Source organism: Centroberyx gerrardi, chromosome 8 (assembly GCF_048128805.1).
Source record: "Centroberyx gerrardi isolate f3 chromosome 8, fCenGer3.hap1.cur.20231027, whole genome shotgun sequence".
In the NCBI taxonomy this organism is placed as follows: domain Eukaryota; kingdom Metazoa; phylum Chordata; class Actinopteri; order Beryciformes; family Berycidae; genus Centroberyx; species Centroberyx gerrardi.
Genome location: NC_136004.1, coordinates 30,840,574 through 30,984,752, shown reverse-complemented (window position 1 = coordinate 30,984,752; position 144,179 = coordinate 30,840,574). Strand labels below are relative to the sequence as shown.

At 41.9% G+C, this 144,179-nt stretch overlaps 4 protein-coding genes across 5 annotated transcripts in view; 3 read left to right on the top strand and 1 right to left on the bottom strand.

Moving 5' to 3' along the window:
• The window catches only part of fras1 (Fraser extracellular matrix complex subunit 1), a 265,678-nt gene extending 221,360 nt beyond the window's left edge, over window positions 1–44,318 (top strand). The window contains exons 45-73 of the mRNA XM_071923837.2: window positions 254–373; window positions 4,256–4,435; window positions 10,306–10,430; window positions 14,004–14,144; window positions 15,189–15,416; window positions 17,528–17,641; window positions 18,875–19,025; window positions 20,696–20,855; window positions 22,123–22,291; window positions 23,072–23,318; window positions 24,348–24,692; window positions 25,190–25,350; window positions 26,426–26,573; window positions 27,136–27,341; window positions 27,600–27,756; window positions 28,632–28,832; window positions 29,132–29,319; window positions 30,396–30,671; window positions 32,799–33,031; window positions 33,905–34,065; window positions 34,813–35,027; window positions 35,891–36,041; window positions 36,534–36,641; window positions 36,824–36,983; window positions 37,688–37,804; window positions 38,661–38,827; window positions 39,710–39,915; window positions 41,836–41,982; window positions 42,525–44,318. Of these exons, the coding sequence (XP_071779938.2) occupies window positions 254–373; window positions 4,256–4,435; window positions 10,306–10,430; window positions 14,004–14,144; window positions 15,189–15,416; window positions 17,528–17,641; window positions 18,875–19,025; window positions 20,696–20,855; window positions 22,123–22,291; window positions 23,072–23,318; window positions 24,348–24,692; window positions 25,190–25,350; window positions 26,426–26,573; window positions 27,136–27,341; window positions 27,600–27,756; window positions 28,632–28,832; window positions 29,132–29,319; window positions 30,396–30,671; window positions 32,799–33,031; window positions 33,905–34,065; window positions 34,813–35,027; window positions 35,891–36,041; window positions 36,534–36,641; window positions 36,824–36,983; window positions 37,688–37,804; window positions 38,661–38,827; window positions 39,710–39,915; window positions 41,836–41,982; window positions 42,525–43,109 (5,567 nt within the window). The 3' untranslated portion in view covers window positions 43,110–44,318. The remainder of the gene's footprint in view (window positions 1–253; window positions 374–4,255; window positions 4,436–10,305; window positions 10,431–14,003; window positions 14,145–15,188; window positions 15,417–17,527; window positions 17,642–18,874; window positions 19,026–20,695; window positions 20,856–22,122; window positions 22,292–23,071; window positions 23,319–24,347; window positions 24,693–25,189; window positions 25,351–26,425; window positions 26,574–27,135; window positions 27,342–27,599; window positions 27,757–28,631; window positions 28,833–29,131; window positions 29,320–30,395; window positions 30,672–32,798; window positions 33,032–33,904; window positions 34,066–34,812; window positions 35,028–35,890; window positions 36,042–36,533; window positions 36,642–36,823; window positions 36,984–37,687; window positions 37,805–38,660; window positions 38,828–39,709; window positions 39,916–41,835; window positions 41,983–42,524) is intronic.
• Window positions 44,319–47,301: 2,983 nt separating this feature from the next.
• anxa3a (annexin A3a) lies at window positions 47,302–58,075 on the top strand. 2 transcript variants are annotated; one of them, XM_071923841.2, is made up of 15 exons: window positions 47,302–47,346; window positions 48,889–48,936; window positions 49,024–49,071; window positions 49,411–49,498; window positions 49,729–49,823; window positions 50,921–51,034; window positions 51,677–51,767; window positions 52,742–52,821; window positions 53,151–53,207; window positions 53,315–53,408; window positions 53,532–53,627; window positions 53,873–53,931; window positions 54,490–54,612; window positions 57,359–57,469; window positions 57,737–58,075. In XM_071923841.2, the coding sequence occupies exons 2-14, from the start codon at window positions 48,922–48,924 to the stop codon at window positions 57,416–57,418; spliced, it is 1,020 nt and encodes a 339-aa protein (XP_071779942.2). In that variant the 5' UTR covers window positions 47,302–47,346; window positions 48,889–48,921; the 3' UTR covers window positions 57,419–57,469; window positions 57,737–58,075. The 2 variants fall into 2 exon arrangements, with proteins under 2 accessions (XP_071779942.2, XP_071779941.2); XM_071923840.2 differs by lacking the exon at window positions 57,359–57,469 and having other exon boundaries at window positions 57,737–58,073.
• Window positions 58,076–67,145: 9,070 nt separating this feature from the next.
• On the top strand, window positions 67,146–128,446 carry bmp2k (BMP2 inducible kinase). Its single transcript, XM_078285328.1, has 16 exons — window positions 67,146–68,160; window positions 90,706–90,824; window positions 93,736–93,841; window positions 94,992–95,134; window positions 99,369–99,490; window positions 100,899–100,980; window positions 106,180–106,312; window positions 107,135–107,238; window positions 107,707–107,786; window positions 108,216–108,364; window positions 109,131–109,381; window positions 110,184–110,324; window positions 112,630–112,910; window positions 114,337–114,506; window positions 114,883–115,002; window positions 125,529–128,446. Exons 1-16 carry the CDS (start codon window positions 68,010–68,012, stop codon window positions 126,998–127,000), a joined length of 3,624 nt encoding a protein of 1,207 aa, XP_078141454.1. The 5' UTR covers window positions 67,146–68,009; the 3' UTR covers window positions 127,001–128,446.
• A 709-nt stretch (window positions 128,447–129,155) lies between these two features.
• On the bottom strand, window positions 129,156–140,897 carry paqr3a (progestin and adipoQ receptor family member IIIa). The gene is made up of 7 exons (XM_071923849.2): window positions 140,767–140,897; window positions 139,414–139,645; window positions 137,933–138,095; window positions 136,785–136,940; window positions 133,611–133,808; window positions 132,373–132,463; window positions 129,156–131,269 (listed from the first exon to the last, which is right to left on the bottom strand). The coding sequence occupies exons 1-7, from the start codon at window positions 140,825–140,827 to the stop codon at window positions 131,127–131,129; spliced, it is 1,044 nt and encodes a 347-aa protein (XP_071779950.1). The 5' UTR covers window positions 140,828–140,897; the 3' UTR covers window positions 129,156–131,126.
• Window positions 140,898–144,179: the final 3,282 nt, after the last annotated feature.

Genomic DNA, 144,179 nt, shown 5'->3' with positions numbered 1-144,179 from the left:
CCAGATCCACCAGGTGGAGAAACAATGGAGGATGCAGAGTAGAGGCTGAGAGAGGCTGACAGGCTGACCACTGATGGGTCTGGTCTGTCTACAGTAATTATAGTGATGTCTCTAAATGAATGTGGTGATGATTTATTGATGTTAAAATGCTACTCGCAGCACCTTTATGTTTTTTCCCAACAGTTTCTCTTGCGGATGGAGCGTTAAGTTAACTTAACAGCATTAAGCTGAAGTCCCTGTCCCTCTCCTGCAGGTCTGCTGGAGTTCAGCCATGAGAAAGGGGAGAAGGGAGGCAGTCTGTCTTTCAAGTTCAACCTGGCGGACCCCGAAGGCAACAAACTGATCGACCAGTCGTTCTTCATCAGTGTGCTCGGTAGGTTTCCTCCACCCTCAGTTATTTAGTGCTAAAATAAAGGCCGGATAGACTGTTCCTTCACTCGGTGATGAAAAGAAGGCGATTGCTGCAGATTCAGCCGTCGGAGCAGTCGCACTTCCTCCTGCTGACCTGCTGCTGCACTGTGGACATCCTGAAGACTTTCTCTCTCAGCTGTCTCACGTTTTGTGATACAATGTGAAACTAATCTGGTTTTAACAGTCAAAAATATGTTGCCTGCAGTACTGATGTGAGATAAGTGTAGGATAAATGTGAGAAGGGGGACGTTTACAAACAAAAAAAACCCCAAAACACTCATTTCACTTATACAATGCGTTTTTTTTCTCATTTCCAATGCTTTCTCTATGTAATCTGCGACAAAAAAGTTTCATTCTCAAAAAGCCAACTTAAGTTATTCAGGATTTTCCATAGACAAAAAAATCAATGTCCCCATTTATCTCACTAAATAAAGTCTTTCTCTGTGCATAATGAAAAGGTTAAACATAAAAAATACATATTTCATCCTCAGTAACATTTAAATCACGCATGACAGAGTCTGTTCTCTTGGACCGTACCAACAAAGCGCCTAGTTTCATCATGAAGAGGTGATGTACCTGATCTAAGAAGTTCCTCCTCAGGTATTTATCTTGGATCCATACACTGATCCATCAGAAACGGGACAGAATTATTGATGGATAGATTTCTCTTCGTCAGTCTGTCCGATTTCTGTTTATTTTGGAGCGTCAACATGGCGGCGAGGCAGAAGACCAGGAAGACTTTGCTTATAACGGAGCTACTTCATAGAAAAAGGAAGTACTGTAGAGTTCTATACAGTATAAATTCAATAATAAACTGAGCTGGAAAACCTCCAGTCATCCCAACGCTCCACCAGGCTTTCTCTGTTTAATCTTTGTTTTGGTCGGACCGTCGTCTCTGTGTTCACCGCTAGTTTTCCCAAAACAAATGTAGGAACGCCTCTGATTGGCTGAACGGACGGTGACGAATCTGTCCGTCCAGAAAAAGTTCGGCTGGGTTGAACTTTCTTCGCCTGGTAAGACCATCCTGATCACGTGACCTCACATTCTGTTTCGCTCCACGGATCAGTCTGGACTTCTAGCCGCCCACATCGATTTCAGTGGGCGGGAGTACTCGCCTTGACAGACAAACTCCTTCAGCCAATCAGCGAATCCAAATTCAAATCCAGTCGGAAGAACGGCGAAAACGTCTTTTCCGCCGAGAAACTCCGCTAGTGCGTACTCTTGTTCTTGTTTAATTGTTGTTATTGAGTCTATTTCTGCAATAACTGCACTTATGGCTGTGTTTACTCTACTAACGTTAACGTTACCGCTCGTTGCTTCGGGAGACGCCGTTACTGTTTTGCCAGCGGCGGCCTGTATTTCACGTCATCAACTACGACGCAGTCCCTGATTGGCCCGGTTACATTGTAATGGAAGTCCAGACTGATCCGTGGAGCGAAACAGAATGTGAGGTCACGTGATCAGGATGGTCTTACCAGGCTAGAACTTTCTGTCCGTCAAATCGGACGGAAATCTGACAGACGGAGCGTCATCAGTCCTGTCCGGACAACAGACAGCTCCCATTGAAAATGAATTGAAACGAACGGAGTCGGACAGACACAACGGATCGCTGTGGCTTCAGCTCTACTGTCTCTCGCCAGCTGGATACTCGGCCGCTCCTTGTACCTTCTGACGGCTGAAGACTGAGCAGAACTTTATTTTTATGCCTCCATGCCGGCGATAGCCTTGGCGGAGGCAGAATGTTTTTGGGTTGTCCGTCCGTCCGTCCCATTCTTGTGAACGCGATATCTCAGGAACTTCTTCAAATTTGGCACAAACGTCCACTTGGACTCAAGGATGAACTGATTCGATTTTGGTGGTCAAAGGTCAAAGGTCAAGGTCACTGTGACCTCACAAAAGACGTTTTTGGCCATAACTCAAGAATTTATACGCTAATTATGACAAAATTTCACACAAATGTCTAATAGGATAAAATGATGAAGTGATGACATTTTATATCCAAAAGTTCAAAGGTCAACTTCACTGTGACATCATAATGTTTTGCTTACCACTGTAGCTGAGAAAACGATCTTGGGTCATTCTACAAAAACGGTGGAAGTGCTGTCACTTACTTTTGCAGACACCAAAATCCTTTAAGTTGACCTAATAATCACATTAATTATATATGTTCAATAAATAAAGACTGTCCTTGCAATGATGAAACAAAGTTTATTGGCGGAGGCATACAACCACGAGGCGGTTATTTCTAGTTCCTTCTGCGGCCGGAGCCAAAGCGCCGCATCAGTCCAGCAGACACACAGTAACAAGGGAGACTGAGGGATCGTCTGTCTCTCTCATTTTCTCTCAGCTCGCCTTCCCCTCCCCCTCTCCTCGCCGTCGTTCCCTCGCTTTTTCACTTTCCCGCTCCTCGGCTCTCTCGGACGTGACTCCCGCCGCCCGTATCTCTTTCCCTCCGCGCTCCTCTTGTCGCCCTCTGATTACTTCTCCGCCCTTCTCTCCGTCTTTTCCCAACCCGTCTGTCCGGATCTCCCAAACCTCCATCGCTCTGTCGCTCCGTCGCTCCGTCGCTCCGCCTGATGCGTCTTCCTCCCTCCTCCTGTCACCAGACTTAATCTTTTCCTGTTCTGTACTTGTAGTCGTGTCATTCTCCCGTTTCTCCAGCCGCTGCTCTATCCTTCGCCTCTCTTATCTTCTTCCCCTCTCTCCTCCCTTTCGCACCGCAGCAGCCTCACACCATTTTCTCCTCCGCCAATCCATCTTTTTTCCCTTTTATCAGGATGAGAAATTAACGACGCTTGTGGATGAATTGATTTATAAACCTCGACAAAGCGCGCACGCTGAACAGCGGTTTCACTGATAAATCTTTGTTCTCAGCAGGGTTATTATGGTTTTGGATAGTTTTCATTTTTTATTTCAGTATCAGTTTAGTTTTAGTTAGTTTTCAGTGTGGCTTTGGCAGTTTATTTATGTTTTAGTTTAGTTTTTATTTAGTTTCAGTTCTAGTTTTAGTCATTTTAGTCCTTTTTTATTTCAGCATCAGTTTAGTTTTCGTTAGTTTTCAGTGGTGCTTTGGTTGTTTAGTTTCAGTTCTAATTTTAGTATTTTGGTATTTTTAAAATGTGTAACGATACAAGTTCAGAACAGATGTATATGTACTGTATATATAACAGTTTAACAGTTTGTATATGTTTGCAACAGGTTTCTTTTCTTCTTTAAATTTTATTTATATACATTTTTCAATTAGTGTCCAGTAAATGATAGCCAAAAATTGTTTGCGCAGAATTCATTTTTTCTTTTACCCTGCACATAAACAAAAAGACAGACCTCTCTCTCTCTCTCCCTCTCTCTATCTCTCTCTCCCTCTCTCTCTTTCTCCCTCTCTCTATCTCTCTCTCCCTCTCTCTCTCTCTCTCTCTCTCTCTCTCTCTCCCTCTTTCTCTCTGGACTAACCCTCTCTCTCTCTCTCTCTCTCTCTCTCTCTCTCTCTCTCCCTCCCTCTCTCTCTCTCTCTCTCTCTCTCTCTCTCTCTCTCTCTCTCTCTCTCTCTCTCTCTCTCTCTCTCTGGACTAACCCTCTCTCTCCTCTCCTCTCTCTCTCTCTCTCTCTCTCTCTCTCTCTCTCTCTCTCTGGACTAACCCCCTCTCTCTCCTCTCTCTCTCTCTCTCTCTCTCTCTGGACTAACCCTCTCTCTCCTCTCTCTCTCTCCTACTCTCGCTCTCTCTCTCTCTCTCTCTCTCTCTCTCTCTGGACTAACCCTCCCTCTCCTCTCTCTCTCTCCCTCTCTCTCCCTCTCTCTCTCTCTCTCTCTCTCTCTGGACTAACCCTCTCTCTCCTCTCCCTGCAGAGGACCGCCTCCCCCCCTCGGTGGTGGTGAATAAAGGTCTGGTTCTGGACGAGAACTCGGTGAAGAAGGTGACGACGCTGCAGCTGTCGTCCAGCGACCAGGACAGCGAGCCGGGCGAGCTCGTCTACCGCATCACCAAGCAGACGAGCCTGGGCCACCTGGAGCACGCCGCCAACCCGGGTAACCATCCTGCATCCTGCGTCCTGCATCCTGCATCTGCATCCTCCAATCCGTTTTTATTACTGAGTTTTATTCATGAACATCAAAGGTGAACTAAAATAGATTCACGGCAGCTGTGATCGCCACATTACAGCTGACTTCTTCTCAGCAGTATCAAGGGTGAAAGACAATGAAAATCAACATGTTAAAGGTGCAAAATGTAGCTTTTTAGCATCAATAAGTCATTACCACATTATTTTTGAGGCATTAGTATAATCATAACAAAACAAACGAGACCGTCGTCAAGAAGGTTGTCAGCCTCTACCGGTTGCTTTACGGCACAAAACTGTTTGCACACTTTGCACACAACTTTATTCTAGTTCCACTATTCTGTCTGCATAGTTTGCATGACTATATAAACAAATACATTTATAAAAATCAAATGAAAATAAAAGGTTTCATTCCAAAATGCTATATACTGTATATCCATTATGTATATAGTATTAGGATATATATGGATATTTTGCTACCTGAAATTCATCAGGCAATATTTGTACAAAAATCAAAATAATAATAATGATTCTGTCCTATTTTATAAGCAAATGCCGTAAGATGACTCCTAACTTCAATACTAACCCAGAGAATGTGCTTCACTGTCATCCCAGCAGCCATGAATGAAATTCTGCAAATAGAAAAATAAAATGAGATAAAAACATCATTCAGAAAAATACATTCAGCTGCATAGCATTCATACTGGCAGTGAGTACAGACGTTTGAATCGACCCACACAGTCACTAAAGCACATTCAAACAAGCACAGGGACTTTGTACATTATTATTTGCAGAAGTACGGCATAATAATCGCCTGCATAGTGGGGAAAAAGACTTATGTGAAAGACAGGCTCTCAACAAACTTAATATTCCTGTGACAATAGCAGTAGTACATTTAAGGAAACGACATAATTGAATGAATGAGTGCTGTGAATTAAAAAAAAATCATATTACTATTTACTGTGAGGATCAGTTTGAATTCTGGACATGGGAAATGAGTTTTTGGAGCCGGGAGAATATTATTTTGGTTGGTTTGCATTTTTAAAAGGTTACATTTTATGTTACGTGCTTAGGTTTATGGGTAGGTTAGAAATGCATCAGCGAGTGTTCACATCACTTTGAGGCTTTCGCAAATTGATGTAGACAATGGAACGTAGATGATATAAGCAGGTGTGTGTGTGTGTGTGTGTGTGTATCAAAGAGAGAACGCAGCAGAGAAATATTCACACACGCTTTGATGAAACTCAACTCATATACCGTAAATTCATATATAGCCTACATAGTCTGTCTTTTATAATTACTCTGCATGCACACACACACACACACACACACACACACACGCACACGTATGTAAAAGAGGCAAGTGTAATGAGCCTTGCTCCAGTTCCTCTCTCTCTCTTTTCTCTCTGAAGTGTATTCCAGCTGCGTCTTTAAAAACAGACACACACACAATGTCTGTCCCTCTCTTTCTCCCACACACACCACACACTAACACATGATCACACACACACTTACACCAACACACATGCTGTACACTCGCTCTTTCTCTCACACACACACACACACACATACTCAACGACTCCAGCTTTAATTGGCTCTCTTCGCTCTGCTCAGTAGAAGCCCAAACTGTTGAAATATAACAAACTCATAATGCAATCAAATTTCCTCAGCGCCATCAAAATCCATGTGAGGTGTTTTTGATTTCCACTTAGAAAAAAATCAATTCCTTCTCTCACGTCACCTTGAATTGTTTCTGCCGCCCCATGCAAAAAGAAAAAAAAAAAAAAACGCAAGCAAGAAATTACAGCTGTGAAATTACGTCTGGAAGGAGCAGGGAGAGGCTGATGCATCGTCTAACCACAAAGAGGTGATTAGCTTCTGTGCTGTTGAACATTTCTGCCTCAGCTGAATGGATTCGCCACATCGCCGCACGCTCTCGCAGCATGCTAATTAGCTGGATGTTAACACCGCTCTCCAATCTCCTAGCATCAGTTCACCTCAATGCCACAGAGGGCTCCGGATAATTACCGCTAGCCGCTAAGCCAATCTGTCATTCCCATGCTAACACACGCCGCGCGCTCGCCGCTCCTGTGGGATAGGTTGTCGGCCTACGATGAATGTCAAGGTGACGGCGCCGAGAGATGAATGCCCGCTTTCAAAGCCGAAGTCCTGAAAAGACTCATTAACTCGCTGAGGGCATCATACCCTTTAGTGCCCAGACACATGCTGCTGTCCAGGGAATTGTCCTGTGAATCAATGAGGGCTGTAACACTTTGTCGCTCCTCCAATCCATCTGATGCACGCTGCAGGTTTGGCCTAGATTCACACTTTACACAGAAGTACAAAGAGTCAAAGTCAACGAACACTGATATACATGCAAAGGAATAGATGCAGCTTCTGTTGTTCGCTCTGTAAGAGCAGCCTGATGCTAATTCTCATCACGACTTCAGTGTTCCTGCAGCTGTTCTGCTGTGGAACTGTTCCCCACATCTGCTGTGGAACTGTTCCCCACATCACTTCTAAGAGACTTGAGTCAGCTCCACCAATCAGAAGAAATGTAGCACTAGCCTGTAGTCAGTTCCACCAATCAGAAGTGATGTAGCACCAGTCTGTAGTCAGCTCCACCAATCAGAAGTAATGAAGCACTGGCCTGTATTCAGCTCCACCAATCAGAAGTAATTAAGCACTGGCCTGTAGTCAGTTCCACCAATCAGAAGTGATGTAACAAAAAGCCTATAGTCAGCTCCACCAATCAGAAGTAATGTAGCACTGGCCTGTAGTCAGTTCCACCAATCAGAAGTAATGTAACAAAAAGCCTATAGTCAGCTCCACCAATCAGAAGTAATGTAACAAAAAGCCTATAGTCAGCTCCACCAATCAGAAGTAATGTAACAAAAAGCCTATAGTCAGCTCCACCAATCAGAAGTAATGTAGCACTGGCCTGTAGTCAGTTCCACCAATCAGAAGTAATGCAACAAAAAGCCTATAGTCAGCTCCACCAATCAGAAGTAATGTAGCACTGGCCTGTAGTCAGTTCCACCAATCAGAAGTAATGCAACAAAAAGCCTATAGTCAGCTCCACCAATCAGAAGTAATGCAACAAAAAGCCTGTAGTCAGCTCCACCAATCAGAAGTAATGCAACAAAAAGCCTATAGTCAGTTCCACCAATCAGAAGTAATGCAACAAAAAGCCTGTAGTCAGCTCCACCAATCAGAAGTAATGCAACAAAAAGCCTGTATTCAGCTCCACCAATCAGAAGTAATGCAACAAAAAGCCTATAGTCAGCTCCACCAATCAGAAGTGATGTAGCACTAGCTTGTAGTCAGCCAATCAGAAGATAACACAAGCATCAGGCCTGTAGTCAGTTCAGCCAATCAGAAGTAATGTAACACTAGCCAGTAGTTAGCCAATCAAAAGTAAGATAGCATGAGCATCAAGGCTGTAGTCAGTTCAGCCAATCAGAAGTGATGTAATAACGCAAGAACCAATCACAGCTCAGCTGATTTTATCCAACATGTTTGCACACCAGTAAGAGACAGAGAATTATGTTGAACTGCCTGGTTTTGATTTCATTTGATTATAGAATTGAGACAGTGAAATCTGAAACCACAAATGGGATCAAATCAGTTATTTTTTGCTGAATTTTAAAACTTACAACCAAGACCATTAACCTTTACCAGCATTAGATTTACGTTAGCTAGTATTGAGTCTTGACACTGCAACATTTTCACTGCTCCATTACTGCTCCTGGTCCGCCGACCGGAGTTTTAGTTTTACAAACATTTCTCCGAATTCAAAATTAAGCTCATTTTCTTGCCCTGATGAAGAAACATGTTGACTCTAATGACAGTAAAGGCTTTTTCAATTTCAAGCCTTTAGTCTCTTCCCTCCTCACTGCATTCAGAGTCTTTGACTTTGTGCACGAACAGCAGAAGAGTTCACTTTTTTCTCACTGGAGGCCTTCAAACTTAGAGCTAATATATCAGTTTTCTACTGATTTGACTCGTGCTCCCAGTGAGCTCCTATAAACCTGAGGACTCCACTACTTTTTCTTGCTAACGCAGCATTCAGCTTGCATCTAAACTCTTGTAAACAAAACTTGATATTTCCTGTCAAGACAAATGGGACGAAAAATACAACTCGCTTTAATATGACGGGTGAAAAAAAACAGGATTTTCATCACGGAATAAGAATATTGCGTCTCTCCCTCTCTCCCCGCCTGCCTGTCCTGATTATGATGATGTATAAACTTCCAGCTGGGGAGTTGGCGGTAAGAGCGAGAGGACCGCGAGCTTGTGCTTGTTTCACTGTGTCAGAAGTTGACGTGAAGAAGATTGATGTTGAAAAGCCTCCGTTTCCCATTTCCTCCAGGCCCTCGCGACAGGTTGAATGAATTATTGGACGCCCGTTGATATATAATATGCGGGCTGCTTCATTGGGATTTCTTTATTTTGGAAAGTTCCTGCAATCTGCACGGGGAAATAACTTGTCGTCCCTCGCTCTCTGCTCAGGGAAATAACTTTGGTTCCGTCGCCGGGCCGTAATATTGGACAAGTTATTACAGTCACATCAAAGTCAGCGGCGGAAGTCCATTTGTAGCTCATATATGAATATCCCTTCGTATAATGACAGGTCTGGAACAAACAATATCTGCCTAATTTAAAATGTCTGCCAACACGACATGAACTTACTGGAGGTGATGAAATGGCGTTCGCTTCGAAATGATACGGCGCACCTGCAGGCGTCAAAACCTCAAGATCACTGTAGTAATTTACATAACAAAATGAAAGTATTTTTGCTTTGTTTTGGTGTCTAGTATAAGCTAGTAATATTGTGCTAAAATTATAGAGCAGGCTTTGAAGTATCATTCAAGCAAAAGAAGAATGGAGAAAATGGACGGTAGATTGAACTTTAAGTAAGATTGACTTCACTAACTTCCATTCATCACACGATTGGTTGATTTTATGTCAGTGTCACGCACCTCTTCGTACAATAAACATATTGGTAAACAAACATTATCATACAAACAAAGCGCTACATAGCCATTCCCACGTAAATCCACCTTTGCTGAAAGCTATTTCCAGTCTTTCATAAGCATCCAACCAAAACAAATCAGCAGAAATAGAACTCATTTTGCTATGAAGCAAAATACATTTTGGATCTTTGTACAGGCGATTGCCTTTAATCTCGTGGAGTGTAATGTGTTTGATTGTTGCAATCAAACCTGATTAAGTTTCCCGCTGAGTTTTACTCCGCAGAGCTGACGGAGAGCGAGGAGGAGCCGCAGACTTCTCCGTTAGTTTGGGTTCAGTTTAGTTTATTTTCAAATAAAAATGAAAACCGGAAAAGGAAAGAGAGGAGAAATGAATTCTGTGCTCTGGGACAGAAAGAAAGCCCAAGGGGATTATATAAACACCTGATGCCAAAAGAAAGAAGATGAAAACAAAAATTAAGATGACAAACACACACAGATGAATCAGAAACTAAATGAAACTGAGATGTAACACAGAGGAGAGCGGTGAAAAAAACAACTACATGCATTAATAACAAGGAAGGGAAAGAGAGTGTGGTAGAGAGAGGCAGGGAGCGTGTGTGTGCGTGTGTGTGTGTGTGTTTGTGTGTGCATGAGTGCGTGTTTGTGTTAGCATCAGTGTGTGTATGTGTTTGCGCGTATGTGTGTGTGTGAGCATGTATGAGTGATTGTGTGGGTGATCAAAGAAAGAGAAAGAGAATGCATGTTGTATTGGTTGTGTGTGTGTGTGTGTGTGTGTGTGTGCGTGTGTGCGTGTGTGTGTGTAAACTCTCAAACTTCGGCCAACAACTGTAACTTCTCTCTCCAGGCAGCCGCATCAGCACGTTCACCCAGGCCGACCTGGCGTCGCGCAGCATCCAGTACGTCCACACCAGCGAAGAAGAGAAGCACGCCGACCAGTTCTCCTTCACCGTGTCGGACGGGGCGAACGAGGTGAGCGGGGGGGCAACACTCTGAAAAAGTAAAAAACCACTTCAAGGAACCATTAGGGGGTTTGTTTAGGTTGCAACCATATGGGAGCCCTGGGGGGTATTTCAGAAAGCAGGATTGGCAAGTTATCCAGATCTGTTAACTCAGAATTCACAGAAATCCGGGATTTTCTGTTCCAAAAACTGAGATCAGAGTAAATCTAGATCAGTAACTATGGCAACTTATGTTCTCAAGCTAACCTGCTCTGTGGCAGGTTTACTTGAGGCTTACTTGAGTTAAACCCAACTGAGCCTGCAGCATTTAAGCATCACACAAGTCAGTTTGTTCAACTTTTCTGGAAAATGGCTTTAAACCTGTCTTGAAGATCCCGTTGACGTGGAAGCTCAAATTATTTGCAGGGCTTTACTTTGAAAGAGACTGCGATATATTTTATCACACCCACCTGTAGCATATCATCGCAAGTGTTACCGTTTTTCAGAAGAGTCAATTTATCTAGCCTTCTTCAGCCTCACATTTCCCCCTGACCTCTGTACACATGTTATGCATTGCCCTTCGTTTATTCGCTACTGGAAGCTTTCTGTATAACATTGTAGATAGAGATAAGAGATAAATATTAATTATGAATGTGATAAACCTACCCTTTATGTTGGCACGTGTGTCCTGGGCGTAGTAGTTGGCTCTGATGTGCTCCTTCATGCCATCAGTTATCTACCACTGTTCAAAGATAGGGCCAGCTCCTACGAGTTTGAATTATGTTCTTATACTTTTTTTAAATTTGTTGCCAAGTGCATTTCATGCCGCCTGGATTAGGCTACACCTAAATTAAATGTAAAAAAATAATTAAGAGTGTACAATTCAGGCAATAGCCTATGTTGCATCCTTCCTATTAATTAAACATTAGTTTACAGAGGTATGTTAAATGTTGAATGACTAAAACAAGCATTAAACTTGATAGTTAACTTACGCATTAACTCTATCTACAATTTTTTGCCATGCCAAGTCTCACAAGTGTTGCTGATGTGTATTTATTTTATGTTTTTGCTGAAATTCACTACAAGCTGTCATTAATATTTCTTGTTCAGCTGGAGTGAAATATGACGCTCTGTTCTGCTTGTCGCCTCTGAATCCATGATTAATCCTATTTTCAGTCCTCGATTGAGGATGGCTTTATAAATTCACCGTGAACGCGCATAGTTCAGTCTCAACCTATCCGGAGTTGATCAAGCCCGATCACTGAAATCTGAATTAGTTGTTCTGGAACCGAAAATTCCCGCTATGCCGTGTCTAGCTCACTCAAGTCAGAATTCAGGATTTAGTTTAGGATTTCTTAAACCGTCTTTCTGGAATACCCCTTTGAGGAACACCTTCAGAGTGAAAAAAGTTTACAAAGAGTTCATGAACCCTGACACTAGTACCAGGAACCTCTAACATACTGCATATAGTAATAATAATCAGCTTTATTTTATTTATATAGCACTTTTCAAACCACAGTCCAAGTGCTTTACAGTCAAAATAAAAGAAAGTCCAAAGATGATAATAACTACTAAAAGAGACAAAGTTAAATAACAACAATAAGATGAAACAATAAAAGGCAAAAACAGAATAAAAGCAACATAAAAGAGGCAAAAACAGCATAAAAACATAGCATAAAAGCAACAAAAAAAGAGTAAGCAAGGATCCTAAACAGAATAAAATGGAGACATAAAATCAGGACAAACTATAAAAAGGCTTTTTTAAACAAGTGGGTTTTGAGAAGGGATTTGATCTGGAGGGGCATTTTTCTAGTGAAGAACATGTCAGCCCCCCCTTCCCTGGAGAATAAACACAAACAATAAAGTCACATTTTCACAATAGAGTGGAGTAAGCTAGCAAATAATGAGAGCAGAGATCCAACAGAACGGAGAGTCTTGTAACTCCGATGGGTGTGGAGTGTTTTTTTGAAACTGCGTTAAGTGAAAGTGAGTTTTGAAAGGCAGAAATCACCTGGACAGGTAATCATTAAGTCTCTGGTATTGATCAACAACTCCATCAAGCCGCCACAGATATATTATGTTCATTTTGTGCTACGGGGCAGCAAAAATCCCTCTTTAAATTACCAGTCAGTCTCCCTCAGGATCCTGTCAAAACCACCCAACAAACCATTCGTTTTTAGAGTGGCGAGGGAGTGCCAGTCCAACCCTTCCACCCTCATGCATAAATTTGCCTTGCTAATCCAGACTAATGAGGACCACAAGGACTTGAGTAAACATGTGAAAAGGTCATTTGGCCTTCACGCCCGGCTGGCTGGAGTGTGTGGAGGCTCTTTGTTGGCCGCTGCAGCGCTCGGTGTTAGTGGAGTGGTTTGGAGCGTTTACTTTGTTTTTAACCCTCCTCTCTCCAGACGGGTGGCTGGGTCACTTCCCTTTAGGGATAGGCATCCATATTCATTATAAAAGTTTTGCATAAAAGTATGTTTTTTGGGGATTTTAAAGTCGTCTACAGTAGAATATTTGACTCATCATGTACTGAGATGGAGTTGCTCTAAGACATACCGACACACTGGCTCTATCACAACTACAGCTTCTGCTGTTTAGAGTGAGAGAGAAACTTGGATGTTAGAGGAAAAGGGGTCACTGGGGTTTTAAAGGCCCCTCCCATCATAGATGTGTTGTTGAATTAGGCCAGAAACTTATCCAGAAGGCTCAGTGGTGAGGTCTGCACCGCCCACCTTCCACATCTTACTGTGGCACATTCCTGTCTGTGCTGCAACATGAGAGTGTAATCTTAATGATGTTTATACGCCATTAAGGCTTCAGATCTGAAGTGTTTATTCGGTGCTTGGGAGCTCCCCCATAAGAGCCGGGGTGTGTGTGTTCTTTGGTTTGTTTGTTTGTTTGTTTGTTCACACTTTCTGCAGCTTAGGGGAATTACAGTATGTGCTCTTTAGTCCTGCATGAGGGAAACACAGCGTGCGCTCGTACACCAGGCGGGACGGTAGGAGTCACACTAGTATGAGCCGGCTGTAGGTTGGTGTGCGATGCATTCACAGACTTGGAAATAACTTGGTAATTTTCTGTTGTGGCTAAGTCAACACATGAATTAAATATTCTCTCTTTTGATTCTCTTTTGAACTCACTTTGATGTTAACAGGTGGAGTTTTTAAAGTCAATGTTGTTTCACTCATTACTGTCATGTATACCCCCCCCCCCACACACACACACACACACACACCACCCACCCAAGCACCTGGAAAGTGCTAGCGTACTTGTTTTCTTACAGTTGGCTCAGAGGCCATGGCGTTCAGTTATTGGCAGATTTTAAATCTACTCAGCATCATCTCCATCATCAATGCTCTCAGTGCATTAAGGATGTGCACACATTACTAGCCGACACTGAAAGTAATATTGCCTGTGGATTCCTAAAATATGAAGTCTGTGATGCACGGATAATATGTCAAGGTGAAGGGAACGAGCAATGTTGCCTTTAATAGGGACGGGACAAATTCAGTGTGGATAGCAGAATGATATACAGTAAGAAAGAAATGAAGAATACTGTTAGTCAAATCCATTCCTGCTGTCCTGTGCTCGTTGTGTCCAGGTTGCCCAGACGTTCTACATCACCATCAAGCCGGTGGACGACTCTCTGCCGCTGCTGCAGGTTCCTGGCATGAGGGTCCAGGAGGGAGTGAGGAAGACCATCACCGAGTTTGAGCTGAAGGCCACCGATGCGGACACCGAGGTACGACCGCCACTGGTTTGGAAGGCTTAAACCGGAGCGGGAAACTTTTTTTTTATCCGCTGGCTGCACAAATCCCTAAAAATTCACCAGGAACTTTCAGTGTTTTTCCCGTCAAACTGATTTTTAGACCTCGAAATGATGAGTCACCAAACTCACTCACTCATTTTCTACCCGTCTTCTGTCAGTCAGAAAGCCGGCTGTTCTCTTCACCTTTCTTTTCCCTGGCAACTTTATTGCAGAGATTTTTTTTGTTGCTTAAAGGAAAAACTCACCCTCGGATCCTCTGACACTGTTAGATATCATCACTGTTCAGTTCATTCCAGGAGTTATTTTGTGATGAAGTGTTGTAATTAACTTTTCTGGTGAACCCATTTTTCCCTCAACCTGCCTCGTGTACTTCTGCTTTAGCTAGTGATTTCCTACAATTCCCAGAATGCCTTTCGACAATCCCCAAAGAAGGGGTGTAAACTTGTTGCTTTCAGTAAGTAGGTAGAAAGAGTGTTAGAGCAAGAGAGTGAGAGTTTCTCCAGTTGAGAAAAAGTGAGCGTCACCCCTTACTCAAACCTCAACCTCTCAGTCTTGATGCTGCATTGCATTCTGGTCTCTCTCCTGCTCCTGTGGGTGGAGAAGTTGGTCTCTCTCCTCTTCTACGATGGATTTCTCCCTGTATGATTGTTGAACGTCTCTCGGTGCAAAATGGCGGCTCTAGAAAGAAGCCCTCGCTCTTTGATTCTGAGGGACTGACACCAAAACCTGACGTTTACCGCTGATGTTTTACATCCTGAAACATTTTCTCATATCAAATCTGATTAATCACTTAATTAATTCATCAATCACTTCATTAATCACTGATTAATCATACCTAAATCAGTACTTTTCAAGTGACCAGGAACCTTTTTACACAGCGTAAAGACAAAACATTAATGACATTCTCCCTTCTCCTCCTTCATCCTCACTGCTCTTTCAAACTTCCCATTCCCATTTCACCTCTCCTCCACTCCTCTCCTCCCCTCCCCTCTCCTCCTTCCTCCTCTCCATCTCCAGGCGGAGTCCGTGGTCTTCACCGTGGTCCAGGCGCCGCGGCACGGCACCATCGAGCGCACCGGTAACGGCCAGCACTACCGGCAGACCGGCAGCTTCAGCATGGACGACATCTACCAGAACCGCATCAGCTACAACCACGACGGATCCAACTCCCTCAAAGACCGCTTCACCTTCAGCGTGGCCGACGGCACCAACCTGCTGTTCATGGTGGAGGAGGCGGGCAAGGAGGTGAGGGGGTGTGTGTGTGTGTGTGTGTGTGTGTGTGTGTGTGTGTGTGTAGGGAGGAGAAGCAGTGTATTGACATTTTTATTACCAAGGGAATGGTGATTTAGCAGTTAGATATTGTGTGCGTGTGTGTGTGTGTGTGTTTGAAGGTTGGTGTGTGTGTGTGTGCGTGTGTGTGTGTGTGTGTGTGTGTGTGTGTTTGAAGGTTGGTGTGTGTGTGTGTGTGTGTGTTTGAAGGGTAGTGTGTGTGTGTCTGGCAGGATTCTGACATTTTTATTACAGTGGGATGAGTGAATTAGCAGAGTTAGTGTGTGTGTGTGTGTGTGTGTGTGTGCGTGAGTTTGAAGGTTGGTGAGTGTCTGTATGTGTGTGTGTGTGTGTGTGTGTGTGTGTGTGTGTGTGTGTGAAGGTTGGTGTGTGTGTGTGTGTGTGTGTGGGGCAGGATTCTGACATTTTTATTACGGTCGGATGAGTGAATTAGCAGAGTTTGTGTGTGTGTGTTTGAAGGTTGGTGTATGTGTGTGTATATGTGTATGTGTGTGTATGTGTGTGTTTGAAGGTTGGTGTGTGTGTGTGTGTCTGTGTGTGTGTGTTTGAAGGTTGGTGTGTGTGTGTGTGTGTGTGTGTGTGTGTTTGGGTAGGCACTGACCTTTTTATGACAGAGGAGGCACAACTAGTGCTAGTGTGCTTGTGTGTGTGTGTGTGTGTGTGTGTGTGTGGTGTTAATGTCGTTTTTATGGTGGTAGTTATGAGGAAGCCTCAGGGTGAATTGACTTCGCAGCCTGTCAGTTTGGCTGTCCGTCTCCCCCCCCCCTCCCCCTCCCCCCCTGCTAATCGACCACATGATTAAACTGAATGGCAGCAGGCTATTGATACCCCCCCCCCCCCCTCCCCCCCCCCCATGTACACACACTCTCTATTATCTCTCCTCCACCTGGGGAACTGTTCTGTGGTCATACGTGTTCTGCAGCTCAACAGGCGGGGGGGGGGGGGGAACCAGAGCTGCCCCACGCTAAATAATGTATGAACTCCTATGAGACGCTGTGGATGAAAGCGTCCGTCGGATGTCATGTGTCAGCGCTGGTGCTGACAGAGTCTGCATGACGACAGGCTGCTGCTCTGCTGTTCTCTCATGCACCGGAGTGACCATCTGTCCAATAAACACAACGGCACCCCGCAATATTGTATGTATTTTATCTGATTTTGACAATTACTGTGGTGAAACACGTCAGAATTAAAGGGGGATGAAGCGTTGAAGTGACAATCCATGACATTTACATCTAAATAAATAAGTTTTTCCACTCTCTATCACAGAACAGAACACAACAGTGATCCAACCTATATCCAGTTCATACATCTTCTCCATTGTCTGTTCTGGTAGCTCTTTCCTGGAAAAAATCCTGTGTGTGTGTTGCGTTTTATGTTTCTGGTTTGTTTGAAGTATACTGAAGAAGAAGAACTGGGTAGTTAGCATGAGCAGCGATAGCCGCCATGGCTGAACAGACAGAGAAAAGAGAAACTCAAGCTGCAGCAACAGGAAATCCAAGCTCCGCCCACACTGTTTGATTGACAGGTGATCTGTGGGAAGTGCAGTGCAGAAACACCACAGCAGTGAGGCTGAGGGACAGAGATGTCACCAAAGATGGCATCTCTTCCATCTTTTTTTTTTGTGATCAAATTTTTATTGGCCATATGCTTTTTTTACACACAAACACAAGAAAACAAAAACACAAAAACCACATACACCTACATACTCATAAACATACACTCAAGTCCCCACTCCCCCCTCCCCACAGGACCCATCAACCCACAGGACCCATCAACCCACCCCTCCAAAATCACAACAAAATCACAACAAAATCACAACAAAGTCAGCCCAACCAAATTCAAAGATTAACAAACATAGGTCATACCTTTACCCATACAATCTACCAAATGGACGTACATCAAATCAACTGTGATGGGACTCAAAATACCACAGTTATAAATTAAATTACACAATATTACCTAACTCATTGGAATAATTCATCACTCTCCTGCTGGTTCAGCATCTCGGCATCTCTTCCATCTTTGAAACGTATTTCTGACATGTCTCGACTCCTGTGGCGTTCCAGATCGTGACGGCCGCTCCCCAGAAGTTCAAGATAGATATCCTGCCGGTTGACGACGGGACGCCCCGCATCGTCACCAACCTGGGCCTGCAGTGGCTGGAGTACATGGACAACAAGGTGCGTGTCTTCCTCCTCCTGGTTCAACTCTCTCAGTTACAGACAGTTTAAAGGGATGTTGAACTTGGGCGGTACCTTGGGTTGTGCAGCTTCCTGGACTTATCTGCTGCTCCGAGACGTTGTTAGACGAGACGATGTTCTAAAACCTTTTAGTTTGAACAAGTGTAACGCTGAAATTCTTCTGACCGGATTTCAGTGTTACACTTGTTCAAACTGAGAGGTTTAATAAACATAAAGAAAGCGATTCACTTAAAAAAAATTCAGCAGAATGACTCGTTTTTTATATATTGTCAGAATCTGCTTTGTCGGCGTTCCTTTATGTGCTAGAAGTGTGATTTTCAGTCTGTTCCTCCAAAAAAACACAATTCCCCGATCTCTACCGGAGCAACAGATCACAGAATCACTGATTTTGGGGTTTTATCATGGAGGAAGATACACAACCCAAAGTTCAACATCACTTTAAAGACTCTGCTGTTCGTCCTTTAGTGTTGGATCGGTTTCATATTTATATTTAGTATCTATAAAAGCAAGTTTATTGTCATTTGCCTGTGCAAGTCCCTCTCCTCTTCCTTCATAACTCCTGTTGAGCTGCCCATGAGCAAGGCACTCCCCTTCCAAATGCTCACTGGTCCATCGGTAGACTGTACAGGTCTGAGTGTTTTGAACTGGGTGAGCAGGAGGCGGGGTGTCGCTGCAGGACGGCCTGTATGCTCAGCAAACATTCCCAGAGTCAATGAAGTTTTAAAGCTGACTGTAGGAGAGCATCTGGAAGCGTTACCGTGCCAACACAACTCTGTGGGGAATTTTCTCAGAGTGACTGTGCAGCAGTGATATACAGTATGAAATGAGCCTGTGTGATTGACAGCAGTGCAAAGAGAAGCTCTTCCAGTCTTTGCTCACAGTGCGTAATTGACTTGCTCCCCCTACTGGTTTAAACAGCTCAACACAACACAAGCTGTTGGTTTCTTTAGTAGATGTTGTAAGAATCCCACTCCATGCATTTATCCTGCATCTATGCTGTATTAGCACTGCAGATAATTCATTCTTGAATGTTGTATAATTGAGCCAAATTAGTATAATGCAACACAAAGCTCTTGCATCTCTCTCTCAACCAAATAAATTCCTGGCAGCTTCCAAAGGCTGGAAGAGAGCTGAACTTTTATCAAACTGTTCCTCAGTTCTGCAAAAAATATTTTTCCAATGACTGCATGTTAACTGTTAAACGTCCTGCAGGCCACCAACCTGATCACCAAGAAGGAGCTGCTGACCGTGGATCCAGACACGGACGACGGGCAGCTGGTGTACGAAGTCACCGCCGAGCCCAAACACGGGTTCCTGGAGAGCAAGCTCAAACCTGGCAACCCGGTCACCACATTCACACAAGGTACCGCTCCGTGGAGGAGGAGGAGAGAGAGAGAGAGAGAGGAAGAGAGAAAGACAGACAGAAAGAAAGAGAAAGAAACAAAGACAGAATGAATGAAAGAAAGACAGATAGAAAGAAAGAAAAACAGAAAGAAGGAAAGAAAGAAAGAGAAAAACAGAAATAAAGAAAGACAGAAAGAATGAAAGAAAGAGAAAGAAAGAAAGAACGACAAAGAAAGAGAAAGAACGACAAAGAAAGAAAGACAGAACGACAGATAGAAAGAAAGAAAGAAAGAAAGAGAACAAAGCGAGGAAGGGTTAATTAAGTCACTACATCATTTTCACCTCCGTTTCTTTTTTCCTCTTCTCTGTATTTCTTTCTATCTTTTCATCATATTCACATTAACATAATCTGAAGCTATTTCTGTTCTGCTGAGCGGGCGTTAATGCCGTCTTCCCTTCCCTTTAGCTGATGGCTGTTTAATATATTTTTTTTGTTTTTTTTTTCCTTTTATTTTACACTATTGTGCACATTTGTAGAGAAAAGCGCTGTACAAATACATTTCCGTCAGCTATATTTCAGTATTATATATTGTAAGCGGAGGGAAGAGCGGTCTCCTGTGGTTCGGCTTCAAAACACTCATTAGCGCTCTCAAGGTTTCTGTGGGCGCCACTATAATTTCCCTGTTTTTTTAACCTTTGTTTATCCGACGTGCGAGTTTTTTCACTCTTATTAGCGCTTTTGTCCACCGAAGCAAAGTTTAGCTCCTCGTTCAAAGGCACCTCGGCCTCCGCTCACGGTTTTCCAGCCAATTTGCAGTTTGAATCAGCGGCGCTCTGATCGGATCGCACGCCGGCTTATCTGCCCTCCGCCTGGATCAATGTCAGGATGCTGCTGCAAAATGTTGAGCCTCTTCCCTGCAGCGCATAGCAACTCAAACAGTCGGTGTCAAGTGTTGCATTTTAGAGTTGCTGCACGGAAACATCATCTCCTTAATAATAATAACCGAATATACATAAACTCATATATAAACTTTATTTGTAAAGCACCTTTCATACATGGCTTGCAGCTGAACACAGAATCGAACTTTAAAACAAATAAAAACAACACAATTTGGTAAGAGCATCATGAGTTTGATTTCTATAATCAGTTTCAACTTCAATAAATTCAATCATTCCATACAAATTCAGAAAACAGAATTTAAATTCAGTCGTCTGCTGGAACAAATCTCATCACTTTCAATCTAAGTCATTTACACAAACACAAGATCTCAAGTCAAGACTTTAGAAACCTTTTCAAGTCATCAAAGTACAAGTCAAGAGTACAATTTAAAACAAGGAAACAACAAAAGAGATAAAAACAATGAGGGTAAAATAATAATAATAATCGATTTTGCAGAACTAACTAGAATACTGAAGCAAGTCTAAACCTTATCTCATTTACTCTCATATTATGCAGTCTGCATTAACTCAGTTTCCATGGTAATATTCAAATTCAACTGTTCATGTATACAGGGATATTCTTGTGGAATATGCTGCTATATTCCAATAATCCTGAAGAAGACTGAGCGCCAAAAGGGATTTAAGCAGAAAAAAAATGAATGAATGAATGGATTTTTTTTTTGTTTCACGTTGCATGAGTCGTCTCCCCTGCACCGACAGTAATCTGACCCCCGTTCCTCTGTCCTGCAGCCGATATCAACCTGGGTCTGATCCGCTACGTCCTGCACCAGGAGAACGTCCAGGAGACCATGGACAACTTCAAGTTCCTGGTGAAGGACAGCAAGCCCAACGTGGTCAGCGACAACGTCTTCCACATCCAGTGGTCGCTCATCAGCTTCGAGCACAAAAGGTCCGCGGATAACATTTATTCACCGTTTACCGATAACATTTACAGCACTGATGACAGCATCTGAGACAGTAGACAACTTGTTGAAGGCAGTGAAAGTCACTCTGGTTAAAAAGTTGGCTAAATACTTAAAACGTAAGTTTAAAAAAGTACTTTATTTGTTATGATTAGCAAATATTTTTTCTTACATCTGAATCACAGAATAGAAAATAATACTTGAGGTATGATAAGTAAAATACAAGATTTTATCGTGAATCACTGTGGCACATGGTACGGCTCAGTTTGAGATTGTATAATAATTGATCTATATATGATCTATGGGTCTGGTGTAACTTTGCAACAACTGTCCAAACAACCAATTTAGTTCACTTGACAAGCATTTCTGCTACAGTCCCTGTTGAAGGTAGAATTCAACAGTTAAAATGTATTACGGCCCATAAGATTTTACAAGGTCTATGTCCAAATTATTTTACCGGGTATTTTCAGTATGTTCGGGACTCTCATGGCCTGAATACGAGGGCTAGTGTATCTAACCTGAAACAACCCAGTCTAAAAAGTAAAGTAGGGAGAAGGACATTTCTCTACACAGGGGGGGGGGAGTGGAATAAAATCCCAAATGAAATTAAATCTGCCCATTCTCTGAACAGTTTTAAAAAACAACTGAAAAAATGGATGCTGAGTAAGTTAGTATAGTGGAACATCTTTTCTAGGACAGTTCTAAGTTTGGACTGGTTTCTGAACTTGTGTGGTTTTTTATTATTTTCATGACTGTATAATATTAATGTTTTTAATTAGGTGTTTTTAGTGTAAAAATGGGACATTAGTAGCACATACATGTCACTCCCTTTTCCTGCCTGCCTCCTAGCCTAGACCTCAGGACCGCAATGGAAATAAGTCATGTGACTTTTTTGCGATATCCTGATGAATTTTAGTACTGTATGTACATTTGTATATTGTAAAGTAAATCAATCAATCAATCAATCAGTCAAGACAATACAGACAATACAGTAGAGAGACAATCCTGTAAACATAAGGTCAGAGGTTTGATCCCAGAAATATCGAATGTGTTCCTGAGCGAGACACTGAAGCCCTACTGCTCACTCATTGTAAATTGATTTTGACAAGTATAAAGTATAAGCTGTAGTATAACATCAATGTAAAAAAATTAAGGTGTTAGGTTTTAATCCCGTGGTGAGGCAACATCGGGTCTCAACTCTTTAAAAAAAGTCAAGGAGTGTGTGGGTTCTGATGTTCTCTGGTGGTTCCACAGCTACAACGTGAGCGAGAAGGCGGGCACGGTGGCGGTGACGGTGAAGCGGAGCGGGAACCTGAACCAGTACGCCATCGTGCTGTGCCGCACCGAGCAGGGCAGCGCCACCTCCACCTCCGGCGTGGGGTCCCGGCCCGGGCAGCAGGACTACGTGGAGTACGCCGGGCAGGTGACTGAGCCTCACTCCAACCCACAGCTCGTCTGACATTATTAGCATGTTATTATTGTTAATTACTTTTTAAAACAAAGTTATGAAGCGCTATAATCAACTACTGAAACCTCAACTTTGCTCCACCATCGGTTTGCATTGGCCTCAGAATACAAACATCATCATCATTTTGGTTGAACTAAACTAGCCAGCAAATCACCATGTTGATTATCCCCTCGTTCTCCTCCTTGTGATCCTTGTGCGATTATGTTTGTAGTATTGTAAGCTGTTTTTTTTTCTCAAACAATCAGCTATTCAACAAATAGCTGTTAAACGAAATAAAATAATTGTTCGCAAAAATATGAGGTGATTATCAAAGCCGAGAGTTCCAAGTCGATACTTGGATGGAAAACGTTCTTCCCAAGAACACAAACACAGAAAATGTCTTTACAGTTTGACATCAGCTGTGTGCTTGAAGTTGCACAATCAATGAAGACACACAGGGGTTAATTTTCTGTGCCGTTTCAACCGTCAATAGATTTCCATAATGCATATTGACATAATGCATTGTTCTCACAATGAATCTTGGGGCTTCTCATTTGTTTTTGTCAGCCAAATCACCGTCTGATGCATCCTCGATATTTTGCTGCTGGCAAGTAAAACTCTGCAATGTTTATCTGTCTGCGTTCTTTAGTTTTCATACTTCGGCCGTTAGATATTACGTTAAACACATCATGGACGACACAGAAACACAGAAGCACGCACATTGAGAAAGACCGCTATCGCCTCCTCCGTCTGCAGGTCCAGTTTGACGAGCGCGAGGACACCAAGGTGTGCACCATCATCATCAACGACGACAAGGTGTTCGAGGGAACGGAGAGCTTCCAGGTGGAGCTGAGCATGCCCGTGTACGCTCTGCTGGGCGCCGCCACGCGCGCCCTCGTCAACATCAACGACACCGAGGACGAGCCCACGCTGCAGTTTGACAAGAAGACGTACCACGTCAACGAGAGCAGCGGCTTCATCCACGTCCCCATCGAGAGGAAAGGTACAGAAGGGTTTTCTAACTGGGTAGAGGCGTGCAGAACAAGATTCTGCAACACCAAGTTAAGCAGCAACAGAGTGAATGTGCAGCCAGGATGAGTGTGAGCCAGGTCAGATAGTTAAATAGACTTATTTTCAGTGTTAACTACCTGAAAAACTCATTTGAGGCAGGAACAGTTGGGTCATAAACCATTTATTAAATCATTTATTGCAATGAAATATGGTTATGTTTGGTGTTAAAAACTTTTTTCTAACTTTTTTTTTAGGCTGCTCCTGGGAAAAATTCAAATAAGCATATTAAGATATGACAGGGAGCATAAACAAACCCCCAAACATCCTCCTGTGCAGTGAATGAAACCCCAAAACAGCAGAAACACAACTGCTACAGTCCTTATCAGAGGTGTGACCAAGTCACTTTGTTCAAGTCCCAGGTCAGTCTCAAGTCTTGAGGCACAAGTCTCAAGTCAAGTCCCAAGTCTAAATGTAGATTACCAAGTCAAGTCAGAACAAATCAATCCGTTTAATATCTTAAAGAAAACTAAATATCTAGGACTTTTCAATGCAATATGGTTTTAATAGGATAAAAACTTGGTAAGAGCATCATGAGTTTGATTTCTATAATCAGTTTCAACTTCAATAAATTCAATCATTCCATACAAATTCAGAAAACAGAATTTAAATTCAGTCGTCTGCTGGAACAAATCTCATCACTTTCAATCTGAGTCATTTACACAAACACAAGATCTCAAGTCAAGACTTTAGAAACCTTTTCAAGTCATCAAAGTACAAGTCAGAGTCAAGTCCCAAGTCACCAGAACCCAAGTCAAGTCAAGTCTCAAGTCTTCTCTTCATGCATCAAGTCTCAAGCGATTGAAACTGTGACTTGTGTCCCCACCTCTGGTCCTCATAGATAAAGATCAATATACAGCAGCAAGTGTGTTTCATTTCTCTTGAATGCTTGCTGTTCTTCACATTTCTTCACATTTGAAAGTCTTTGCCTCCTCTCTCTCCTCTCCTCCTCCCCGTCTCCAAGGCGACGCCTCCAGCACCGTCTCGGCTCTCTGCTACACTGTGGCCAAGTCGGCGCAGGGCAGCAGCCTCCACGCCCTCGAGTCCGGCTCCGACTACAAGAGCCGCGGCATGACCGGCGACAACCGGGTCGTCTTCGGCCCCGGCGTCAGCATGTCCACCTGCGACGTCAAGCTCATCGACGACAGCGAGTACGAGCTGTCGGAGGAGTTCGAGCTGGTGCTGTCGGACGCCTCGGACAACGCCCGCACGGGAGACGTGATGGTGGCCAAGGTGATCATCGACGGGCCCAACGACGCGTCCACCGTCTCTCTGGGGAACGCCACCTTTACGTTCAGCGAAGATGCAGGTAGGAGAAGTCTTAATTTACAGAAGAGGATTAGGGCCACATGTGAAAAATGAATTTGAGATCTGACTTCTGAATTCTCACTCAGAATCTCAGAAATCTCAGAATTCTGACTTTTAATTTTAATTCTGAGAGTAATCTCAGAACTCAAATACATTTTTCACATATAGCCCTAATCCTCTTCCGTATTCATTGTACAATTCCTGCTTTTTACTGCATTCTTGCTGAACTACTTCTGCACTTTTACCTTAAATTGTTAGGGAAAATTAAGTTTGACTCTCTTTTCAGCTGTCAGAAGTTAGTGCTACTGTATAAAATAAAGAGGAAAATGTAATTATCTCCGTGGGGAAATGGAGCAGATGAAATATTCAAGCATGAATAGTCTTAGGACTTCTACAATGGCTACATCTGTACTTTGAAAATACAGGAATCCTGCTACTTTTCGACGTTCCAAACCTGTATTTCATCTTTCTCTTGAACCACGATCTCCACGACCCCAGGTACGATTGAAATACCGGTGCTGCGGCACGGCAGCGACCTGTCCTCGGTGACGTCGGTGTGGTGCGCCACCCGGCCCTCGGACCCCCCCTCGGCCAGCCCGGGGGTCGACTACATCCCCAGCTCCAAGAAGGTGGAGTTCAAACCCGGCAAAACCGAGGAGGTGAGGAGAGCGGGGGAGAGGTTCTGCGGCATGCCGTCACCTACACCAAAATAATTTGGTGTCACTTCAAGGCTGCGGTCTAGATTGCCTCTCACATCTACAAGGATAACATATTTATATAACAGATAAATGTTCAAGGAGGTCTTCCCTCGGTATCACACTTTACCCGCCGCTGCTCTTTGGCTGTCAGGGTGAGAATTGAACTTCAAAGGAAGGATGCCAAGGCACTTTACCTTGCAGATAAAACTCAGACACTCTTATATGCAAGTGCAAGTGCAGAAGTGACACCATGTGGAAGACACAGCTGTTGTTTGCCTCAATACATGACTGTTTATCTGACTGTTTATCTGTAAGTCAAAGTGTCTTGGTATTCTTCTTTTGAATTGAATGATGAGGCACGTTTAAAAGTATACTATAAAAGTATTAAAAGAATAAAAGTGTGCTTACCTGTCTAAGAGAGAAACGTCCAAGTTAGCATCAGTTTTGTTTCCTTTGGTCTGTCTCAGGTTCCTCCTACTTTCAATGGAAATACCAAAGTGTATTCTTGTTTTTGAGCTTGCACTATCAAAGGCAAGTTGGGAGGCATACTGTTTTGTTTTTTTTTGGACTCACGACTGGCTGCTTCTTATATCTCTTCTCTATATTTTGCAATACACACTCATCGTTGAAGTTGAATTTATTATCACAGTTAAAAGCTGAATAAAAGCCGAATTTACAGTGAGGGCCTATATAAAAGTATGCAAACAAATAAACATGTAAAAACAGACAAGTATGCAGACAAATATATAGAAACCTTATCTTCCATTTACTATTTTCTTTTCCCTTCCAGCTCCATAGTAAATGGAGCTGGTTAAGCCTGAAGTGGGAGGGGCTCCAGCTATAGGGGAGGAGCTTTTTTTAAGACCCAAAAAAATCACATTGAGCTGAACACGGGGGACAGCAACAAAACACATTAGAAGTTCCTTCCACCATGTCTTTATATAAACCGAGACTGTAGGTTAGATTAAAGTGAAAACTTCATTTTAGGAAACCTTTAACCACACTGCTAACGCTGCGGCCCGCTCCCCTGTTCCAGACGTGCAGTCTGACCATCATGGACGACATCCAGAACCCGGCCATCGAGGGATCCGAGTCCTTCGTGGTCTTCCTCAGTTCGCCCCAGGGTGCCGTCCTCCAGGAGCCCTATGAAGCCAACGTTGTCATCACTGACACCTTCCAGGACAGTATGTACACACCGGAGGTCACACGATGTTTGGAAATGCATTTTTGATGGAGTTTCCTTTTTGTAGTATACAGTGGAGATTGACAGAAAAAAATGGGAGGTCATGGACTTAAAAAAAATAACTTTTTAAATCCACCAAGACCTTTATTCACTATTTTGAGATTAAGTTTAGAAACCTCCAGTGTAGCATGACTGGAAAGATGACAGGGTGAAAAATCTCCAAAATGTCAACTTTTCAGGAGCTAAGAATAACAGCCTGCTTTCTAGCTTGATGGCCATGATGTATTTTTGAGTTTATCCAATGTGGTTTTGAAAGTGTTTCATAAGCCCAAACCCATAGAGGAGCATGTAATCCTTCAGTGAAAACATGAAAATCACCAAAATTTCAGTTATGTGGTTTTCAAACAACAACAGCGATATGCATCTCATCTTTAATTTGAGGCTCCTCACATCTCAGTCGGATGAATGTAAAATAACGCCTTCTTACCTGTATTTTTAGAATATCAGGTGTACATCCGCTGCTCTACCTGCCACTTATGATCCCATTTCCCCCCCCCTCCCAGTTCCCAGCATGCAGTTTGAGAAGAGTGCGTACACGGTGAAGGAGAAAGACGGCGTCCTCCACATCCCCATCATCCGTACGGGCGACCTGAGCTTCAAGTCGTCGGTGCGGTGCTTCACCCGCACCATGTCGGCCATGGTGATGGACGACTTCGAGGAGAGGAGGAACGCAGACGACTCACGCATCACCTTCCTCAAGGGAGAGAAGGTAGGATCTACTGACAGTTTATTAAAAGTAGATACGAGTTAATTAAAGGCAAGCTGTCGTTTATATGCATTTTGAACATGTTTTGGGTCAGGTTTATTTCCACATGCAAATGATAAAAACTGAAAAAGAAGAGATACAACATGTGTGTTTATCTGGGGACCCCCTGTAACCCCCTCAAGGACCCCCTGGTGGTCCCCGAACCCCAGGTTGAGAACCACCGATCTCGACATTGAAGTTTTTGGTTTGTGCGTGTCCCAGGTGAAGAACTGCACGGTCCACATCAACGACGACTCTGTTTTCGAGCCCGAGGAGGAGTTCCAGGTGCATCTTGGGACGCCGCAGGGAGACCACTGGAGCGGCGCCATGGTGGGCGCGAGCGACATCGTCACCATCACCATCACCAACGACGAAGACGGTGAGCAGCCGTTCAGTTTCCTCTGACACAGACAGCAGATTTACAGATGAAGACATAATAGTTTTCGTAGTAGTTTTAGTAGTTTAGTGTGGAAAAATCAAGTTCTGGTATCTTTGCAGTTGTTGGAAGTTACAAAGAATGGTCTGGAAAATAGTTTGGTTGAGAGATATTTGAATTGTGTTTTTGAAATATTGCTATCACTGTATGGGATATTTTGAAATGTAGACTATTCTCTCAGTGCAGCCTCTTCTGAACTTTTGAAAAATAATCTTTGCTCAATTTTCAGATACACATTCGGGTGGGACCGATATATCCGTTTGTCAATATATCGGGCTGACATCGGCCTTTTATTAAAAATCAGATGTGGGCCAGTCATGTTGTCCATTGCAGATATAACAGAGGCTCCTCCCTGACCACAATTACATATAAAAACAACAGTGAAATTTTGTTTTCTTTGCATATTTTTAATTCATATAATGTTTTTTTTGTAAATGTATTCTTTTTTTTATAGGTGGTAATTAGTATCTGCCTTCAAAAAGCCATAGCAGTTAAACCCTAGTACAAATATTTATTTCCCTTTCTTATTATTTATGCATTTTGATTTTTGTGTATCATACTCTTCCCATCTTGAGCTTGAGATGTTATTTAATTTCTGTTGCCATCTTGTCATCTTGATTTTTTCTTTTATTCTTTTTTTTTATTTGGGTGAGACATTTCCATAATTCCCTTTGGGTTTCTTTGTCTCACCTTCACAGATCGTATGTCTTCTCTCCCTTTCAGTTTTTATATCTCCGCTATGTGTAAATAGATCAAGCCCTAAAGCTAAACCACCAGAGGGCGTCAGTGTGACCTGTGATCCTCTCCTCTGTCCTCAGCTCCCACCATAGAGTTTGAGCAGGCGTCCTATCAGGTCCGGGAGCCGCCCGGTCCGGACGGCATCGAGGTGCTCAACATCAAGGTGATCCGCCGAGGAGATCTGGACCGGACGTCCAAGATCCGCTGCAGCACCCGGGACGGGTCGGCCCAGTCCGGAGTCGACTACAACCCCAAGAGCCGCGTGCTGAAGTTCACTCCGGGTCAGTGACGAACTTCCTCATGAACCTAATTTAAACAAAATAGCTTATTGCCAGACAAGAGGTTTTCATATTTGCAAAGCCCTCAAAGTTATATTTTTAATGATAGTGTTATAAGATAATGTTCTTTTGTTAATACACAGGATCTGATCTACTGTAACTTTCCTTTTTCCTATAAACTAGGATGAGGGCTTAGGTTGAAACTTAGCATGGATGTTGGAGGAGAGTGAGGTGATGTCATTAAGTTTATCACAGTAACCCTAAAATATGACTTAAAAGTCTCTGCCTACTTTGCTCCGTAGGGATGGACCACATCCTGTTCAAAGTGGAGATTCTGTCCAATGAGGACCGGGAGTGGCACGAGTCCTTCTCATTGGTCCTCGGCCCCGACGACCCGGTGGAGGCGGTGCTCGGGGACATCACTACGGCAACAGTGACCATTCTGGACCAGGAGGCTGCAGGCAGCCTCATCCTCCCCTCCCCGCCCATTGTAAGGAAACTTCATCCAGGCATTCATTCATAGCTGTGCTTTGTACGAGATGATTGTCACTATGCAAACATGTTGAGGCTTGGCTCTTGCTTTCTGTGTGGCTGGACATGCAGGAACTGAACTTAGCATTCATCCTTCTCATGACGACTGCTTGCCTGACTGCTCCAGTACTTTAGTAATGATGTAAGAAAGTTCAGCTTTCTGCACTCCAAACAAGAAAAAATCCAGTTCCTCTTTGTTTAGCCAATACTGAACAAAGGTGTTGCAGCACTGTTTGTGTTGTTTCAAATTTCAGGTGGAGCACAACATCACATGCAACTGTAACGTGATCAATCATTTTGGCCACAATTTTATCATTTTGACTGCACACACTCCATTGCGCCCATTTCTGTGTAAAGCATGAACCAGGTGTAACTCAGATTCGTCCAGGAATGTCACTTCTGCTCGCTTCTTTTTCTCTTCTCATCACAGCTGAACAAGCACGCTGTTGCCTGTTTCCAACAGCGCTGACAGTTTAGTGTGTTTTTATCACTCAGAGTGCCAAGTGGTGGAAATTAGAAACTCAACAACTTCTAACAAAACAGCACCTCACTTCAAATAGGTTTTCAATTGTCTCAAAGCAACAGCAGGAGCCATGACCAGCTTTTACTTCAGGGATCTTTTTAGCATTACTAGCAAAAAAAGAGCTTCCCAGTGGAAACTAGTAATGGGACGATATATCGAAATTCAAAATATCGCAATGCAAAAATGTGACAATACGTATCGTGGGCAGAAAAATGAATTGCGATATTAGCTCAATGTTATTCTGCTGTAGTAATCACAAATGACATGTTTGACCATCACAATTTCACAAACTCTCCATCCAAATTATATTATTTGCACTTTGTAATGACATTTTTAAATTGTTGTTTACATTCGAGCAGCCAATGTTAGCCTGGATGGCTTCAATATCTAACTGGATTGTTCAGGAATAAAAACAACAAAGGCCACATCATCTTCCTCCATACTTTCCCTCTCCCTAACTTTATCCCCTCCTCTCCTCCTCTCCTCTCCTTCCCTTCCTCCTTGCTCTCCAGGTGGTCTCTCTCTCCGACTACGACCACGTCCAGGAGGTGACCAAGGAGGGCAGTAAGAAGATGCCGTCACCCGGTTACCCCCTGGTGTGCGTCACGCCCTGCGACCCCCACTACCCCAAATACTCTGTGATGAGGGAGCGCTGCGAGGAGGCGGGCATCAACCAGACCCAGGTCCACTTCTCCTGGGAGGTGGCGGCGCCCACCGACGCCAGCGGCGCCCGCTCCCCCTTCGAGACGGTCACAGACAACACTCCGTACACCGGCATCAACCACATGGTGAGCTGGGACCACTGATTAGAAATAGACGGAGCCTCTGGTGTTCGTTGCTTTTTGTCGTTTTCTCACTGTGGCTTTTTCTTCGCTTCATTAGAGGCATTTTGGGTGAGCAAGTGAAGAGCTTGTAGTCTGCTCCACCAATCAGAAGTCACCCAGCAAACATTTGGCGGTGATATGTAGGATGAGGCCAAGTTCAAAATCGCCCCAAATGAGCACAAAATCTTTACAAAACAGTAAAAATTCATATTAAATTAGCTTTAGAAACTGTTTTGAACTGATATCGGAAAGATATTTAGGTCCCAATTTTCACAAAACGACGCAGATATCAGTGAAAGACGACTACAGATGTCTCAACTTTCATTTTGGTGCGATATTTACATGTGTTTTCAACACTGGTGCAGGCTGCCATATCAATATCGATTCAGTGTCAAAATCTTTGCTGGGAATTTAACACAAGCACCAAGCCTGTAGTCAGCTCCACCAATCAGAGTCGATCCCAACTCAGCTGGCTTGGACCAAGATGTTGATGCACTAAAGGGGTAGAATTATATCAATAATAAATAAATATATAAGTATAATCCACAAATGTGTGTACCATGATCTGTAAGTAAAAAAAACAGACCACAAATATGTTTTACTATCCACAAAGAAACACCTCAATTTGTGTTTTGTAAATTGTCATTTGAATGAATGCAAAATGGTATTCACAACTGCATACACATTTGTGAATAAATGTTTTCACTTCTGCTAAAATGCCTCATAGTTTGTTAGTTAATGCAGAAGCAAAAAACTGAATTATGGTCTACTGCCTGATCTTCAATAGTTTGACTATTTAATTGAAGCAGTGAAACATAAAAACCCAAATAAGATCAAATCTATATATTTTTTGCCAATTATTAAAAATTACAAATGAGCTGATTACCTTACTGATTTTTGGTTATAGTGGCAGTAGGTTTGCATTGGTGTGTGATGGGTCTGGCTGCCACTGCAAAATTTCCCTGCTGCATAATGGCTTGGCTTCAGATACACCCCCCCCCACACACACACACACACACACACACACACACACACACACACATACACACACACTCCTGGCCTCCTGGTCGGGACCAGATGGAGGGGTGTTTCAGTCAGGATGGGTGACTGGATTTGACAGGGAGTGTGTGTGTGTGGAAGTGGACAGTGGACTGTGTGTGTGTGTATGTGTGTGTGTGTGTGTGTGTGTGTGTGTGAGAGAGAGAAGATTAGATAAAGCAATTCCTTTCCAAAAAACAAGATTTTCAGCATATGTCTGATTCTTCAGCTCTCCAAGCAGCTCAGGCAGAGAGGAGGAGATAAAGGGAGATGGATGTTTATAGTGTGCGTGTGTGTGTGTGTGTGTGTGTGTGTGTGTAAGCAGGTATAAGGGTGCTCACCCATGTCTGAAACACATATTTTCTTTCAGCCCTTCCTCCACTGAGGGTTCAGTTCTTACAGTTTACGTTTCAGACTGTCACTCTTATCTAAATCGACTTAAAATAAGTGAGCAGGTAGCGGTTCAGTGTCTTGTTCAGACACTTTGACAGGAGACACAGCACTGATAGACACATTGGCTTTTGCACAGATGGAACCTGTGACAGCAGACTGGAGATTTGTACAAACATTTCTGCTCTGGAGGCAGAAATAAGAAATAATCTGATTGGTTGAGCCAAAGAACCACAGCAAGTTAGCTAACTGGAAAACTTGAATGGCAAAGAAGGAACTGGACAAAATATAAATAATGGCAATGATTTCTTTATTTCATTGCTTCATGGCTAGTGTGGCTAGTTTGAACTTGAAGGTCAGCTAGCTAACTAGCTAACCTAGATAACTTAGTATGATAGATTGTATTTTTTCAGTTAGCAGCAGAGCGCTAGGCTTCATAATATTAGCTTCCTCCTCTCTTACCTCTTGTCTTTTTCACTGAGCTTCAGTCTAACGTGACTTTGCCAGAAAAACAGTTTTTTTTGACTCTGCCCAAGTTTAACTCCACAAATGAGATTCACTCTGCCTCCAAAGAAATGTTGGTAAAGCTCCATCCTGCCCTGTGACCTCTAACCTCCCTGCTGCCTCTCTCTCTCTCTCTCTCTCTCTCTCTCTCTCTCTCAGGTCCTGGACAGCATCTATTTCAGCCGTCGTTTCCACGTGCGCTGCGTGGCGCAGGCCAGGGACAAGGCGGGGCACCTGGGAACGCCGCTGAGGAGCAACATCGCCACCATCGGCACCGAGGGCTCCATCTGCCACACCCCCGTTACCACGGGAACCGCCAGAGGCTTCCAGGCCCAGTCCTTCATCGCCACGCTCAAATACCTGGACGTCAAGCACAAGGAGCACCCCAACCGGTGAGGAGGAGGAGGAGGAGGAGGAGGGGAGGGGGGCGGCTAGGAGTGACGGTGGAGTGGTGGTAGTGGGACAGGGACAGAGGGACACAAAAAGTTTTCAGGGCACATACACTGAAAAACAAAAGGAAATCAACCTCTGGGTCAGGGCTAAATATTTTTTATAGTTTAATTCGCTCTCTGTGGTGATTTGCCGGGCATAGGAGTTCATCAGGGCTGTTTTCACAGATCCAACTTGAATTTAAGATGGCATCCCTTACAAACTTACTCACCCCACAAACCCTAAGAGTACAACAGTAGAATACACCTACAAATATACCCATTATTGAAGTCCCTGTTTTACACATGATTGCTGAACTGCTGCTGCATTTTTACTCCAACTTGTTTGGAAAAATCTCGTTTTTCTCTCTTTTTAGCTGTCCAGAGTTACAAGGAATGGTCTGGTAACTAGTTGTGGGTGTGTTGATCTGTGTGTTGATTTGTGTATCTACATACACACATACTGGCATTTACTAGTACAGAACCAAATTCCGACACACTCAGTGTAGCAGTGGCCTAAGAAGTAAAGAGTAGTTAGATTGTAACTGGTTCAAATCCCAAATTGGCTCGGAAAAGCTGGACAGAGAACGGGATTGAAAAGCGCTGTCTTCTTCCTCAGCGACTACTGATGAGTTGCCCTTGAGCAAGGCAGTTGTGGTCCTGTATTGCGCAATAGATAAAGTATATCAAGGTGTAGGGGTTTGATTCCCACTGGGACCAAAACCATGCAAGAAAAAAATACTGTATCCTGTTCATTTGTATAGAAAGTCCCCTCCAAATGGCATATACTGTATATTGTTTGTAACGGTCTCTCTCGCTCTGTGTGTCCCTGTCCAGTATCCATATCTCGGTGCAGATCCCCCACCAGGACGGCATGCTCCCCCTGGTGTCCACCATGCCTCTGCACAACCTGCACTTCCTGCTGTCCGAGTCCATCTACCGCCAGCAGCACGTCTGCTCCAACCTGGTCACCCTCAAAGACCTGCAGGGGCTGTCCGGTCAGTCACACACACACACACACACACACACACACACACACACACACACACACACGGACCTGCTGTGTGTTCTCATGCATCAAAAGCCCCCCGCAGAATTTGAATAGATCAAATAAAAACACCTGCACTCTACAAAGCAAAACCATTTACATGACGTTTTACATTTTAGAAATTTAGCTGATGTTCACATCCAGTGTGAGTGCAACAGTATGATAATAAACTTTTATAAAACACAGTTTACAAAGTGCTTCACAGTATATAAAATGACAAGATAGTAAAACAACAGTACCACAAAACAGATAGTAGATAATATCACGACACCACACAATAAATAAGGCATGAAGCAGATAATTAAAATAAAGATAAAGCAAAACACAATAAAATAAAATAGATAAAAGAGAAAAAAGAAAAGAAACAAAAAAGTCTTAAAATCAAATCTAATCAAACAATGTTACAAAGTGTTTACAGAATAGTAAAAGTCAGCTAAGAGCCGAACAGACCAAAAACTATAGAAAGTGAAGACAAAACAGCATAATAAAGAACCAGGGCGTTGATAATAGAACCGTTATTAATTAATTTATTTATATAAAAATAGTTTTTAGAAGGGATTTAAAAGAAGATACTGATTCTGCTAACCTGAGCTGTAGAATAAGCTTCAGTTCCTAGATCTCCCACTTTACATGCAACCAAAGTTCCTCATGGGTCAAGGGTCAACATCCACGTTCCTCTGCGTTTGTGTCTCCACAGAGACGGGTTTCCTGGACGACGTGTCGTACGACAGCATCTCTCTGGGGCCGGGGTACGACCGCCCGTACCAGTTCAACCCCAACGTCCGCGAGGCCAAGAGCCTGCAGCTCTACAAGCACCTGAACCTGAAGAGCTGCATCTGGACCTTCGACGCCTTCTACGACATGACCGAGCTCATCGACGTCTGCGGCGGCTCGGTCACCGCAGACTTCCAGGTACGCTGGGATAAAATCAAGTTTCAGTTTATTTGCACGATAGTTCTGATAAAAATATGATTAAAAAAAAAAAAAGGACAACACAACAATAGAATTAAATGAATTGTGCAGGAGAGGAAAGAAGCCCGGAGTCATAAAGTCATAAAAAAACATTCACATAAAACATACATACCAACATTACCAGTTATTAACATCCCAACATCAGTCATCAAAACATATATACATAAAAGACAAGATAGACAAAAGAAAACAAAAAAATTACATAATTATGTACAGTGGCTGACTAACCTAAATACCTAAATAAATAACATGCACACTTAATGTTTTCTGTCTACCGTTTCTGTTTAATATGCATGGATAAATAAAAGCCATTAAATTAGCTTGCATTGTACTTGAAAAGTCACATTTGCATCAGTTTACCTGCAGGCTGCTGAAGTAAAGCAGTGAATGCAGAGAGGAAGGCAGTGTAACAGTGGCTTGAAGAAAATAACTTGTTTTCATTAATAATATTATACTTTGTTAAAGAATTCATTTTACAACATGTATGATACGTTTCAAATACATCTTTGCTTTGACATTTTTTCTACAACAGAAAAAGCATAAATATAGTCGAATAAATAAAAATATAAATGAAGCAATTATAAAGAGAAAAGAAAAAAAGAACAGAAGAATAAATAAATAAACCGTGGCTTGTTATCTTTCACCTTACGCACAGGTATAGGTGATTATTAATAGTATTATGTCATCATATGTAGGTGTAATTAAGTTGCTATTAACCACTTTAGCCCATCTTTTTTTCAAATAAATACCTGTCCTCTAAGTGAAGTCAGCAGATAACCCGAGGTTCTCTTGCTGTGCTCCAGGTGCGGGACTCGGCCCAGTCCTTCCTGACGGTGCAGGTTCCTCTCTACGTGTCCTACATCTACGTGACGGCGCCGAGGGGCTGGGCGTCTCTGGAGCACCACACCGAGATGGAGTTCTCCTTCTTCTACGACACCGTGCTCTGGAGGACGGGTCTGTAGAAGTTTCCCATCATGCATTTGTCCTGCGTCTATCCCGTTATCCAGTTGAACCAAATTTGTATTTTGTAAACACAAAAATACCAGACCATTACCAGACGATTTCTTGCAACTTCTGCTTTGCTTTTGCTTTTTATTTTTATTTACTCATTTATTTAACAGGGACAAATGCATTAAACATTGTTTCAAAATACAAAATAGATGCTATGCTTGCAGGTTTCTAGCCAAAGCTAATTTGCATCCCCTGTCCCTGCTTGGCTTCTGGGGTACAGATAACAAAAGTACAGGAACTTTAAGATTGGAAATAGTACAGAAACATTAAAATATAATGCAGGTAAGAACAGAGACCTTTGTTAGTGGTAAAAAGATTGTAGATTTCCACCGCCTCAACTGCCCTGCGTTTTACCTCACCCACACTCCTCCCACCTGTCTCTGTTTCAATCTCAATGTGACCTCTGACCTCCTGGTGGGTGTTTCCTGTCTGCAGGCATCCAGACGGACAGCGTGCTCTCAGCCAGACTGCAGATCATCAGGATCTACATCAGAGAAGACGGACGGCTGGTGATCGAGTTCAAAACCCACGCCAAATTCAGAGGTTCGTCCCCAACAAAACCCGTGACATGTGGACTGAGTGACTTTGCCAATGTAGAAAAAGAGCAATGGAGGAATCTTAAATCTTCAGCTTTGTTCTGAAGCAGTGAATGTCGGCTGAATGAAACCTAACACTTTTCTCTTTTCCTTTTGTTCTTTCATTTTGACCTCCTTTACCTCCTCCAGGTCAGTTTGTCCCTGAACACCACACCCTGCCGGGCCACAAGTCCCACCTGATGGCCCCGGACCACCTGGGAGGCATCGAGTTCGACCTGCAGCTGCTGTGGAGCGCCCAGACCTTCGACTCGCCCTACCAGCTGTGGAGGGCCACCAGCTCCTACAGCAGGTCAGTAGGTTCATCCGGAGCCGTGGACATAACCAGAGGGAGTGTGGTAATCTTGTCAGCCATGTTGGCTCAAATGTCTCCATGATACTGACAGTCTCATTTTACAGTTTAACTGAAATGGGAATTTTGAAATTGCATCAAGTTTCTAAAAAGATCATCTTTACACAACCGTGTGTATGTGCCAGGTGCGTCGGAGGAGAAGGATAAAGTCAAAATCTGTAGACATAAAATTGAAATAAAATCCTTGTAAGTGAAGACAGTGAGCAGGAGTCTACAGATATTAATTCTGAAATTGCATCAATTGTTATGTTTTGGGAAAATGATAGAGCTGAAGTGCCTCGCTCAAGGTTTACATCCATAGGGACATTTATTCTATAGGGACCAGTAAGGAACAAAATTCTATTTGATGCACTAAATTCCATCTAGAAGCTTTACTGCATCAGCTGCATGAACTTTTTGGGAACCTTAGGGCTTCTTAAATTTTATTTTCTCTTCATTCTAAAGAGAGAGCCTTGAGGAACACCAGAAGAGTCCTTGAAGAACCCCTTCATAACCCTAACCATACCCATCCTCTTCTCCAAAAAAAGCCCTTCAGGGATATTGACTTCTGAGAAACCCTTAAGATGCTTATCGGCTCCTTTTGGATCTTCAAAGAATGTTATTTGGCTGTGGTGTTAATCCCTCTGCGTCGTCTTATTCAACAGGAAGGACTATTCTGGAGAGTACACGGTCTTCCTGGTCCCCTGCACCGTCCAGCCCACCCAGCCCTGGATCGACCCCGGAGACAAGCCTCTGTCCTGCACCGCCCACGCCCCGGAGAAGTAAGTCTGCAGCCTCCACACTTACAGCTGTAGAGAATTATTATAAGCCTCACAACACACACTCACACATTCAGTATCGCACCAGGGCATCAAGGCTATTTTCATTTATTTTATTTCCTTTACTTATTTATACATTTTGTTGTTTTTGAACCATTCCGCATTATAGATTGATGAGTTTTGATGTCATTTTATTATTCTTTACGGCCACAACAAACACTGTACAAAACAACTGACAAGACAGACAGTACATGATGAACAATACTAGGCTCAGATATTACAACATAACAACATTGAGAAATTCAACAAGTTTGAGACATCTCATGAAAGGGATCTACAACTGATAAACAGTAAACATCAAAGTTACATGATTAGATAAGAACATATTAAGACCAAGATAATAGCCGTGGGAGATGCAAGTTTTGTTTTAATCAGTGTTTTCCAGTCAGTTGGTTAGCAGTGCAGATGCCATTTCCAATACTTTTTGAAGGTATATTCAGTTTGTGTAGGTTCACGTACCATTTTATTTTGAAATATTCCATTAAAACATACCAATTATTGTTATAAACATTTAATTATAGCCCTTTTCACAATAACAGTGTGAAAAGGGCTATTGTGGAATATTTCTAAATAAAATGATACATTTAAATATTGATTTGTTTAATTATTTATTGATTTAATAATTTAATTTTGAGTATTTAAACTTGACTCCAAGGTTACGGTAAAAGTTAGAAAGGTTAAAAAAAGTTAAAGTACGAGTCTCTTGTTGAGGATCATGGTGTAGAAGCAGGACAGCAGATCAGTCGTCAGCCTGTCGTCCAATCGTCTCCCTCTTCACCCTCCTGCTCTCCTCTGATAGGTTCCTGGTGCCCATCGCCTTCCAGCAGACCAACCGGCCGGTTCCAGTGGTTTACTCCCTCAACACCGAGTTCCAGCTGTGCAACAACGAGAAGGTCTTCCTGCTGGACCCGGCCGCCGCCGACGTCTCCATGGCGGAGATGGACTACAAGGGAGCTTTCTCCATGGGTACGACGGTTTGGAGAGCTTCACTGCACCCATGGGCCTATTTTACATTATGGTTTTTTAAGGAAATCCGCACTCTCAAAAAGATATCTTGACTGATTTATTGATTTTACATGTTTCAAATAAAAAATATGCAGCTTGGCAAACTGTAGGCTTTGTCAGGTCATTGACGAAACATTGCATATTCTTTATTTGAAACTTGTAAAATAAATCAATCAAGATTATTTTTTATTTACTTAACTATTCATGTTTTAGTTGCATTTTTATTGACACTACCTTATATTTAACTCCATGCTTTTATTTGTTGTGAAGCACTTTGTAACAATTGTTTTGAAAGGTGCTATATAAAGAAAGCATATTATTATTATTTATAAGTTATCTTTTTGAGAGTGCGGATTTCCGTTTTTTGATTTGCGACGCACCAGAGAAGCTTTACTTTATGTACACTTTCTTATTCAGCATGTGGACTTTCTCAGTCATTTACATCATTCTTTTCACTCTATAAACCACAAGGGAACCCAGGAAGGTTCCCTGAGGAGCCTCTTTAAAAATGAGTTAACATTCTTTACCATTTAGAGATATTAGCTGAGGAACCCTCAGGTGCTTATTGGTTCGTTTTGGATCTCAGAAGATCCCCTTCCTGTCTTGTTTACTACTTAAATAATACGCCATTTTTCACACTGAAGTTTCCAAATTTTGACACAGAGGAGGCGATTAATTTAATAAAAGATGTGTAAAACGCTCTCACCTTTATTCATAAAACTCAACAGCAAACAGTTTTATGAATAACCCTTTCTCTTGTTCTCCTCTCTCTCTCTCTCTCTCTCTCTCTCTCTCTCTCTCTCTCTCTCTCTCCCTCCCTCTCTCTCTCCCCCCCCCCCCCAGGTCAGACCCTGTATGGCCGGGTGTTGTGGAACCCGGAGCAGAACCTGAACGCAGCCTACAAGCTGCAGCTGGAGAAGGTTTACCTCTGCACAGGGAGAGACGGATACGTTCCCTTCTTCGACCCGACAGGAACGCTGTACAACGAGGGGCCGCAGTACGGCTGCATCCAGCCCAACAAGCACCTCAAGCACCGCTTCCTGCTGCTGGTAAACTAAATATATATGTACTGTATGTCTATGAATCTTATCTTGTCTTTGCAACATCATACTGTGGAGTCTATATTTACTACATTTTGTGCTCTATAATTGAAAAGTTTTATTCCAAAAACATAATATGCCCATTTCAGGGGAAACAAATCATTTCATGTTCATTATTCAATATTTCTAAAATGTTGAGGATTCAGACTGTGTTACCATTTTGTCCATATTAGTCACTTTCCTTATAAAGTGGTGTGACACAGGATAAAAAATCAGGCTCCACCAACAGGAGCAGAGGTTCAACCACAAATTTGTTTTAAAGTACAAAATGGATGGGCATTAAAAGTAATGTTTATTTAAATTCATAATATTTAAAACATGACATTTTGGCCAAGAAGAATGATGTCTGATGAAGGCCTACTTGTCATATTTCAAATATTCTCTAATTAAATAAACATAACAGTACAATACATACTTTTAATGAGATTGCCGTGCCTGTTTCCATGCTCGTATCCTTTAAAAAGAGCCAGAAATTGATTTGTTCTGTTTGATGTTGTAAGAGTAGTTGTCTCCTTTTGAGACTTTGGTAATCTCCTTTTGGAAGAAAAACCTTTTAATTTGTCCATTAATGCTCATTTAATTTCATACAGTGAAATGCTGCTTTCATGTTGGTTTCTGGGTTTTTGCTGAATTGGCTTTAATGAGCCAGCGGTATCATTTGGCTTTGATTTGACTCAGCAGTCGCTAAACTGTTCAGTGGACTTTCAAGTCTATAGTGGTATTATTATGTTTTATGTGAATTGGTATTGTAATGATAACAGTACTGTTACACAGTGCTATTGATATTCTGCTGAGTGGGCTTGTTGCTGTTGGAAGACAATCATACAGCTGAAGTTTTATGAGTCTGACCCTCAAGTAGTACTTATATTTTCTTGAGGTCTTTGCTTTAAATCCTTCTAAGTTGACCTTATTCCTGCTGTAATGTACACTTTTTCAATCTCCCCCCGCCCAAACACACACACACACACACACAGACACACACACACACCGCCAGTCACCAGACACACCAGTCTGACCGCTTCCCTATGGGCTGGAGCTAGACCTTTAAAGAGATATTCAAAGACTGTGGGCTATTCAAATGACTGGCATTCTTTCACCACGCAAATCTCTGTCTGGTCGTTGTCATTGTTGTCGTTGTTGTTGTTGTTGTTACCTATCAGCCACTGTAGAATTCCCCCTTCATGCATTTGTCCTGCATGTCTCTTGCATTAATGCTGCAGATAATTATTTCTTGTATGTTGCACTGAACCACAGCAGCATATTTTGAAACAACACTTTCAGCCGACTATATAATTTGTAACTTCCAAGAGATGAAAAGAGAGAAGCCTAAACTTGATTTTTACATAGAAAACTGTGCCACTGAAGCAGTATTTCAGCAGTATTTCAGTGGTCTTTCAGCAGTATTTCAGCAGTATTTCAGCAGTATTTCAGTACTATTTCAGCAGTATTTCAGTACTATTTCAGCAGTCTTTCAGCAGTATTTCAGTAGTACTTCAGTGGTCTTTCAGCAGTGTTTCAGTAGTACTTCAGCAGTATTTCAGCAGTACTTCAGTGGTCTTTCAGCAGTGTTTCAGTAGTACTTCAGCAGTATTTCAGTACTATTTCAGCAGTATTTCAGTACTATTTCAGCAGTATTTCAGTACTATTTCAGCAGTCTTTCAGCAGTATTTCAGTAGTACTTCAGCAGTACTTCAGTACTATTTCAGCAGTATTTCAGCAAGCATGCAGTATGCAGAGGGATTTGAACCACAGCTACACCTGTACCTGTCATGATAGTCATGATAATCCTGCTAAACAGCAGCCAGAGAAAGCGCAGGTTCAGATGCTCCGTCCTCTGAGTGTTTTGTCTCTCCTTGGTTCCCGCTGCAGGACCGGAAGCAGCCGGACGTGTGTGACAGATATTTCCACGACGTTCCCTTCGAGGCAAACTTCGCCTCCGACAGCCCGGAGCTGCAGTCCATGGCCGGCATGCCAGGCGTCGACGGCTTCACCATGAAAGTTGACGCTCTCTACAAGGTAAGCAGGACTCACCTGCAGACCATCGGTGTCAGGGACCGTAGTGTCATGTAGACCTTGAGCGCCATGCGATCTTGTTAGATGGAGATTGCTGTAAATGTTGGATTGCGGAAGTAAATGTGTTAAAAGGTAGAACCCGCACACAATTGAATTTGACCTGATGAAGATCCCATAATTTTTCCCACAAAAAGCTTATTTCTCTCAAATCTTGTGCATTACTTTGTTTCCATCCCTGTTAGTGAGCATTTCCCATATTGTCTTTCAATGAATGATTTTCTTATATGAACTGTAACTAAGTAAAATCTTTAAAATTGTTGCATGTTGTGTTTATATTTTTGTTCAGTATATATGTTTTCTGAATCCATTGGTATAAACTCATGATTTAACTGGTAGTTGGTTGATTCTGTTTGAAGCTTAAAACTCTTTTTAAATGATTTTCTGAAACATCCATGGAGAAAATGAATGTGAAATTTACCTCTGGACAGGTATGTTTCAGCTCAGTAGCTAACGCCCTCTGTCCACCTCTCTGTGTTGATTGACAGGTGGAGGCGGGACATCAGTGGTACCTGCAGGTGATCTATGTGATCGGCCCGGAGTCGAGGTCCAACCCCAGGATCCAGCGCTCTCTGACCTACCAGCTGGACCGGCGCTCCAGACGCGACCTGGTGGACCGCAGCGGGCGGCTGACGCTGGACGAGTCGCTCATCTACGACAACGAGGGCGACCAGGTGAAGAACGGAACCAACATGAAGTCTCTGCGGCTGGAGACGGCGCCCTCGGCCTCCTTCAACGCCCACGTGGGCAGCTCGGTGGGCGGGGGCGTGGCCGCCGTCACCCTGCTGGTCCTCGTCCTGCTCGCCTCCTGCCTCCTGTTCCGCCGCTGCCGCCGGGCGGGCAAGAAGAAGAGCAAGAAGTCCCCCAAGGTGTACGAGGAGTATCCGCTCAACACCAAGGTGGAGGTGTGCATGGACAAGTGCCTGGAGAAGAACTTCAGCAGCAAGCACTGCACCGTCAGGAACATCAACATCCTCAACCGCAACCAGGAGCCCAACGGCAAGGCCCGGGTCAAAGAGGTCAACCTGGAGGTCAAGCTCCACAACAACCTCAACGACGGCACCGAGGTCTGAACCTCGCTGTCCGGACGCCGAGGAGGAAGAGGAGAGGCAGGAGGAGGAGGAGGAGGAAATATGAGAAAAAATGGTATTTTCTAAAAGAGAGTTTGTACTTAATGGAATGAGATGTTTGTTAATGTATTTTTATACCGAGTCTGAAAAAGGGAAGCGTGTGGCGTGCAGCCGGCTCCGTACGCGGCGATGAAATCATTTCACAACTGGGCTACCTCAGGAATCCACTCAGCGTCCGGAGAGTCCGTCACATCTGGCCGCCAAAACTCCCGTTTGAAACGTTACTCACGGGAAAATTATGTTTTTTTTTTAAATTGACATTTGCGTCCTTTCAGCACCAAAACGATGACTGGTAGCTCAGACACTGGTGATTGTTTCGACTAAACACTTCTCTGCTGCATTGTGTCATTTCACTGTAACGATCACTGTCATTACTGTAGAGTGGTAGCCATTGTACAAGTCCTCCTTCATGTGTTCATCCTGCTGATATCATGTGCTGTTACTGCAGATAATTAATTCTTTAATGTCTCAGAGTAGAAAGGAGTTCCAACCGGCCTTGAAAATCCCTGAACGTTTGTGGATTTGAGAAAAATAAGACCGTACATTTTTTTTTGTAAAATATAACCTGAGGAAAACCAGTTTCAACATGAAGGATTTCACCAGGATTTCTTGACTGACAAGTTCAGAACAGATAGAACGGTCTTTCCCATTCAAATCAACGCTCCGGCGGCCATTTTTATGTGACCCGTTGGACTAGCTTGTGTATAAAGCGACTCACAGCAAGTCACTGAGCTGAGAGGTTTTACAGCAAGAACCAAAGCAGCTTCTCTGTCTCCTTGCTGCCATGGATTGCTAACATGCTAATGTTGACTAGAAGAGCTAGAGAGAGAAGTACAGTCTGTGATGAAGCTACGTTAGCCTCGTCGCTAACGTTAGCTTCCAGTTGAGTTTTGACAGTTTGCTTGACTGACTCATCTGCTCAGTTCTCAAGACAGTGTGACAGACTTTACAGCCTTAATGTCCAGACTTGTGTTGTTACCATAGCAACTAACCCTTAAAATTGCATAGTCGCCATTTTATGCGGTACTAGCCAAATTACTATGGCAAACAGTGGAAGGACCGATCTATCTATTCAGGTTCTGTGGTGAAATTTTACCCCTAAATAAGCCAATTTTGAGTCCTTGAATTTCACAATCAAGACCTTAAAAGTCATTGAAATTCCTTGATGTCCAAGTGAGTTTGGGAACCTTGGTAGAATAAAATTAGTTTTTTGTACCAGTGAACTCTAGCTTCTCTCAACTAACCAACTTCTGATGACTGAAAACAGAGCAAAGTTTAATTTTTCCCAACAGTTCCTCTTGGTGTTTTTTTTTCAAAGCGGTTGAGCGGTTGTCATTGTTTATTAACCGGAGAGTTTTCCCTACCTGTAGCTGCCGGGCTGCGGTGTCTCACTTGAAACGGTTAGCCAATCAGAACAGAGGGATCGTTAATATTAATGAGCCTTAAAGACACAGTGACAGAAACAGCCTGTTCTTGGTAAGGCTCAGAGAGATGCTGGAAAATGAACGTGGAAAAATGGATTGAGAGTGTTTTTGGTACAAGACACCACACACACAGCTTTGAATGGACCTCAAGACAGAAAATAACCCTTTCACTAACCATCTTCTGATGACTGAAAAGAGAGGAAAGTTAAAATTTTTCCAAACAGTTCCTCTTGGTGTTTAGTCCGACGTGCAGCAGTGAGCAGAGGGAGGACTTGTATAACGGCTACACCTGTCTCTGACCACTATGAAAGTATTAAGCAGCCGCAGTGAGCTGCTGTCGCCCGAGGCTGAACGAGCACAGACTGTAAATAATGACTGATAACAATTCAAGTGCAATTACCGCCATAACTTCTGTTAATCCTTCCCTCATGAGCAGGTACTTTGTTTGCATTTGAAAATGTCTATTTCAAGCCTTACTTTTCGACATGTGTTGTCACGTTGTAAAACATACAGTATATTTGCTACTTGTTTCAGCTACGTGAAACCACAATTTTCTTTTTTTTGTTTTTGTTTTTTTACCTAGACAGCTGCCAATATTAAGTGCCATGCAGTATTTTTCCTCATGAATTTCAAAAACTCGCGGTCAAATCATCCAAAGTGTTTTTTTTTTTCTCTTCCCTATAATGAGAAAGTGAGTTTTCCACTTGATTGTAATATGAACCGTCACTGTATGGAAGAGAAAGAGTGTTTCAGCCGACTGTGTGCACTTTGAATTCAACTTGCATTATGTTTTGGGTTGCGATCCCGTCCACAGTAGAGATGCTTTAGCCTTACAACTGTTTTAAAAATAATTATTCTTATTTTTTATCATGTTACAGTATTTTATACGAGATGCGTGTCTACTGTATGCCTTCGTTCTGCCCAAAGACACAAAACCCCTCACTCATTTTTTTTTTTTTTTTTTTTGTATTGACACCCACTCTGTCACTCAAATATGTTTTTATTTTTCTCATTTATGTATCATTATGTTACCCTCATATGACGTATTACTGTATGTAAGCCTCAGCTACTGATGTACCCATTCTGTTAATATTTCTTATTTGTGGAAGTGTCTGACACTGGCTGGAGAGAAGAACTGAGCACTGCAGAAGAAGAAGAAGCTTTTCTTTAATGTGGGATATTGATTTGTCACTCCTAACCCCCCCCCCCTCCCCAACCCCCACCCCCGCGCCCCCCGTCCTTACCCCCCCCCCCCCCCCCCCCCCCCCTCGTCTTCATTCAACTGTGTGCCTATCCAGAAACATGGGAACGGGAAGTCGGGGAAATAACATTATATTTTTGGTGCTATCATTTTGTGGAAAATAACTACAATGCTATCAATATGATGATGATGCCTGTATTTGGTGCCTTTTTTAGTAATAAAACAAAACTGAAACCCAAGTCTGTCCTGTATGGAATGTTTATTTATTAGTTTCCCGTCTAGTTTTATCTGAAATATACTCTTAACTATAAGAATCTACACTCAAATTAGACGTTTTCCTTGTAAAATATATAAACATTTGGAACATTTGCTAGGTAAATACTGAATCTGAATATCAGCTTCAAACTGTTTTCATTCTGTAGCAAATGGAGTGTCTTATTAAAAAAAAAAAAAATGTGATTCAGAGCTTTGAACATCTTCTTACCCCCAAAAAATGATTAAAAATATTATTAAAAAAAAAAAAAAAAAAAAAAGATTAACATGACTGGAAACTTCCTATGATAACCGTGTTGCTGAAATGTGACGTTTAGGGGCAGCGAACACGGCAGCTGTGATGGGAAAAGTGAGGCTTACAACATGTTTTGGCTATTGAATTAATTAAAACATTAATTACATGCCTGATGAGCATTTTCCACTACTTCTGCTAATAGGATTCAACCGATATTGGTTTTTGAAAGCTGATGCCGATAACAATATTGTTGGATTGAAGCCGCCAATAGCTGATATTTTATGTTGATACTAAATATCTTTAAATTTGATCATTTTTATATCAATGTCATATCATGTCAATGTAAAAATTACAAATAGGCCTATTCACAGTTTTGAATCTGACCAAAATGTTGCATTTGAATGAATTCAGGTTAAGAGACAGTCAGTATAATATTAATCAATTATACTTACATATTATATTAAGAGATAGACTGTCTGATGTCTGATTTTTAAATCAAAGAACAATAGTAAGAAATCAATATATGGGTTTAACCCCAATTACTAAAGCTGCTTTTGTTACAAGATCCATTTTATTATAGTAATAAAATAAACTTAATTTGTACAGCACTTTTAAAAAAAACTGTTTACAATGTACTTTAACAATCAAAGCAAACGCCAAATTCATAAAATAAAACAAGTAAAAACAAGAAGATGGCTTAAAAAAACATAAGAACAGGATAAAACAATAGGAAAAATAATAGGAATTAAAGACAAAACATAAAAACAGGTCTATAAAAGAGGTGATTTAGAAGTTAACACAGATTATTTATGATGGTTTTATATGAAGGATGATTTGGTTATCATTTCCAACCGATAGCACTTGAATGCATTCAGCAAGTCCTACCGTATTTACCACTTCTGAACTAAGAAAGCTTAGTTTCCGAGGCGCCCTGAAGGCAGCAGCAGGAGTGGGCGTGGCCTGTTAAAGCTCAGGTAGGTTTCCATCAGTTTGAGGCTGAAGGTGTGGCGGAATACCTGCAAGCTTCCTGTTCTGACAGAGATCCAGGTAAGATTTGTCTTCCTTCATTGTCTTCTTTCTTTCTTCTCTGTGAATTTAATGTTACATTTGAACTGTGTGGTGAAGATGAATTAAAAAAGTTATTAGATGTTAATCAGACGTTTATATTCAGTTACCAGTTTAAATACAGATGAGCAACTTTTCTCACAAATGTAGCTTTCCCTGACGAAAAATCACCATGATGTGTCTAATATTACTGTAGGAAACTCTTTCAGTGTATCTGTGGTGCAATAGTGAGTTTATATGAATTAATTTGATGTGATTTAATCTTTATTTCCCGGCAGGCTGGCTGAGCAGGATGCTTCTCCAGCAACGCCCTGCTGTAAAACCATAGTGTATCCCCTATGGTATCACTATATATTCATATAGAGGGACTTAAAGTGTGTGTAGGATTTAATAATGAGTTTATAGTATGCTTATCACACTTTATGATAGTTATTAATATCCCTATAATATTCCTGTTGGGACTCACAGTGTGTCTGTAGTACTCAGTTGGCTAGTAGTGAGTTTATAGTGACCTTATTATACTTAATGGTTATTATCTCCTATAGTATTCCTATAATATTCCTATAGGGTCTTAAAGTAGTCTATGGTTTACAGTTTAACCGTGTCGTATTGCCATCAATGGGAATGTATTTCGGGGTATGAAATAGTTTTTGGCCTTACAGCTCTCTGGTTTCTAAACTGATCATGTAAAACTGATCCAGTCTTAAGCAGTAAGTGTAGTGAGGCTGACAGGATCTGTGACATTTAACAGGGAGGAGACCATGTAAAGGTGTGTGTCAACAGGAAGAACTACAGTAATCCTATAGTACATTTTAAGGATACTATACAGATATCACTGCAAAACCTTATAATATTATGCAGCTGCTTCTGGCCAAGAGATAGATATCACAAATCATCTGTCAGAGGAAAAACAAACAAACTAGAAAGTACCAGAAAGTACTATAAGGCCTCCATAAACTCACTACTGAGTAACATAGACACACTTTAAGTCACTATAGAAATATTATAGGAATATTATAGTGATACCATAGGTGTTCAAAATACCATTAAGTACCATACGGTGACTATAAAGCCACTATTGAGCACCACAGACCCACTGTAAATCCCTATAGGAATATCATAGGAATATTAAAGTGATACTACAGGGTATTACACATTTTCAAGAAAACTTTATTGTCCATTATCGCAAGCAACATGGAAATTATTTTTTGGGCTTGTATCAAGCTCCTCAAACACAAAACAGAGAGACAGCAATCAAAACTAAAGTTATAAACAAATGTAAAATGACAACAACAAATAACAAACAAAACATTTCCCTTGAAGTATGATAAGGTCGTTATAAACTCACTTTTGAGTACCACAGACACATTATAAGTCACTATAGGAATATCATAGTAATATTGCGGTGACTTGTGTTTATTATGAGTGTAGTTTGGCAAAAAAAACAGCTGCAACATATGACTTGTCACCATAAATCACAGAACAACCATAAAGCTTTAATATTCTAATGTGTTTCCTCTACAGCTCCTACCAGCCCACACACTGCCTGTTGTTGCCATGGCGTCTCTATGGGTGAGCCAGGCTCTGTGTGTTTATTTTATCATAAAGTTTTGACTATTCATACATAACCAACAATTCATCTCACTGTTCATTCTGCAGGATGACCTGGACAGTCTGGTGAACGCCCCGTCCTCCTTCACAGCAACGGTAGAGTCCACTTTTAACTTAGATTAGATTAGTTTACACTGATTTAACTTCTGTTTACTTCACTGTTATTTAGTATAGCAGAAATGACAGAACTACTGGAAATAAAAGAGAAGAAAATGCAAACTTTTCAGTGCATGTAGTGGAGAGTAAACCGACCTCAAATCAGTTTATGCAGCTTTTTATTTGAAGAAATAGAGTTTACACACCGTTTTAGTCCGGACAAAAACAACAAAGTGCATAAGTAACAAGTAAGGGAAGTAAAGAAAATGAAGTGAGAGTGTTCCTTTCTTCTTCTTGTTGTGGGATATGAATTCACCTCCTGTGTTTCCTGTGTTTCAGACCGGGGAGAGAGGAACCATCAAGCCCAAAGCAAACTTTGATGCAGGAGACGATGCTGTGGCTCTCAGGAAAGCCATCGAAGGACTCGGTACACACACACACACACACACACACACACACACACACACACACACACAGGCATATTATATGAGGATAGGGTCTTTGAAGGAAAAATGCTTGCCTGATGATGCTCACATAGTTTACCCGCCTTTTTATTTACAGCTACATCTCTGTTTAACATATTGTCATGTGGTCATATTGTGTTCGTTGTTGATATACTTCCGCTCCAAGAAAACATACTTTTTAACTTTTTTTTAGGCACCACAGAGAAGACGCTGATCGACATCCTGACCCACAGGAGCAGCGCTCAGCGGCAGCTCGTCTGCACAGCGTACCAGGCAGCTACAGGCAGAGTAAGACACCTGTCCTCATGTGAAGGGTTTTAATACTAAACTCTATATATGCAGTTCGGAAAAAATGCTGCTACCTGGAATTTATCAGTAAATATTTCAAAACACAAATTAATTGTATCCTCAAAAACATGTAAGAAGGTGTTAAAGCTGCACCAGGCCGCTCTGCACACTGGCGCCTCCAACTGGCTGTGAGAGGTAACTGTCTCAATTTTAAAGACTTCAAAACCCAGAAATCCTGTAACTAAACTACACACACGTCAGTAAACTACACACTCCTTGGACCTCAGGCCTGGTGCGTAGTTAACTATGTACCAGATAGTTATTTTGAAACAACAGCTAGCTATTTAAAAATGGCCACTGGAGAGGAATGTCTACTTTTATACATTTCCATTCTCCGCTTAAAGAAAAAAAAATGAAGAGAAGGTGGAACATGCATTCTTTAAAAAGCAGCATCAGCATCCACATCTGACAAGTTCCTTCCTCTCTGGTGACCCAGATAAGAAGCAGCTACCTACAGCTTGTGCACTGAGATGTTGTTGGTATGTGTTCGGTGTGTGTTTACACCGGAAAGGTCTACTTCTTCTTCGTTGGTAGTCTGTAACAAGCCTAAATGTTGTCTTGAGTTTGCAGTATATAACTCATATAATATATTAAGCTACATTAACCTATTTTGCTCCTAAATGTGGTCTTCTCAGTGTCTGGTGGAGGTGGTGAAGAGGTTCGAACGCTCACTAGCTGCAGTTTAGGAAACACGTTTGTATTTCACTTTAAGTTTAGATTCATCACTCCCTGTGTATCCAACACCTGAAATTAATTTTGGAAAATAGGGAGAATCTGCAGCGTCTCATTTAGTCTGCTGCAGCCCCACTGTGTGATTTAAGCTTATAAACAGGTGTATCTATATAAAAACTCTTGCCTCATGCAGCTTTAACCTGCTAAATAACCATCAGACTTTATGTGAACACCAGTGAACTGTCAGTATGACTTTGCTCACCTGTAGTTGGAAGCCTGTACAGTATTTGCATGAGCATGGGTGTGGTTTTGTGCGAGTACACAAATGTGAGTGTGCGTGCCATCTCTCCCTGTGTTTACCCTAGACGTTGGAGGAGGACCTGAAAGGGGACACCCACGGTGACTTTGAGGACCTGCTGGTGGCGCTGGTCACGCCTCCCGCAGCGTTCGACTGCCATGAAGTCACCCGGGCCATGAAAGTCAGCCGCCTCATTTTCTCTGCTTCTTATTGTTTTTCTCACTGGGAGATTTTATTCCATAACCTTACAAATCCAATTTGGGCGAGGAAAAAAAGTGATGCCTGAGATTCATTAAACAATTCAACTCGATTCAGTTCAGTTTAGTTCAAAACTTTATTGTCTCGTAACAGACATTTAGTTTGCAGATTGGGTTTACACTAAAAACACGAAAAAGAGACATAATAAAGACATATAGCAAATCATAATATACTGTATACCATATGGTCAAACAGCATGTTGATAAGACCAGACAGGGAGTCATTAGCTCGATATAGTGCAATAAAAAGTCACTCATCATATACAGGAATAAATTGCTACATAAATTAATTAATGTGTAAATTAAGCAATCTAACTGCAGAGAGTACAAAGTCTAATATCTAATAGTCTAGAGTCTAATATTTCCAGCCAGTGTTTATTTAGTCAGATTGTGTCCCTGTTTTTAAAATGGTGGATATCTTGTTTCAGAATGAAGCTTGTGATCCAAGTGGTTTATCTTGAACCAGTGAACTTAAATCTATCCATATCTTCCACTTTATTATTATTTTTCATGATCTAAGTGCAGTTTAGACAATCAGCTGCTGGAGTAACACTGTGACATTGCAGGGAGCCGGGACGAGTGACAGTATCTTGATTGAAATCTTCGCCTCAAGATCCAACCAGCAGATCAAAGCTCTGTGTGACGTCTACTTGGAAGGTAAAGATCGTGAACTCTGTTCATTCTTATCAAGCTATCAAATTAAAATGGAGAGCAGTGATATTATGTTGCATACATACACTGCAGGCAATTTCTCTGTGTTAGAAAGATTTTGCCACTTGCAATTTATCAGTGAATATTTCAGAAACAAATTATTCATAATAATTTTGTTAGAAGGGTCTTAAGATGACTCAAAACTTTAATAGCAACCTGAAATGTGCCGTACCTTTGCACCAGCAGGCATTCTATACCGACAGTTCATACAAATATTTCTCAGAGGCAGAAATAATCTCATTGGTTGAGTTAAACCTCAGCGGGCGTTTTCTCTCCCAGCCACACTGGCAACTAACCATCCATCAGTTGGAAATCCTGTTGGAGTTTTACTTCTACAAATATTTCTAGGAGGCAGAGCTGCTCTGGAGGCAGAAATAATCTCATTGGTTGAGTCAAACTCAGTGGGCGGAGCCAAAGAACCACAGTTTATCTGGCTAAGTAACATTAGACTGAAGCTCAGTGAAAAAGACAAGAGGTAAGAGAGGAGGAAGTTAATATTATGAAGCCTAGCGCTCTGCTAGGTTAGCTAGCTGACCTTCAAGTTCAAGCTAGCCATACTAGCCTATAGCTAGCTAGGTTAGCTAGTTAGCTAGCTGACCTTCCAACGTCATGATGTCATGGTGATAAAAGAATGATAAAGCCATTGCTATTTATATATTTTACTTATATTTTGACCGTTCAAGTTTGCCAGCTAACTTGTGCTGTGAACACCTGTGGTTCTTTGGCTCCGCCCACTGAGGTTTAGCTCAACCAATGAGATTCTTCCTGCCTCCAGAGCAGCTCTGCCTCCAACTAAAACTCCAATCTGCATTTTATAAGAGCAGGTGTAAACACTTTGAAATGGTGAATATCTTGTTTTGGGATGAAACTCCTTTCAAATATCAGTATCATCTGTTCATCTTGGACGTTTTCCCCAACAGAAACGGAGAAGAAGTTGACCCTTGACCTGAAGAAGGAAGTTTCTGGAGAATATTCCACAGCCTTGCTCCTCTTGGCTGAGGTTTGTCCCTCTGATATAAATGGAAAACACAGTTACTGGTGGATCATCTGTCTCCCTATTTACTTGTATTGTCTCATTGTTTGTATTGAGTTGTTATTGATGTTGTGTGTCTCAAAATTTCAAGCTAAAATTTATGACATTGTGCATTAAACAAACAACTGGATTCAATGATTAATGACAGAGCATTATTTTTTTATTATTTCATCCAGGATAGGATGTAAAACTTCAGAAGACTTCAAATTTGGGAAAATCTTCTTCCTTAATTGGCTGAATTGAAAGTGAAGTGAGCCCAAACTTGATGTGAATTAATGTTTTGGTTTCATCTCCAGGGCAAGAGGGACGAGAGCAGCACAGTAGATACAGAAAAGGCGAGAGAAGATGCCAAGGTGCCGTTTCTCAACACTTCAACACAGTTTTCTGGTTGTGATGCATACAGCAGAGTTTCAGCTCAGGGAAAATGTTTTTGTCTTTTTTTTCCCACCCGTTCCCTCAGACTCTTTACAATGCCGGGGAGAAGAAGTGGGGCACCGACGAAACCAAGTTCATCGACATCCTGTGCCACAGAAGCATTCCTCAGCTGAGACAAAGTACGTCATGTTAAACTGTTTGTGTCCAGCTGGGCTACAACAGAGTTGGTTTTGACAAATCACAGTGAATGTAGAGTAATTCAGGCTTTATAGTGACACTTTCTCTTCGTCTTCTTTGCGTAGCTCTTGTGGAATACAAGAATATCAGTGGAAAAAGCCTTCAGGAAAGCATCGAAGGAGAGATGTCAGGAGAACTGGAGGAACTGCTGGTGGCTATTGGTAATATCATTTAGTTACTAATATGCAATATTGTACTTGGAAGGGTTTTAACCCAAAATAATAAAAAAAAGTGATGTTCTCTGTTTGATATTTCAAAAATAAAGATGATGGGATCATCAAAAATGTTTACTATCATATAATCAAAAAAAACATCAATTTTCAAATGGTTATCTCATTATTTTTGTATAAATGCTGTTTTTTATTAATTCTTTCCATTGTTGAACATAACTTTGTCCCTCCTCCAGTGAAATGTGTGAAGAATGTGCCGGCCTACCTAGCAGAACGCCTGTATGAGAGCATGAAGGTGAATATACATATAATAATAATAATAATAATAATAATAATAATAATAATATATATAAGTTTAGGTTGCAGATCATTGCACATTGAGACATACAGAAAAATCCTACTCCACCATAGTTTTGTTAACTGAAAAAATGTGTCCTTTTATATAAAGAAAGTACAGGAAAAAATATAAATAATTTAAAAATATAAAAAAAATATATAAAGCTATTCAACAGGGAGGACATTGATTTCAAATGTCTTTTATGCAGCGATGCAGAAGTCCTATTTTTTTTTACTGAATGCTTACTGAACTACTGCTGCACTGTCTGCATCCCCAAGAGGGGGACTACTAGACGTTACAAGGACCGGTCTGGGAACTAGTGGGTTGAGAGAATCTAGAGTTTGGTATCACGATCTTCTATTTTGGTTCTACTGAATAACATTCCATAAAGAACTGTCTGCAGTACTAATGCAGGATAGATGCAGGATAAACACTAGAAGGGAAAATCTGTGTAAGAACTTGTCACGTACCTTGATGGGTGTGTGTGTGTGTGTGTGTGTGTGTGTGTGTGTTCAGGGCGGAGGAACAGACGAAGCCACTCTGAACCGGATCATGGTGAGCCGGTCTGAGATCGACCTGCTGGACATCAGGGCCGAGTTCAAGAAGCTCTACAGCTACTCTCTGCACTCCGCCATCGAGGTGAGGGACTGCTCTCCTCCTAACCAGAATCTGTTTCCTATCCCTCGGTCACACTTAAAGGATAAGTTCGGCAGTTTTGGACCTATATGTAATTTGTCTCTTCCATACCTGTAGCACTTGGATCCCCAGAGAATACTGGCTCCTGAGTCAGCTGTCGGTTGCTTCTTGCTGCTAACAAGTGGAGCCTACAAATGTCTTTTTTGGAGATATTTTGACAAAACCCCCCATTTGGATTCATTAGCTGATTATCAAATCCGTCGATACTTGTGTCCTCGTGGAGAAAGTTGTTCCCAAGTCGTCTCGGAGAGAACGATCGTCTCATGAAAGTGAGAACAGAGAAGCTTCCTCACAGTTTCAGATGGACTGTGTGCTTCACATCTCGCATGTGATTAATTAAGACACACCGCTGTTAATTTTCCCACCTGTTTCAGCTGGCTCTGTGCTGTAGACTGCAGCGCTGCTCGGACGCGATGTGTCATTCTCGCAATGAATCTTGGGGCTTTCTATTCGTTTTTGTCGGTCAAGTCTCCATCCAATGCATCCTCGACTGGCAAGGAAACTTATGGGATCTTTATCCATCCTCCATCCTCCGTCCTGTCGTTCTTTTGTTTTGGAATCGTGCTTCGGTGGTTAGATATTACGTAAAGCGCGTCATGGAGGACACAAGAACGCACAAGAACGCATATTCATAATCAGCCATGTTAGCAGCAAGAGGCAGCAGAGCTCACCGTTTCAACAGACAGCTGATTCTGGAGCCAATATTGTCTGTGGGTCCAAATACTACAGGTATGGAAGAGACAAATTATATATAGGTCCAAAATCGCCAAACTGATCCTTTAATGCATTGAATGCTCTCAGAGAATGCTCTGATGAGAGAATCTTTTGCTGCTGCATCACTGCATTGCAATGCAAGTGTTACATGCGTTGGATTTAATCTATTATGCATTGATTTATCTTGTTTTTACTTCTTCTCTGTGATGAAAACTTTGCATCAGTGGATCAAAGTTTGAATGCAAATGTATGTTGTCATAATCGATAACCAGGCTGTATCAGTTTCACCTCAGTAGACAAAAGGATCCTTGCATAGACTTCTGCACATAGTTTGCAGCAACACAAATGCATTACAAATTAAGTGGATTTTGCTGGACTTTTTGGTTTAGTTTGAAGCCGATCTTTTTCATTATATATCTTGTATTGGCTTCTGTGGATGTAGCTGTCTGAGGTTTTATGAGTCATGAGAGTTTCATTCATCAAAATATGATCTTACTGACAGAAATTTACAACAGCTTGATATGATTTAGCAAGCCGCTTTGTTATCTGTGAAGCCAAATATTTGTGGATAATGCAAGAGCCCCAAGGCCTTCTGAGACCCGCTAAGACTAAATACTAAAGACAAAATGACTAATCCACCGGATCACTTGAACTGTGTGAAATGAAAAGGTGCCTGAATGCCTCAGTGCGGGCTTCTATTCATATCACACAATCCAATCTGTCACTAACATCTGAGGTAACATTTTATCATTTGAACTTTATCAAGTCTTTGAGTGTACACTCTAAAAACAAGGGGATCATTGGTTATCTTCCCAAAATGCAATGGGAGCCAATAAGCCAATAAAGATATTTGCTCTCCTGAGGAACACTAAAGGGTTCCTTGAAGAACCCTCCATATGGTAAAGGTTCGTAGAGGTACCATTACGGTCCATGAACCCCTTATGAAGGGATTCTTCAAGGACCCATCTGGGTTTCCCTATGGTTGCACTATTTCTAAAGGTTCCTCAAAGTCCTTTTACTTTTTAGAGTGTATGGTGCTGGGGTTCTGTCTGCTATTTTATTTTGCAACTTGTGGCAGTCCAGGTGGGTGGGGTCTCCACTCCCAGTTGAATAATGTAGAAGAAAAAAAAAGGACACCACCTACCTGGTGAACCCCAAGAGGCAAATGGGATGATGGGCGTTGTTTTCAGACTGGGAAATCACCAGCAGCCACCAGCCAGACGATAGTAAATTCTGGCTGTAGCTGGTAAGTTTGTTTTCTCTCCCAGCCACACTGGCAAGTAACCATCCATCAGTTGGAAATCCTGTTGGAGTTTTAGTTGTACAAATATTTCTAGGAGGCAGAGCTGCTCTGGAGGCAGAAATAATCTCATTGGTTGAATTAAACCTCAGTGGGCGGAGCCAAAGAACCACATTTTTTCTGGCTTAGTAACATTAGACTGAAGCCCAGTGAAAAAGAGAAGAGGAAGCCTAGCGCTCTGCTACTAACTGAAAAAATACAATCTAGCCTTGCTAAGTTATCTAGGTTAGCTAGTTAGCTAGCTGACCTTCCAAGTTCAAACTAGCCATACTAGCCTATAGCTAAGTAGGTAAGCTAGTTAGCTAGCTGCTGACCTTCAACATTATGATGCCATGATCATGACTGAATGAAAAAATAAGTCATTGTGTTATATTTGTATTTATATTTTGACCAGAGTTGCCGTTCAAGTTTTCCAGTTAGCTAACTTGCACTCTGAAAAACTGTGGTTCATTGACTCCGCCCACTGAGGTTTAACTCAACCAATCAGTTTATTCCTACCTTCAGAGCAGCTCTGCCTCATGTTTACCTGAGTTTAACTAAAACTCCAATCTGCATCCCAAAAACCTAATTGGCTGGTATTATAGTGAAAGCTGAATTTGGGGATGTACTAGCCAGTGTGGCCAGTAGACAAAAAAAGTGAGTTTCCTGCCTTGGTTGTGTTGCTCTGTCCTCCAGTCGGATCTGTCGGGCCAACACGGGGACTGTGTGAAGGCCATCTGCGGAGGAGACGACTAGCTAACCGTCCGTCCCAGACCCAGAAGAAACCTGCTTCCTCTGTGACTCACTGTAGGCGTACTGACTCTTTCCAATCCTTCCATTTCAAATTCACTGTGTGCTTCATCTTCAAACTACTAACTGAAACTTGTTTACAGTCTTAGAGCACATGGCTTTGAAAGATAGGCATCATATGAAATTAGAAAAAGATAGCACAGAACCTGGAGACTTTCAGTGGAGACTCGCAGGGCATTAAAGATTGATTTGAAACATGCAGCGAGCTCGTCCGCAGCGCCAACTGAAGTGCTAATACTGAATTCTGTTTGTGTGTCGTTTCAGTCTGATTGCCGTGGGAAATATGAGAAGGTTCTGCTAAAAATTTGCGGAGGAGATGATGAGTCGTAGGAGCGCTCCCCTGACATCTCACCCTCTCTGCCAACGCTAACCACTTACATCTCTCTCCATCTCTATTTCCTTCTCCCTCGTTCCATCTCTAGCTTCTTAATTTCTCACCCTCTCAGTCGAGTTTCAACAACTCAAGCATCCACAAAATACCAGAGAAAAAAACTTTCTAACTGCATAATGACTATATTCCGATGTGTTAAAGGGAACATCCACCCAAAAACTAACTCTATTAAAAAACAGTTTTTGGGGAAATACCTTGCATTTCTGAGTCCATTTTGTTGTTTGGTGTATTTTACTTTTTCCCTGTGGATAAATATATGAAAGGTAGATAAGTTGACGTCACCTCCAGATGTTTCCAGCAGCTCCAATGGAGTTTGATATGAGAAAATGTTTCAGGATGTAAAACATCAGCGGTAGACGTCAGGTTTTGGTGTCAGTCCCTCAGAATCAAAGAGCGAGGGCTTCTTTCTAGAGCCGCCATTTTGCACCAAGAGACGTTCAACAATCATACAGGGAGAAATCCATCGTAGAAGAGGAGAGAGACCAGTTTCTCCACCCACAGGAGCAGGAGAGAGACAAGGTTGGGGTTTGAGTATGGGGTGCGACTCTCACTTTTTCTTGATCGGAAATACTTGCTTTCTTACTATCACAATCGCTATCATTGTTTCTCTCTCCACCTACATGTATAACCAACAGCAGAATGCAACAAGTTCAGGCACGTTCTCTGGCAGTTGTCAAAAGGCATTCTGGGAAATGTAGGAAATCACTAACTGAAGTAGAAGTAGGCAAGGCAGGTTAAGTAAATTGCAACACTTTAACTTTGACTAACTCCTGAAATGCATTGAACATCACAGATTTTTATGTAACTGTAAAACTAACTGACTATTTTTTTTTATTTTTCCTTTAACATGTGTATCAACATATGGAAAAGTACTGTCAGTACATTGGCAGCTCTCCCTTTTAGTGTGTTTATCCTGCATCAAGCCAAATCAAGCAAATGTAACCAGACAGTGATGTCATCAAAAACATACGTAGGCTGGAGCAAGATTAGAAGCATTCAAATGTGTTTTAGTCGTTCAAACGTAAATTACAACCATTACAATAGGAAACAATAAGTAAACATGTAAGTAAACAAATACATAAAGTGATAGTGTTAGCAAAAACTCTTTAGTTGTGTCAGAGAGTGAGATACATTTATGGAAGTAGTAATTGTTATATGATCTTTATCTTGTTGCATTGTTCTGCTTTGCTTGTCAGCTTATTCAGCTCTTTGCTGTTTATTTCCCTCTGGTATCCGTGTAACTTCCAGAAATAATAAACAGCTTTATGAATTACTGCTGCTGATGCTGTTCATTCTTAACATTTTGTACTCTGTGACACACTGACATACTTACGGCCTTGTTGTTCATTGCGGCTCCCAGCAGGGGGCACTACAGCCCCAACAGCAGGGTTTGGAAAGGTTTTAATGTCCCTTGTCCTTACTTTGTTGTGGAAACCCTAGGAGCCTCTCAAGGCCCCCAGGGGTCCCCAGGCCATATTTTTGGAAACTTCGCCTATGGGGATTAAATGTTCTTACCCCATTTCGTCACTGCAGGAGACATGCACATACAGTACATTCATGTTATTGTATTGTTTGTATTTTTGTATTATTGTATTAAAGTAAATAAAAATACATTGGCACTCATGATGAAAGTGTAAAAAAACCTGTTAATGTAATAAAGGTTCCTGGATAATGTCATAACACTACATTAACTGGAATGTATTACTTTATAAGGCGTGTACATTTTTTAATGATGTAATAATATTGACTTATAATGTAGGCTAATAACTATTAAAAAATTGTAATAACAAGTGTAATAATTAGTGTAGTAACTCAAGTTGTTACAGTATAAGTCAGTATTATTATTACATCATCATGCTACATCCCTTTGAAGTTATAATTGCCAATTACAGTAAGAATGTGATATCATTTATTACATTAACAGGTTTAATTACAATTTTGACCCATTTAGAGGGACCCATTACAGGGTTAGTTATTACATTAGTTGTTACAGACACCACAACCTGGTGGATCCTGGCCAATCAGAGGGCAGAAAGAGAATTTCCCTCTTAGGAAATCAATAAAGTATATAAAAAAATATGTTGCCATATATATTGTCTCCCTTGTAAAAGAATAAACTTGTTCTCAATGGGACTTCCTGATAAAATAAAAGTTCCAAAATAATATTTATGCACAGTGTTTGGTTCAAATTAATATTTACATTTAGCGTTTAGCTGCCATTCATTTAGCTGAGAATCGGTGACTTAAAAAAATGAGCAACATTAGAGTAAGCTTCAATTCCTGGATCACCAGCATAGAAAACAACCAGTAGTGAGGAGGTCAAAGGTCAGAGCCAAGAGATTTACCAAAATAAGCGACAGTAAGGGTGAAACTTTAGTTTGTTTTTTCAAGGAACCCTCCACCTTTATGTCTGGAAGAGCAGAATCTGACCTTGGTGTTCTGATAATTCCTTCATGCACCTCATCTGAATAGACGAGTAAATGGAAAACAATTTGCACAAGGCTGAGACAAGTCTAATTCATCCATTAGGGAAGAACAGGGAGGAGGAAAAAATCAATATGTCTCATTTGCAAAGGCCTTGCTGTTAATGATGCAGAACGGCCTTGTGGAGACAGACAGAGAGACAGACAGAGAGACAGACAGACAGAGAGAGAAACAGACAGAGAACAGACAGACAGACAGACAGACAGACAGAGAAAGAAACAGATAGAGAGAAACAGACAGACAGAGACACAGACTGAGAGACAGAGAAAGAGAAACAGACAGACAGAGAGAGAGAGACAGAGACACAGGCACACAGAGAGACAGACAGACAGACAGAGAGAAACAGGCAGACAGAGAGACAGACAGACAGAGAAACAGAGAGACAGACAGACAGAGAAACAGACAGACAGAGAAACAGACAGACACAGAGAAACAGACAGACAGAGAAACAGACAGACAGAGAAACAGACAGACACAGAGAAACAGACAGACAGAGAAACAGACAGACAGAGAGACAGACAGACAGAGAAACAGACAGACACAGAGAAACAGACAGACAGAGAAACAGACAGACAGAGAAACAGACAGACACAGAAACAGACAGACAGACAGATAGAGAAACAGACAGACAGACAGACAGACAGACAGACAGACAGACAGACAGAGAGTGAGACAGACAGACAGACAGACAGACAGACAGACAGACAGACAGACAGACAGAGAGACAGACAGACAGACAGACAGAGAGTGAGACATTAAAGCACACAGCAGCTAACTCAGGCTTTTCTGAAGGCTGAACCCCTTATCTTAGAAAGGGGACTCATAAATATAATATACAGGCTTAACAGCTTGTATGCAGAGGTGTGACCAAGTCAACTTTGCTGAGTCCCAAGTCAGTTTCAAGTCAAGTTCCAAGTCTAAATGTAGATTACCAAGTCGAGTCCAAGTCAAGTCCATGTCATTAATGTCAAGTCTCAAGTCTAAATGCAGAACAGCAAGTCAAGTCAGAACAAATCAAGAGTCCAGTATCAATTTAATATCTTAAAGAAAACTAAATATCTAGGACTTTTCAATGCAATATGGTTTTAATAGGATAAAAACTTGGTAAGAGCATCATGAGTTTGATTTCTATAATCAGTTTCAACTTCAATAAATTCAATCATTCCATACAAATTCAGAAAACAGAATTTAAATTCAGTCGTCCGCTGGAACAAATCTCATCACTTTCAATCTAAGTCATTTACACAAACACAAGATCTCAAGTCAAGACTTTAGAAACCTTTTCAAGTCATCAAAGTACAAGTCAGAGTCAAGTCCCAAGTCACCAGAACCCAAGTCAAGTCAAGTCTCAAGTCTTCTCTTCATGCATCAAGTCAAGTCTCAAGCAATTAAAACTGTGACTCGAGTCCAAGTCATGTGACTAGAGTCCCCGCCTCTGTTGTATGTTATGTGTTTATCAGGAGAAACATTTAGTTGTAAGAAACATTTAAGGATTTTTTTTTTTTTTTTGTTAAATCATCTTATTGCACTGACAGATAATTTTACCGATTTCAACAAATTTGACTTTTCAGGATAAAGTTACTTGTTTCAGGACATTTACTTGGTAAAAGTGAAATAGTCTTGGAGAAAGTTTCTTATTTCCAGATTTTCTTCATTGTTTCATGATGATTTCTTGAAAGAAGTCATATTGGCATGAATCAAGTGAAATTTATTGAAACCAGCAAGATTATCTGCCAGTGCAGTGAGATAATTTGACTGAAAATATCACAAAATAAGCTTGATAGGTCTGGAAACAAGTTAAAATCACTGGACAACTTGTCATTTTTTGCAGTGTACAAACTACAAAAAAAAAGAAAAACAAATTCTGGTTCCTTTTAGAGTAAAATAAGTAACTTCTTGTTTGACTAAATGGTAACACCTCTACACACTGTATCCTCCATATTTTAAAGACACTGTATGATTAAATGAGTTTCTAGGATTTTGGAAATTAAGTGCTCAAATGTCACCTGAAATCATGTAGAGGATAAGCATCTAAACTGGCATAGACTTCAAAGACTGGAAGACTAGCTCATCTTTCAGCAAAACATGGCAGCCATTGTAGAAGAAATGTTATGTAGTTCAACCAAATTAGTATATTGCAAAAGAAAACTCTGATGCCTCTCAGTTAACGAGTTAGCAGACTCTTCCTGGTTTCCATCTAAAAAGTAAAAAGTGGGACTTCTCCATTAGCTATACACCTCTACACAAGTTTAAGTCCAAAGTGCAAATTTAGGTTTAGAGTGCAAACCTATTTATGTGTGACTTCATAGTTTTTATTCAGTTTCTGAAGTGAGAGAGACAAAGCATGACATATTTAAACAGCTGACAGAATATGAATGGATCAAATCTATATAAATACATTGATATATAGGTATATAAGTAAATAAATGAAAAGTCAAATGACATCATACACTTGTTTGTTTGATATGGATAAGGATTACATTGGTGTCCCATTCCATGTACACAAGTTGGAGGCAGAGAAGAAGAGTCACATCCTCATCCGACTTGAGTCTTTTTTATATCTTTCTTTCTCTTCCAAAGTCAGCTGAGGCGTTTGCTGACTCATGAGCGCTTGTTGCTGTTTTGTCAATTTGCAAGTCAAATCGGCGGCGTCAACAAAACACTGACATCACTGCAGGTCATGGAAAAGAGTCAAATCAGTCTCCTGTATCTCCTCTATTCTGCTTTCCCACTGTCAGAAACACTGAGGGAAGTGGACTACCCACAAAAAAAGTCTAAAAATAAATAAATGTTTAATTCATGTTTTAAAACACGTTACCCCCAAACTTCCTTTCCTCTAAATCAGATACTGACCCCTTCTCTCTCTGCAGCTCAGCCTCAGCCTCCATCACACAGAGGCCAGCCTCTCTCTCACTGCCTATTGAGGTGGATGAGAGCCTGAAGGCAGAGACGCTTTCCTCATTAAAACCAAGTAATCACCCAGAGTCCTTCACTCTGCCCCCCCCCCCCCCCCCCTCCTCCTCCCTCCTTCCTCCTTCCCTCCGCTGAAGGAAAACAGGAGAGGAAAGGCTGCCAGCCTACATCTTTATCCTCACACAACTCCCTGTCACATCCTGTGTGTGTGTGTGTGTGTGTGTGTGTGTGTGTGTGTGTGTGTGTGTGTGTGGTAGTGATATAGGCGTTTGAGGAGATATCAGCACCACAAAGAAAAAAAATCACTATAATATTCCTATAATAGTCCAATGCTGAGTTCATAGTGGTCTTATTGTATTTTATGGTATTTCTTTTTTTTTTTTTAATCTCATATGGTATAACTATAATATTCCTATGATATTAATCTAATATTATAATATTATTATGGACTTTCATGGTTCCTGTGATATTCAATGCTGAATCAATACTGAGTTTTAGTGATAAATAGTGTTCTTATTCTACTTTTGTATGGTATTGTTTATCTCCAGTGGTATCATTATAATATTTCTGTGATACTCCTATAATAACTAACTCAATACTTAGTGACTTTATTGTACTTTATATCATTGTTGATCTCCTATGATATCACTATAATATTCCTATTGGAACTAAAAGTGGCTATGGTACTCAATACTGAATTTATAGTGACATTATTACTTATTACTTTATTACTTTATAGTGTTTTTTTTCTCTTGGTATCATGATATCAATATTATAGTGGTATCACTATAATATTGCTATGATATTCCTATAGGACCTTACAGTGTTCCTATTGTACTCATATTATGTTAATAGTGACTTTATTGCGCTTTATGGTTTATCCTCTATGGTAGCACTATCATATTCCTAAGATATTTCTATAATATTCAAACTTCACACTTATAGTGTTCCCGTGGTACTCAGTACTGAGTTTATGGTGACTTTATTGTACTTCATGTTTTTTTTCATCTTCTATGGCATCACTGTAATACTCCTATGATATTTCCATAATATTCCTATAGGAACACAGGAACTTATAGGTGCGTCTCTGGTACTTAATACTGAGTTTATGCTAATCTTTTTGTATTTAATGTTTATTTAATCTCCTATCACTATAATATTCCTAAAATATTGCTGTAATATTCCATCAGGGACTAATAGTTTTGCTGTGATGTTTGTGTAGTCTTCTGATTATAGCACAAAGGATTTCAACATCAAATCCTGTGTATTGGTAAATGCTTAGTACTGGATTACTATTCTTTTTCATAGATTTATTTTTCTGCATGAAGCCTGCACTGTGTTTCTGTATCTTATGAGGCGCTGTGTGTTATCAGCGCTGCACACAGACCCAGGAGCCTGCTGGAGGAACCAAACTCCCAGAGGAACGGCAGGAAATGTAGGCCAAGTTCATTGGTGTTCGCTGCGCTCCACACTCAGACTGGTGTGTGTGTGTGTGTGTGTGTGTGTGTGTGTGTGTGTGTGTGTGTAGCAGTCCAGAATTCCAGTGCAGTTTTAACCCTTCTTGACATGAATTCAGGAAGCTTGTCCATCCATTTCCCTTATTATATTCTTCCCAAGTCGAGAAAATAGTGTCTGCACTTTGAAGAGTCTCCATTTTTTTTCTTTGTTTAGCAATTTTTATTGATTTTCCATTAAACCCATCATACAGTGTTTGCAGCATAAATTGGAAATAAAAGTGTATACAAGCATGGGACAGCTGCATTATTCAAATGATTACAATTATGAAAGGTACCCCATCCAACGCCCCCCCCCCCCCCCCCCGCCCCACCCCAACCATCCCCACTTGTCCCCTTAAGTCCAGATCAGATCTTCACAAGAATGATTGTCCATTGAGGTGTTTGTCCAACCAAGGATTGCAGGAGTACATACAATATAGCGCATTATTTAAGGATAAGTGAAGAAGTATCAGTACAAGGAAGATAAAAAAATAAATCAATAAATAAATCAATAAATCAATCAATAAATAAAAAAAGAAAAAAGAAAAAGAAAAAAGGAGGGGGGGGGGGGCTCAAGAGTCTCCATTCTTAAGTTCAACTGCCATTCAAAAGTACAGTAGACTGACCACAGTCTGCCTGTTAACGCCTCCACTGCTTTGTGTGTGAGCATGAAGGAGACTGCATGCATTAGTGATAGTATGGACACATTAACCTTTGTCAGTGGAACTTGTATTTTTAAGTATTTTTTTTATGCATTTATGTGACTTTTGTCTTATTTACATTGTGAGCAGCAACGCTTTTTCCTATCCAAGATGAATTTCTCCTCAGGTACGAATAAAGTTTACCTTATTTTACCTTAGCTTGTGTTTCAATTCAATTCAATTAATTCAATTCATTTCACTTAATTTAAATTCAATTTGATTCAATTCAGCACACTTATTCGACAAAAATCAAAATCAAAGCATCTGCATATTCTATAAATTTATCAAAAACAATGAATACATTTTTTCCCCCCAATTTTGTACAGTCATTTATCTGTTTTGTAAAGTACATTGGTGCAAGCTAGTTTTGTGTTTTAAAGCATTGTCTGACTAAAGAAAAAATATGTAACAGTAAATATCTGCCTTGTGTGTGTGCGTATGTGTGTGTGTGTGTGTGTGTGTGTACACCTTCACTGATCCCCATTGGATGATTACATCCCGCCCCCCCAAACCACACAGAGGTCAGAGGTCAGAGCAGCACCTCTGGAGTTGAAAGGGACTTTGAGCAGGCCATCACTTCAGCAGGCCGGATGCTCGTCAACACAGGAACTTGAACCCGGGCCGTCCGGTTGAAGGATGGTCTCCCTCGTGTGTGTGTGTGCCTGTGTGTGTGTGTGTGTGTGTGCATCATTGTAGGCAAACACCAACAGGTGGCAGCACACACTTCAGGGCCAGAGAACAATAAGTGTGTCAGGAGAGAGAGAGAGAGAGAGAGAGAGAGAGAGAGAGAGAGAGAGAGAGAGAGAGAGAGAGAGAGAGAGAGAGAGCGCAGACCCCCCTGCAGGAACAGGATGTGTCCAGACATGGAGTTCAGAGTCATGTGATCCTCTCTGCTCCTCATCTCTTATGTAATCCCCATCTCAGCCATGTGCTTCTTCCCCTGTAACCAACTGACCTCAATATGCGTAGTGTGATCAATTACCAGCAGAAGTTAGGTTCTTCTTCTCCTCTAGCAATTGATACAGGTAGAGGAAGGGCTTTTGGGGGTGAAATTGTAACATGGTTAGGCAGTGAAGGAATGTAATGTGTAGACCTTGTGGTTTCTCCAGCCTACACAAATGCCTTTGTTCACAAAGCCTGCAGTTCAGACAGCGAAGAGGCAGCTGTCACGCCACTTCCTCATAGGCAGCGTCTGGTGAAGATCACGTTGTTTTTCCTCTGCGGATGAACATCATTAGGCTACAATTAAGGGAGTGTTTGCAGTAAACCACATCATACTGAGCAGCCACAACCTGTGCCCCAGAGAAGACCAGGGAATCCCCTGAGGAAGGTGTTGCTGCACAGGCAGGACAAAGGAACTGGAGAGGCTAGTGCTGTGATAAAGGTTTTTAATGGATAAGATGATCAGTGAAGATAGATCAGCTCAGTGTAGGCTGAGGTTTGTTTCCCCATGCATTCTTTAGAGCCTGTTTTGTGTTCTTCCTCAACCAAACCGGGAGAGGGGGTGAGCGCGCAGACTGTCACTCACGCCGCCCCATCAGAGATGAGCATTGTCTGTGTGCGCTCTTCTTACACCAATCATAACAATAGAAGGGGGCGGGGCCACGCCAGGTTAGGTTGTCACTCTCATTGGGTAATAACAAACCACCCACTTACTTGTGCTGGGAGTCACGAGAGTTCCAAGTTTAACGTTAGCCCACCGAAAATGACACGGAGGAAGACACACGGGGACTGGGAATGAAAAAAATGAACCTACCGAAAACGAGTTTGCAGGAGAATTTTCATAAGCAACGGGCGCTTGCTTGTTAGGAGCGGACGCTTACTTTGTAGCCCACCTGCATTTGGGGTGGCTCGCAGTTTCGGTTAGAATTACTGTTGCTAGCTACGCTCGTTAGCAACACGCTAACTACCCTGCTAGCGGGCTAACGTTAACTAGCCGCTGCCCGAGTGAAGTGAACAAGTCGCGGGTGTGAAGACGCCGTTTCCTTGGCTGTCTTTCGGGGCTACCGAGTTGGATATATTACTGCGAGGGAATCACTGCCCGGGATAACGCCGCCAAGGTGTTAATATAACACCGAGTACCGTGCCAGATGCATTGTTGTGCTTCTTCCCTGCCTTCACTCAGTCATTGTTGTTGAAGCGTCTGCGACCGACCTGCCTGCAGACTGCTGGGTGCATGCTAGCTACAGCTGTAGCCAGCTAGCGTGATGTGTCATATTAGCTAACGAAACCATCTCGGCTAGTCATTTTTTTTGTCGACGCGATTTCGCTGTCATCCCGGGTCGGAGTGGATGCTGTCACCCTCACCCTGGCAGTACCGGTACGAGCTTTGAGAGACAGACCGGGCAACATTATCCTCCCGTGACGCCTAGTTCATGTCATGTCACCCGAGAGCAAGTAGTTCCTCCAGAAGAACCAGACGCGGAGCATGCAGGAGAAGAAAAGATTTCAGATAAGTAGATAGGGGACGTCGAACACAACTACGTTCATTTGACTGTGTTAGTTAATTTCCCACAAGGATTGTATTTGGTGGCCGCACTCAGAAAGTAAGAATGAAGAAGTTTTCCAGAATGCCAAAGTCGGAGAGCGGCGGGCTCGGAGGGGCGTCCGGGTCCGGCTCCAGCTCCGGAGTCAGCAACTACTTCGGGAAAGTGTTTGCAGTCGGCCGATATCAAGTCACCGTGGAAGAGCTTATAGCAGAGGGTATGTATCTTAACACTACAGCAACCCCTCTGCCACATTATGCACCATTATTCTTGGGACACACCCGCCCATGCCCTGTTTGGAGAAAATAACGCAACTCACACACACTCAGCAGTGTAGCAACTCCTCCAGCTTTGTTCTTTTTTATGCATTAATAATTGGTTTGCACTCCGCAGTTATGCCCCTGGGTTTGTTGCTAAACATCTGCTTATTTCCCAAGGAGTTATCTGCAGAGTGATTGAAATAGGCCACTTTCCTCTTTGATGCATGTAATGCTTGGGTATTAAACTGGGACACCAGGGATTTGGTATATTGCTCAACTTTTAAATCTGTAACTTTTCCACATACAACTGTGGGTTATGTCTTGCTTTAACTGCTCCACTGGAGAGATTGCCCTCAGGATAGCAACTGTCCAATCCTCTTATGTCAATAGTCAGTATGTAAAGATGTAGCCATTGTAATAGTCACTTTTTACTACATGCTCGCTGAACTACTGCTGCACTTCGCCTCAGTCCTAAGAGGAATTGTTTTGCTCATTCCAGCTGTCAGAATTTATAAAGAATAGTTTTGTAACTAGTTGATTGAGAGACACTAGACTATTGTGTAAAATGTACTAATTTGGCTCTATTGCATAGCATTAAAACAAGATTGACAGCAGTGCCTGCAGGATAAAGGCATGAAGGGTGACTTCTACAATGGCTGCCTCTATAATAAAGCTTTTCAGCATGTTGACAGCCTCATTGGAGGCATTAGAAATTTCCAATGTGGTTTCTACAAAGCCCTGTGTACAAAATGTAGAAATGAGACTACACTCCATGCACAGTTGGAGAGAGAGAGAGAGAGAGAGAGAGAGAGAGACAATGAGGAAGTGTGGAAATGTACATATGTCATTTGACTCCATGGTTCAGCGTAACGGCTGTTTTGGCCCAAATGACCAAATGCTTTTCACGTTATCCATTTGAGACTTGGAAGATCTCAGGTGGGCGGCGGGTGCATGGAGGGGAAATTGGGTCACATGCAGAAAGTGCAGAGCTACACCCACTTGACTCTTATCAGGAAATCAATAAAGCATAAAGTGAAGGGACATTATCAATAATTAGATTTGTGTCGGTGGCACTGTAACGCTTGCACACTAATGTCATTATTGATACTGTCCTGTGATCATTCTTTGTAAGTCGCTCTGAATAGAGAGCGCCAGCTAAACGCTTAAAATGTGAGTAAAACGCTGCTTCAAGTTGCACAACATTGTAAACATGCAGTCGTGTGAGACGATAGACATGATCTTACTAGGCCCCAAAAAACAACAACAAAAAAAACAGTCCTCCCACACAGTCATGAGCCTGTGTCATCATGTAATCATGTGAGGTTGCTGTGGCTGGTTTCGCCACTAAGAGCACAAGGTTATATTCTGACCTTTGCTCATCACTCACTGTCCCAAGGTAAGTGCCGGTGCATCTGGTGCCACCCGGGCGGCACAGTTAACCATATGTAATTGTATAATTGTATATCGGCAACACTGAAACATTTCATTTAACTTTAACAATGTTTGCTGTGGTCGAAAATAGGCAAGATGCTGAAATAAGATGTCAAAAGTACCGTATGTTCCTCAAATGATCACGACTAATTATCTTGATTAATAGTTATTAGTGATCACGATGAAGTAACATTAGCCTCTTTGACACATGCAGCCTGTTACGTAAATGTAACAGCGCAGGGGTCATGTGTGAATAGGAGCCAGTTTCGAAATGCCGGTAAATCAGTTCTGCCAATTTCACCGTAACATTTCCGGTAAAGTTCCGCAATAGTAGAGTAAATGGCACCACAGCACTGTGCCAAGCGTCTTCACCCGCCATGTTTTTAAACTGCAGTGACGCAAAAGTTAAACATAATTTCCGGGAAATGACAACAGATGAATTTAATGGTATTGCCAATGTTGTGTGAATGGTAGCGTTGCGTTAAAGAGGAAAGGCATGTCTTGTGTTAACAACAGAGACTGCTACCTTTACTGGAAAAAATAATCTGGCAATTTTACGGGTTTCATGTGTGGTAATGTGTATTAATGTTTTAGTGACAGTTGTTGAGCCCCAGGTGTTTCCCCTCTCGTCTCCTCACCACCGCCCACAACAATCTCTCCACCTGCAATCAGAGTAGTAAACTAACACTAATATGAGTAATTTGGGGATGCTTTTATATATAGCGCCTTACAGTATCATGAGTGCATACATTTTTAGCATGGGTGGGCGCAAAGGGAACGGAGCCCTTCACTCTGTCAGTGTTGGTCCCATGCGTTACCCATTAAGCTACACAGGACCACTAACCACCAACCAAATGCTGTGGCTTGGGGATTTGTGGCCGAACCACTTTGGCAGGTAACCAGCCATTATTTGGAGGTCCTACTCTATTTTAAAGATTGGCTGGGGGGCGTCCTGGTGGCTCAGTGGTCTAAGGCGCCTACCATATAACCGTGATGTCCTGGGTTTGAATCTCCTAGCCCTCTCTCGTCCCCCTTTCCTGTCTCTCTCAACTGGGTTGCCTAATAAAGCAGAAATGCCATAAAAAATAATCTCCTGATGGCTGAAAATGCAGGTCTCAGTCCTCTTCCAAGCAAAGTACATGCTGTTCATTAGAAGTGAGAATGTAATCTGAACCAACTACAGAAATCAACCTCAAAATGCAAGGTTTTATGGGTATAAGGATGTGGACATGCGATAGCCAGCAGTTCCTCATGCTTGGAAAGCAGAGCATAACAAAATGAAGTCTGGACAGATGCTCATATTCAGCTATTTCTTCATGTGTTCTTAAGTTGTATGAACACCAGAGAAGAAGACACAGACAAGTCCATCATGCTTGGCTAAAGTTACAGGAACTGGAATCAGATTTGTTTTGACTCCCGTGCCACCAAAATCTGTAACCTGGCAGGATAACAAGTTACCAAAACTCTGTCCAATAAACAAGCTACTTGTGAGTCCATATGACCCATTTACAAGCCCCGGTTCACCTGTAATTGGGCAGTGTAAACCTAAATGAGCAAAAAAAAAAAAAAAAAAGTCACAAATTGAACTCTTTCACTGTGGTTCGGAGCAAAGAAAAGTTGTGATCGCACCCTTAGTTTACTGTCCGTCTTGTAACCCTGCTGTCATTTCACCAAGGACAGCCAGGCAAGGGCAGGGAGCCTCATTAGCATGCACAGTTGGGTCGGGCCGGCAGACCTGCAGCCTGGCCGTGACTGGCAGCGGGTCACTTGTGCGACTGCTCTCTAGGTACTCAATGAATCATGGGACGTTTACCAGAGGCTCCTCTCCCACTCCTTTTATTCAGCCGTTAGTCAGCAGCTGTGCCAGTTTAATGAAAAGCATGAGATTCCCTGAAAGCAAAACACAGAAAGCTGTGGTTTGCTGGAGAGGAGAGACAGATGAAAGCCCGTTTGAATCATCCGCTACCTTGGTTCAAAAACGGGGCAAATACCACCTCCGTTTTTTTTTAGGTCTTGGCTTTGAAATATATGAAATTTTCGTCTTGACACAGTGCATGGTTGGCTATCTTTTTTTCCCCCTCCAGTGACATATCTGCAGTGTAGGACAGTTCATATGTTGCGCAGGAACTTAGTCATTTCCCTCCACTTCAATCTAGCCTCTGTGGTTTCTCTTCAGCTCTGTGTGATGCCGTCTGAGAGGAACACAGGCATGAGATGTAGGAACAGGATGCATCTGTGAGCGTGTCACCCTTGCTCCACTAAGTCTCTGAGCCTACAGGGTTCCTATGCAGGGCTTGAAAGTCTGGAAAATGAATTTGCTCATCATCAAGTCTTGAAACGTTTGGTAATTGCACAGAAGTCTGAAAAAGTATGGGAAAGGAAGCCATTATTCAGTCCCAGTACACATAAGACTGCACTGTTACTTGTTGAACTACTGTGATTTTTGCACATTTGTTGTTTTGAAGAATGATACTCATTTATAGAGTTAATATGCAATAGTTGATAGTCATTTCTCAGTCACTATCAGCATATTGGGCACCAGTTAAAACATTAATTTCCTGTCAGAAAGTTAAGGTCCGGAAATGTATGAAACCTTAAAATGGAAAATATGTAGTGATGCTGTTCCTGGACCCCCCCCCTCCTCCTCTTCTCATATACAAGTCGGTTGACTGTGCTTTGGGAGAATGGTTTGTTTATTGTGTTTAGGCTCCTTGTTTTTTTTTGCTGCAGAGGAAAAAAACAGTTGTATGTGGCGATGCTGTTGTTGGACCCTTCTTCTCATATACAAGTTACTGTGGCTTGCGTCAGGTTTGTCAAACACAAAACAGAGACACACAGCAAAGAAAAATTTCCATGTTGTTGCAATAATGGACAATGACGTTTTCTTGAATCTTGAATATTTAGGAGAATCATTTGTTAATAATGTGTTTTGACACCTTTTTTTTTTTGCTGCAGAGAAAGAAGTCGCCCAATCTTTCTGGGCAAATCACCCCGTCTGATTTTATTTAGGATGCCTTTTAAAATCTCTGTTGAAGAAGGCAGACTTGCTGTTCCAAAACTGATCAGGTACCGAGGGAAATGATCTTCCATCAGGCTATTTACTGAGCAGCCACTGAGCATTTAACACATGACTGTCTCTCTCAAACTCATGCCGTAGTCCAAATGAGACCGTTGTTTATTCACCATAACATGAACGCTTCTGTGGCTGGTGTGCCTATATCAGATCGTACAACGCAAACAGCTCATGTTTACATGTGTTGGCAACTTCATGGAAAAATGTCACCGTGTTTTTCTAATTAACAGGAGGACCTTGGCTTGCTGGTTTCACTTCCTATGTTTGCACTTTTACAAGCACGTTAACAGCAAGGCTATAACTCATTACTGCCTCGGCTAATTAAGGTCACCTCCATCTTCTAAGCATCAGTGGATTACAACCTTTGTGCTGCAGAGCGGCTCCCCGTGTTTTGCATGCGTTGTTTTTAACCTTCCTCACACAGAACGCTTAACAACAAGCCTGATGGAGCGACCCTCGGCCGCCTGCTCCTCTGGGTATTGTCTACGCGTTTTGGGTGACGCATGTCTGTCAGAAAAACAAAAAAAAGTTTTTCACAGAACATGCTGACTACACACAATTTTTGCGTCGTTTGCTCGCCGTCAGCAAAAATCTTGAAACGTTTACGCTCGGGTTTGTAATCACGCTCTGTAACTCTGAAGAGGGCTGAGGAGATGAGAGCGGTGTAAGGTTTTCAGCCTCGGTGGCAGGGACTCTCTGACCACGACGAGCCGCCGCACATCATGTAAACAGGAGAAACGCAAACACTGTTTCCATGCAAACAGCTACTGAGTTAACAGCGGACACGTGGCGTTTTCACCTCGTCCTCAGCCGCTTGTAACCTGGGGAGACGCTGTGCATTCTCCAGGCCGGCTTTTGGCCCTTGCATGACTAGAAATTTGCAGAATGTTATCAATGTGATTACGGTTGATTTTTGTGTCCGTCACGTGGTGCTGGACCGGTTTGTGAAGTACATTTGAGAAGCTCTGTTGTTCTTAATTACTGAGAATACAGTAAGGCAAAGCATAAGACAAAAGCTAGGTAAATATAGATATGTACAGTCTGTTTAGGTCTACCGATAATACAGCCAACACAGTGGATATAGAATAGTCTCTTGTATTACCTTATATTTCTATTTTTGATTTATTCATTTATTCTTTTCTTTTGCTTAATTGTGGTACTTTTACATCACTGTCTCTTTGGGTTTTATTGTATGTAAAGCACTTTGTAAACATTGTTTTTAGAAAAATGCCATACATATAAAGTTATTATTACTATCATTATTATTATTATTAAAGCAGCAGGCTGAACTTTTCATTGGCAAGCACCAAGTGCTTTTGGACGGCTTACAGCAGGACATCATAGTAATTTGAATGAAAGTCCAGGTCTAGATGCTTTGTTTGTCTTTCCTATGGATTATGGGCGGTATGTCAATCACGACAATGCAGGTCAGAGCCTCCTTTTGATAATGTTTTTTTTGTACGACCCATTTGATCCTCCCTCTTTGCCCGGAGAGCGTGGTGAGAACGCATCCCATCTACATTATTAGCATACTGTACTGCTGATGAATAGGCGGATTGTGCCCCTTTGTTGTCCTGTTCTAGCACCCTAGAAAGAATGCTGGTACGATGCAGCACTCGGTCCCGTGATGGGGATCGCAGCCTTTGTGCTTGCTCATTGAGGCCTTCTGTATCTGCCTCTCTACACGGCCATCCCTCCCCTCTTTTGTGTCGCTGCAAATGAATTATTTTCAACCGATTCATTATCGCCCGATCTGAGGAGGGCGTTAAGCCAAATGTGGGAGTGAGCTCGGGTCATAGGGAGAGGCCGAACAGAAGGACATTGATTTGGGAGGCCAGTACTACATTTCACTTCAGTGCACTTTCACTGAAGGTTTTTTTTTTTTTCCTTTGATCAGTGGAACGACAAGATGAAGATTGATCATTACTTCATATTTGAGCCACACAAATGTCATAAGTGGCAAGGGAAATCTTGTCCTAGTAGGGCTAAACAGTTAATTATGCATAATCACTTATCACATTTTTAGCTTTGATGATTAAAGTCACAAGCAAGCTTTTCGATGGTATCTTGCTTCAGTATTTCCAGTTGAAACAGGATGTTGGGGCGGGGCATAACGCTGGGTGGGACTGTCACAAATTCTGGATTCTTCAAAATCAATAAATTCCAGCCATTTGAACCGCAACCATGGTGTCTTAGCTAAAAGAAACAGGGTTTCAGGGGTGAACGCCCAAAAATGCACCACCGTACTATGTTGACTCTCATGTCGTGTCACAAGTTGTGAAGTTGCAGGTTTTATATGATGGGAGGGCCGGAGGGGGGATTGTGCAAAAACAGAAACTTTTCCATGTGGGATGAGTTGGGTGTTATGAAAGAAATGGCTTTTTTGTAGTACTGGCCTTGAATGAGGAATTTATGAATGTGCTAGATGAGTGTGTGTGCCTGCTGACGAGCTCAAAGTTGCTCGAATTTTCTTAGCTTCAAGTGTACTTGGTTCACAGGTCCCTGTTTAGTAGGATGGATGTAGGCTACTTCTTAGGTTCATAGTTTGTAAAAACCCAAATCTTTGCCTTATCAATTCATTACTATGATAGACTGAGGATTGGAGGCTATGGATGGGACGATATATTGAAATTCAATATATCACAATATAAAAATGTGACAATACGTATTGTGGGGCAGGAAGATGAATTGCGATATTAGCTCCATGTTATTCTGCTGTAGTAATCACAAATGAGACGGCTTGACCATCACAATTTCACAAGCTCTCTATCTAAATTACACTAATGACATTTTTAAATTGTTTACATTCTAGTAAGCAAATTCCCTCGCTAGAAAGATTTGTGTCTTAGAAATAAATATAATTCTGCAGTCAGAGTTTGTTGTCACAGAACTTTTATTTATTACATTGTATCGTAGTTGTATCAAATCCTGAACCCCGTATCGTGTATTGAATATTATCGTGAGATAAGCAGATTGTCCCATCCCTATTGGAGGCTTGCAAGTAAGTCTCTTCCAAACCGGATGGAGAATTGCCACCAGCTGAATGCTGGTAAATTTGTCTCCTCTGCCAGCCACTTTAGCAGGTAAATGATCATCAATCAGAGGTGCTAAACTAGTCTAAAAATCTAGCTGGCTGGTAAATTAGTGAAACTGACTGATATCAATAAGTCACTGTGGCTGGTTGACAAAACACTAGCTTCCTGGCCTGCCTCCAGACAAGGTCAGCATTTTCAGACAGGCCAAGTACAGGTTTGAAACGCATCATGGGCTTCTGTGAGCACACTTCACTGCTTGACAGTGACTTAGGCATGACTACACTCGATTAGATGACTAGTCAGAGAAGTGATGAATAAGTGCCTCACCCTTGACGACAGAGGCTGTGGGCACTGTAAACAAGTTGGTGCCAACATGTCACTCTCCTGACAGAGGATTTATGGAACGTGAAAAACATTTTTCTAATTTAGAAATGTATCGTACCTCTAATCTCGGTGAGAAATGCTGTCGTCTTGTGATATAAAGAATATTATTCAGCATCTAGGCTTTCACTCATAATTAATCAAGTGAAATAGTTTAAAAAGGAGACACATTTCTAACCCTGTCTGGCTTAGTTTTTAACAGCAGTGCCTGCCTTGATGTTTAAATCAGAGATTCCTCTTTAATTCAGACGGCTGAGATCACAGTCTTTGCCTTGTTTTGAAGATGATCGTGACAGAAATGTTACATCATTGATACTTCTACTTTTTGAGAATTTGTTCTCTTACTTTGTCAGAATCACTTTGATAATTGATTTGACTTCTCTGTAGTTTAGACTAATTAGAAATTTATGGGCCAAGGAATCCCTCTCTGGCTGGGAGGCTGTGCTCCTTCCTAAGTTCAAGATTTAACTGTGCCAAAAGAGAAAATTGTCAAAATCGGCTTGCTGTGTGGCACACAACACAATACAGAATCATAATAAAGAGTAGAATACAAGAACGTACACAAAACATTTAATAGAGCAATGGAAAGAGCATTGAATAGAATGAGTGGGAGAGTGGAAGGCGGTTAAATGAGACACTCAAGCACCTCACACAAGCAGCTATGTGAGAACAATATAGTATTTACCCAGAATCCTCAGTATTTGAACAGATTGTGAAGAGGAACTTGAGGTGGATTCCAACATTTGTGCAGACCGCTGTTTTAGTTTCCATCAGGGTTGGAAATGTGTACCAGCCATCAGCCATCAGATGCTAGTAACTTTCACTTGTAATAGGCAAGTTTATCCACTCTGCCATCCAGCAAAGAAAAAATAAGCAAGAAGAAACGGTGAGTATTAGTGTTGGACGTTTAAAGACAATCCTTTTACACCCCTATTCATTTTTGTGTCGATTGACAGGGGGGTGTGATCCGGAATCCCTTATTTGGGCCGAAAAGATTGAAGGAAAGTGTTTTTGTTAAAAAAAAAATAGATGTCAGTGTGCAGGATTTGCTGAGTTTGAGTCTGATGAAAGCTTTTCACCAATATTGTACTTGATTCATGGACCAAAGATTACCTGCAGCTCTAAAACACCTTGTTCACAAATCCATTTTGGACGCTCCTCTCTCTTAAGTAATTCATTGCAGCCTCTGAGATTTGGAAATTGCAGAAGTCCATATTACTATTTCGGTTTTGTTTTGATTTAGTAGTTCAGTTCTAGTTTCCTGCCCATGCTGTGAATCAATTTGCTGGAGTGACCTCTCACAACTGTTTGTAATTGTCATTGCCGCTACCAAGTGATATTCCCAGTGCATCCACAGTTTCCATCTTACTGTGATTAACCCCAAGAGCGTAAATTTGTCATGGGAAGTTAGAAAGGTAGAGATGATCGATCCAAGCTCGGTTTCTTTGATCTTCTTTTCAGCACTTCTCCCACTAACCTACATTTCCAGAGACGCACTCCCTGCCTCGTTCCCTTTGACCTTCTTGAACTTTCCCCCAGTCTGATGGATGCAGTGTTTATCTTTCAATCAGTCTCTCTTTTGTAGGAAATGCGCTATATAAATAATGTAACTCAAGTTGCGTCACGGAGGGATCAATGCATGGAAGGAAGACCACAAATAGCTAGGACATCACATGAAAGGTTTTTATTCCAAAATGCTATAGGCTATGTCCATTTTGTAAAACATCACATTAAATAAATCAGTCAATATTTCAAAAACACGATTCTGTCGGCAAAAACATTTCTTAACAGACAACTATTGAATAAGCAAAGATCTTAAGATGACTCACAAGTTTAATCATAGCCCACCATGTGCCATGTGCTTTACTTTAATGCCAGCAGTCATTTTGTCAGATTAGGTGTCACTTTTTTTTTTTCCCCTTTAAATAATGGATATTTCATCTTGGAGTGAAATTTCAAATATGTCATTAAATAATCTAACAGCAATAGAAAACAAGACAACCTCTTTCCACCCCTTCCCTCGCATTCCTTTTGATTGCCGGGAAGTTGTTGAACCTGGACTCCCCTCTTTTTCACGACTGCCTCTGCTGATGTAATGATTCACCCATTCACCCTTTCACCCCACAGCCCCCCCCCCCCCCCGCCCCCCCTCCCCATTTCATCATAAGGCCTCCAAAGCACAGCCACTTGCGTCTGTCGGCTCAGTCATAAACACTGTTGGGGTAAGATCTATGAGGACTGACTGCCAGAACTTTTCCAGCTCACTAAGCTCAGGGCAAAACACACACACACACACACACACACACACACACCCATCGCCACACTGCCTCATATTGCCTTTTATGGTCTTACTTCTTAGAAAGACTTCTTCACACACATCTGTCATTTAAAGTGCTTTGCATCATACACCTGAGAGGGAGAGGAAATTGGATTGATTCAAGTCAAGGCTCTTATGCACAATCCATAGGCCTAATTATTAGAGCTGAACAATAAATCGGAAAAAAAAAAATCTAAATTGCAATATGAACTTCAGCAATTTCCAAATCTCAAAGGAGAGGGGTGTCCAAAATGGATGTCTACTATATTGGTGCAAACCTTTCATCATACTCAAACTCAGTAAATCCTGCACAGTGACATACACAAATAATTCAAAATTACTGTTCTTTAAACAATTTTAGAGGATAAAGCTGTTTTTTAAATACATTTCTTACCGTCAACAAATCCTAGGAAAATAACAAAATCAACAATGCGTTTGCTCTACTCCCATTACTTTCCGACTTCCCACGTTCCCTTTTTAGCCTTCAACCCGGAAGTCATTGGCTCCAATTGTTAGCTAAAAACCTTTAAATACAGCTCACAAAGACATAGTTTACATTTTAAAAATCGCTAACTGTTACCATTTAAAAATCAGGCTGTTGTAGTTATTACCAAATCAAATTCAAATGGCAACAAATTCTTCATTACGCTGGGGACTATTTTCGGTGCTACGGAGCTACTTTCCTGAGATGGAAAACGTGTTTACGGTCGGCTTATTAAGTTTTTTGAGGAAAAAGTTGGCCGGCCCGGTGCATTGCAATGATGAAATATGCTGCAGAGCAGCAGCATGGCTCTGTGACATGTTTTTAATAGTTTTTTTAATACAATGGAGTTCTGTGGCTGCTGGGACATGAGGCGTTACTGGGCACCGGCTACATGGACGAGACTTGTTTGCAATACAAATTCATTGCTGATTTTGTTATTTTCATAGGATTTGTTGACGGTAAGAAATGCATTAAAAAAACAGCAGCCTTATCCTTTTAAAGTTCTAAAAAATTCATGACAAAAAAAACAAGGAAAAAATAATAAGTTTAAATCACAATGGTTGTCAATATCTTTCAGTCCTACTAATTATAGTGTAGAAATGCTGATCAAGGATGGGTGGGGGGTGGGGAGGGGGTGATAGTCCTGGCTGACAGTTTCTTGAGGCATGCCACAAAGCGGCTACAGTGTTGTTTGCAGTTCACACTTGCCAGGCAGGTTACTGTGCACACCAGAATTGAGATGTGTGTGGGGGGGGGGGGGATGGGTCAGTCAAGTTTGAGCTAGTCGAAACAAAGCTGACAAAAAATTGCTCAAAGTAGTTTCTTTGCCATTTTGGCTGTTCAATAACCAGAATTTCCAGTACTGGCAGCTGTAGCATTGCCATTTTTGTTGATTTCCCTGTACCTCTGCTCCTTATCAGATGGGATGAACTGTAGGATGGGAATGTTTGTTGACTTGACCCATGCATGATATATTGGGCTGATAATTGTCTTCTATTAAATCTCGGATATCGTCCAGTCGTGGTTCACTGCCGATATGATGAGGTTTGTCCCAGACCACAGCTGCATAAAACAGTCTGTAAAACTTGCAATGAAATTTTGTCTTCTGTGCACATTTTTCATTTAATTGTTCAGTAATGTTTTCTGTAAATGAAATCTTCTTTTAAAGACATCAATGTATCCCAGAGTTTCCCTTGCCATTGGATAAGTGTGGTGAGTTTCAGTGGAGAGTTTTAGTGTCCCGTGATGGTCTACATACTGTCCACCCTGACAAGAGTACACTTCCGGAGTCAACACTGAATACTTGCTGTTTTTTGGCATGAAAATTGAAAAATATACAGATATTATCGGCACAAAAATATCAGTATAACAAATCTTAAGTAGTCCGCCGCACTCAAGGAGAAGCAGTATTAGTATCGACTTTCAAAAACCCATTTTGGTCGAACCGTTGTCACCATGCAGGGCAGGAAAGGTTTTTTATTGTCTTGTGGCTGGTACACACCAAAATTTACCAGCCCTTTTTTACTATATTACCACCCAGCTAGGCTTTTAGAACAGACCTCCCAGATAATGTTTGGTTACCCGACAAAGTGGCCGGTAAGGTAGACGACCTTCCCTGGCGGTTAGACTCTGTTCTCATTACTTTCATTTAAGAAGTTTCTTTTTGGATGGCAGTGCCTCATCAGACTAATGAAGTGCTTGTCGCAGAGGTTGTTCGCACAACCCTGCCACTTCATGGCAATACTAAGCAGATGTACAAGGCACTCGCCAGCTGAAAGTGACCTCTCCATTGTGCGGGAGAACAATGCGGTGCTGAATGCAAAGCAGATGTACCTGTAGCTCGTCGTTTTTGATCAAAAGATGAAGAGGATCGCAGAGTGTACATGGAAAAACGGGTTTCATCAGGGGTTCCTCTAAGAGTCAGTGAGCACCATAGGGTTCCTCGCTAGAAAAGTATCCCTAAAGGTTACTTTAACAACTTACATACAATAGCGGTCCATCATATTTTCATGAACCCTTCTCCTTCTGGGTTTTGCCTGTGGTTGAAACCTGAACATCTCTAGGTTCCTTGAAACTGGGGCTGAAAGATATTGACGAAAAATCAAATTCTAATTATTTGACAGAATATTGCAATTGCGATTTAAACTGCGTTTTTCTTGTCATAATTTTTTTTTAGAACCTTAAAATTGCTTAAAGAAAAGTGATTTTGTTAAAAAAATAGATATCAGTGTGCACGATTTACTGGGTTTGAGTATGATGAAAGATTTTCACCAACATTGTACTTAATTCATGGACCAAAGATTACCCAGAGCACTAAAATACCTTGTTTAGAAATCCTTTTTGGACGCCCCTCTCTCTTAGCAGTCTCTGCGATTTGGAAATTGGAAATTGCATAAGTTCATATTGCGATTTAGATTTTTTTTACGATTAGGCCTAATCATTCAGCTCCACTTAAAACTCACTTACTTTTTAGAATGTAGATTTCAAGAAGTCTTAAAGGCACTTGACCTACTGCAGTTTGTACATCCTAAGCCAGTCATGCAGTACAACTAACAACCAAATCTTTGTCAAGACTTGAAAGAAATACTCCACAGTTAAGGTGTAACTTTGCCCTCTAAAAGTGATAACTGATTGAAATGCAATCACGGGCACGGCACTCATAAACCTATAAGCTTATGACGAAATTACACTCCCAGATGTTGGAACCTTTGCCAAATTTTTTGCCAAGTTTTTCTCCTGTATTTTGCTCTGATTTTACCTTGCATTCATTTTTAGTCCGGTGTTCTTGTGGCATCCCACTATCTCCTCTGTATTTTGGCAGAGTGCCACCCTCACCTCTAAAGGTTTAAAAATATCTGACCTGCAGCAACCACCTCTGTCTCCTTGCTTTGGTCCTGCTTGACTTGGTTGTAAGAGTAAGCCTAAGCAACACAGTGTTTGTAGCATTTCCAGTTTGGTTAGGTTAGCATGGTGATGGACAGAGGAGTGATGTTGGAGTACACACCTTGTAACCAAGCAGGGTATAAGCTTAAATGTAGGCTTATGTTTTATACCAAAACTTGACACGTTAAAGCATTTGTCCTCTTTATATATCCAGATAATACTTTATGATTAAATATTTTAATATTTTCCTAAAGAAATGGATATGACCTACCTTACAATTTGCCTAAACTCAAAGGAAATGTATTTCTCCATCAAATAACCAAGGTAGGTTTTCTACCGTGAAAGGTCCAGAAAAGATGACAAGTTGGTGCAGTGTTCTGTCAGGGAAGAGCTCACCAAGTGCAGAATCTCTCAACTGCTCACCAAAAGCAAGCTCAAAATCTATTTTTAGGCTGACAACCTATGCCACTGATGCGTTTCAGAGTATCGCTATAGTGTAAATTTGGAAGACTCCAGAGAAACCGATTAAGCAGTGTTTTTAACAGATAGTCGTTAGCCTAAAGTGGGGTACAAGGGCTTCATGTTTGCAAATTGATGTCTGTCAGCACCTGAAGAACAGGGTAAATCTCAGGGTCGCTGGGGTTGGTGTTACTCTGTGTTTATGGTTGGCAGTGAAATGAGGCGAAAGAGGCAGCCTTGGCTTCAAACTGATCCGCAGTATGAAATTGACCTAAATCTCTTGCTCCTATAATTCCAAGCATATTTTTTTGCAGCTGTTGCTACTTTAGTTATGCAGGTTTATTGTAGCTAGTTTCACAGTTACCAAATGACATGTTTGGCTGCTACATTCAAGACCCGAGGAACAAACGTCCTCTCCGCATTAGCCTGTATAATACCAAATCTCACAGGATTTGCTAAAGCACTGGGGATCAAGAAGTCATTATTGGTAATTAGCAAGAGCAGCTGGCACAGCATTGCAAACTGGGAAAGACTGAGTTGACTGAAATCCATTTCCTACGTTCACAGTAGAAAAATGGCATGCCTGTTATTCTGCAGAAGGAATGCAGTGATGTAGCAAAATACAAAATGAATACAAAAATTGTATGCTTTTTTTAAACTTGCTTCTACTGTTCTCTAATCATGGATGACGCTTGTTTTGAATTCATCAAATTCGGGGTTCACAACCAAAGTGGCCCAGAAAGAAGTCCTTTACATTACAATTTACACAGGAGACAAAACTTTTGAATATTCCTAACTTTTGAATATTCCTAAAGCCAGATTAAAGACTAAAGGTGATCGAGCCTTTGCAGTCCTACATTTTGTAACAATTTACCTGAAGAAATACGTTTGTCTATCTTCTGTTAAGAGCCAACTGAAAATTCACTTTTATAGACTGGCATTCAACTAATATTTTCTTCTATGTTATGATTGTTTTGTTTTGTTTTCCAGGCTAATCCTGATGAAGCTGAGCGAAGCGCGTTGCTCGTGATCTTTATTAAAGATCCTTTTTTGCATCAAGTCCATAGTCCTGGGTCTTGAGTGTGTAGTTGCAACCACATAGATGCTTTTTTTTCGCTCTGCTTTCACAAGAATCAGTTATCATCAAAGGAGATCAAGAACTTATGTAATTGCTCTAGCTTGTCAGATGAAATGCAAGTAATCCTCCCTTGACTGCTTCACTGTTACTTCAGTGTCATGACTCATAGGCCTACATGTGTGTTGTGACCATTAACATTGTTTAGACAGTGATGAGAATTAACATTTAAAGTCTGTAATGCACAATTGAGCTTGTTTCTGTGACCATGGTGCAGTGGATTATTTAAGTGCAAGGAAATCGTGTCTTTTTCCTTAGCAAATATTGCCTAAATTAAGGATTTCATTCCAAAATAACACATAGCCATTTCATGAAGAATATTGTTACTTGATAATTATTGCACAATATCTAATTAGCACAGATGATTACATCCTCTAAAATGTTAGTTTTGTAAGTAAAGGGCTCCAGATAGCTAATAACGTCTATAATATTCACTTGTAAGTACTTTTCAAATGGTGGATATATCATTGTGCTCAAACTGCTGAAATATTTCTATGTGTATGGTCATTTCTCACCATTTCCTCTTTTAGTTTTATGGACAAATTAATTTTCACCTTTTTAGGGTGTGAGTCCTTCTTGAGAGTTTACCCAAAAGGGGATTATTTTTCCGAGGCTGATTCATATGGAATAACACTCACTTGAGGGGAAGTTGGGAAGAACGCCAAGAGGAGATTTGCAGGCGACGGGAGATGAAGAAGGAAAGAAGGTGAAGAATAGCTCTGCAAACACTGCCGGTGGAAAACAGTGATTCTTACCTCTTATTTTTCACCTTTAGTCTCATCTTGGTCATTTAGAGTACAACAAGTCCCTCATTCACATATAAGAGGAAAGACCAGACATTTTATCCCTTATTCTTTTTCTACAATCTTAATTGAAGAAGAGAGGTTCTTCATACTATTTTTTGTAATGTAATGGTTATGTGAAGAGGATTTGAGCTCTTTACTTCAAGCTTTACGACTGTGGAGACTTGTAGGGGAAGTGTTGTGGGTTCATATTGGGGAAGGGGGGCCTCCAGGAGGAAATACCTCTGCTTGTTCCAAACGATCTCCACCAGAAATGGCATTCTCCCCTTTTTTAAAAGCAGGTCTACAGCTGAAGGAGGCACTTTGAACTGAACTCTATCCTCGGTTTGTAGCTTTTTAACAAGCTAGGACGTCACGCTTGCTTGAATATGAAGCCTTGGCTTGAGAGGAGAGAGAGAGAGAGAGAGGGAGAAATCGACAGTGAAAGAGGGATGGGCAGAAAGAGTCAGTCAGTCAGAGAGAGGGGTCTGTTATCACAGATGACATCATGCTTCAGAGGGAGAACATCTGCATGCAGAATCCACAAACGTATCATCTCTGTTCGCTGCACGTTACTAAATCCTCTAATCCTCCCTCATTGAGACACTCCTCTACCCCTTCTGAAGTTTTTTTTTTTTCCCCGTATCACAAGGCATACCCAGTATCTGTTTCGCAAAGGCTGTCGAATTCCTCTTTCAAGCCTCCTTCCACAGGCTGTCATGTGGGCCGTCTGTGACTGTCCCGGTTAGTCAGGCTTCGCTGTGATGTCAGGGTCCTGAGCGCTGGATGCGGGGCAGGGGAAAATTCTCCAGTAATTACAGGCCTCCCTCAGAACCAGGCTCCCCCTCCTTTCTGCTTGGCTTGACGGACTGGGGGTTTTCCTCCCAACTGCCACCGACAACTGACCGTGTCGCTTCCATCCCCCCCTCTGCAGCGCAGCGAGCGATCTGACGAGCGGGACGGGAGGGAGAATAACAGTGAGATGTGACTAATGGGCGTTGAGTACCGAAGTTAGACATGCCCATCAGTGATGCTTTATCACACTGAAAGGATTCAGTTACAGCACCATGCACAGGAACTTTGCTATATTGTCTATCAATTCACGTCACTTACACTTGGAACGAATCAACTTTTGATTTATGGACATTTGTTAACAAAACTTATGTGACAGTCTAAAAACAAATGACAGTGTATTGCCCTTTACTGGTGGTTCTCAACCTGGGGGTTTGGACCCCTCAGGGAGCTGCAAGATGTTTTTGGGAATAGTTGGGCGCTGCAGGGAGGATGATTTACAGAATTTGAAAATAAATCTATTTCCAATATGCATCCATGATAAATCCCTTTTTCTTCTGAGTCACAGCCTCTTGGCCTCTTCCAATAATTAAGTTAAAAGCCTCAAAAGGGAAAATAAAAATAATCATTTGGTATGAGTGTTCGCCAACCTGCATCCGTCTTCACTTGCCACATGAGGATGTGAGTAGCCAACACTTTGTTTTGGCGGCCAGACACGTTGCTAGCTAATTGCTGAATACATCAGTCTCTCCAGTGACAACACTTGCTTGTGAACAGAGTTCTGATTTGGCCGGAGAAAAGGTGTTTAGCAAGATGTTTTGGTAAGGGGAATTTGGCCTGTGTGGATGTTGGTGGATAAACTCTAGCTGGATGAATAGCAGCTGCAAATTTTGGCACATTTAGAGATCTCCGAGATCAATGGGATGGAGTGTAGCAGATCTGCTCTTAGGGTTTGTTGGAGACACAAAGTGTGTGTATGAATTTTTCATAAGTCCCTGGTATGGGGCGTTGTTTTGTTATTTCTATTTCGCCATCCTCATTAGAAGAAAAGTTCTGTGGTTAAATGAGAATCCCAATCATGCTCTTGCCTAGTCCAGTCTGTTGTTGGGAGTCTTTACACATTGGCATCTCCCACTCCAACTCATTGTTTGTCTGAGTATTTCAGTGTTTGCATCCGTGTAGCCGGTGTCAGCCAGTTACAGACGACGTTGTTGTTCTCATCGGTCGAAGCCAATCTCCTGTACAGTGAGGGGCCTTTTGTGTTCTTTAGGTCCCCCTCATTTATCCAGGAAGTTGGTATGCTGAGCACAAAGCCCCCCTAACAAATCATCCCATCCAGAGCCACTCGGGGGAATAATACACTCTATAGCTCACCACTTCCGTGGTTGGCATGGTGGTGGGAGGCAACAAAAGCCCCAGGGCAGTGATTTAGTGAGAACCTGATCCTGGAGCATATGGTCTTCCTCAGTGGTGGGGCAGGCCAGCAGGCAGACATGCAGCGTTGGGCCGGCCGGTCCGGGCCGAGGCCTCTCTCTTCTCTCTGCTTCCCAAAAGCCACCTGGCCTCCGGAGACACCACGCCGGCTGCTGAGGGGATCAGCAAAAAAGTCCCTCTCTATAGACAGACAGGTAACAGCTGGTGTCAGGGAATCACAGTAAGGATTGACAGGAATGCTCTGCAAGGACGTGTGCGAACCCTGGAAAGCAACAATGTGGGAGTTAATTTGGCAGTTACGATGTTCAGTGAAGCTTTTCTGGATGTTTTTTTTTTTTCTCTCTTAAAAAGGATTGATTTATTTCTCCAATGAAGGTTAGCTGTTCTGCATCTTGTCCATGCATGCTGAAGAGCATGCTTAATAGCTTGCTCTTTAGCCTCTTGGCCTTGTGCCTGAGCAAATTGATTTTGCCCTGTTAAATCTGCCATCCAGCTCATGCAACCCCCTCATCTGCGCTCTGTTCTTGCTTAAACTTTGATCTTTACTACATCTGCATCCTACATCTCTCAGTCTAAGCAGTACAAAAAGCTTGAGATTTACACAAGATGACTCACTGATGGCTTATTCTTATATGGCAGAATTATAAAGTGGGCTCTGCATCACCTCTGATTGGGTTTCAGCGTGCAAAGAGTCCCTCTACCTCGTAAATGAGTCCCTCCTGCTGTTTTAAAAGCAGCTCTCTCACAAGACACAATGTCATATGATTCAATTTTCTGCTTGAAGTTCACTGCCCCTGAGTCTCTGGATGGCTCTGCACTCTCACTTTCTTGTTACAGGAAATCAATCTGAGCCTGGCCCAGCGGTTCGGAGCGGCCATTGAGCTAACGTTAGTACGCCGGGCAGCGCCGGGCGAATCGCTGAACAGCGTCCAGCAGTCGCAAACAGCTTCGGTTCTTGCAGACTTGCTCTTGACAGAAGGTCTGTTTCATTCCTGTCGCAACCTTTTTTTGGGGACGGCAACAAGTCTGTTAATGCCACCGCTGAAGAGCTCCGTTCACACGTGCATAGAGCAAATATCATTATCTCTGTTGACTCTGTATGTTCCTGGTTCTGTAGGTCTAGCAGTGAAAGAGCTGAAATTTGGACTGAACTTTGTCATCTGACTTGGGTGTTGAAGTGTTTCTTTGCACATAAAATTGATAAAAACTGGAGGAAGGAGACAATAGGGTCTTCGGGCATTGAAAGTGGACTGTCATTGCCGATGTGACTTTTTCATGATGTTTTTCATCACTTGAATATTTTGAAAATACCATTTTTGCAATGTGGCCATTAGCCAAAACAACAAAATCATTGAATAAGAGGCGTTGAGAACAATGCTCAGCCAAGTCAGCAGACGAAAAGAGACGGCCTTAAGTCACACACACACACACACGCACACACATACCGTTCACAAGAGGCAGTACGTGAAGCCCTTTAGTTTAGCCTGCGTTTTTGAGTGCAGTGATAGGCGAAAAATGATTGTGAAAACGATCGCCGACAGCCTCTCTCCCCCCACCCGATGTCATCGGGAGATGCTTGATCAGGCAATGTGACAACATGTAAATGTTGTACATCGAATAACTCTAGAGAGAATGTCAGTCACTCTGGATAAGAGTGTCAGCTAAATTCCTAAAATGTAAATGTAAGAAATACAAACTATTGAGACATTGAAACCCCAAAGGGCTTACAAAAAACATGTCAACTAAAAGAAAAAGGTAAAAAAAAAAAAAATCTCTTACTTTCCCCTGCATCACGGCTATTACAAGTTATTACAAGTCACCTGTATCTCTGTCATCATACTTTTGGTGATATGTTTTTATAAGCAGCTAAACCTGAAGTCTTGACTCTGTCAGCAGCAGGAGTGCTAATTTAGGATCAGTGTCCCAGGTGTCTTTTGATGCTGCTATATCTCATCAAACATGGTCTGAAGGCCTAAACTGATTAGAGATCAGAACGATACTCTGAGAAGGCCTGTGAATGTGGAGCCAGGTTCAACAACAGACAGGATTGATCGCAGCTGACCTAATGTAATATGGCCTGTTACCTAATCAACATTATGTGCAGGGCTGGAAACTTAGTTTTTTATCCAGTGGACGCAGTTGCTGCTGGATTTTCACTTTTTTTTTTCCTGCAAAATATGTAATTTTTAATAGAAAATAGAAAAATAGAACTTCTTAACAATGGCTGGTTACCTGCCAAAGAAGCCAGTAGAGACTTTACCAGCCCCAGTCAAAATTTACAAGCATCTTGTTGGTGGCTGGTGGTAACTTCCCTCCCAGGCTCTGTGCTTTGCCTCTTTGTTTTTTTATCAGCTGCAACTCTGGCTGGAACAGGTTGTCTTTTATCTCATTAGCTGGCTGCTTTACCTTCGGTGCTGCAGATGGGCATCAGTGCCCCCGTCCTAATCTGATCATGTCTGCTACAGTAACTCTCACTATTGTGACGGCACACAAGGGACCGCTAGGCTTCGGTTTGTTTATGTATGCTTTACCTCACTTGTAGGCCTGCTATCTTCTGTTTACTGTCCTCACAGGGAGACACTTACTTGCCTGCTTAGATCTGTGTGAATAAGATCCACTCTTGCTCTTGAAGTGTTCGCCTCGCACTGTTATCAAAACAACACTGATAGGTCGCGAGACCCGTTTGGATTTGGTATTGATGCACTCTTGAATGAAGGCCTTTGTGCCCGCTCGTTTCTTCAAGTCCCTCTTCTCCGCTCATTCCCAATCCAAATCCATGTTTTTTTTTCAGCTGACCTAAGGGAACTTGTTGGGCAACAAGCGTACCATTGTGGATCGTTTCTTTATCCTCCGCTGCCCGGGGACTTTGATGCCCACCACTCAATGAGTCAGTGAGCTGCTCCTAATGAGACCCAGGACTGTCCCATCAGAGCGCTAGTGTCCATTCACCCAGAGGCACACAGGACAGTGAGAGCAGATACTGGCACCCCAGCCAAACACCCTCTGTCCCCGGCATTGTCAACACGCTCCATTCCTACTCAAGAAATCATCCGCTTTCCACCAAGAGTCCACTCCCACTGCAGCATGAGCTTCATATATCATTCTTACCAAACTTGGCGGATTTTATAAAGCTGGAGCACAGCTTCATTCACTCCAGGATTAGGCCCAGTGGGAGTGAGGCCAACACAAGCTAAATGAGCTTAGCCTACTTGCTTATGAAATGACACCAGTTGGCTGCTGTTAAAATTGCACATCTTAGAGAGCCTCCATGAAACCTTGAGTGAACCTTAGCTGATTAGGTTTCTGGTACCTTTATTATTTGAGGGAAGGTTTGTTGAGCATGCATGTTCTTGTTTTTAGCAACACCATGTTTCGTACTTCTATAGTTACACACATTCACACCTGGGAGCGCCACCAGTCTCCTACTGTCAGCCACTGAGCAGCTTCACTGACCAGTTAGGTGTCAAGTGCCTTGCTCAAGGGAACCTCAGCAGTAAGTGTGAGAATGAATCTGGAAATTCCCAGTCTGGGATTCAAACCAGCAACCTTCTGGTAACAAGCCTTCCTCTGTGATCTCTAGTTACTGTCCCTGGTTTGATGTCTTGGGCTTTACCAACCTGTGTGACAGACAAGTAGTGCAGCATGATGTACAACTGTATGTAGGAATCTGCTGTATGTACAGATGAAGCCGTTGTAGAAGCCATACTTTTTACTGCATGGTTAAATACTGCTGCACTTTTACTCCATCTGTGAGAGGAATTGAGGATGAAATCAGGTTTTGTTTTGTTTTTATCAGTCATCCTAAGTTACAAGTTTACAATATGCTAATGCTCTTCTGTGTAACGTTGACAAAATGTCCTTGTCTGCAGTATTAATGGAGGTTGGATTCAGGATAAATGCATGAATGGAGACTTCTACAATGACTGCCACTGTTTGTCGTTAGAAAGGCAAAAGCTCAAATGGAAACTGGCTACTTGAGCAAAACTTTTTCATCCACAGTGGCTGACGGATTACAAAATTTACCACCTATTTTGACTATTTTACAAGCCAACTTGACTTTGAGAAGATAATGGGACCTCGGAGTGATGGCTGTTTACCTGGCAGCGGTGGGTTGATGTGATGAACCTGCCAGCCAGAGCCAAAATTAAACTGCATTTGGCTGCTGGCAGGGGCCGATTTTCTGCCCTACTGGCTAATAAGATCGAGAGAAAAAACATGAAGGAGCTTGTAAGGCAAGATTGGCCTAAATATGTATGTAAATATGTCATGCTAACTTGCCATCTTCTGTTTTTCCAGGAGGCTTTTCGGTGGTGTTCCTCGCTCGCACGCACAGCGGCGTCCGCTGTGCTCTTAAGAGGATGTACGTCAACAACGTCCCGGACCTGAACATCTACAAGAGAGAGATCACTATCATGGTGAGAGCAGCAGCATTCTGCCAGGTCTTCAAGTCAGAGTTTGGTTGCATCAGTTTTTAATTAGAGAGAAGGGTTTTGACTAATTTCACTGCCATTTTAAACAAATGTCATAAAAAAAAAAGAAATATGCCAACAAACATCACTGGCAGATGTTTGTTTTTGTTTTTTTTAAAGATGTTAGGCTATCTCCCAACCCAAATTAAGCCTAACTGCTTTTCCATAATGGAAGAACATTGTTTGTTTTTACAGCCTCATAGAGCTTGCAGTTTATCAATTAAAAAATATAATTCTGGCTTATTTCTCTCTATTATTCTCTGACTCTAAGATATTGCAATATTTAGGGACCGACAGCAGCTCTGCTGCCCGTTGCTATTGTATTTGTATGTATTATTATTATTATTATTCTATCTTTCTTTCTTACTAAAACTGCCTTCTCACCAATCTGCTGGTTGCCTCAGTCATAGTGTGACGCCTCCTCTCTTCAAACTACCAACAGATAGCTCAACAAGTTCATGACTTGCCCTTGGTGTCAAAAGTTGTGAGTTGGAGTCCTGGGTGATGCTGAGCAAATGTGCTTTCTTTGTTGTAACTCTCTTTTTCCTCTTACACTACATCTGCCGGCCCCGTCCATGACTGCTTGCAGTCCTAGTTTCAATTATTATTCTCAAGCTTCTGACTCTGTACACTCACACTATAGCCTACATCTGCATTGTAACAAGGACAAAGATTGCAACTCTGAAATACAGAAAAAATAGCCAGTTTGCCTGGTAAAATCTGCATGAGTTGGGGATTGATCCCGGGTCGTCTGAGTTGACTGTAAATGTATCTGCCCATCCAACCCCCAACCCCCCTAACCCGACACGCTCAAATGTATTTCTCTCACTTTTCATGCATGGATCACGTTATTTGCATTTGAAGACATTGTTTTCATTTCACAAATTTCATGAGCCCAGGCTCAGTTTTCATTGTTGACTCCTCTTCACGCCAAGTATTTTAAGCATGTAGTCATTCACATCCCTGTTCTAAATCAGACACAAGCCCTCAACAAGGTGCACAAAAAGGCCAGTTTCCTTGCCTGACCTCGTTCCATCTTCCTAACCGATCCTGTTTTCCAGCATTTTCCAATCTGGCAAGAACAAAGGCTGCTTTTGGCTGCTGTGCACTGTGGGCTGGGTGACAATGTATTTATGCACATGGTCCATTGAGAAATACTCAATACTGTTATTTCAGACGAAGAGTTAGGACTGTCACATGATAGCAGGAGATGATTGACAAAGTAGTTTTATGTCATCTTTAAAAATCTAAATATCCTCTTTTTGAGTGTTGCCCTCGCTCTGTTACTTACCAGCAATCTAGCCCGCTACTTGGACAACAGATGTCTTGTGTTGAACTTCTGACCCCAGTGTGTTACTGAACAGCTCACTCTGAGCTGTTTGGCTAGGTTTGTGTGTGTGTTCACTGCCTGATCAACTGGAACAATGACTACACACACACACACACACACACACACACACACACACACACAGCTGACCTGAAACACTGACACAGTTCTGGCCTGTTGTGACATTGCCCTAGGTGTGTCAGTTTCCACAACACACAGCAGTCTCTCTGCTCATGCTGGCATGTCAAATGCTTCAATCCAATGAATCGAGCAGTTTTTTTTTTTTTTTAGATTATTATTTTGGGCATTTTTTTGCCTTTATTAGATCGGTAAAAGTGAAGAGAGACAGGAAAGATCGGGAGAGAGAGGGATGACATGCAACAAAGGTCGTGGTCCAGATTCAAACCCAGGACTCACCGATGAATTAAACGGTTTAAATAAGATTAAAATAGTTAGAAAGGATCAACCATGGCTTCAGGGATCCAAAATAAATCAGATTCCAGTCCCTGTAACTTGACCTAAACATGATGGACTTACCTGCACTCTTTGCTGTCCTTTACCTTTTCTGGTGTTCATACCAGTTAAGAACACATGAAGAAACAGTGGAATATGAGCATCAGTCCAGACAGTGGTTTGATTTTGTTATGCTAGTCTTTCCAAACATAAGGAACTGGTTGCTATCAGATCTACATCCATCTCCTTATACCCATAAACCCTTGCGTTTTGGGGCCGTTCAGCTACGTTCTTAGTCCTAAGGAACCGTAGCTCGCTTATTAGAGAACTGAAACTCGTGTTTTCAGGCTTCTCGTGCCGTTATTTGGTGTCACCTGAGTTTGAATGGCATTTTTCTCACCTGGCCAAACAAGCCGAACTAAAGGAGGAAAAGCTTTAGACTTTAAATATGTCGTTCCAAACATGCTTGTGAACATAGCCTAAGGTTCATAAGCATGAAGACCTGTAGCTAAGACCTGATGCTCTGTCTGTGTCAGTTCGTCTGAGCTGGCTTGCGCTTCAAAATATTCCATTGACAAAACATGCATGCATACACACACACACACACACACACAAGAACCATCCTTCAACTGGACGACCTGGGTTCAAGCCCCTCGTCGGTAAGCGTCTGCCCTGCTGAAGTGTTTTTGAGCAAGGCAGTGATTCCCTACCTGAGCCTGACCTCTGACCTCTCTGTGGAGGGAGGGAAGCAAAAAGAGAATTTTCCTGTGAGAATAAATAAAGTATCACATTATCACTGTTAATGCTCACATATACAGGTTCGCACACACACGTAAAGGTTCAAAATCATGCATGCACAAATACATACACACTCTTCGGTAGCCCATTTCTATGCTCTATTTTCTGTTTTTCTGGTACTTTTAGAGTTTGCGTAGTGGCCATGTACACAATTTCATATTTCAGTTTTGGAGACACAACTCTCATTTCAAACGGGGATTTCCTGTCCTTTCCCTCAGTATTTTCGGACTATTTCTGTATCTCTCATCACACCCATGTTTTTGTTTTTCCTGTGTGCAGAAGGAGCTGTCAGGCCATAAGAACATCGTTGGCTACCTGGACTCCACCATCAATGCCGTGTCAGACAGCGTCTGGGAGGTCCTCATCCTCATGGAGTACTGTAAAGGTACGACTTCCCTCTTTGTTCCCCAAACACTGCTTCAGAAACTTGTTCTCAAGCTTCGATCTTATCACCAGGTTTATTGCCGGCTCATCTACCCTTCGGTCGAACTGCAATTTTTGTCTTTTGTGGTTTTTACCAAACCGAAAACTAGAGCAAAACTAAATGAAAATGAGGAACAAATCATGACATTCTCAGTTTCTGAAATATGCGAGAAAACCACTTCAAATTTCAGAAACTGAGACTGTCATTATTTGTTCCTTGTGATATACAGAAATGAGACTGAATGCTGTTTTGTTGTTAAGATACATCTGTCACTGGTCACCACAGTGGGAAATTAACGCCAGCCACCGACAGGATAGGAAACTAACTTTGTTTTGTGCACTGGTCACATTGGATAATACAGACACTTCTAACATTTACCCACCAACTACATTTTTAGAATATAATAAGACCTCCAAATGATGGTTGGTTAACTGTTATTGCGGCTAGAAGAATAAACAAACTTACTAGCCTAGCCATAATTTACCTGTGGCCGGTGGACAAAAGTCTTAGTTGTAATTCTGTATTTTTGGGCCTGTCATGTCTGGTAGGCAGCTTAATGGTCTGTTGCCGCCTCTGTCCTTCTGTGACCCCTCTATCAATCATGCAAGCTTGCTGGCTTGGCTTGTCATTTGGTGTCTATTTTGGGCAATTTTGTGCTTAGTGGGTAACTTTACATGCACACAATGCTCTAAGCGGATGGTTAGATAAAGCCATTACATGGTGCAAAGTCACAGAATTTGTCCCAGATAGTCCCAGGTTTACATGGATTCATCTGAGTTTGATTCACTTAGTTTACTCAGAGGCCAAATTAGCTGAAGAATTAAGCAGAATTATGGCCTTACACTGATAATAATTGGACTAAGGCGTTTACAGCTGCTACAGTCTGAGTCTTGCCTTAATCGGTTTAAAATTGGATTGAGGTTGTGCATGTAAACATACTTATTCACTCATGATCAAGGACAGTTCAACACTTTAACGTCCCAATTGGGGAATTTGGTTTGCAAGCAAGGCATGAAACACCAAGCATGCTGGCTGGCGGTAGTTTACTTGAACTAAAAATGACATTTGACCTCCACCCCCCTCCCCCCCTCGCCCCTCCCTCCCTCTCCAGCGGGTCAGGTGGTGAAGCAGATGAACCAGCGGCTGAACGTGGGCTTCAGCGAGGCCGAGGTCCTCCACATCTTCTGCGACACCTGCGAGGCCGTGGCCCGCCTGCACCAGTGCAAAACCCCCGTCATCCACCGAGACCTAAAGGTGAGCAAGACCTTCCCTTCCTCCCTCCCTTCCTCCCTTTCTTCCTTTCCTTCCGCCTCATCTCCACCACCAGCCTTGAGGCCTTGACTGGGTATCTGTAGGTCCTTTTTAAAAAGTCTGAAAAAGTGTTAAATCATCTAAATTTAAGCCCTTAAAAAGCCGTAAATACAATAATTAGAGGGCTTCATTTTTTCACCATAAGGTATTCCACATATTCTCCTCCCTTCTTTAATTTCACATCTCCTCCTCCTCTCTCCCCTTTCTCTCCATTGTCTTCTCACCACCTGATCTTCCTCCTCTTTCCGCCTCTGTCTTCCTCTTGCCCTTTTCCTCTTCTTCATCTCCTAATCACATCTGCCTCTCTTCCTCCCTTCCCTTCCACCTCCTCTTCATCCTCGACCTTCCTTTTCTTCTGACCACTTTAATTCCACCTGTTAGCTTGACAGACATTTTTAATTGAAATCGTCTCAACTTAGAGCTCCCAATGTGTCAAAAATATGTAGTTTATTTGCACACGCGCATGATTAAAAAAACCCTGAAAAAGGAGACAAAGTACAAACTGCGTGGGTGAGACAAAGAAAATCCTAAGGAGCCTATAAACGCACCTCAGCCCAAAACTAGACAACAGCAGAAACCAAAAGACATCAAGACTCAACATGTAGGAGACTTGTACAAGCTCAACAAAATGTTAAATAGCAATTAAATGAGTGTGTTAAAAGAGAGAAAGAGGGGGAGAGAATGTGCGCCAACTTCTATGTTTAACAGAATTTTAGACTCTGTTTTAAACTCTATTGCAGTTAGTGGAAGAGACGATATGTATGTACAACCTGGTATTAAAGCGCTAATATACTATCAAACTGTAAGCAGCATGTGCTTATGTCAGCAGGGCAGCAGGACCCAGTGGTTAAGAAGTCTGACGTGTAACCAAAAGGTCAATATGTTCATCAATAATCATGTTTCTTATCAGTGTCTTTTGGGAAAACACTGAACCCCAACCTGCTGCCTCATTGTTCCTGTGGTTAAGCACTAAATGCCTTTCTAATTTAAAGTAATAACCTGCAACGTTTTCTTACAAATTCATGTCCATTTGCTATTCTCTCATCATGAAAGTTGTTGCATTAGTTGTTCTAAACACCCGGTGTCTGGTAGCTCTTTCCCAGGAAAAAACCCTCTTGCACACATGAAGTTTTATGCGTTTTACGTTTCGGGCAGCGGCAACAGTAGTGTGTTGGAATAAACAGAAGAAGAAGAACTGGGTAGTTAGCATGAGAAGTGATAGCCGCCATGGCTGAACAGACAAAGAAAAAAGAGAAAATCCAAGGAGAAAGATGTCACAGTACGGGACACGCTGGTGTGAAGTGCAGATCAGAAACGCCACAGCAGCCAGCACTTGGCACTAAAGCTGTCATCAAAACAAAAAAAAGAGGAACTTGGGGATTGCCACTTCAACAATGATTTGTTGAATTCACTGTTAGCTGAAGGGAAAATCTATGAAAGTCTGTGCTTGGTCAGCAGAAGAAAGCGTACCGATGAGCACTTTCAGTTCCCCTTTCCTCTCGCTCTAACCCTTCGCTCCTCTCACACTCCCCCACTTCCTCTCCTAGCCTGTTCTCCTATTTCCTCTCTTCCTCCTCCAACGCCCCCCCCCCCCCCCCCCCCCCCCCCACACAATTGCTCATCCACCTCCTCTTTCTCTTCCTCCTCCTTCTCTCCGATTATATTCAGGGCAGAAAACACTTTTGTTTTTAGTTCACAGGCTGCAGTAAACTGGTGCATCTCAAAACTCACCGGGCGTCTTCACCTCGTTTTACCAGCTAACTAGATTTGTAGAATAGGATTTCCAAATCATGGTTGGCCACTAGCCAAAGTGTTTTTAAGTGATGCTGAACTTTAGTAGAAGCTTGGGTTGTGTAGCTTGCTGGCCATGATTAAACCCCCAAATCGGCGATTCTCTGTTATCTGTTGCTCCGGTAGAGGAGATTGGAGAAATGTTTTTCTTTGTCTCTTCGTTCACTGCCATTGTGTGGAGGAACAGCGTGAAAATCACAGTTTTAGCACATAAACGAACGTGAACAAAGCAGATTCTGACAATATATAAAAAACTAGTCATTCTGCTGATTTTTTTTTTTTTAAGTGTTACAATGACTACGTTTACATGGACTGCAATAATCCGACTATTGACCTTATTCTAAATAAGACAATATTTTGATTAAGGTGTTTACATGAGTTGCTTATAGAATATTCTATTCATATTCCCGTTTACATGCTACAGAGCAGAGTCCCATTAATGACTGAAGACACGCCCACATTACGTCCCTACATCCTACGTCCGAGTTTCCCTCCGGAATTGAACCTGAAACCCTTTCTGTCATGTTGCTGCCGTGGTTTATACCCTTATGAGTATTTTCTTGCTAATTTTGCAATTCACTGTGCTTCGAGGAAGCTACAGCATGCGTCGTCAAGCAGTTTGATTGCCGTACGTGTCGCAAAATGCTGCAAAAACTCCGATAGGAAGTCACAGTGTGATTAAGGTGTAAACATGTCTACAACGCACTTCAATAATGCGACTAAGATTGAAATACTCCACATGTCTTAATTCGACTATTGCTTACTCCGACTATGACCTTATTCGGGTTAAGGTAATCAGAAAATGCTGTTTACATGGCAGTGTCTTATTCAGAGTATTGTCTTAATCAGGTTAATATCGGAATATTGCAGTCCATGTAAACGTGCTCACTGAAACCGGTTGAAAGAATTTCAGTGTTACACTTGTTCAAACTGAAATAAACATAAAGAAAGCGATTCACACAAAAAATAAGAAGAATGATGTCAGTGTGCTAGAAGTGATTTTCAGACTATTCCTCCATACAATGGCAGTGAATGGAGAGAGAGAAAAAACACAATTCTCCAGTCTCCTCTACCGGAGCAACAGATCACAGAATCACTGATTTGGGGGTTTTATCATGGAGGAAGATACACAACCCAAGATACTACCAAAGCTCAGCATCACTTTAATAGGCGAAACTTAGCAGCCACAGCCAAAACTGAGCGTCATTCTGCTGATGCCTGGTGGCCGGTGGTCATTTCCCACCCTGGTTGAATTCTCCTGAGCTCCATCAGTGGGCCGCTGTTCTCCGTCCAGTTGGACAAGCCTCTAAACAGAGCGCTCCCTTCAGCTCCACAGGCCTCTCCTCTGTTCGCTGTCTATCTGTTCGGGCCTACATCTCTTACATAACATCTCAGGGACACAAAAGACCAGGGAGGCCCAGTCACGCATCGCCAGGGGAAGTGAGAGTGCAAAAAAAAAAGAAAAAAGAAAAACCTTAACCCTGAGCTGTCAACAGTATCGAGCCGCTCCTGCCTTGCTTTCGTTAGCTCAGTTTTCCTCGGACAGTCTTAAATCTTTTTCTCTTGACCTTCTTTCTGTCTCTCTGTTTCCAGATATTTTTTGCCCCCAGTTTTCCTTGTCGCTCTGTCCTCCAGTTCTCACTCTCAGCTCTCATCCTTTTTGTCACTTTTACCCTTTCTCATCTTTGTTTTTCTGCCTTTCCCTCCTGTCTTGTTTCTTCCCTCTTTGTCTCTGTCTCTTTGCTACTTCTGTTTCCTTTCTTTCTCCTGCATTAATTTCTTTCTCATTCATTCATTCATTCATTTCCCCCCCCCCCCTCCCTCGCTGATGTTTGTGTTGTTTCTCAGGCTTGGCGTATCTCGCCGCTGTGGCCTAAAATCAAGCATTAAAGGAAAGCCAAGGCCCGCAGAAAGAGCAGGCCTTCCTGCCAAAGCTTCATTGTAACCTGCCTGCTTTCCATGCCTCCCCCCAAAAAAAGAAACGCATTTGATTAAAAACAAATAGTACACACAGATATCTCTTATCAGACTGACGTGTTATTGAACTTGGCTGCTGTTTCCCAGGCCACTGAACAGCCTTGATGAGACTCTAGTGGCAGTGTTATTGTAATGAGGGCTTATCTCATCTGTGTGTATTAAAATGTCACTTTTTTTGTGTGCAAGCTACTGTCACTGTAGTTTTTTTTTGGTATATTTAGTTTTGTTGTTGCAGGCATGAGTGCTGTATGTACACTACCAGTCAAAAGTTTGGACACATTTGTTTGTTTCACTGAAAAACATGAAATCTCTCTCTCTCTCTCTCTCTCTCCCTCTCTCTCTCTCTCTCTCTCTCTCTCTCTCTCTCTCCCTCCCTCCCTCCCTCTCTCTCTCTCTCTCCCTCTGCCAGGTTGAAAACATCCTGCTGAACGACCAGGGAAACTATGTGCTGTGTGACTTCGGCAGCTCCACTCACAAAGTTTTGCTGCCACATAAAGACGGTGTGACCGCTGTAGAGGACGAGATCAAGAAGTAAGTGTGTTCGTGAGCGGAGGAAGTGATAACTCATTCAGCACACAGCGGCTGGTAAATCCCAAAAACCACCAGCCGATTTTTGCATTTCTAGAAAATTCCTGAAACAAGTGAAACTGCATTGGAAGCAAGTGGAGTTCTCTTTTAAGAAAAATAAGATTTCAAGGCTGAATATGAGACTAAATGACGTGTTAAGATGGACGTTTTTTGCAGTGTGCTGCAATTTCAAAATCACTAGTGGGTGTGATTTCTAATTTCTTTGAGGGAAAGATGTTAGCTTTTTTTTTTTATTCTTGTGCTGTCACATCCCAGGCCTGCAAACCAAGCTGCATCATTCAGAGTAAACTTATACAACCTAAGCATTAGCATCTCATTTTCATGCCTTAAAATAAATTGAGGAAGGAGCTTTATGTATAGCAGTTCATATTTTAATATTCATCAAAATAATGGCAGTAAGGTTTTAGGTTCTGCTGTATAGATCTAGTGTGTACATCCTGCTTGTTCAGTGCTAAATCACAGTAGTCCAGTCAGATCCGGCCTGTTTGCTTTCCCACATTTACAGATGCGATAAACTACAGCATATGGCTCTTATCCTCAGTATATGACAGGCCATAAACTGTGATGACACCGCTCACACAGAAACCACCAGGCCACTGGGCCAAGGATCTCTGGCCTGCGGTGAACCAGACTGACTGACTTCAGACTGGCTGGACTTATCTGGAGAGCTTGTACTCTGGCTATTCTTGTCTTCTTAGCTCACCTTGGTGTATTCCAAAACTGACCAGTAGAGCTGAACAATTAATCAAAATATAAAAAAATCTAAATCCCAATATGAACTTCTGTAATTTCCAAATCGTAGAGGCTGCAGTTAATAGCTTAAGAGACAGAAGCATCCAAACTGGATTTCTAAACAAGTTGTTTTAGATCTGCAGGTAATCTTTGGTCCATGAGTCAAAACCTTTCATCAGACTCAAACTCAGTAAATCCTGCACACTGACATCTATTTTTTTTTTTTTTTTTTAAATAGAAAGAAAAAAGTTTAAATCTCAATTGCAATATTCTGTCAAATAATCCAATTAGATTTATTCTCAATATCTTTCAGCTCTACTAACCAGCTACTTTGACTACTGCAGCACTTTGATTCTGTGAATAAAAAATAAATAAATAAATGGGTGGTTTTCTGTTACAGTGTCTGGTACACTAGACAAACTTTGCTGGTAGTTTTTGGTCATTTCCCTCTGTGGGTGGGAGGATGGATAGATAGATAGATAGACAGATAGACAGATGGATAGATAGATAGATGGATAGATGATAGATAGATAGATATACACAAGCAGCATCATAGAAAAGTGTGTTTCGTGATTTGAACATTGACCCATGATTGACTGCCTCCTGCTGTGACTCACAGGTACACGACCCTGTCATATCGCGCGCCGGAGATGATTAACTTGTACGCAGGGAAAGCCATCACCACTAAGGCTGATATATGGGTAAGCTCCTCCCTCTGTGTGTGTGTGTGTGTGTGTGTGTGTGTGTGTGTGTGTGTGTGTGTGTGTGTGTGTGTGTGTGTAGACCCGTATGTATTTACACACTACCTGCCTGTTATTACGTGTGAACAAGTATGTGATCATTAGCTGGGATGGTGTGTGTTTGTGTTGACGTGTGTGTGCATGTGTTGTGCAGGCAGGGATCAGGTAGGTGTTTATTAATGTGTCTATTAAATGTCTGTGTTTTTGTGTGAACTTACACTACCAGTCAAAAGTTTGGACACACCACATTTTTCTTTATTTTTTGCTATTTTCCACATTTTAGAATAACAGTAAAGACATCAAAACTATGAAATAACACAAATGGAATTATGCAGCGACCAAAAAAAGTGTTAAACAAATCAAAACTATCTTATATTTTAGATTCTTTAAAGTAGCCGCCCTTTGCCTTGATGGAAAGGCAAAAGGCTTTGGAAAGAAATTCATACATAGGATCAACTTCACTATTTATATTTGTCTAAGAAACTAATTTCAAGCATTTAAGCAGAAGCTTTTAGATCAAAATGGCTTTAAGAGAATGAAAAACATAGAACATTCACTCAGGTGAGTCCAAACTATTGCCTGGTAGTGTATACTGTATGTGTCCGTGCGTGTGTGTGTGTGTGTGTGTGTGTGTGTGTGTGTGTCAGGCACCCTGCAGGGCCGGTTTGGCCTGGCGGTGTCCTGGCCGTCTTTCTGCCCCGACAGGTTCTCGGCTCTCGCCTCTCGCCCCGCCCCGCCCCGAGCTGTTTGCCCTCACCGGCTCTCTGACAGCGTTTCTCCCATAAAACATTCAGCAGCATCGTTCACAGCCGGGCCTTTTCCCCTCCCTGCTCCTAGTCCTATCCTGCTTTTTCACAGGAAATCCCTCTTTTTGGGATAATTAGGCCTAGTTGAAGACCTTGATAAGCGTGTGTGAAACGGTTTGAAGGTGCGATGCGGAGCGGAGCGGCGGGGACGAGGGCTTTGGACGGCAGCCATTTTGAGGAGCGGTGTGAATTGATGCAGTAGAACCCAGGGAGTTGTAACAGCCCGCATCTAATGATGTGGCTGTTGATGTGACACTTCACACAGCGGATCTCAACCTGGGGGTTCGCACGATGATCAGTGAGAGGAGTGAGAAGAGTGAGAAGAGCAATGAAAAAACAAATTACTTCTACATAAATTAGTTATCATGACTTTAATCTTTTAAGCCTTTCTGTAGTGAAATAATGGATATTTGCCGCCTCCAGGCTTCTTCCAGTGATTAATCAAGTAAAATGGCCTGTAACTGTGCGACTGATGTGGGTTTTTGAAGACCAGTGCCAGTGTTTCTGTAGTGAAGCTGTCGATAGTGTGTGCCAATATTGAATATCATTAAAATCGACAATTTTTATGCCCCAAAAATTGCATGTATTCAGTTTTCCCCCCAGAATTGCATTCTTGTCGGGGCAGAAAAGCCTCTGAAACATCATTTAGGCCGTCACGGGACACTAAAACTCTCCGTTAAACCCAAACTAATGAGATTCTTTTAGTGTCAGCAGCTCTTTTAAGGCACTAATCCACCACATCAATTCAATGGCAGAGAAACTCTGGGAGATATTACTGCCTTTTTTAATGAAGAATTCATTTACAAAAAACATAATTGAACATTCGAATAAAAGGTGCAAAGAAAATAAAGTTTCACGTCAGGTTTTCCAGACAGTTTTTTCTGTAGCTGTGGTCAGGGAGAAAGCTCCATCATATCAGAGCTGGACAACATGACTGTATACCGTATTTCCTCTAATAGTGGCCTGTAGTCAATTAAAAGCCGGGTCTCCGATAATGGCCGGGGCCGTCGTCGACACGAACAAATAAAGGCCGGCCTCAAATACAGGCCGGGGGAAAAAACAAAGGAAACAAGACTAGGTCAAAACCTAGTATATGGCTACACCGTGTCCGTCTCCTCTCTCCGCCACTGTCCTCTCCACCGTGCCCACGGCCCGCATTGATCCTCCCGATCCGAGCCCCGGACCCCCGCCGAAATCTCGGCCGGATCACCGGGAACACATCGGCGCCCAGGTTCAGTTAGCTTCAGCTTACATGCAAACAACGGTGGATACCGGTAAACTCCTGGTGCCTGTTTGTAACTGTAGTTTGTAGTAACGTACAAGTGCCACAAGACGGCTTGGCCGGCGGAAGTCTCTGGAGCATACCGTCGTCAATTACCGTAATTATCATAATGCATTGCAGTAACAAAAAAACGTCTACCTAACGAACCCCAACAGAAGCAGATCAGAAAACAAGGAGGCTTCGTACTAAAATATGAGCAAATATACTTATCAAGCAGAGGGAATTAGAAATAAAGGCCTGTCTCTAATATAAGCCTGCTTCCAATAAAGGCCTGGTACCCTCTGCAGTTGAGGTAAATAAAGGCCCGGGCCAATATTAGAGGAAATACGGTATGTGATATTTAACAAAAGTCCAATATCAGCCTGACAGATCAGCAAACCGTTATATTGGTCGAACCCGAATAACGGCGGACTGCAAGTGGGTATCACGTTGTTTTCTGGGGGTCACAAGCTAAAAACATTAAGAACACAGAGTCGGTTCACCACACTGCTGTCTTATGATGCCAGTGGAAACTACCAGTGACAGCAGTCCAGCTGTAGCTGGTTCTTAACGTGCCAAGTCTTCAGTCCAGTTCTTCAGTTCTGTCCCTACTTGCTCTCTCCTGTCTGCCTTTTCTCCTGGCTAACCCGTATAGAATAATAGTCATGGTGGAATGTAACACCAGCGCGCCAAATGCTGATACATTTTGGCTCTGGATGGTTTTCTACCAGCCATCGCCTGCAGTTTCTAAAAAAAAATCTTGTTGGCTGGGAAAAGCGTCAGTGGACAAAAAGCGTCAGTGGACAAAAAGTTATTTCCATTCCCTGATGGTTACATACACTACCAGTCAAAAGTCTGGACCCACCTGATTGAATGTTCTGTGTTTTTCATTCTCTTAAAGCCATTTTGATCTAAAGGCTTCTGCTTAAATGCTTGAAATTCGTTTTTTAGACAAATATAAATAGTGAAGTTGATCCTATGTATGAATTTCTTTCCAAAGCCTTTCCATCAAGGCAAAGGGCGGCTACTTTAAAGAATCTAAAATATAAAGATAGTTTTGATTTGTTTAACACTTTTTTGGTGACTGCGTAATCCCATTTGTGTTATTTCATAGTTTTGACGTCTGTACTATTATTCTAAAATGTGGAAAACAGCAAAAAATAAAGAGAAATGCATGTGTCCAGACTTTTGACTGGTAGTGTAGATGTATATATTTCGGTATCAACAGGCAGGCTTCTTAAATGGGCGTCTGTTTCCAGGAAGACTACTACAGCCACAAAAAACTGCCAACTTCCCGTCAACCACCACCTGCCTTCTGACTTCCTGTTCTATCTATAGCCGAGAGTCTGAAACGCTCCTGTATGTCGGTTTGAGCCCGACAGGACTGTAATTGGCTGTTATCCATGCGTTTGGGGGTTTCTGCTGCATGTGTTGTGTGGCTGAGATTAGGAGTTTAGTATCAGACTGGATTAGCTTGTTCAGTGGAGAATATCTCTTCTTCAGATGGAGCGCTTAAAGGGAAACATCCCCTAAACGCTGTGGCTAATTCCACAGTCTCTTTCATCTCAGACTGCACCATCAGCAACTAAAAAAAAAAAAAAAAAAGACGCCGGAGCCAAATATAGGCGAGCGCGACTCTGAATTTATTATTTGAGAGTTGAGCACTTTTGCATGTGGATTTTGTTTGGACAGCCATGTTGCCAGGGGACGAGGCTCTGGGCCTGTTTTAATAAGCAACCTCTGAGCCAATGACATTAGGAGCATTAATTATTCGATAAGCGGTCCTGTGTGGAGCATGGCACTTGCACCGCCACGGTTCAGGGTTCAGTTCCCACCGGGGCGCACCGTGCTTGACCTGTGAAGTGGCGGCGGCTGCAGAAGTCCCTCCTTTGTGTTTCAGTTTCAGTTTATTTGCACAATAGTTATGATAAGAACAATACAGTTATATGAATTGTGCAGGAGAGGAAAGAAGCCCGGAGCGGTTATTCAAGGTCCTCCCCTAAATTTCAATAAGTCATAAAAAACATTTGCATAAAACAAACCAACATTACCAATTATTAACATCCCAACATCAGTTATCAAAACATACAGTATATTGTCTCTTGTGCATACATAAATATGCACAAGAGACAATATAGTCGCTCAAGCCCAATCTGTGAGGTATAAGATATATTTTTAAATGTGATCTGAAAACTATTAGAGAGGATGATGACTTCAATGTTGTGTTCCATAGACAAGATCCTCTATATATATTTGATGGAAAAACTGATGGATGGAAGTACAACAGTTGGGTAAATGAAAATCCTTTGTACGCCTGGTTGGATATGAGTATATCTGATGGATCTGGGAAGTTATGTTTGTAATGTATTTGCTTAAACATAAACACAAGTTTGCAGTATACAGTGCTGTGCAAAAGTCCTGAGCACATGTAAAAAAAAAAATGTCATAAAACAAAGATGCTTTCAATGAAAAGTTTCTAAACATAAAAAAAAAAATACTATAAAGAGCAGTCTACTGACACGAATGCAGAAAACAAATCTAAGAAAATGTATATAAAAAAAATCTAGGGTGCCTAAGACTTTTGCACAGTACTGTAGTTTACATTATGGATAGGCAATAGTTTCTATTTTCAAATATAAATCATGAATTCTGCAGACAAAGTTTCCTTGAGCCTTTTACAGTAGAACTAACAAAGTGTATTGTATCACGAAAGTCTCTCAACCAACTAGTTACCAGATTTCTTGTAACTTCTGTTGGATGAAGAGAGCAAAACTTTATTTATCAATGTTTTCTTTTCAAACAATGCCTCTTGAGGATGGAGCCAAAGTGCAGCAGTACTTCAGCAAGCATACAGTGAAATGTGGAATGAACAATAGCTTTATCTTTATCTTTATAGCTTTATCTTTTTCTTTTTTAACGGTGTCCAGGTTGAGATCAGCTCAACTGACAGTGTGGAGGCAGTGTTGACAGTTTACAGTCTCATGTCGTTTCTAATTTTCAGTGTGAATAGTTTTTTTTTTTTTCAGCCGTTGAATACGTTTCTGCATTTAGATGTTTTTTCCTAACTGTTGCGTTTTGTTTTTTCTCCCACAGGCACTTGGATGCTTGTTGTACAAGCTGTGTTTCTTCTCACTTCCATTTGGGGAGAGTCAAGTTGCCATATGTGACGGAACCTTTATCGTTCCAGATAACTCCAAATTCTCCTTCAAGTTGCACTGCTTAATCAGTAAGTAGATCGCAGAAATTGAAAATGAAATTCATATTTTATTCTATTGGCCTTTTTACATGATGAGCTGGGAAGTGTGCCTTTTAGCAAAATGACTTCCATTTCTGCTAATATCTTCAAGTGAGACTATAATGAAAGACAGAAGAGGTGGATTCTGTGGCAGACTAATTGTAATGCCTGCAGCAAAACAGCAATTTACTCTGTGTGATATCTGAGTTTGTTTATGAATCTGTTATACACACATTTTGCCACGTGATGGAACATGGCTTCAGGCACGACTGTAAGTCCAATTATAGCTATTAATAGCGTTGCACAGGATATAGGTTTGGAAAAAGTAGCAGCACATCAATTTGAGAAACAGTACTGTAACAGAGTTTATCCAGAGCCCGTTCTCTTTTGTAGCGTTTCATCTCTTATTTTACTGTTGTCAACTTGAAATTCACACCCTCAAGCGTAATTCCTTACATGCTGTTTTGCTGCGTATTTTGAAATTGTCCTTTCTGCTGTGTTCATCCACAGCTGTCAGTGACAGTTTAGTTGTCACATGCGTCTAAATGACTTCAGACTGTGTGAAGCAACCATGGACTGTCAGTCTGTTTGCTTTCAACTGGTTCCACTTCCCAAAATACCTCCTTCTGCTTATCAAAGTGGGGTGGATCCTGACTTTTTGTACAGTACAGTGTGTCCCACTGTGATTATTTGACCAACGGCTCCACCAAGTGGCCAAACACAAAAGATGCACATCACCCACAATAAATTAGCTATTGTTTTTCCAACCATGCGTGCCTTCTGTCCTAAACGACGCTCCTCTGTCTCGTCAAGGATATATGCTCGAGCCGGACCAGGAGAAGAGACCCGACATCTACCAGGTGTCCTACTTTGCCTTCAAGTTAGCTGGAAAAGACTGTCCAGTGCCAAATCTCTTTGTAAGTCCCTAGTATTTTTAATCAGCATCTCCATATCGATATTGTGATATGAGACTAGATATCGTCTGGGATTTTGGTTATTGTAATATTGTGAAATAACTTAAATGTTACTTCTTCCTGGCCTTTAAGGCTGCGTTACAGTAAAGTGATGCAACTTTCTGAACTAATTAACCTGTTCTGGCTGAGTAAAATGAACAATGATTGGCTCATCATATCCACATTACTTATTCCTGATTACACATTACTGAATACTAATGATCATTACTCATTTTCAGAATTCTTGTGTGTAAATATCTTATGAAAACACGAATACTCATCCCCAAAACATTGTCACATTATCCATATCGAGGTATTAGGTTTAAAATATTGTGATATTTGATTTTGTCTCCATGCATATCTTTACTGATTGAATTTATTTGCTGTGTTTCCTCATGATAACATAACTCTGTCGCCTCCCTCCCTCTGCAGAGCTCTCCTCTCCCCACGTCGCTCCCAGAGCCGCTAACGGCCAGCGAGGTCGCTGCTAAGAAGAGTATGACGAAAGCCAGGTACGGCCCACTGACACGGTGTCTTTCCTGTCTTTTGATTTACAAACTGGCACTAGTGCTGATAGATAAATGACGTACTAAAATAGTGAAGAATCCACTTTTATGGTAGATGATTTGTATCCGATTGGCATTTCATTTTTATGTTTGAAAGAAGAATCTGCATCTCCTAAAGTCTAATGGCAATGAATAGATTGCAGTGGATTTTACATGATCAGAATCACTTAATTCACCAAATACAGAAAATGTACAGGACTATAATGACAATGAACATTGTGTCATATGGTGATAACAACACATGAGATAACAGGATCTCATTATAAATTTACACATTCATCTATTTCCCACTATGTACATTCTGGCGGTGTGATTACGGACAGTCAGTTATTGGTCAAGGAAAATCAAACCAAAACTCTGACTACTTTTTCCCAGAATAACGGACTCTGTGGGCCCGACGGAAACATCGATTGCCCCGAGACAGAGGCCGAAGGCGGCCAACAGCAACGTCCTGCCCCTCCCCAACACCGTCACCCCCGTCAAGATGACCGTGCCTTCAGCACCCGTCAGTAACGGCCAGAAAGGTACGTATTTGAACGTCAGTGATATTGGTAAATTTATGTCCTTACATAAATTTACATAAGCCCAACTTACGTTACACACTGTAGATGCCCAACCCACAACACCTTACAAGACACTCTACCTTCACATGCATCGTGCCTCACAAGCATATTCCTTAAACAAATTCAGGTTTCGTGCAAACAAAATAAATGACCGTTTTCCTCAGATTTTGCACATTATATGGTATTTACCTTTTCTGACATATCTGAAGTCTTTTATAATCATCTAACCAGAGGAAATGAACACACATGGAAGACATTAGGCTAAAAAGTACACTGCTCATCTCAACACCAGAGACAATAGAACATAAAATGAAGAAAATGTACAAATACGTTCAAGCAACAGCGATTGCTAATCAGAAAATGAATTTGCAGACTTGCTCTCTCACACACTCGCTCATACACACTCACACACAGATACGGTAAGTGAAACAAATTAAATTTGGTGTTTAATTTAACTAGTGTGTGTCTCTTCCCTTATACTGTTGTTTTTACATGTGTTTCATGTGTATGTGGTTTCACTAAAATTTAAAAACTTCTGGGATATAAAATTCAGGCCATACCGCCCACCAGTATACCAGTAATGATGTCATTTTGACCGCACTCAGCCACATCTATTTTCACTTGAAGCATTAACCAGGCATTCAGCTATAAAATTTACTTGCGTTGGCTTATGCCACTGATGTAGTGCTCAAATCGATAAATATTTAATCCGTGTGTGTCCTCCCAGCTCCGACCCCTGGCTCCGGACAGCCGGCCATACAGCCGCAGCCGCAGCCGCAGCCGCAGCCGCAGCCGCAGCCGCAGCCGCAGCCCCCGGCCAGCAGCCAGCAGCACCGAGTCCTGCAGCAGCTGCAGCCTGGAGACCTGCGTCTGCAGCAGCTGCAGCAGCAACAACATCACCACCAACAGCAGCAGCAGCAGCAACAACAAGCAGTACAGCAACAACACGCCAACGCACAGCAACTCCAATACCTCCAGGTAGGAACGCCACTCTGACACACACACACACACACACACACACACACACACACACACGGATGTAGAAGTCACACTCTTTACTGCATGTGTGCTGAACTGCTGCTGCACTTTTGGATAAAGTTTTGATCTTTTTACAGCAGAGGTGTGACCAAGTCAACTTTGCTCGAGTCCCAAGTCAGTCTCAAGTCTTGAGACACAAGACTCAAGTCAAGTCCCAAGTCTAAATGTATATTACCAAGTCAAGTCCATGTCTCAAGTCTTAATGTAGAACACCAAGTCCAATCAAGTTTGATTTCTGTAATCAGTTTCAACTTCAATAAATTCAATCATTCCATACAAATTCAGAAAACAGATCTTTTGTCAAGACTTTAGAAACCTTTTCAAGTCATCAAAGTACAAGTCAGAGTCAAGTCCCAAGTCACCAGAACCCAAGTCAAGTCTCAAATCTTCTCTTCATGCATCAAGTCAAGTCTCAAATCTTCTCTTCATGCATCAAATCAAGTCTCAAGCAATTCAAATTGTGACTTGAGTCAGACTCGAGTCACAGGTCATGTGAGCTAATGCAGGATAGATGCATGAACAAGGAATTCTACAGTGGCTACCATTGTACTTAACACCATGTATGCAGTTGGAGAATTTATTTTGAGAGATAATCACAATAAAATACACATTTAGTTTGAGTCCTGGCAAAGAAAATGGGATGGAGCAGGTGCAGAGCGTCATAAAGCCTTGAACCTTGACCTTTAACCCTCGAACATGTCCTCCTCCTCCTCCTCCTCCTCCTCCTCCTCCTCCTCCTCAGTACCAACAGGCTGTGCAGCAGTCCCTCCAGCTGCAGCAGCAGCAGCAGCAGCAGGCCATGCTCCAGCAGCAGCAGCAGATGATGATGCAGCCGATGTACCAGCAGCAGGTCGCTCAGGCCCAGGCTCAGTACGCAGCCATGGTGAGTTCCCTTAAGTATGAGCATGGCACTAATGCTGCCAGGGTTTGGAGTTCGATTCCTGAACCAAACGTTTGCCTAGCCATGCTAAAAAACACATGCACTCATAGTCCTGTAAGGCTCTTTGGATAAAAAGCGTCCACCAAATCGAATATACACTACCAGTCAAAAGTTTGGACACACCTGATTGAATGTTCTCTTTAAGCCATTTTGATATAAAGGCTTATGCTTAAATGCTTGAAAATTGTTTCTTAGACAAATATAAATAGTGAAGTTGATCCTATGTATGAATTTCTTTCCAAAGCCTTTGCCTTTCCATCAAGGCAAAGGGCGGCTACTTTAAAGAATCTAAAATATAAGATAGTTTTTTTTTTATTTCATAGTTTTGATGTCTTTACCATTATTCAAAAATGTGGAAAATAGTAAAAATAAAGAAAAATATGTGTGTCCAAACTTCTGACTTGACTGGTAGTCTATTCTTGTTCATGTTCAAGCCCATCCAAGCTGTTGAGGGGCCTTGCAACTATAAATCATAGAGGGATTTTGGAGCAGAAGAGGCAAAAAATAAATAGGACATAGCTTGAGCAAATGACAGCAAAACACATGGACACTCAGTGTGAAATAACACGCTGGCTAAAGAGCTGGGGATTTCATTATATGTCAGAATGGCCTGAAACTGCCCTCTCTAGACTACTGTTCCAAACACTGGCACCCAGTCTTCTTCAGCGGAGTCACCTCGCTTCTGTGCCAAGCAGTGTTGGAAGCAGACGCTCCAACTTCCTATTAACTCTGTCCAAATATCCTTAAGACCGGCATTTACGTACCTACCGCATCAAAATACATGCAAACACAGGTCCTCCAAATACCCAGCGATAGGCGGTGTAATTTTTAGCTTGTTTCCCAGCGAACGCCTACCATCTGTTTAATTTCAGAGGCAATCTGGTCTGAGCAAAGCCACGAGGGGATCGAACAGAGGGTGAAATCGAGCGGTTTCCTCTGCGTCGCGTCGTGACATATGAAGCAATTTGCAGCAGGGGGAGAGAGCACCTCTCTCTCCACTTACTCCTTCTCACTCCCAGGACGCCCGGCGAGCGCTTAGGAAACCACCGCTCCCTTGGCCAGCGTACAGCTGCTGCTTGTTGTGATAGAGGAGGGCCGGGGAGCAACGGCAAACTTGAAATGTGCTCCGATGGCATCAAGTCAACTTTATTTAGTGCTTTAAAAACACATAATCAGTGTGTACTAAAGTGCTTTACAAAATAGCGGGAAATGGAGAAAGGAGGCAGAGCGTAGAACATCAACAGCAAAATTAAGACGCAAGAAAAATAAGAGCATGGTTAAAAGCATGAAATAAGAGCAATAGAGCATAAAATAACATGTCAAACAGAGAAAGGCAGATGAATAAAAATAGGTTTTAAGATGAGTTTTTAAAGTTTTGACTGATTCAGCTGACCTGATGCTTTCAGGAAAGGCGACTCCACACTCAGCCACAGTGTATGTGGACAGCAGTGTGAAGCAGAGTGACACCATGTAAAGCTTTATAACTAAGCAGAAGGATTTTGAAGTCAGTTCTGTAACAGAGCCTCTGTAAAGACGCCAGAACAGGAGTAATATGGTCAGATCGTCAAGTGTGAAGCAGTGTCCGAAATTAACTTTTTGGCTCACTTGCCAAGGGACTGGTAAACTGAAAAAAATATTACATGCCAAGAATAATGTTTACCGGCCAAAATAGTTCATATGCATTTTTGGCGTTGACGTGAAGCAACAAGCTCTGTTAAACGGGTCCGTTACCAGTAAAGTTAAAGTTCAAAACTAGCCGATTTTAACACGGATTCTAACACAGATTTGAGTGATCCTGTAGTGTGAACGGGCTCAAGACAAGAACATGTTTCAAACAACTCACCAATCTGAGAGTGACACTGGCAACAGCCAATGGGAGTTTAGATACAGGGGGAAGAAGAAGAAGAAAATGAACTGGAAGGGAAGTCGAGTTTATTCGCTAAAGACACATTCTACCGGCGTTTGGCGCTTGGTGGGCGTTAACTTCTGACCCTGGTGCAGTATCATGGCAGAGTTCAGTATGGTTTCCTACACATACTGACATTTGCCACAACTTGGGTGACTTGCATCCCCCATCCCCCCACCCCCCCACCCCCCTCCTCCTCCTCCACCGTTTCCCCAGCTTTCCAATCCAGAATCGGTGTCTAACAGCATTTCATCATCTCGTTGTCATCATTGTGTGCCATGATATCAGTGGTCCTTCCCTCATTCCCTTCCTCCTTTTCTCCCTCTCTTCCTTCCCTAACAGCTGCACCAGTACCAACAGGCTTTTGTCCAGCAGCAACAACAACAACAACAACAACAACAACAACAACAACAGCATCAACAACATCATCAACATCCACATCAGCAGCAGCACCTCCCCGCTCAGCAGCCTCTCCCCTATCTCACCTCCCCTCTTGAGTTCCAGATCCCCCTGGGTTCCTATAATGCGACCACGCCCGGGGCTGGGACCGGGGCAGGGAGTGGGGCAGGCAGTGGCCCGATGGGGGGGGCCTCTCCTGTGGACCCCCCCTTCACTAACCCCAGGTAATATCCCCTAACACCCCCTCCACCCCCCTCCAGCACTGCCATCACCATCGTAACCTGGACAGTTTCCGGCAGAGTAATGCTTAGGGTTGGGTATCGTTACACAGGTGGATGTCTCTAAAATCAATACCAAATCAATAGTGACGGGACGATATGCTCATCTCATGATTCGATATGCAATATGGGGTTCACGATTCAATACAACCACCATACGATGAAATGAATGAAAGTTCAGTGACACCAAAGTCTGACTGTGCAGAATTCTGTTTATTTCTGAGACAGAAATCTTTCTAGCGATGCCATTGGCTGCTAGAATGTAAACAACAATTTAAAAATGTCATTACAAAGAGCAAATAATATAATTTGGATGGAGAGCTTGAGAAATTTGTGATTTGTGATTATTACAGCAGAATAAAATGCAGCTAACATCGCAGTTTATTTTTCTGCCCCATGATACGTATTGTCGAATTTTTGTATTGGGATACAATACATTTCGATATATAATCAAGCATTAAAGCAGTGCTGTTTTTGAAAAGGTTTCATTATGCAATACAGGATTTTTTGGTTTAAAATCCATCCGTGGCATCATGGTTGCATTCCTCAACAAAAAATTTCGTTCTCATTCATTCTCATTGAGTTCTCAGATTTAAACATTTTAAAGGTTTTTTTTAAAAGCCAATACTGTTTGATGCCTTTAGAACCAATATTAACACCTAAATCTGTAGAGGATTAAAGTGTCATTGTTCGATACCCAGCCCAGGATGTGAATTATGTGCTATTTGATGAGGTAGCACAGTGATTTCTCTCACATACAAAGCTACAATGCATTTTTTCTGCTTTGCAGGGCTGCACTATGAATGTGTATCGTGATTTTAGTTTTCACAATTATGCAGTTTGGTAATAGTGAAACATTACATTTAATTTCCTTTAGAATGCCCACTGTATTTGAAAGTAGTTTATTGTTATATATAAGCTGCAAAAAGTGCAATAAAATAATTTTGTTCCCTGAATTATCAAGAGTACCCAAAATTTTGCACAATATTTGGGATTTTCATTTTAAGAGAGCCAACAAGAACTCACACACTGATTTAATAAAAATAAGAAATCCAAAAGAGGCCAACTGATGCAAAAAAGGACTGATATTTAAAACTTATGTAAATAATGTCAGTCCTTGTTTTGCTTCAGTTGGCCTCTTTCGGATTTCTTATTTTTATCAGTGTGAAAGTTCTTGTTGGATTCTGTTTGTTTATGATTTCTGAGCCCGCACACCTGAGACAGACCTCTTAAATCACAGGACTTTTCCCTGGACTTGCCCTGCTGGATTTTCACTGTATCCAAACTACTTTGCCAGGAGTGTGACAGGAGTGTGTTCTGAAGCCTCGCTCTAACCAGGACGGGGTGTCGTTGTCGTTCTCTCTCTCCGCAGTAGAAACCCTCTGCTCGGCACGGACGGGATGACCCCGCCCTCCCAGAGCTGCAACAGTACAGTCAGCAACCCCCCCGACATGTCGGGCTGGAACCCCTTCGGAGAGGACAACTTCTCCAAGATGACTGAGGAGGAGCTGATCGACCGCGAGTTCGACATGCTCAGAGCAAGCAAGTGGCCGCTTTCCTCACTTCCTCACTGAACCGTTTACTAGCGGACCTCTGTTCTTTGAAAAGTGGATATTTTTACGTAGGCTGTCCTCTGAAGAAGTCAACGGATTTATTTCCGCTCCCTCGTATTGTTCATATTGTCATAACTGTGTATTAGATGTGGAACGGGTCAAGACAAATTATTTCCAGAAATGCTAAATAAGCATTTGCCATTGACACGATTAAAAATCATATTTCTGCAAACAGGAATCAAATCCTTTGCCTTTAATCCATCTTTACAAATGGGCCTTATGTTTATGGATTCAGGGGTGCATTTGGGATCCTGTCACGGATGCAGACGTCTAATTAGCTTCCGTCTTCGCTCCTCTGTTTCCAGACAAGCCGGTGGAGAGAACGGCCAGCGTGGAAACGGACCGACCGCTTGCCGCCTCCGCCGCCGCCAAGCCCCTCCCACCTGAGGACCTGTTCGGCTCCGTCCCGTTCGTGGCCAGCGCAGGCAAGTCTTAGAGGAGTCTCTACCGTGAGGACCCAACACTGTGGAGCCACCTCCCCCTTCTCTGCCCCCCCCCCCCCCCCCCCCCCCCCCCTCCCCTGCTTTGGCCTCCTCCCCCCTGTCCTCCTCTTCTGTACCTACCTGACTTCTGTCAGGAACTCCTATGCCACACAAACCCCCAAAGTGGGGTCCAAAAAACCAATGGTCAGTCATATATTTTGTTTTGTTTTGTTTTGTTTTCCATGGTCAGGTAGCCAGTTAGTTGTGCTTCTGTTACCGGTATGAAGTGTTATGAGAAAAGTAAAGGTCACTGCTTTTTTTGGATAGATGTGGTTTTATATGAGGAGTTAGCTGGTGCAGAGTTGAGGCTCAGAGGAACTGGTAAAAGCACTTTGTGAATTGGCTTTTTTGTAATACGGGGTTTGCTAGTGATTAATCTAGGGATGCACCGATTTTTTTGAGGCCGATACCTGAGATTTTCCCTCCCATATCTGCCGATACCAGTATGCATTATTGTAAGAATCTTAGTACAAATACAGGTGCAAAACAAGTTAAGCTTTTCAAACATGCCTATCTTCAGATAATCAAGTAGTTTTTAAGCAAAAGACCTTGTTAGTTTAACTCTGTTGCTTATTTGACAGTTGTATTAAGTGACACACAAAAAAAGAAAAAAATTCCACAATCAGCCAAATATTGGCAGTAAAAATAATATTGGACCAATCCCGATATTCCTTGTTAAAGCTGATATCGGCCGATAACGATAGTCTGGCGATATATCGGTGCATCCCTAGATTATTCCCAACTGCCTCGTTTACCCACAAGATTGATTAGTGTAATCAACACACTTTCACATCAATTAGTTGGAAGGTGTGTGTTGGGTTTCCTGTATAGATCAACAGGTAGAGCGAGGCACTAAGGGGGGTTTAGGGGTTCCAGTCCCTGTGCAGATCAACAGGTAGAGCGAGGCCCCATCACTGCCAGGGTTGGGGGTTTGATTCCCACTGGGACCAGCCATGCTAACAGTGTATGCGCTCATGGTAATGTGCTTTTGAGAAAAAAACGTGCACCAAATGGCATTTGTTACGTTACGAGAGCAAAACGTTCCAACTCTCCGAGTCCCGCAGCAGTGCAGCTGGAAGAAAATGTTGTTCTGTCGCCGCTGATAGCAATATGTAGAAGAAGAAGAAGAGATTAATGAGAAACCCGTCAGGGCAAGGAACAGGATAGGAACCATTGTAACAGAAATGACAGATGGATTCATGGTACTTATAATCTGCAATTGAAAAAAAAAAACTTCCAATGCTATGGCTTTTTGCCATTTGTTTACATTGATATATCGCAGTCCTCTCTTGGCCATTGAAACTGCAATGCAATTATTCCTCAAAAAATTGCAAAAGTGTTTTTATTTAGTTGTGATGGAGCCTCAGATGCACTTTACTGCGGAGGCCGATTTCAACAACCACCCCGATATAAACTCGATTATTAGCGCTCATGTAGGCTTAATTAACCAATCAGAATGCATGCAGTTTATCCCCATCAGAGATCATAACCTTGGTATAAAAATGTGAATATGAAAGTGCAGTATTTCTCTTAACTACGTATATTACATTGGTGGCAGCAATAAGCTTTTTGTGCCTATGTACTTCCTGCTCCTTAAATGTGAATTGGTAACTGTTTTGATAGGCAATTTAGAAATGCTATTTGTAACGTATAGAATATATTTAATGATAAATGGTATCGACACTAAAACACTTAGATATTTTTTAGAGTGAAAGGAGAATAGAATGTCTTTTTTTTCTAAAGTGAAACCATCTCTTGTGTCCTTACACACAGGCTTAATGCAAGTACAGCGGCTACAGTATAGCTTAGAAAACGGCAAGATAACGATGCAATATAACCCTCAAAACACTTGAATGTAAGTGTGGAAATATTTCATTGTCTTCACTTGTTACTTACTCGGTATACAGTTATATTTGAGTTAAATTTGAGGAACAACCAAAAAAAAGAAAAATAACCAAAACCAAACAGATTGAAAGGACTTTTGTACTGAGTGTAACGCCCAACATGGAAACCCCTCTCTGCTGGGTCTGGGTGTCATTCCAAAAGGCTGGCATGAGAAAATTTGCAACAAATTTTTGATCAGCCCATTAGCTTCCTGTGTCTGTGCCATCAGTGCGTCAGTTGACTTTTTCAGTTTCAAGGGATTCTTCGGTTGCTACACGTCCCTTCCTGTGCATACACACTGCGAGCAACTTGACAAGCCGGGCCTGTTTTCAGCAGAAAGCAGTCCGTTCATTTTCTACCATCAGAGAATCAATAGACAATGTTGACCAGTTGCCTTGTGTCGTCATTTGGCAGCACGAAATGATTGGCTGCGGCTGAACTTTTGGGGTGACAAAAGATTGCCCATCGACAGCCAATCACATGCTAGTGTTGCTAAGTGTCCCGCCTGTTTTGGTAATACAAACATTTTTCAGAGGCAGAAATATTCTCACTGGTTGCGTTAAACCTCAGTGGGCGGAGTAGAATCATTTTTTCACATTATTGACTTGTAGCACTTAACGAGGCTAAATGGCTAGTGTTCATTTTATTATTAGTCTACATAGTTGATTAGCTGGAAAGTCATTTTACGCGGTGACATCTTAGTGGAACTAAACATAAATAAAAATATAAATGGCAATGAGCACATTTACATGCACACTAATAATTCGATCTTAACCTGGTTAAAGCAATACTCTATTGAAATTGTTATGTAAATGTCTTTATCTGATGATCTTAATTGGGATAAGGCTATAATCAGTGTAATTATAACCTGATAAGACGTCTAGATTTCTGCTCAATTTCCCCATTCATTAGTGCATGTAAACTCCTTAGATCTCTGTGGGCTTTTCAAACTGCATGCTGCAGTAACCTGGATGTTGTATTTACTAATTAAACAACATGGCACAGTGCAGTGGAGTAACGAGTGGTGCACCGATTATGAAATGAATCCATGTTATTAGAGAAATCGCGTTACTTTGAACCATGTCAACGTAATAATAAAATCAAATATTGCCTTAAGCTGATTACTCCTAATAGTCGGGTTAACTATCTTAGCCCCAAAAAAAGTGGTTATTTGGCTCCGCCCACTGAGGTTTAAGTCAACCAATCAGATTATCTCTGCTTCCAGAGCAGCTCTGCCTCTAAGAAATGTTTGTAGAACTAAAACTCCAATTTAGTATCACTGCAACATTATCTGCGCTACAACTAACAACAAGCTAGCTGGGTCAAAACAATCTGACAGCAGTGTAGTTGCTTGCGGTCTGAATGCACTTTTTTAATTTAAATGCTCTTTCAACTGCAATTAATAAGCATTTTCTTTTAGCATTCCAAGCCTTTATGTTGGAAGTAATTAGGCTGCCATTTAACTTTTTGCTTAGATATACAAGTGCCTTTGTGTGGCATTTTTATTTGACTGGCCAACAATGTTGACAGGACTCTTTGTTTTTTTTACATTGATGAGAAAGGACAGCATTTTCTCCTCAGATTACATTTTGCTGCGAAATTACTGGTTATTTAGTAGAATCGAACATCATTTCCCCGATTCCAGATGTAAAGTTTGGCTGTTGCTGGTGAGTTAGTCTGCTCTACCAGCCAGACCGGTAACAGGTAACCAGGCTTATTCTATTCCAAAAAAATAGTTGGCTGGTAAAATAGCGGCTGGTGAATTTAGGACTTTCATAAACATTTGGTACTCCTCCAAACCATGTTAATTTGACTCTGTTGTTCACATGTTGAACACAACCGGCCGACAGCACACAGTGTAAACATGGAAACGGTGCAAAATGTACGCTGAGAGGAATGCTTGATCAGAGCGCGGAGGTGATTCCCTTCAAAATGGCGAAACATTTTGAAGTTTTTTTTAATCCATGGACCATACAATCCTAAAGGGCTGTATGCTTGCTAACCCTCACTGTGCTGGTATTGTGACGCCTTAGTACAGCAAGTGAGACAGTTACCCATCTTAGTCATCCATACAGACATAAAACATGCACATTTTTGTACAGATGTACTAACTGGTCAAACCAGATTCATGTACTTTGCCTAAAGGTAAGTTTGGAATGAATAGTTGATAAGAAAAGGTGTTTCCCGGTCCCTCTGTCCCACGTCGTTTTTTTCCCTCCCATTTCACTGCCTGCTTGTTTTTACTGGGACTCTGTGAACTGCACTTCATCTCAATTCAGTTCCTTTGTCGTTTGCTTGTTTCTTTTCATTTTCATTTAGTAAGACAGCCATACTCAGAAACATCTTGTTCATGCGTATTGGTGGATGGATCTAGTTTGGACAGGCGCACCATCAAAGCCAATGTTTTTGTTATATATATATATAAAAAAAAAAAAAAGGTGAAAGGGACAACCAGAGCCATTTATTGCACTTTATGTTTTTTTAAAGTGCAAGAAAACGTGAAATATTATCCCAACATTTGAGGGATGGTCAAGACCATGTAAATGCTTTTCAAATATAGATTTTGAATATGTTGTGTTGTTTACATTTGCAAGTTCTCTGTTCCTTTTTCTTTTTTGTTATTTGGGGTTTGGTTTCCCCTCTCTAAGCATTTTGTCAGCTTTATATCATTCTGAGGCAGTAGAGGCCGCAGATCACATCACTAAATCTTTGGGAACTTTTATTTTATTTTTTTAATTTATGTTCATTAGAAGTGTCGGTTGAAGAATGTCACAGCTGTTCATAAACAAGTTTTAGTTGTACTAGATATCAGCAGTTCCTGGTACTTCTGCAGAAAGTATACAACCTTTAGCTGAATAAGTTGTCTAATATCTTCTGTTTTTGCAACAGACTATGTAAATGGTCTTGTATCATACTGTGAGTGTGAATGTATTTCTTTATAGAATGTTACTGATAAATAAAAAAAACGTTCAAAAGCAATACACATTTTCGGTTCCTTTTTTTATGGCTCTCTAAAGTAGCGGTAAAGGAGGGGAGGTGGTGTGTCCTGGCTTAGCGTCTCCCACCACGACTCCACATGAGCAAGATGTTCCTGTTGTTACATGGCTGTCTCTGTCTGTTCTCTGTCCTGCAATCAAACCGCTTCGGCAAACTAAAGTCGACCAAAACAAACGATAACGCAGCGTAGAGTCGACCGTGCCGGGTTCACAAACAGGAGTGTGGAGTATTAAAGCTGCTCTGTGCTTCACTAAAACCAAGGTGCTGCCTGCACCGTCCAAGTCCTGACAAGGGGCTGGGAGATGTTCAAAATCAAATATCACAATATTTTAGACCGAATACCTCGATATCGATAATGTGAAGACGTTTTGGGGGAATGAGTATTTGTGCTTTCATAAGATATTTACACACAAAAACATTTTGAAAACTAGAAGGGCACTCGGAGAGCGCAGACCTCCGCCAAGGTTCGTGCTGTTATTGCTTGTTCATGAGTCGGATCCGCTCCAAAATTTAATGGGTTCTTCCTCGGCCCGTGCTACACCCTTCCACAAAGTTTCATGAAAATCGGGCCAGTAGTTTTTTCCGTAATCCTGCTAACAGACAAACAAACAGACAAACAAACAAACGGCACCAAAAACATAACCTCCTTGGCAGAGATAATTAATAATGATCATTAGTAATCAGTAATATGGATATGATGAGCAGGTTAAGCCAATCATTGTTCATTTTACTCAGCCAGAACAGGCTGATAAGTTCAGAAAGTTGCATCACTTCACTGTAACGCAGCCAGGAAGAAGTGACATTTATTTCACAATATTACGAAAACCAAAATCCCAGACGATATCTAGTCTCATATCACAATATCGATATTATACGATATATCGCCCGGCCCTAGTCCTGACAGTTACTTCATCGAATGCTGGTAAACAAGTTGGCACTTAAAATTCACCGTGACCGATTGAATACGACTACGAAAACTTTCCACAATATGGAAATTTGTGTTTGTCTTCACCACCTGTAACAAGATGAGACGGTCAGTACAGACCTTGTAAACAACACAGACAATAAAAACAGTAAAAACAGTAAAAACAGTTACTGAATACGGTGCAGGTGAGGCCTCAGTTGTCCCACCTCAGCAAAATTGGAAGTAATTTAAGTAAGTCCATGGCCCTTGACACTCAATTTCTAATTTAATTATACAAATTGAGGAGAGAGGGGGTATATGTGACCTTTTTAAAAACATGTTTACTGGCCTTTGGCATTTTAAAACGCCTCCTAAAAAGGTACTAAATGGAATTCATCATTCATTCATTCATTGATATTGATTATTAATGGTTTTGTGAGCTTTTTTCTTACATAAAGCTCATACATGAATTTTTCTCTGGCTATATATGACTTTTTTTACTCAAAAGCTGTTGTCAAAAAAGACCCAATTGATAGTTAATGAGCTTGATTGGAAAACCTAAACAATTAGTTAATGTTTGATTATCTAGAATTGCATCCCTCATTGGTTCCATAATTAAAGTAGAAGCATTAGAATATCATTACCTCAACTCATGGATGCATTTTTCAAGGTAGACCAGTAGTAAGTGGCTTTTTTTTTTTTTTCTAATCTGCTGAATACCGCCCCCATCCAGTCTTACCTGATGGTTAAAGGAAAGATCCATCCTAAAACACGGCTATTGGCGATGTATTTTGCATTTTTGGGTCCATTTTGTTGTTTGGTGTACTTTTCTCAACTTTCCAAATGTTTCAGGATGTAAAACATCAGCGGTAAACGTCAGGTTTTGCTGTCAGTCCCTCAGAATCAAAGAGCGAGGGCTTCTTTCTAGAGCCGCCATTTTGCACCGAGAGACGTTCGACAATCATACAGGGAGAAATCCATCGTAGAAGAGGAGAGAGACCAGTTTCTCCACCCACAGGAGCAGGAGAGAGACCAGAATGCACTGCAGCAGAGAGACAGGCTGGGGTTTGAGTAAGGGGTGCAGCCACGATCAGAGACACATGGAACACACAGCTGAATGAATACACCTATTTCTACACCCGTACATCCACCTTTTAATTGAAAGCAACAAGCTCACGCCCCGTCTCTGGGGGGGTTGTCAAAAGGCATTCTGGGAAATGTATGAAATCTCTAACTGATGTAAAAGTAGACAAGAAAGGTTGAGGGAAAGTGGGTTCACCAAAAAAGGTAAATTACATCACTTCATCACAGAATAACTCCTGGAATGCAGTGAACATCACAGACTGATGAGATCTAACAGTGTGAGAGGATCTGAGAGTGGATTCTTCCTTTTAAAATGATTCTATACACTAAAAATTAAAGGGACTTCAAGGAGTTCTTCAGCTTGCAACTACTTAATTCTTAACGAGTCCTTGAAGAAGTCCTTCATAAAGGGTCCATGAACCCCGGTGGTGCCTCCATCAACTTCTACTGTATGTTGGTTCCTCAAAGAACAAATTGTTTCTAGTGAGGAACCTGAAGGTGCTCATCGGCTCCCTTTGGATCCTAGAAACTAGAAACCCTCCTGCAGAACCCCTTGTACTTGGGGTGTGGGTTGTATAAAATAGTCAAATTTAATAGTGGCAGCAGATATGAGTTTTCTTGTTAAATGAATATTAAGTGCTTGGGAGTAATCTCTGGCATTGCTTGAAAACGGATCCTCAAATTTAGCCCATTATGTTATGAAGCACACAGATTCAAACTGGGAAGTAGGGAGATTAAAATATTATCCAAACCTTTTGTTTTAGGTTGACAGCGACGCAGTAAACATGCGGCCCATAATGCTTTCTGTTGTTTTCACTCATCTAATCCTGTTATTCAGGGTTGGCCAGGCAGCGGTTCAGTCAGTCAGAGCCAGCATGACACCAACCATCCAACCCCCCCACACACACACACACACACACATACACACACACACACAATATCTTCCTTCACATGGTCTCTCAGATTGGGGTCATTTATGTTTTTACGGATCATCCTTTGACCGTTTGACCCATCATTCCTTATTAAAGACATGCATCCTCTTCTAAGTGGAGAAAAATGGTTGTCAAGTGAAAACGGATTAACCTCCATCTTTAAGGGCGTGGTGGTGTCACCAAAAGATTTTTTTTTCCATAGAGCAGAGTGTCAAAATAGCATCAAGTACATCTGCTGCTCAGTTCTTAAGTGTGGTGACAGAAAGTCTGGTTAATCCACCGGGAAGCTGTGAAGTGGAGCCAGGGGGGGAAACCGTACCAAAGTATCCCACTCAAGTAGAAGTCCTGTTACTCTGCTGAAATGTTACTTTCAGTAAAATTACTGGTGTGAAAATATTTAAAATGGGGTCAGTTAAAGTTACTGAGTTGCTTGATAAATATGATCTTTCCAATGCAATATAGAAAGGTGAGGACAGAGTTCAAAATAGGTTCTTTTAATTGGAAAAAGATAAAGTGGCTAAACAGAGTAAATCATGAACCAACACAATTTTTTTGTGATAGGATTACAGAAACTAAAAAAAAGACAATGCCTATCCCCATTATTCAGTAGCATTACTGTAATGTGTAGTAAACTAGCTACACAACAACAAGGTAAACACAAACCAGTAATACTCTAGTTACATGGGTGTTAATTAAGCTGCTATCATGAATAAGTTTGAGTATTTAAATTAGTCAATTTAATGTTTCCTCCACATGCTCGCGCACGTTTGATGCAATTTACAGTTACACCACTTTTTGATGCAATGCTTATGGAGTCTTTACAAAATTTATACTCTGTTTTAAAATGTAGCTAATACCTCAGTGAAAATATACATAAGCGTAAAATCACTGACTTCAAAAAATACTACACAAAAAAGCTACTTAATTACAGTAACGACGGTAAAATGTAATTCATTAGGGGAAAATTGACTGAGCACACATGCTCTTCTTCAGCAACACTCTGCTTCACAGTCATTCAGTTACACACTGTCACACTGGGAGCTGCCCAGTACAACCAGTCTGCTACCGCTGGCCACTGTGCAGCTCCACTGGAGCACTGGGGGGTTAAATTGCTCACTGGCATCTCGGCGGTAGCTGTTGATGGTTTGTTATTCGCTGTCTCAGCCCAGATTCTCCCAGACGTTCTGGGATCCAAACCAGCAACTCTTCAGTCACAAGCTTCTCTAAGCTGCTGCTGTTAAAAGATTTCTAGCAGATTTTGGCGTTCATCAAACAAGCGAACAACACCATGCATGTTTTTACCACTTAATTTTATCTTTAAAAGAGCTGTCATGGCATGTAATCCTTCAGCTTTCCCCAAAGGAACATCGACAAAATAAATTTGTGTATCAGGTTGAGATCTTCTTATATGATTAAAGATGTTCCATTGTATAGTGAGATTGCCTCGTTCTGGGGTGGATGTGATGTGATTACACGTTATAATCTGGGAGCAGTCGGGTCGACCAGACAGATGCCGAGCGCCTCCTGCACTCTGCCTTAATATGTTTTGTATCGGAGAATTTCTCTCTTCCTTTCTTTTATTGCTGCCTTTTTTCCATTTATCAACAACAATGCTTTTGGCTAACGTGTCATCATGTCCTGCCAGTTTGGATGGTTTAAGATGTGAAGAGGTTTCCATTTCTGTGCACAGCATGGGGCTCTGCTTTGCTTTCTTATGTAGTGCTTCCACTAATAGGGAACAATAAGCTGGCTCATACAGCACAATGACTGTGTATGGCAAAATTTATTAAAATTTCAAATAATATTGGAGACTATCCAGTTGCTAATTAGACTAACTTCTAAATCACGATTATACCAATCTCTTGGAAGACGTTCGTTCTGCCAGAGGCGCCAATGTTGCTTTTTCATCAGATGCCAAATATGTCTTAAGAATTTAAAGAAATCCAATAGTAAGGAATGGTATTTGCTGAACAAAGCTATACTTTTCTTTACAGACCGAAGGAAATGAATGAGATCTTAAGTCTTTTCACTTAGAGATTAGAATTTAAAAGCAATATCTGTGATTGTTAAAAAGCCGGGCTATCTTCTGTCTTCTGCCTCTAAGCCCTCTCGTCTTGCTGCAGGGTCACGCTGGGCGACACAGAGCAGCTTCTGCACCATATGAGTTCTGTGATTCTCCTCTGCTGCTCCTTCTGCTTCAGTATTGGACAAACTGTTGGGATTTGTTTTTGCTTTAAAAAAAACAAAAAACTCATGTCATGAAGGACTCTTTGGGAAATCCAAATATAAGTCAAGTAATCCAGATTTCGCTAATGCCACATCTTTGTATTACAGAAGTTAAAAGAACTAAGAGACATTGTTACTGAAGAAAAACAATCTTACAATCAACTTCTGGCATTAAGATTCTCCTCCTTTCACTTGCATTTTTTTATATATATATATTTAAACCCTTGATATTAACCAGACTTTAAATTGGGATTTTCTATTTTATCGCCGTGCTGCTCTTGCATATGTGCCGACATTCTCCCTGGAGTAGTTAAGATGTAGAAATGCTCAGAGTCTGAAGTGGTCTGGTATTAGAACTTGAAATGCAGATTCAGGTATCACAGAATATTACAAGATGCATATTGGACTACTTCAATAACAGTTCTATTTATGGCTTCCTGCAGGTGCCAGCGAGACGAAGACTGACCAGACTAATGAGGAAGTTACTGTTCCTGCCCCCTCCCCCCCCACCACCCCCACCACCTCAGAGGAGCTACAGCCACCGGCCGCCAAGGAGCACAAACCGAGCAAAAAGAGCAACTCTGCAGGTCTGCAGAGCCGCAGGCCGGGGGACGAGTCAGACAGCGACTTTGAGTCTGACCCTCCTTCCCCTAAAAGCAGTGAGGATGAAGAGCCCGAGGAGGACGAAGGCCTGAACAGTGAGCACGGAGAGTTCAACGATGACACCGAGCCAGAGAATCTGGGACAGAGGCCACTGCTGATGGACTCCGAGGAAGAGGCCGAGGAAGATGACGACAAGCACAGCTCCGATTCGGACTATGACCCCAATAGGGCCAAAGGCCGCTCAAAGAAACTTGCGGGTGGAAAAGCGGCCGCCCGCAGGAGTCCTCGAGGGGACTCCGGCATGACCCTGATCACCCCTCCTGATTCTCCCAGTGGAGGTGCGAGAGCGGCACCGACTGATGACGCTGTGGATGTTTTTGGTGCTGTCCCTTTCCTCGGGGGGACGTCTCCCACCGGGCCTTCAGAAAGCACGGACATCTTCGCCAAAGCGCCTTTCAGACAAGTCAGCCATGAGCAGCAAGCCATGGAGGAGTTTGATGTTTTCACCAAAGCGCCATTCAGCCGGAACCTCTCCAAGTCGGGCAAGAGCGGCAGCGACGTTCCCATGGGCCAAACCCCGCCAATTTCCCCTGAGGGCATCGACATTTTCGGCTTCTCTCCCTTCCAGCCGGGCCCCACCGCGCCGCCTCCCACCACCTCCAGGAGCGCGGAAGATATCTTTCGGCAGCCTTTCGAGGAGGCGGCCAGCCCGCAGCAGCAAAGGCTGAAACAGCGCAGCCTCCAGAAGCTGTCGTCACGCCAGAGAAAAACCAAGCAGGAGGCCGGTGCCGGCGGCAGCAACGGCAAACGTCACCACGGTACGCCGACCGGAGGCCGGAAGACCAACAAGCCCGCCTTCCGCACGCCGGAGCGAGTCCGCAGGCACAAGAAGGTCGGCCGGAGAGACTCGCAGAGCAGCAACGAGTTTCTCAGCACCTCTGACTCTAAAGAGAACATCAGTGTTGATATAACCATGGCCGAGGGAAAAGACAAAGGAGCTTCTCTACCCGTGGACGACCCTCTGTTGGACCCCTTCGGAGCCAAACCCTTCCATCCCCCGGACGGCGGCCGGCACGGCCAGTATCAAGGCCTCGGCGACAGCAAGAGCGACATGGGCTCAGCCAATGGCAAGTCCTGGACAGGTTCTCTTCACGGCGCGCTCGGAGAAAGCGACATCATGGATGATTTTGGGGCGGTGCCCTTCACAGAACTCGTCGTCCACGGCGGACCCCAGCAGCAGCAGCAGCAGCAGACCGCGCAGCAGGTGGAGCTCGACCCCTTCGGAGCTGCGCCTTTCCCTTCAAAGCAGTGACCGTCTCGTCCCGTCTTCCCGGCGCACCGCTCAGTGTCAATCAGTCAAAAAACGCCCGCAGCTGAAACGACCTCGGAGGTTTCGGTTTGGTAATAGTGAGTAATATTTTCAACCAAACACGGAAGGACAAGCTAACGATGTCCCCAACGCTTTCTAAGAACATTTTAATACGTCACGGTTTGAATAACAAAACGTAAAATCCTGTGGAGTATGGGTGATTTATTCCAGGCTCTGGCTCTGTATGCATATCTCTCGCCTGTACCCGTGTGCTGAGAAGCCTTTTATGCTGCATCGTAACGCTTGTAGAGACGTTTGAACCAGGAGAAACGGAAAAAGAAATCCACTCAAGATCGTACTGTGATTATAAGCTTGCTCAATGTTTTGACTGCTTGACTCGCTGCAAAAAGCTATTCATAGTTTATGGCCTGCCTTCTGATCTACCAATACAATTTTTTTAGCACCGTAAAGCCTTACCTGAGCACGGCTCCGCCTTGCTGCACAGTACCTCGGAAACCACGACCCTTCTGTGTCAGTGGAATTGTTTGGGAGTAGTCCTTAACCACTTTATTTCATTCTTATTAGACCTTTCTCTATGCATAATTTTACAGTAGTCTTGACACACAGCAAATGTGGCTGTGCTTTGTGTTGCATTACACTTGGAATACTAGAAGGGATTCATTTTCTTTGTACTTCCTATAAAAGGTGGATCTGTTAATTGGGAGAGTTTTTAATTTAGGCTCTTAACTGTTTTCTATGTTTCGTTTTTCTAGCAGTAAACCTGTGTGTAAGTACTGTGTTAAGTTTTTTTTTTTAAAGTTATAACTCAACACATTCTATTAGAAACGAGGAAGAAATAAAATGCAGAAGCCACGTTGAATCACTAGTCTGGGGTTTGCGTTTTAAGACCTTTGACCCCTGCAAAACAAACTTCACTTACAAGCTGTACCGCTATTCTCTCAGCAACTTAAGTGCACTCTCAACATTCGATTTCATTCATTTCCAAAATTGTTTTAAGTTTAGTGATGAATTGAGATTTGCAGCATCAGTTAACAGCAGTCTTTCCTCTCGGGAGGAAGGGGGAAGTGTCGGACTCATAAAGGGAAAACCTTCAGTACCCTCTGAGAAATCTGTGTGATTTGAAATCAGGTCATTTGTCTGGATGAATGCACTTTTCAGCATTGAATTCTTCCACTGTCTTGTCCCCGAGTCACATGTTCAGACTTGGTCTAGTTCTTTGTGTTCTATATAGATGGCCTTAAGCACTGCATTTACCAACCATTGGCACATTCATTTGGAGTAAAACTGCAGGTCGCTGTGTTTTCACCAGTGGAACCATTTGATACAACCATTTTCCATCTTTTTTTTTTTTTTTTCAAGAGGGTAAATCTTTTATTGTATTTATCATGCTATACTGCTGTTTGATGCAATAAAAAAAGATTCATCTCAGTGCAGTTCTTTAAAGTGGATGTCTCTCAAGTGTCATTTAAAACCCAAAGTAGTAATTTTACTTTTTTTTGACAATACATGGTTGATTTTATTTTAGAGTCAAGTTCAGCACTCATAAAAATCAACATACAAAATTTTGTCAGAAACGGAGCTGCTACAAAATGAATCTTGGGACACTTGGACTGACTTTTCTCTCAAACCTCATCGGAAAAAGACGACAAAGTGTTTCTAGAAACCGTTACACACACACACACACCAGCTCCATGAGGAAGAGTATAAATACAGAACAACAAGAAGTAGATTCAATCTTAAGTCGTAACACCAGAGAACATTTGTCTCCATCTAAAACTTACAAGCATTAAATAGCACACTAAACAAATGACTTTCATTCCAAAATGAGATAGCTACCATTTGAAAAACACCTAAACTAATGAAAGGAGTGCTGGCTAGAAAACAGTAAAGCGTGTTGGACATTATTGAAGTTATTAGCCACGTTAAGACCCTTGCTTAGAAAATTAGTGACTTTTAAGAGAATTTTTTGAAATATTACACAATGAATGCCAGGCTTCCTCTCTCTTTCCAAGATGGATGTATAGCGTTTTGGAATGAAACCATTAAAATACAGAACAGTTGACCTTTAACATTGCACATCACCCTGAACGGGCTCAAGAAATACTGTGGATCCTCTTAGGCAAGGCAGCAAAAGCAGTTTTTCTTCAGAAGCTACAAGACCCTCTGTAGTAGTTACTATTTTAAATGCTAAATATAAAAAGCACTGGATTCAAGTCATTTAAATCTACAGTAGATCATAGGACTGCACAATACTGAGAAAAATCATATTGCCATTGCGATATGAACTGCAGTGCATGAGGACGCAGCTGTTTCTGCTTCATTTTTGCAGTGCGTGAATGTTTAAAAAAAAAAGGGAAAACTTGAAAAAATTAAAGTTTCTCTGACTCAATTTGCAGGCCAAGGACTTTTTAATAAGCTGTCTGAAACTCTCTTAAATTCCAGTAGTCAGCATTGTGAATCTGAGGAGTTTTTTTTCTAAATTCTTGTGCAGCCCTAATAGATTATGAATGACAGTTTGAGCAAATATACTGTACACAGAGTCAGTCCAGGCCGACTGAAGAGAACATGATCAGAGAGTCCTGGTTCTTACATACTGCAGCTCATGAGTCTTTGCAGTACAGTAAAATATCACCGTCCTCAACAGAAAGAAACAGACATCAATACTGAACATGTGGAGTTACAGTTCACCTCACTCTAAACCTAGCTTGACTTCTGAGCAACATCACACAATAACTTAAGAACAAAGGACAAAAAAAAAAGAAAAACCCTACATGTGTCGTAAAAAAGTGATTAGAAATAGTTTTGAGTTTTATGGATCTACATCTTTGGTTTGTATTGATTATGTCCAATGTTGTGTAGCTTATTTTAGCTCCTTTTACTTTTAACAGGAAGAACCTTATGGTCTTACCATGGGGCAGCCATGAATGACTTTTAATGGCATTTTCAATATAATGACTAAATACTGAACAGTGGCTCTCAACCACTTTAGTTTGCAACATCCCAAAAACAAAGATGTCTGCTCATAACCCCGCGATGTTAGTGTTACTGTGCAGAACGGTGAATTTTAACAGCTAATCTAATTTTTATTTTCAGGATATTTTACTCGACTCATTATTAGAAGAAGCCTCGAGGCTGTAACTTGTCTTCAAAGAACAAGCTTTTTTATTACAAAGATTACAAACATTAGAATAAATTTGTATATTCAAAATAAAAAAATTTCACGATCAGGTTGAGAACCACTGGCTTCTAAACGATAAAATGGGCATTACATTAACAAAACTTGACAGTTAATTTAACAGGAGCTACATGATGTGCAATACACAGGCACTTATAAAAAAAATATGGGATCTCATGAACGATGGATGCTACTTCACTGCAGCTGACAACACGGATGATCTGAGGGATCGTGATTTGAAATTACGGCTTGAAGGATTTTGTAGTAATCTGAAAGCAGTGCGGCTGCCTCGCATTTTAGAGATTCTGTATTCGGTCTGCAGAGTCTCAGTGGTTTGTTGGCGGTGACGGTCTAGTGATCAAATGACCACCAATCACAGGCCAGTAAATTCTGAACATGTCTTGTTCAGTATTGACAGGTAACCAACTAACTTAGAGGTCCTGTTCTAATCTAAAAAATGATACTTGACTGGTTAAAACATCTTTACAGTCAGCTCACAGGTAAAAGGTCACAGGTTTGATTCCCGGCCCTGTGTGTGTTCGCCTCGGTTTCCTCCCACATCCCAAACACATGCAGGTCAGGTGGACTGGAGACTCTGAACCGCTCACAGGTGTGAATGGGACTGTGAGTGTTGGTTTGTCTATCTGTGTTTGCCCTGTGATGGACTGGACCTGTCCCTGCCTTCCACCCAGTGCATGCTGGGACACGCTCCAGCTCCCTGCAACCATAGGAACAAGTGGGTAAAGAAAATGAATGGTTAAAACAGTAATAACTATTTTAAACACTTTTTAAAAAATTCGGAAATCCATCCGCGGTGTCATCAACGCGTCGGATGAATCTGATGCCGAGCGACTCCCACAGCAGAGCGAGGTTTGGCCTGGGGACCAAAACTAAGAGTTCGGCTCCCTGACCCGCCGGCAGGCCGGGACAGTCCTAGGCGTGCTGGGGGAAGTCGGGGCAGGGCCGGCTGTGCCTGTAGGCCATGATGAAGCCGGACGACTGGTGCCACCAGTAGAACATCAGCACCAGCAGCACGTGCCACACCTGGTGGCTGGAGCCCAGGTAGTTCAGCTGACCTGCGGCACACAAACAGCAACATTACAGAGGTGGCAAAAAAAATAAAAATCAATGGTTGACACTAGGGCTGCACAATGTTCTGTCCCATCATAATCATGACATATTAAACCTAACCAGTTATGCCAATGAGGTCATTAATTAAGCTAAATAATCCACTAATTAGCAAATATTTCTATGTCAATATAGTTTTCTTCACATAACACATGAGCGGTATTAATATGAACTCAGTATCTTAAAGTAGTAAATAAATAGTAAATAGTAGTTTCAAGAAAATTTGTTTTCCTCATTAATATGCAAAATTATGCAGAAAGGTGCTCCAAAATCTACTCAGATCATCTACTCTATAGGGGGAACCTGTGGTGTAAGTGTGAAGTTTCTATCATGTATGGTTTGAGTTATTGTGACAGACAGCTGTCACCATGACGACACAATGTTCCGCACCATGTACCATGGTGGAGGGACATAAAGTCATTTGGGATTTTGAGAGTATTTCCAGGGTTCCTTCACATTTTCCCTTTCAAACTTCCTGACTTCCAGAATCAAGACTTTCATTTCTTCACTGGATTTGAAGATTTTAGTTGTGTGTTCAGTCTGATGCCTGCTGACAGCAGCTGGGCAACATGGCTGCCAGTCAGACCACATCGCTCTGTAGCTGAGGATCATCCTTCACAACAGATAATATCACAAGATGTACAACGACACTAGTCTACAACCTCATGCTCTGATATGTATGAAGAAACTGTATTTTTGGTACTTTTTCCAGACTTTGTGCTGGAAATGACCGAAATGAATTCTGAATACTTTTCGAAACCTGCACATGAATCCTGTTTGCACTCACACACTTTTGCAGCTCTAAGAAGACTCAAAATTTTGACAAAAGTTAGAATTTGCTGTGTCTGGATGAAATGATGAAAATCCTCAAAATACATGTAGGAAGCTGGGAAACACCTTTCCCAATAAAACATAATTTCAGCTTCGAGCCTTTTGAACATTACAACGATCGATATTGTGATTTTGATATTTTTCTCTGAACTCTGCAGCTGTGAAATGAACAGAGGGATTGACAGCGAACAACAGCGGAAGAAAAAACAAAAGCGCTTACCTGGGAAGTAACGTTCAGGGACTTTTGAAACGTAGAAAACGAAAGCTAACGCAGCGATGAAGTACATCCCCAGGACCCGAGGAACAAAAGCCTGAAGGAAGAAACATCGACTCAGCTGAACAGGAACAGACCTGAACATTACCTTTCTTCACATAACATGAACAGCTTCAAACAGTGTCTAATCAAATCACTGCTAAGTTAGTTATTAGTATTAATAACCATGTAAACAGGATTGTTAGAGGAAGTGTCACTTTATAGAAGCATGTAAACGGCTTCATAACGCTGCTGTCTAACTCTAAGACTATTGGCAATATTTGCATAATTGTGCAGAGTTGTCACGATACCAGAATTTCGACTTTGATACCAACACTAAGTTTAATATCTAAATATTTGATACTGCTACGGCAAACAAGTAAAAATATCAAGCAAAATCTCAGATCATCGGTCACTGAGATGCTTTGCTAAGTTTCTTGTGTGTTTCCTCAGGAGTTTACATGTCGACCGGGTGTCTGTCGGCTCTAGAAAACAGTGAAATAGTTCCATATTTGGCTCCTGGCACCAGTTTATCAACCGGTTCAGTTGGACTGGGACCAGTTCAAGACGTGACAGACTGTTTGATGCTGCTGAGTGTTTTCAGCTGTTTGACTCTGACAGCTGCAGTCTGCTGTCAGCAGCCAGACTGACACTCTGTCTATTCTAATCCTTCTTCTTACTCCTCTTCTTTAACTGCTGCAGTCCTCCTGCCATCTGCACAAACACGCCGTGGAGGAGCCGAGCTGCAATTTCAGCTTGCAGATCACATTTGGTGAAAGCGTCGAAGGTTTACAGCATTCAATACTGAACTCAACTTTTCACAACGGTATCAAAGCAGTAAATCCAAATTCTGGTTATCGTGACAACGCTAATTGTGAGGATCCAAGTGTTAGGGATGAGATGATATGCTTATTTCACGATACGATTCGATACGCGATATGGGTGCTGTGCAGAATTATGTTTATTTCTGAGCCGCAAATCTTTCTATCAATGGCATTGGCTTGCTAGAATGCAAACTACAATTTAAAATGTCATTACAAAGTGCAAATAATATAATTTGCATGGAGAGCTTGTGAAATCGTGGTGGTCAAGCGTCTCATTTGTGATTACTACAGCAGAATAAAATAATAAAGTGAATAAAGTGATATATTGGATTTCGACATATGGTCCCGTCCCTAGTAAGCGCAGCCGCTGAGGCTCTTCACCTGAACGAGCTCGGAGGAGAAGCCCCCGGTGATCCAGACCCAGTGGACGGTGGGGATGAGGCCGTAGCCGGCCACCGAGCAGAAGATGAGCGAGCGCAGACGCTTCCACTGCTTGCTGAGGTAATGAGGGTGGATCTGGGCGAAGAACACGGCCAGGATCATGGCCAGAACCGTCACCAGGTACACCTGACGCCAGTACTGAGGACACAGACACAGACACAGGGCAGGTTCAGTTCAGTTCAGTTCAGTACTTTATTATCCTGGATGGGAAACTTGGTTTGCAGTCAGGAGTCAACACAAAGTTTCCAGTTTGACATTACACACCCTACAAATACACTACATAAAACTCTTCATAAAACATGTTTATTGGACAGTTTTGGTAACTGCCAGATTACCAAACTCTGTCCAATAAACGAGCTACTTGAGAGTCCATGTGACTTTATTTATTTTATTTTTTTAACAAGCCCTGGTTCATGTGCAGTGTGAACCTAAACGAACCAAATACACAAATGTCACAAAGTCAACTTTTCCACCGTGGCTCAGACCAAAGAAAACAAAGTGAAACTGTGATCACACCCTTAAATGCTGAGGAATCCACATCAAGATCATTTCATATTTATCATGAATAAAACCCTAAAGTGCGTCCCCACTCCTAACGAGTTAATGTCTCAGTTTCTATAAGCGACTGTGCGCAGCCTAGACAGCCTTGTCCCTTCTGGGCATTAGTGGCGGAGTAGGCCTACGTCCAGTCACACATCCTCATGTGACGAGTCCTGCTGAATTTCACAGTGAATAAATTTGCACCGGGAACAAGGGCCCGCTTGGAATTAGCCAAGTTTTTGTAGCTCTACTCCCCGTATAGATAACAGACATCGTGTTCTCTTCTCCAAATCTGCATTCTCAAAACTCTGACAAGACAAGAGTTTTACTGGCTAAATATAAAAATCGGTTTGCTTTAGGGACTTGGCTTGCCGCAGTAGTAGCCACCCAAACGCGGAGCCCCAGTCTTGGCAAGGGAAGGGGGGGCCTTCGCCGAGACGGCTCCCAGACTCGCGAACGTCATATGGTGGGGAACAGGAGTGACGGACCGCTCCGTGAACGCAGCCATCTGGTTTGGGCTGGAGCAGATTTCAGCTGCGTTCTGGGGGCAAAATAACCCGCCGCTTCCAATATGCGGGGGAAAGCGAGCGGCGGTACAGCCAAACACTTTAGGAAAAAAAAAAAAGAAGAAGAAGAAGAAGAAGAAGAAGCAACCGGGAAAAAAAAAAAAAAAAAAAAAAAACACGGGTGGGCGGCTGGAATGAGGAACTGAAACCGGCTTGTGTCATCGAAGGCTGCGTTCCAACCGGCGAGCGCGGCTAAGGTGTCGTACCGCTTATTCACCGGGAACAATGACTCCGTCAGGAGAGCCAGACTGTGGGCTGGAGTTCAGTTTTATTCAATTACTGCTTTTCAAAGGCCGCTGATGCTGAGCACAACTTCTGTCTCGAGGGAGCGAGCGGTTAGACGTGAACGCAAAACAGCAGCCTTGCTCTGTGAAGACATCCTTGACATTTATATTAGAGGTAATACGCATCTAGCTGACGGTGTTATCCAGAGTGCAATAGTAAAATAAGCTTCAACTCTCTGATCGCAAACAATATGAGCTAGAGTCAGAGCTACAGAACCCCGACAAGTAGAGAAATACAAGAGAAGAAGAGAGGCAGAGGTGGAAAAGTAACTAAGTACATTTACTCAAGTTCTGGCACTTTACTTGAGTATTTCCATTCTGTGAGACTTTCTACTTTTTCCTCCACTACATTTATCTGCCGGCTGGAGTTACTAGTTACTTTGCAGAATAAGGTTTTACATGCAAAACATACGATAAGCTCATAAAATATGTTGCATTGTTAGAGTTTAAACTCCCCAACAGTATATGGAGCAGTTAGACCGACAACATTAAAATACTTCTGACAGGTTAATGCTTCAATAATTTAACTCTCTGAGAGAATGAGGACTTTTACTTTTGATAGTTAAGTACATTTTACTGCTAATACTTCTATACTTTTACTTAAGTAAGCTTTTATTTTTCCAAACTTTGAAGTATTTTCCATTATGGTATTGCTACTTTTACTTTGGTAAAGGATCTGAGTACTTTTTCCACCACTGAAGAGAGGCAGCTTGAGCACATCACAGTGAGCAGAGGGAATATACTATATATGGGAGAAGTGATATATTTATTCTTCCTGTCATGTGCTGCTTTTAACTCGACTCCACATGGGCAAACAATAAGCTGTTTACAATTAAATTGAGCCTGACCATAATTAAATCAGAAAGAGAACTCAAGGAGAGCTTTTCACATTTTAGGTTTTAACTCACGTTCGTCGACAATTTACAATTTCCCATTTGGCAGACGCTTTTATCCAAAGCGACGTACATATGACGACGTTATTTATTTCTTGAAAAATCATTGAGGGTGGCCCTCATTTGCAATGATGATAAAGAAAAAACTAAATAAGACAAAACAAACAGAAAATGTCCAAAGGTTACAAGAGTATTGATACAAGAATATATCATGAAGAGATGAGTTTTCAAATTACAAAGCAAGTTACACCTCCAATCTGACCAGAGTCCATAAGTGTTTGACCTCAGCTTTTTCTGTCGACTCCCTAACTGGGTGAATGTCTTGGCTGCTGTTATATTACTCACTGCCTGACAACCAGCAGCAGACATGAACAAAGCAAAGTCAGGTGATCAGCGACAGGCTCTTTCCCCTCAGCTCAGGTTTGTTCCTGAATAGAAATTTCAGAATCAATAACACAAACACTGGTTTACAACTAGTATCATGGTGGGGAAACAACACCCGTCTTCAGCCAAAATGCTGCTACATTTTGGCTTTGGCCGGTGAGATTGTCTACTCTCCCGGTGCCCTTGGCAGTTAACCCAGCAACGTTTTGAGGTGCTATTCCTGTCTAGAAACCTAGCTGAGCGGTAAAACAGTGCAAGAAGCTGGTGAATATTCAGATTTACCAGCAAATGCTGCCTATAAACACAACATTAGTTTCCTCCCCTGCTTGGAATACACAATTAAGAGATCAAAATCCCTTAATTGGTATGTAAAAAGAACCAGATATTACAGATTGAAAAGTCAGAGTTGAGACTCCACAGGCCTGAGATGAACTGAACTAAACTTACGTTATTGCAGTAGAAAGCGTAGAAGACTCCGGGGACGTAGCAGCCCAGGATGCCGATGGAAACGCCGGCGTAGTCCAGCGCCATCCAGCGGCGGCTGGTCTTCTCCGACCGGTGGCAGCAGAACAGGTGGTAGCCCACCGAGCACAGCATGCACAGCTGAGGAGTCAACATCAACATCAACTTCACTGAGCGAGTTTACATTCACACTAATAACTGGGAATAATCAGGTTATTGGGAATAATTCGATTGATGCGTTCACATGTACTCTAGTAATGCTATAACGGGAAAACCTGGTTTACATGATTCAGTCAGAGTTGATTTCCCTCCTCAAAGAAGTGACGTAAAACTCAAACTTCCTGCCGGTTGATTTGGATTTTGAACATGGAGTCGCACAGAGCTTATTTTCATCTGGTCTGGTTTCTGTGTCTCAGTACTCTGCACTGCTTACAGTTGCAAAACAGCTTAACATGCTGTTAGATGTTTACTGCTTCTGGGGATGTTGTTCTCTATCCGGTTACGTTTACACTCGTAACACACCTATTAACACACCCAGCGGTGTTAATCAAGTTTCTCATAATGCGATACCGGCCTTTATCAGATTAAGGAAATCGCCCTCTGCTGTTTACATGACCCCTTGAATAATTGAGGAATTTTCTTAGTCGGACTATGATCAGTTTATTAGTGTGCATGTAAAGGCGCTCATTGATCTCCAATGGGATGCGATATAGATATCAATACAACAAATACAAAATATTACAGATCAAAGATGAGGATTCCAACGCATTTTCCATTTAAAAATTCCAGACTTTTTCCAATCTTGAATTTCTAAAATTTTGATTTGAAGACTTGAGGTCTGTGTTCAAAATGATGTATGCAGGTGAACGAGGGTTTAAACTCAGTTTGTCAGACCTGCTGTGTTTCCCATATAATCTCAATATTTGGGCGGCCCGTCCAGGTAATTTAGCAGCCGCCCGTGTAACTTTTTGTTTTAAATTCATTTCATTGCAGGGGCTGCGATGCATTAAACTGGCATCCAGACCTGGTGTTTCTCATCGCCCCCCCGCTGCTTCAGTAACCTGCCGACCTGTGGGAAACCTGTGGGAAACCTGTGGGAAACCTGTGGGAAACCTGTGGGAAAGAGACTGTACCTGGAAGCAGAAGAGGCCTATGGAGTAGATGACGTAGTCCTCTCTGGAGGCGCCGGTGGCCGGCAGCACCGCGGCCATGTTGTACACACCCAGACAGAAGAAGAGCAGGAAGCCCAGCAGATGGCTCCAGATATTCACCGTCTCATTGGACAGGATGAAGAGGCTGGGGGAGGGGAGGAAACACATGAACATACAGACTATTTACACTTATGACAGGCAGGACGAATTCACACCAGCCGTCAGCCAAAAGTTTACCTATTCAGTGTTTCACACACAGTTTGACAGTTTATTTCGGTGGTGGCAGGCTCTGGTCTTCATTGCTCTATTTAAATAATAATGGGCTCAATGTTTTTTCAGTTGTGTATACATTTCCACACCGACTGTATTTTACCTGTGTTTTTATTGATATTTCATTCAGCTATTATACTCCCATCTGATTACCACTAGTGTAGTGAAGCAAATATAACATACAGCCAACATATCATCACCCCAACATATCATGTAGACCAACATGCGCTGCATCATAGGCAAAATGAATTATGGTTGTTGTAGTTCACTAATACACTTTTGGTGCTTGACAGAAGCAAATCTTTGAATATTTCATAGACTATGTCAATGACAAAACCGCTAATTTACCTGTGGGAGCTGCTCAAATATAGTCAATATATGGGAAGCCACTTCAGTAGGTAAACAACTATTGTTTGGGACTCTTCTCTATATGAATGTGGCTAGAGTAATAGAGGAAAATGTCTCGGGAATTTTGCATACCAGCAACTGTAGCAAAAAACATTTCATCCACCTGTTCTACTGCTGAACTGATTCTGAATGAACCGCTTCATTCTTCAGGTTTAGCTTCTCTTTAATGCACTTGAGTAACGTAAAGGGGCGTAACACTACGCACACTGTTGGAATAAACACCAGAGTAAAGAATAAGTAAGCTGGCTAACATGGCATAATACTGCAGCCTCAGTGTAGGCAGTGTAGGCATTCATGTAGGCATCATTATTTGTGTATAACTGTACATTATAATTTAATTTACACAATTAATAACCATAGAAACCTTTAATTTCATTTCACTTGGAACACTCAGTGTAGTTTAAGATTTATCAAAATGCAGATTTAAGAAAAAGATTGCAATAAAGCCTAAGCAGTAAGTATGCAATAAACAGCTTAAGTGTTGTTGAGCAAGACAGTAGTTGACGCCGCACTCTGACAGGGGGCAAGAGAAAAGACAATTTCTCCTTTGGGGATTAATAAAGTGTCACAAAGAAATATTAATGGTTTTGTTCCCAAAATCACTGAGGCTAATAACTGACTGATAATCATGACCACAATATCAAGCAAATTAACTGGCACCATCATTTCAGCCATAATCATGCAGGCCTGGGATGAAGTAGATAGTTCAACAGGTGAACACCCAACACTCTACACTGCTGCCTTATGCATTAAAACATTGATGATTCCCGTTCTCAGTGATTCACCTTTTGATGCAGAGTCTGGAGGGCAGGTAGGCCCTGTACCCGTCTGTGATGTACGGGTTCTCCCTCAGAAACACTGGGATCTGCTCGTAGGTGTACAGCCGAATCCCCCGGGGCACCAGCACCGGCCAGTACTGGTAACTGCCCAGCTCGATGTAGTGAGCGGTCTGGGCGCTCTTCTGCAGCTTCTGAGGCATGGCTGAGGCAGCGGAGTTCACCTTCGTCTGAACAGAAGCTGGAAAGACAAAGTTAGGTTCAGATCAGATGTAATCAAGGCAGTACCTTAGATAACAAGAGTCTGAGTAACCATAGCAGCATGATGGGAAATGAACACCAACCGAATACTGTTACATTTTGGCTGTGGCTTGGAAGTTTGTCTAGCCACTGTGGCAAATAACCAATCTTCATGTGGAAGTCCTATTCTATTCTGAAATAAACAGATGACTAGTTAAATTGCTTAACTGACAAGTACATTTTGGAATGTACCAGCCACTGTGGCCGGTGGCATAAACTTTTCTTCCCCGTCCAGCAGTAAGATTAGACAAATTGATCGTGATATGCTGATTTCAACTATCTATATTATAGAGTCATGTCAACAACTGAGCAAAAAGTGCAGGCCGAGGTAACACTACTTCGTTACTTTTCCCCCCAATGTAGGCTATATGAAAGAAACTGAAGGAGCTAACATTAGCTAGCAAGCTAGTTAGCTACTAAGCTAGCGCAAACTGGTCCCAAATATAATCTCATGCTAACTACGTTAGCTAGCTACAGCCTTAGCTCCGATACGTCCCGTTCTCTGTATGGTGAAAAAGTAACACAAACCTCTGTTCAAAAACCTGTCACTTTAATGTGGCCTTGCTTACTGACAAGCATACACACCTCCTAAAACATGATGCAAGACTTTTTACGAATCATCAGGATCCACTCTTTAGGTCGGCAGGCATCCAATACACCAAGCAATACTTGTCAATAAAATTTCAACTTTTACAAAAAGTACGTCAGTTATTTCCACAATATTCCTCCACCGAAGTAACGCTAAATTTCACCGTGGAGGGCGGTGGCGAGCAGGGTGAACCGATTCTAAATGTTTATACTCTATTAAAATAAAGTGCTGCTTGGTAAATGACGTGTATGCCGAATTTCTCCTGAGACCATAACCCTTCGGAAAAGCTCTTATTTCAGGTTCTACCAAGTATATACAATTGTCGGTAAGCAAGTTCATCTTAAACTCACAGATTTTTGAATCCAGTTTGGCATTTAGGGACTAACTACAGCCTGAGCCTCTGGCTTAACAGGCTAATACAGGCTAGCTAAGACGCCGCTTTGTTAGAGCCAAGAAATCAATAACAGACTTACCTTTTAATTTGGTGTATGTGCAGTTGGTGCCATTTTGGGGCTTATAATAGTTACTATACATTTGTATAAATACTTCAACATTAATTTACAAAACAACACAATCTTTAGCAAGTTTCATGATCTCTCACATCTTCCAAATCATCAGACGTCATTCGTGATGGACCCATGGACCCCGTTCAGCGCGCCCGAGAAGTGCCTGACCAAAAAAAACTGGCTCCTGGGCAAACCAGGCATGGTGAGGGAAAACTGTTAACAGTGTAATCTTTATTGATTATGCTATGAAAATGCTTTCCTCTGCTTGTTCTCCATCTGTATATCGATACAGGTTGGTATTCATATTCATATAGGCAGTTTCAAAAGCTTTGCATTTTGCCTGCTAGATTGGAATATACAGTAATATATTGTTAAGAATTAAATGGTAATTTAATATTACATGGCACTGTACAAGTTTTGCCTGTATCTATATGTAGCACTATAAACACACACTAGTGGGACTCAGCCTAATTATCTGAATGTAGGCCTATACTCTAATAATAATAATTTTCTTGGACAAGAAGAAGTCAAGATAGCTTGATCAATTTCCAGCTAGTCTATAAATTATTATTATTATTATTATTATTATTAGTAGTAGTAGTAGTAGTAGTAGTAGTAGTAGTAGTAGTAGTAGTATTTACAATGATTTAAATCTAATGTGAAGAGGTTAGACTAGCTAAATCAGTGTCATCCATTAAATCACTTCTCAATGGAGGGTAACACATGATGACCTGTGGAAAGAGTACTAGAATATCTACTAGTACTCTTTCTAGTACTAGTACCTACTCAAGTAGAAGTACTGTTACTTTGCTGATATTTTACTTCAGTAGAAGTAAAAGTACTGGTGTAAAAATCTACTGCAGTAAAAGTAAGAAGTGTCTGATTTAAAATGTCCTCAGAGTAAAAGTTCCTGAGTTCCTCTTTAGAACAGAGAACGTTGTTAGCTGTGATCTTTTCCATGTGATTCTAAAAGGAGAGAGGTCAGAGTTCAAACTGGATTCTTTTAACTGGAAACATTAGAAATGACAAAGTAAAGTGCAGAAACAAAGTAAAGTCAGATTCCTCTTCTCACTGTGAATGGATCCACAGTTTGTCAGTTTACGTGGATCCAGTTTCTGTTGCTTGCATGTTGTACTCTGTAATGGATGTGATTTAAACTGTAGCTCAGGGTGTGGACCGTTCAGTACACATTATGCTCTCCTGGCTGTCTTCCCGCTGGACTGTGAAGACGGTGTAAAGTATATTCCCGTCACTAAACTGTCAGCAGCGATGCTCGTCAGGCGGAGCGTTCCCGGCAGACATTTCAGGTGTGAGAGATGTTGCGGGATCCCCTCAGGAGGGAAGTCACACCCCGTCCCCCCTCTGCCGCTTTACACCCAACTTAATTGCCTCATTCTCGAGTGGAAGTGTGTTCTTCATTATCACTTCTAATGCACCTCTCAGCACATCCGCTCCAGCAAAGTGTCAGCTGCCAGCCTCAGATAATAAACTGGTGCATGCAAGGGCAAACAGCAAGATCTCCTGCTGCTGCACTCACTGCTCACAGCTATTAATTGATTTTCTAGGCTCACGGTTGGCAGGGATTTGCCACTCCTGATTGGCCAGATCTGATATGAGAGAAACTGTAAAAAAATAAACACACACACACACACAGGAGAATGTACTGTATATATGTGTTTCTCCTTCTCTTCGGTCTTTCCCAGAGTTTTGAATCAATTGTGCCAATTAACGAAGCAAACAGGAAATGGTTTTGAAAGAAGAGAAATAAATTTAAAGTTACCGTCTCATTTGATAGAAGTAGGGCTGCAGCTAACGATTATTTTCATTATCGATATTTTTTTTGATTAATCAATTGATCATTTAGTCTATAAAATGTCAAAAATAATGACAAATGCCCATCACAAGTCACCAGAGCCCAAAGTGATTCTTAAACTGTCTTCCTCAGTCTGACCAGCAGCCAAAAAACCCCCAAAGTATTTTTATATTGATATGAAACAGAGAAAAGCAGCAAATCGTAGCATTTCTGAAGCTGTAAACAGAAAATGTTTGATATTTTTACTTGATAAATGACTAAAACATTGAATTGATTATCAGAATTATAATTGATACATTTGCTGTCAATCGACTAATCGATTAATCGACAAATCATTTCAGCTCTAGTTAGAAGTTGGTCTCGGCTGGTGGAGTGTTACACAGGTATAAATTCATCCTTCACAATAAAAGTCCTGTCACAGTATGTTTGGAGAGGGTTGTGAGGGACGCAGCACCGTCCAGAGGGTCAACAAAAAAAAATAAAAATAAAGATTGTAAGATTATTACCTCTTCCTCCCTGACAAAACAGTCGATGTCTGATTCCTGTGCTGTGGCAGGATTTCCAAATTATGCTGCAATAGGTGAAAGAACATTTTATTGAATACCGAGCAAAGCGACTGCGGATCTCTGTCTGTCATTTTGTTTTGTTGCCGAAAGCATTTTATCTTATTAAAGCTGGACCTACAATATTAGTACATTTATAGTCTAAATTTCGAGTTCAATAAAAAAAGGATTAGAGATAATTTCCTGGTGTTTTCCTCCTATCAGAAGTCCTGCAGCCGGTGGACTCAGACGGAGGTTTCTCCGCCCCTCCACCTTCTTCCTGACTCCTCACTGATTCACCGTGACAATCTGTCCTTTTTTTCAAAATCTTTGCCTTTGATTTCTGTCCTCCATTTTTCTGTCAGACTTAATGCGGAGAAATGTGCCTCAGTGTAATTGTGCACTTAGGCAGCGTGTAATGGAACATGAAATTAAAGTGCTCCTACTTACTCTGAATGGGCCTCGCAATGGAAAAACAGGAGGTGATTTGTGTATCGGGTGTTTTATCAGTGTCAGAATATCGCATTTGTGATGATTATGGGTCAACTGCTGCAGAGATCCTGTAACTCTGCCGTGATCCGGCCGATTTAGACTATATTCTGTCATGAGCGCTAACTACGGACGCACGCGACTATGAAATGTGCAATAAAGTGGCACCGCATTATATCTTAATTGAGCCTTCCTACAGTGTCTTGGCAAGTGAGAGTCCCTCCTTTCCAAGCGCGGCCTGTTAGCCGGTGTAAATGGAGACAGACAGGCCTCCGGGCTACCGGAGTCCTTTGGGACTGTCAGGGTCGTCGCTGAAACGCGAGTCTGCTCCGCCGAGCCTCTCCGCGGCTCTCGCTCTGCAGTTAACGGCACGTTACGTTACGGTAAATACAGAAGATGTTACACTAGCTCCAGCTGATGTTAAGCGCATGCTAAATTGACTATATGTTTTACAGCACAGAGGAGAGATTTAATAATGCACGACATGTTTTCCACTGCATCCAATGGGATTTTTTTTCTAGAATTCTCTCCTTCAA

Bases quoted from the DNA above. Each gene is read 5' to 3' on its own strand.
- anxa3a (XM_071923840.2), top strand. The intron at 49,072-49,410 runs GTAGAGTCCACT...CCTGTGTTTCAG, and splicing joins CGTCCTCCTTCACAGCAACG to ACCGGGGAGAGAGGAACCAT. The intron at 53,932-54,489 runs GTGAATATACAT...GTGTGTGTTCAG, and splicing joins GCCTGTATGAGAGCATGAAG to GGCGGAGGAACAGACGAAGC.
- bmp2k (XM_078285328.1), top strand. From the start codon at position 68,010: ATGAAGAAGTTTTCCAGAATGCCAAAGTCGGAGAGCGGCGGGCTCGGA. The intron at 107,239-107,706 runs GTAAGTCCCTAG...CTCCCTCTGCAG, and splicing joins GTCCAGTGCCAAATCTCTTT to AGCTCTCCTCTCCCCACGTC. The intron at 114,507-114,882 runs GCAAGTGGCCGC...CTCTGTTTCCAG, and splicing joins GTTCGACATGCTCAGAGCAA to ACAAGCCGGTGGAGAGAACG.
- paqr3a (XM_071923849.2), bottom strand. From the start codon at position 140,827: ATGTATAGTAACTATTATAAGCCCCAAAATGGCACCAACTGCACATAC. The intron at 138,096-139,413 runs GTGAATCACTGA...CCCCTCCCCCAG, and splicing joins TCCAGACTCTGCATCAAAAG to CCTCTTCATCCTGTCCAATG. The intron at 133,809-136,784 runs GTAAGTTTAGTT...CTGTGTCCTCAG, and splicing joins ACGCTTTCTACTGCAATAAC to TACTGGCGTCAGGTGTACCT.